The 132,942-nt window shown below is 43.6% G+C and overlaps 4 protein-coding genes and 1 pseudogene across 13 annotated transcripts; 2 read left to right on the top strand and 3 right to left on the bottom strand.

The window, feature by feature from the left end:
• Positions 1-16,002: 16,002 nt before the first annotated feature.
• FAM114A1 (family with sequence similarity 114 member A1) lies at positions 16,003-60,725 on the bottom strand. 5 transcript variants are annotated; one of them, XM_077301690.1, is made up of 14 exons: positions 60,584-60,725; positions 57,538-57,871; positions 53,487-53,573; positions 49,374-49,485; positions 48,865-48,977; positions 45,479-45,613; positions 43,202-43,354; positions 41,117-41,240; positions 40,291-40,379; positions 39,264-39,434; positions 38,222-38,361; positions 36,668-36,740; positions 25,830-25,883; positions 16,003-20,962 (listed from the first exon to the last, which is right to left on the bottom strand). In XM_077301690.1, exons 2-14 carry the CDS (start codon positions 57,859-57,861, stop codon positions 20,861-20,863), a joined length of 1,677 nt encoding a protein of 558 aa, XP_077157805.1. In that variant the 5' UTR covers positions 57,862-57,871; positions 60,584-60,725; the 3' UTR covers positions 16,003-20,860. The 5 variants fall into 5 exon arrangements, with proteins under 5 accessions (XP_077157805.1, XP_077157806.1, XP_077157807.1 ...); XM_077301691.1 differs by having other exon boundaries at positions 40,291-40,376; XM_077301692.1 differs by having other exon boundaries at positions 57,562-57,871.
• On the bottom strand, positions 25,068-25,140 carry LOC143820078 (U2 spliceosomal RNA; annotated as a pseudogene).
• On the top strand, positions 60,680-77,561 carry LOC143819753 (toll-like receptor 1). Of its 3 annotated transcripts, XM_077301688.1 has the most exons (3): positions 60,680-60,795; positions 66,108-68,284; positions 77,387-77,561. In XM_077301688.1, exons 2-3 carry the CDS (start codon positions 66,133-66,135, stop codon positions 77,428-77,430), a joined length of 2,196 nt encoding a protein of 731 aa, XP_077157803.1. In that variant the 5' UTR covers positions 60,680-60,795; positions 66,108-66,132; the 3' UTR covers positions 77,431-77,561. The 3 variants fall into 3 exon arrangements, with proteins under 3 accessions (XP_077157803.1, XP_077157801.1, XP_077157802.1); XM_077301686.1 differs by lacking the exon at positions 77,387-77,561 and having other exon boundaries at positions 66,108-70,348; XM_077301687.1 differs by lacking the exons at positions 60,680-60,795; positions 77,387-77,561 and adding an exon at positions 60,838-60,996 and having other exon boundaries at positions 66,108-70,348.
• Positions 77,445-80,034, top strand: LOC143819754 (toll-like receptor 6). Its single transcript, XM_077301689.1, has one exon. The coding sequence runs from the start codon at positions 77,445-77,447 to the stop codon at positions 79,827-79,829; it is 2,385 nt and encodes a 794-aa protein (XP_077157804.1). The 3' UTR covers positions 79,830-80,034.
• Positions 80,035-95,738: 15,704 nt separating this feature from the next.
• Positions 95,739-126,040, bottom strand: KLF3 (KLF transcription factor 3). Of its 4 annotated transcripts, none has more exons than XM_077301683.1 (7): positions 125,180-126,040; positions 119,122-119,171; positions 108,740-108,837; positions 101,662-102,148; positions 100,101-100,251; positions 98,254-98,414; positions 95,739-97,100 (listed from the first exon to the last, which is right to left on the bottom strand). In XM_077301683.1, exons 2-7 carry the CDS (start codon positions 119,123-119,125, stop codon positions 96,919-96,921), a joined length of 1,083 nt encoding a protein of 360 aa, XP_077157798.1. In that variant the 5' UTR covers positions 119,126-119,171; positions 125,180-126,040; the 3' UTR covers positions 95,739-96,918. The 4 variants fall into 4 exon arrangements, with proteins under 4 accessions (XP_077157798.1, XP_077157799.1, XP_077157800.1 ...); XM_077301684.1 differs by lacking the exon at positions 125,180-126,040 and adding an exon at positions 124,458-124,661; XM_077301685.1 differs by lacking the exon at positions 119,122-119,171 and having other exon boundaries at positions 125,180-126,037.
• Between the last annotated feature and the right edge of the window lie 6,902 nt (positions 126,041-132,942).

Below are 132,942 nucleotides of genomic sequence, written 5' to 3'. Positions count from 1 at the left end.
ATATTATTGGTCGTCCAAGAGTCATCCCCAAGTCTTCACTAGTCCTCTCCTCCACCACATAAAATCAAGGAAGCTCAAGGAAGTTTCATAAACAGTGTGATATGGAATGGGAGTTACCTTTTCAAGGGAAAAACACACACTGTGCAATTCCATTGGGCTAGTGCAAGCCTCTGGCCTCATTATAAATTGTTCCTTCAACCCTAGCTGCAATTTCTCAGTCTGTTATTTACACAGAGGAAAGTCCATGTCACACACAAAGACCCAAACACTGCAGTTCTCTTCAGGATTCATGACCTGATTTTTGCAAAAATTAGATTTCCTGCTGTTTGAGTGGATGAATGGAAGTCTAAGTAGTAAATCATTTCCTTACTTGCCAAAGGAAGATAAGGTTGTCATTAATGCTTCCTATCCACTCTTAGTTCTAAAGGTTTATTAGAACAGAGACAGGGCTTTATTTTATCCCATAAACATTTCAATATCCCTGCATCAAAATGAAGAGAATAAGGGAGTATAGGGGGAAAGTACGCAGTGGAAATCCACACTGGAAATTCTGCAGCCAGCATAGAGAACTTAGCAGAAGAAAATACGAACCGCAGGTTTATGGCAGTCATGATTGAAGACCGAAATAACCGTATCAGTATTCCACAGCAGCTAGAGTCTCATGCTGCAAGCAAGTTATGAAAGGGAAAATCAGATGGGAAATCAAACTTGGAAATAACACAAAACTTGCACTAAGGAATTTGCTGCCTTAAGCAACCATTTCAAAGTATTCCCTGAGGAGCTGGTAAAATTTCAGTCAAGTTGCAAAGAAATACTGCCGCTGCCAGGCAATTGATTCTTGCTGGTTCCTCAGATAATCAGTTAAAGACAGCTTCTGTGTGTGTTTTGTAGAGGCGAATGAAAATAAGAGGGGAAAGAGAAGGGCTGCCAAGTATAGTCTGTTCATTTTCGTGGGCTGCATCTAATGGATAGTTTCTAGCGTCCGGTTCAGGTTCAGTGATTCACTCTCTTCTTTTTCATTTGGTTGGTGCTATTTCCTTTTATTTTTTTGGCCCATGGGCAAGGAAATGCTTTTTACTGGATTTCAGCAGGCTTCAGAGAACTATTTCCGTGCCGAGTTGACAGCTGAAAAATAGCTACCTTTGCCCACCTGGGCCCGTTCTGCACACATAGGATAATGCACTTTCAGTGTGCTTTGGCAGCTGCATTTTGCCTTGCAGAACAGGAAAATCTACTTCTAAAGTGCATTGAAAGTGCATTATCGATTGTGTGCAGAATAGGCCCCAGCCACCCCTTCCAGTTTTACCTGGTTGATACAAATCTCTTCCTTTGTATGCAAAGGGACCACCAGGACAAAGGGACTGGCTTCAGTTCTGGGTTTTATTTCTAACAGTCAACTTCTCAGTGCTATGCAAGGAAAAACAATATTTCTGTTAAAAACGTATCTGCTTTGAAAGGGCTTCCTTAGTATTTCAGGAAGGGGCAGAGGGGTAGATGTCTATAAGCAGGAACGGGTTTCCTTCATAAGCCCTGCTTAAGAGAATAATTTCCCAGTCTTTGAATAGCACTTAGAATGCATCAAGCAGCTTTAGCTGGGAGCTGCAGATAACCACACAAGTGTTGCTCTGTCATCTTTGCTGCTAAACCAGCGCTGTTTATTATGCGGCGTGCTCAGATCACAATGAAGTTCAATTGCCAGCAGGCTTTGCTTCCCCCCTGAAAGGGTGAGCTTGGGGTGGGGGTGGGAGTGGAGAGGAATAGCAGCCCAATGTCCTGGCCTTTTGAAGACTTGATCTTATCTGTAAGGCATTCAGATATCAAAGGCAACATGAGTGGCATTGTCAGACAGGTGGATACGACTGGGAAATTCATTTCCTGCTTTGTCACATCTGCATTATATGTTAAAAATATAATCCGTGGTTTGTATTAAAGAACTGTGTGACTTCTTTTTTGTATGTGTGTGAGACCTAAAAGAAAGGACTGTTCCCTACAAAGTATTCTGTGATATTTTTTAAAAACCCACTTTTGTAGGTAGTGTAACAATTTGAAATAGATTTGAAAACAGATGTGTTTGCTGATAGGAGAGCTTTAAATTCAGCTGTTTGGGTTGGATCCTACCAGCCTCATTACTCCATCGCAACCAGTTCCCCTCCTGATTCCAGTCCTTGCCCCACAAGGCTCTTAGAATCATAGAATCATAATGTTGGAGGGGACCTCATGGGTCATCTAGTCCAACCCCCTGCACTATGCAGGACACTCACAACTTTATCCATTGTAACCTTATCCATTGTAACCTGCCGCCCCCTTGAACCTTCACAGAATCAGCCTCTCCGTCAGATGGCTCTCCAGCCTCTGTTTAAAAATTGTCCATGCAAATCCCACAAGATCTATCATAGCCTTTTTTTTGGTGGTCAAAGCCTTGTTCCCTTTTTCACTAGTGAAAAGGTTGGTGGGATCCAGCCCCTTGCTTGAAATCTGTGGGACCTTAAGGAATTTAGCTTTCATTGGGTCATGCCTGTTACACTTTATTGATAGGAATCAGAGAATAATTTGAACTGGGGGCCAGTAATTAAATAAATTTAATTTATATTATTTCTTAGTATGCAGAACTGAGAGGGTGGAAGGACTATTCATCAAGTTTGCAGACGACACCAAATTGGGAGGACTGGCAAATACTCCAGAAGATAGAGACAGAGTTCAACAAGATCTGAACACAGTAGAAAAACGGGCAAATGAGAACAAGATGCAATTTAATAAAGATAAGTGTAAAGTTCTGCATCTGGGTCAGAAAAATGAAAAGCATGCCTACTGGATGGGGGATACGCTTCTAGGTAACACGGTATGTGAACGAGACCTTGGGGTACTTGTGGATTGTAAGCTAAACATGAGCAGGCAGTGTGATGCAGCGGTAAAAAAGGCAAATGCTATTTTGGGCTGTATCAACAGGGGCATCACATCAAAATCACAAGATGTCATAGTCCCATTGTATACGGCACTGGTCAGACCACACCTGGAGTACTGTGTGCAGTTCTGGAGGCCTCAGTTCAAGAAGGATGTAGATAAAATTGAAAGGGTACAGAGGAGAGCGACGAGGATGATCTGGGGCCAAGGGACCAAGCCCTATGAAGATAGGTTGAGGGACTTGGGAATGTTAAGCCTGGAGAAAAGGAGGTTGAGAGAGGACACGATAGCCCTCTTTAAGTATTTGAAAGGTTGTCACTTGGAGGAGGGTAGGATGCTGTTCCCATTGGCTGCAGATGATTCTATGATTCTATGATTTTAAATTTAAGATTTTAATTTAATAATTGGCTTCACTTATGCCCTACCTCTGTCTAGGGTTGCCAGTCCCTAGTTGGGGCCTCAGGACCCTCCAGATTGGCACCTTTAACTCTGCTTATGGGGGGTTAAGAAACAGAGGGAAATCTCCCCCCCCCCCCAAAAAAAAGAAAAGAACCAGGTATAATCCAGAAGTGACATAGGGACATTGGTGATCACAGAATCACAGAATCATAGAGTTGGAAAGGGCCATACAGGCCATCTCAACGCAGGATCAGCCCAAAGCATCCTAAAGCATCCAAGAAAATTGTGTATCCAACCTTTGCTTGAAGACTGCCAGTAAGGGGGAGCTCACCACCTCTTTAGGCAGCCTATTCCACTGCTGAACTACTCTGTGAAATTTTTTTTCCTGATATCTAGCCTATATCGTTGTACTTGTAGTTTAAACCCATTACTGTGCGTCCTTTCCTCTGCAGCCAAAGGAAATAGCATCCTGCCCTCCTCCAAATGACAACCCTTCAAATGCTTAAAGAGGGCTATCAAGTCCCCTCTCAACCTCCTTTTCTTCATGCTGAACATTCCCAAGTCCCTCAACCTATCTTCATAGGGCTTGGTCCCTTGGCCCCAAATCATCCTCGTCGCTCTCCTCTGTACCCTTTCAATTTTATCTACGTCCTTCTTGAAGTGAGGCCTCCAAAACTGCACACAGTACTCCAGGTGTGGCCTGACCAGTGCCGTATACAATGGGACTATGACATCTTGTGATTTTGATGTGTTGATACAGCCCAAAATGTCATTCGCCTTTTTTACCGCTGCATCACACTGCCTGCTCATGTTTAGCTTACAATCCACAAGTACCCCAAGGTCTCATTCACACACAGTGTAACCTAGAAGCGTATCCCCCATCCAGTAGGCATGCTTTTCATTTTTCTGACCCAGATGCAGAACTTTACACTTATCTTTAATATATTGCACCTTGTTCTTATTTGCCCATTTTTCCATTGTGTTCAAATCTCGTTGAACTCTATCTTCTGGAGTATTTGCCAGTCCTCCCAATTTGGAGTCATCTGCAAACTTGATGAGTAGTCCCTCCACCCCCTCATCTAGATCATTAATAAATATGTTAAAAAGTACCGGACTTTTTAAAATGTACCCTGATCCCTGAGGTACCCCGCTACTCACCTCCCTCCAGTCTGATAAAACACCAGACCAAGGAGACTCAAGCCCTCATTTGCAGGGTGGTTTAAATTAGCACCAATTAGCACCAAATTGTCTGCATGGGTAACATCAGCATTCGTATGTTGATTGGTTCCTGTGTAATGTTGGTTGATTATGCTGATTGATTCCTAGGACATGTGGAATGTTGGGAACAGCTAACCAGCACTGTTGTGGAGAGGGTGAGATACGGTCTGCTGGGTTTCCCAGCAGCCAACACTATCCCGGACTCCCCAAGTACAATGTTCCTGGGCTTTTTCTTGTGACTATACTTGGTGGGGGAGTTCAATCCCAGCAGCCGGCTCAAGGTTGACTCAGCCTTCCATCCTTCCGAGGTCGGTAATTTGAGTACCCAGCTTGCTGGGGGGTAAACGGTGATGACTGGGGAAGGCACTGGCAAACCACCCCGTATTGAGTCTGCCATGAAAACGCTAGAGGGCGTCACCCCAAGGGTCAGACATGACTCGGTGCTTGCACAGGGGATACCTTTACCTTTATACTTGGTGGGACTGAATACCACCATGTTTTCTCAGGGGTTTGCAAGTTCTGAGGGGGAAATTGGTAGAAATCGGCACCACCTTATATATGAGTATAAGGTGGCACTTAAACCAGAAAAAGCACTGCAAAGTTCTATGAGCTTTTAAGGGCTCCAGCCTTTTTGAATTTCATAAGGATCCTTGGGATGATGTTTGTAAACTACATTTTGGTGGAACCAGGACTTAATCACAGAGCATGTTGAAACTCCCAGCTTCAAACCCTGGCATCTCTAGTCTAAAAGAATCAAGGAGTAGGTGATATGAAAGGCCTCTGGCTGTGACGCCGAGGAGCTGGCGGCAATCTCACTAAATAATACTGGCTGCGATAGGACAACAATTTGACTCTGTATAAGGCAACTTCATGGGTGTGTCCACAAATCCCAACAAAATGAAGCCTGGTTTAGACAACCAGTCTCATCGTTTTGCATATGCTTAACACTCTTCTGTTGACAATGACAAGGATTGTTTCAACAAAATATACTTGTCCTCGGAGTCATTCATGGCTCCCCAAAGATCATGGGAGAGATTCAACCACTCCCTTGGGGAGTCAGGAAACTTACCATTCACAAAATGGACTTGCACAGAGAACAGTTATCAGGAGGATCAAGGATACCATGAACCATAGTTTCCAATGTACTGGCTACATCTTGGCTTCTGCAGTGAACCATAAGGGCACTGGCCTTAGATTAGCAAGGTTTAGAGCAGGGGTAGTCAAACTGTGGCCCTCCAGATGTCCATGGACATATGGAGGGCCGCAGTTTGACTACCCCTGGTTTAGAGTGCTGGCTAGCATCAGAGATGTATTTATGTGATCATCATCTTAATCCCCAAGGAAGTAATCTATCTCTCCACCCTTTAGTTGCCCCAGCTAATAATGTCACTGTTTTACTGCTGAGCTCATAATAGCATTGGTTATTATCATGTGTGAAAAGACTCCTCTGATGTTAAGAGGTTTATAAGAATCGCTGCGAGGCCACCAGGAAAAAAGAAAAAGAAATGGCTACTCGGTCCATTATACATTTATGGGACTCCCACACTAGTTTATCATTTGACTAAGAAGTTTCTTATTTTCCAAAGTTCCTAAACTGCTCATTTGGACAGTAGGGTAGTCGATCCATGCCTGACAAATACCATGTGACCCTAGACTCCATCTAATGAAATCCTATACACCCCCCACCTTTTGTACTGTGGTCTGCAAACTGCTTGATGATCATATTTTTGCAGTCCCAAGTAGGCGACAAATTAAGGAGACACAGAGAATCAATATGGCCATTACACATGACTGGCAGGCTTGTTGCAGCTTGGAGGCCACATTATATATTGTCTCATGAAGTGCCCATCAGTTCTGCATCTCATCTAAGGAAGTTCCATTGTAGTGAAATAAAATAAATTGTTTAAGTGATGGGATCAAGACATGACCTCCCCAAGCACCCCATTAGTGTTAACCTTTCTTGTGAGCTCAACTCACTGCACTGTCAAAACAAGACCATTTTCAAAGAGAATCAATGCCTTTTGGGCACTGAGTAGAAAATGTGCTTCCTTATCTCCCTGAGCCGAATTTATATCACTGCAAGAGGCAAACCGTTTAATAAATTCTATGTAATGAAGAAGAGTTGGTTTTTGTATCCTGATTTTCACCACCCAAAGGAGTCTCAAAGCAGTTTGCAATCCCCTTCCCTTCCTCTCCCCTCAACAAACACACTGTGAGGCAGGTGAGGCTAAGAGAGCTCCGCGAGAACCGTGACTGGCCCAAGGTCACTCAGTTGGCTGCATGTGGAGGAGTGGGGAATCAAACCCGGCTCTCCAGATTAGAGGTCACCATTCTTAACCACCACACCCAAATGCCTTCAGAGGTTTCACTGAAGAATCCTTGCCTATGTTTATAGAGCTTGAGGGCCTGAGCAACAGCTTGCAATGAAACCAACCCAAACCCAATTACAAAGTCAGCAAACAGGAAAGTCGTTTTTCACTGCCCAGGCTTGGCCAGCTCACCAATTGCCTTGTCGAGCCGATTTCTTTGGGAGCTGCAAGCTTCCCAATAATTCCTCTCTACAACCCAGTAACTTGTGTCATTTCAATCTTCGCTGGGAAAGGAGTCAATAGCTCCCTGTCTGGCTGAGCACTCCCGGGAAACACAATTTATGCTAGCAAGTTTTAGAGTGCTGGCTAACATCGGGAGATGGTATTTATGAGGTCATTACCTTCATCCTGGAGGAAGGGATCGGCCTCTCCTCACAATCCTTTGTCTTTATCTGCCCCGGCTAATAATGCTGGTGCTTTATCACTGGGCTCATAAGCTGCTATTGGCTGTTGAAAGTCTCCTTTGATGCTGCAGATTTATGAAAATCACAGTGATGCACCCGAAAGAAGAGAGGGGGGAAATGGCTACGCTGTTCATTATACATTTATGGGCCTACCACTTTATTAATTCAACTAAGCAGCTCCTTATTTATCAAAATGGCTAGTTTGGACAATATGGGCATGTTTAGCTTCACCATCATGAGGCTATTGATTTTAGCAGAGCTATTTCTGTTTAATCGGAGAATATATGAAGGTAGGACTGAGCAGGCAGAGAATGAAAATCTGTTGGGTAACGCCTCCCTTTTCGGTTTGTTCATCATCCTGATCCACCTCGCATAAAACTAAGCTTCCATTCTGCATGCTGAGGCAGATGTTTCTTCCTAGGGGATATTGGAAGCACCTTCTTCCATATTTGAATTGAATGCGTGAGAAGAAAAAATGAACTCTCAAATTTCAGGCCTGCCCTCTGTGGAGCTTGACTTGCTTTGGAGTGCCAGTATGTCAGTCTAGTGCAGGGTTGTCAAACATGAGCCCATGAGCCAGAACAGGGGTAGTCAAACTGTGGCCCTCCAGATGTCCATGGACTACAATTCCCATGAGCCCTTGCCAGCGAATGCCAGAATCTGCCTATCCAGGGCTCTTATGCGGCTCATGAACTACTGGTTGTTACCTTTATTGCCAGATAACAGAGCCTGTCAAGTGAGTAGCCGTGTTGGTCTGAAGTAGCACAACCAAATTTGAGTCTAATGGCACCTTTAAGACCAACAAAGATTTATTCAAGGTGTGAACTTTCGTGTGCATGCTTGGGCGGAGATAGATGGGACTAGCAAGAAGCCTCTTTTAACTACTTCTTTTCACAACAGGGAAAGTGTCTGCCATTAATCACGAATCTTAACATTTTTATTCCCCCTGTGTTTTTGTGAATGATAATTGAACCCAAAGGACTGCTTTTCTTTTCTAGCCAGGAATTATCACACCATGTTTTGGATGTTGTTATGCTGTTTACTAATTTGCCAGTAATGTACTTTCTCCTTATATCTGTACTCTTATATCTGTACTCCATTATATGAGGAAGTGTGCATGCACACGAAAGCTCATGCCTTGGATAAATCTTTGTTGGTCTTAAGGTACCATTGGATTCATTATGTACACGGTACACTGACCCCATGCTAATGAGTAATGGGTGGTGGAAGTGAGAGGGTGGGCATCAGTGTGATCCTTTAAAGAATCACTGTAAGGGTGTTAAAGTTTTAAGTGTGTTTGCATTTTGAGTAAAAAATAATTTTGGGTGAATTGGGTTTGCCTGTGTCCTTGATGAAGTTTATATCTCCCGTACCTGGTGTTACATTTTACGACACACCTGGCCCGGCTCAACAAAGTGTCATTTATGGCACATTGAGCTCTCATTACAAACACATTCAACACCTCTGGTTTAGTATATTGTACCCCAGTCTTCCATCAGTGAGGAGATCCCATGCAGTTCTCCCTTCATCATTTTATCCCCACAACAACTCTGGGGGAGAAATCAGGCTGAGACAGACCGCCAGATCCAAGGTCACTTAGGAAGCTTCCATGGCTGCTTGGAGATCTGAAGCAGGTCTCCTGGATCCTTGTCTAGCTCTCTCACCACTCCATCACACGGGCTCTCAGTCTCTGTTCTGAAGTAGTACTTTTGCAAAGGGCCAATGTAGGGAAGAAGGGATAAGCCTGCTATAAAACCTTTTTGTGGGCTAGGACCATCCAAGGACTGATTTGTAAACCTTTCCACAGAGGTCCTCTGTAACAAACCTTTGGCAGGTCTGCTTTGGAACTCCATCAAATGGCATTGAATTCTGGGGTGTCTCCTAGGGCAGGGGTAGTCAACCTGTGGTCCTCCAGATGTTCATGGGCTACAATTCCCATGAGCCCCTGCCAGTGTTTGCTGTCCCTGTCCTAGGGCACATTTGGTTCATGCCAAGCGTTTGCTAGCCTGATGGAATAAAGCTGCCCCAGACTGTCATACAATTGGTCTACCAAGTTCACTATTGTGCAGACATGTGGTTGCCTGGGGTTTCAGGCAGAGAAAGGTCACAACTGAGATTCTTTTCACTGGAGCTATTAGGAACTGAAGCTGGGATTTTCTGCATAGACTAATGCAGTCTGACACTATGACATACACTCCTCCTTAGGCTGGGTTTATGTTGGACTTTTGCTACTAAAAATGCCTCTCGGTAGGTTTCAAAAACCAAAAGCCCTTGCAAAATTCCTGGTCCAACACCATTCTTACAAGACTGCTCTCAGCATGCTGTACTAAAGGAGTAGCTACTCACAGAGACTTCCTGTCCATCCAAGGAATGCTAGTTCTCGTCTCAACTGCTTCCCCCCATAAAACATGAATTTTGGGTTCTTACTCATGGAGCACAGAGCATGACCCACTCTGTTGCACAGGTCAGAAGAGAAGTCAGTGATGAATTGTCTTTGGGAAAGCTGATCTTCCACTCCTAATTCTCAAATCAAGATCTGGAGCTTCTGAGACACTGGTACAGAGAGTGAAGGTCTCTGACTTGGATACCATCAGAAGAACAGAGGCACTCAAAAGGCGTCTTCTCTACAAAAGTCTGGGAGAAAAAATTGATTGATTCTAAACAGTCATTCAGGGAAGCATTCAATGGGGCCTCATATCTCTGAAATGAAGTGCAGAGGTTCATTTGAGATAGGATAAGAAAATGGAACTGTCTCCTACTTTCGGGTACAATTTATAACACATATGCTCCTGGACTGGTACTGTACATAAAAATAAAGGAGGTACGTGATTTAGTATGTCTTTAAAGCTATAAATGTCTGATCTTATTTTCATCTGAACTGGTAAATCACTGTGCTAAAATTCTCTGGTGTGTGCATTTGGCTACATTTTTTTAAATACTCTATTTCTCTTATCTAGTGGAGCAGTTGCAGAATAAAAATGTGAAGAAGCATGTTTAAAAGGGCAAGGAATCATACGATGGCATCTGGGCGAGGAAAGCCATGTGCAGGCTCTCCAATGAAGATGGGTGTTTGTGCATGAAAGGAAGATCATGAGAGACTGATTGGCCTAAAGATGTTCATAGAGGAATAGGAACTGGGATCTCTAAATTCACATCCAATGTATCATCCATTGACTCTAAATTGCAAGTTTTGAAGGAGTGGCCATTCAGTGCTAAAAACACCATTCCTTGTATAAACTGGAAAATTACCCTGATAAAACTCTCCGGTGTATGCATTTGGCTACATTAAAAAAAACAAAAACAAAACCCTTTCTCTAATCTGGTGGAGCAGCCCTAGGCGGGGGGATGGGGGACGGGACATGATTTGCTATCAGTTAATGGCTTGACCTCACTTCCAGAGAAAAGCAGGAAGTGAAGTTATTCTGCTCTAGGAATCGCTAGAAACTTCATGATTCCTAGAATAGAATGATGTCACTTCTGGTTTTCTCCTGGAAGTGATGTCATGTCATACTGACAGTGATTTTTAAAAAATTTCTCCCTCTGGCCGCAGGAGTGGTGAAGGTATTGAGAGCTGGGATCAGGAGATCTTTGGCCCCCAGTGGCTATCTAGCACCCCTCCTCTGAGCTTTCTGATGGAAAGGGGGAATGCAAGTATATGATAGATGAAATAAACACCTCTTTGTGTGATTGCCTGGCCTGAGAAAAATCTGGGAATTCAGCCCTGTTTTAAATTGTGTGCTACTCAAACAATTTGCTTCTATTAAATAGAGTGACTTTTTCTTTAAGGATTAAAATAAGTATTTAAAGTATTTTAAAACCGAGGCACCCCAACATCAGAACTGCCAAGAGCCACCATAAATGCAAAGATTTTGTCAGCCCCTCCGACTCCAGAACGCATATGAAAAGAAATCACGACATAATTTGACTCACCCCCCCCCCCCGCTCCAATATCCCCATGGGTCTTCTGGGCCTTCTCCTTAACCTCTCCCCATTTTTCAGACCAGTAACAGAGGCACTTTCCCCACTGGTAGCCTTTCCACTGTAATGAATAATCTCAAACAGATCAAATGAAACTTTAGCCTGGACAATGACATTGTTTCGATCATTTATCATTGAAATGGATGGCTTAAGCCTGGGCATTGTGTATCCAAAGCATATAGCATCTGCCTTCCGGCCAGGGTAGTGGGGGTAATTAACTTGAAAATATGTCTCAGGAGCAGTTAAATGGGAAGAAAATACAATCAATATTGTTCCAGGGCAGTGAGACTGATCAATAAACTCATCTTTGAGTCTGTTAAACCTTCTCTGCCCCTGAAACACTTGAGCACCAATCCTGGCTCCTTTCTTCCCCTCCTGGAATACCACATACGGACCTGCATGTCGGTGATCTTGCTGACAGCTATTTTTTGACAGCAGCTGAACTCCCAGGGGGAAAGAATGGGTCGGATTGGCTAATGAGCCCACTAATGAGACTTGTTTTGAAATGCAAATGAATTGTTGATGGAATGTACTCAGGAAGGAAATTGGGCAGGTATTGTTTGCAGGGCACTGGTGGGCCTGTTGAATGAATGACACAAATAGAAATACCTCTATTAGTGGGGCTAATAGAATTCCAGAGGTGAACATGGTTCAAGGAGATGGGCAGCAGGCAGAAGGCCTTGCAGTGCCCGGCTGTGAAAAAGGAACTGAGTCATATTACCTATCAGGCTGGAGGAAAAGCAAAATTCTGTCCCCTTAACACAGACTGAATGGTTACAAATGTGCAATTGAACCTTTTCATGACAAGAAAGTAAATAACATCCCATTCAGCCTCTATTACAGGGACAGGGGATTTTTCTCCGGTCAGTTGGCAACCCTATGAGCTAGAGATCCTGTGAAGAAACAAAATCAGTATGTACTTTTAGTGTCACTGAAAAGGTCTGCCACAAGGATGGGGTTGTGAGGCTCCAGGTGATGGCTGAAGATCTCCCGGAATTACAACTGGCCTTACGGAGATCAGTTTCCCTGGAGAAAAATGGCTACTTTGGAAGGTGGAATCTCTGGCTTTATAACCTACTGAGGTCCCTCCCATCCCCAAACCCCACCCTCTCCAGACTCTGCCCCCCCAATCTATGGGTATTTCCCAACTGAGATGCTAAGAAGAGCCAAACTTATATAGAAAGTGAAGCTCTTGTTGACTTCCTAAGGTAAGAGTTGGCCTGTGTATGCTTAAAGCTACAATCTGAGTCTACTTAAGTTCTATAGCGAATTTAAGGTATGGTGACCGGAACTCATACTTAATGGGGGTACACTGGGCCCTATCAAGCTCCTATGGGTGGTGGGAGCCATGTGTCCAAACTGACCTGCACCCAGTGATGCTTGCCCTAGCAGGCAGAGGACAGTTTGGTAGTGTCCATGCTGGCTGTGAGTAGCCTGGCCCCCAGGTACTGTGGACCCAAGGCTGGGCATGGCAAATGCTCGTGTTGGACTGTACAGGGTCCGTTGGCTGCCTGGCACAAATCCCTACAGCCTTCCCTCGGTATGGGTGTCAGTATGGGCCTCCTCTGATGACCACAAGTCCCCCATCCCCTCCCCTTTGATACAGCAGGGACAAGCTGAGGGACCCATGGCCTGGGGTGATTGGCTGCTCTGCCACCATCCTCAGTGGCAGTGTTGGGATGTCGGACACAGGGGAGGAAGTTGTTTTCAAGTGGGCATTTCTCAGTGAAGGCTCCACCCCTGGCCTGCGCATCACCAAGCTCCACCCACTCACTTGCCCCAGGCACAAAATAGAGTTGGTACACTACTGCTTAAGTTAGTGTCCTGTCCTGAACTGACAGTATGCAGGCAGCTGACATGACATGAGACTCAAACTGATAAACATACAAAATACAAAAAGGATGACCACAAAACATTTTTACAGCAATGCAAAGATCTATTTTGATCCCAGGGACAATCGACACATTACAAAGTCATTGTTTTTTTACAGCTCTGGAATGGTTTCCTGAATGAGTGGGAGTGAATAAATTTTTAAATATATTTTAAAAAAATTGTTAAACATTTGCCAGATGATATGACCATGTATATAAGAGCCTCTTGTGGCGCAGAGTGGTAAGGCAGCAGACATGCAGTCTGAAAGCTCTGCCCATGAGGCTGGGAGTTAAATCCCAGCAGCCGGCTCAAGGTTGACTCAGCCTTCCATCCTTCCGAGGTCGGTAAAATGAGTACCCAGCTTGCTGGGGGGTAAACGGTAATGACTGGGGAAGGCACTGGCAAACCACCCCGTATTGAGTCTGCCATGAAAACGCTAGAGGGCATCACCACAAGAGTGAGACATGACTCGGTGCTTGCACAGGAGATACCTTTACCGTTACCTTTACCTTATGATGGTCATGTCGACCCTCCTTCCCTCCAAAAATTGCCAATGAGGGGCCTGAAGGGGGTGGGAAGGGGAAGGGCCCTGGATGGGCATCTACATAGGTATGCTTTCCAGCTATATTCTGCATGATCGCACCACTTCTGGGGGTTCTTGAAGCCTGAAGAATATTTCAGGGGTTTCTCAACGGTAAAAAAGCTGAGAACGGCTGTCATAAGCCATTGCAAGGCTCCTAAGGGAAGATGTAGATGTCAATGTTTTAAAAGAACCATAGACACAAAGGGCTAAGGTAGTCCTTGTTCTTTCAAATTGTTTGGAAAGAACCCTACGGCCAACCAATAATGAATACTGCCTTCTCTGGGAAAATAATGTTAACATTCATACCTAGCTAAAGGTCAAAAAAATGATGGGGAACTATCATGGGATAACTGAGGTGGATTCATGAGATAGCAAGCAACTAACTCACCATGCCAAACTCACTTGGTATATGGATTATAGTGATGGCCTATAAAACTGTATAATATTAGAAAAGAAGGTGTTCTCACCATAACTGAAATTTGGTGGCCATTGTAAATGTAGAGTATCTCCATGTACATAGACTTCTGCGCTATGGAAAGTAACCATTACTTTGTGTGTTCTAATAATCTGGTCTAATAATCTGAGACCATACATGGTCAGGACCTACAGTTTGTCGCATCATCTCTGGATTGGACTCAAGGAGAGAAAAGTTCCATCTCATCTGGAAAGGGGCTGTAGCTTCTGAGAAGAGCTCACACAGAAGGTCTCAGATTCAGTTCCTGGAATCTTCAATTATAGGATCTCTGTTAGGAATGACTATTCTCACTGGAAGTGGCCGTCTCACCAGTCAGTGGATAATATTGTCCTAGATAGACCAGTGGTCCAGCGCAGTTTGTACTGCTTTGTACCATTGTTCAGATAGTTTTTGCATGCAATTCTTAGAATATTAGGGTGAAATGCAGCACTACACCAACTTGGCTGTAAAACGACGAAATCATTAAAAAAAAAAAAAGAAAGCTCCTCAGAGACACCAAATGGATTTGGTAATGCCTGATAAATTGCAATCCTATTTTTACACTCTTCAAAGCCATTAGTATTCAAACTCATTATCTCAACGGCAACTTTCCCTTGCTTTCGATTCATTACTGCTCCCGAGTACATAATGGAGCTGTTTGGGCAGAGCTGGGTCCCAAATTCATTCTGTACCAAGACATTATTTGTGGATACATTTCCACCATAAATTTCCAGCAGCAGACAGAAATTGCCGAGCCAGGGTTTCAGACTCCCCTGTGTTAAATCCATCAGGATGAACAGATTGTAAACTGCCCATTGCAAATTTGATATGTAGCAATTTAGCATCCTATTAATACTTCATAACATCAGTCCCTTCCATTTATATGGCTTTTCCTTCCAGTGTTGGAAATTGCTTCTCTCATTCCTGTATATCCCATCTCCATCCATTTAAAATTTCATAAGGAACATGATGCACGTTCTGTTTTTTAAAAATGTTTTAATATATTCATTAAACAAATCTAGGGCAAAGTTTAAATGGCTGTTTCTGCATTTTCATTTTCTTATGAAAACAGTGGGAAAGCCTTTGGATGTCATTCATAGGTGCCTGTAAAAGCTTATACCCAGAATAAAACTTTGTTGGGCCTTAAAGGTACCAGTGGACTCAAACTTTAATTGTATGTTTTGTTATTGGCCACAGTTGAGAGCTGTTTTTTTTTGTACACTGCTTTTTACTAACCATAGGTGCCTCAAAGCTGCTTACAATCGCCTTTCCTTCCTCTCCTCACAACAGATATCCTGTGAGATAGGTGGGTAGGTGGGGGTGAGAGGGCTCTAACAGGACTGCAACTGGCCCAAGCTGGCTGCATGTGAAGTGGGGAATTCAAACCTGGTTTTCCAGATTAGAGGCCACCTATCTTAACCTCTCAAGCTAGCTCTCAGTATTAGGTATTGGTAAGACCTTCTATGCGCATCTTGGGGGTTGGATCCAGCCAGCTTTAGTCCAAATTTGGACAAATTCCCTTTGTCCCCTGAACACCCCACAATCCTTGGCAGGGCTTTTTGGTGGGAAAGCAACTCCCTTCCCTTTCCATTTTCTACCATAAAAAAGGTTGGGTGGAGCTCATCCCTGAGCTTTAAGTGCAATCCTAAATTTACTTTATTGGGAGTATGCCCCATTGAACAGACCAGAGGGATCCTGAGCAGACCTCATGAATCACAGCTTAGCAGGTATGTTTTAAAATTTGCTCCAAACCCTGATGGTATTAAAAATGGTGCTGACGTTCACTTTAAAAACAGCATTAATTTAAAAATAAATCACAGACAGTAACGCTTCCAATTATTTATTACATGTAGAAAAAGAAACGTTTGGTTGTACAATTTAGTAAAAATGGCTTCCCCATTTGGGAAGTTGATCTAAGCAATGCAAATTTCCTTTTATAAAATTCTTATAAATTATCCATACTGTATTGTAATGGGTGTTAAGGCACAAAGGAGAACTTCTATATATGAATAAGGTACATCAGTGGTCCCCAACCCCCGGTCCAGAGACCGGTACCGGTCCGTCAATCAGTTGGTACCGGTCTGCGGCTCCCCCTCATCCTCCTCCCCAGCTGCTGCCTCGGGGGCTGCCCTGCCACTCTGCCGCTGGCTCACCTTTGGTGCTCTCCAGCGGCCACCATGGCTGGGGCTCCCCCTCGGTGTGGCACTGTGTAGCGCCCCCCAGTGGGTGGTGGGAATTCAGTGGCGTCAGCGGGAAAGCAAGTGGAGCAGGGGCTCAGGTGGCGGCGTCCCTCGGCAAAAGACTACCCCCCCCAGGCCTCAGTAAAATTGTCAAGCATTGACCGGTCCCCAGTGATAAAAAGGTTGGGGACCACTGAGGTACATAATAAAAGCAAATAAGTTAAATCCTCTTTACAAAATGAGTGATACGCATATAACTTATCCTAATGACTTTCTGCAATGGATGGGGTTACTTAGCAGCAGGAATTCAGAGTCCCCAGGCTAGGTATTACAGATCCTGTCTTCCTCCACTCCCAGGTTATTTCAACACTGGGAGACACAGTTGAAAACAGCATTTAAAAAATTACAAACAGCACAGCTTCCAGAACACAATTTGAGTCCAAGGGCATGTTGAAGACCAACCAAGTTTTATTCAAGGTGTAAGCTTTGTGTGCCTACACACTTCCTCAGACATAATGAAATGGGAATTACCAGTCCATACATATAGGAAGAGTAAGTTAACAAACAGTGTGATGAAAATATTCAACAGATTCAGCATAAATGTCTATTAAATATCTTCAATATGCTGTTTACTAATTTATTGCTATTTGACCCTGTACATATTAATACTTCCCATTTCATTGTCTGAGGAAGTGCGCATGCACATGAAAGCTTACACCTTGAATAAGACTATGCTGGTCTTCAAGGTGCCACCGGATGCCAACTTTGTTCTGCTACTTCAGATCGACGTGGCTATTCACTTGAATCTAGCAGTGTGGCTTCCAACAATTCCTTGGACCCAACGGCTGAAAAATCGTATTGTATAGTTTCACCCTTATTCTTACCCATCTGGAATTGTTACATTTGGAGGAGATTCCTTCCATTTCCTCCACCTGCTCCATGGCTCTCCCTGCAACAATTAAAAGTAAGCCTGGTTCCAAATGGGTTTCTCTTGATCAGTCTATATCTAATGCATGGTCCAGGGACATCCTGTGATCTTTGACAGCTACCTCTACAATTGATCATGCCTAATTCCCTCCACCCTACCCGATCACACTCTCAATCCTTTCCACAACCCTTTATTTCCAAAAGGCAGAAGTTTTGGCAGTCCTTTCCACTTACGACAGCAATAAAAACTTCTCTGGAGAGTATTTGGGTCTCCTGAATAATGCCTTCATTTCCCACCTTTGGCCTTAGACAACATAAGGGGACGTTTTATAGCACTCATCCAGCACCAGCACCTATTGTATACAAGGTGCAGAAGGAAGGCCTGCAGTCCACCACACTTTGGAATTGTCCTCACTGGCCAAATTATTTCCTCCACTCATCAAGGAATCTCTCAAACATTTCTTCATTGTAACACACATTCTGCAAGCTTCACAACTCTTCCTGTTTGGCACTCTGTCTTTCGCCTGCAACTGATTCACCAGCTGCCTTCCAGTTTCTTTGGCTTGAAGTCCTGTTGGACACAGGTACCCTCACCTGCTAGCCCCAGAGACATACAGGTGTGCTCTCCTCTGGCATTCCCTAAATGTCCTACTTCAGGCAGACAGGCAGCATTCTTTAGCATTGAGGCCATCCCCAGGGATCCCTGTACATTTGAAAGTATCCGTTAACATTTCTTCTTTTTGTGGAGAGCAAGCCAATTAACATTTTAAAAGAGCAAAACAAACCAAGGCCAGAAGCAACTGGAACTCTCTTCCGCAGAATCTCTATGGAAGTGAAAAGGAGACGCATAAGGATAGTTTTGGACGTTGTAAACAAAAAAAGATCCCAAACAAAATATTAGTTAATAAGCGAAAAAGTTGTGAGACTAGCATTGTCATGTAAGATCTATGTGAAAATATCAAACATTAAAACTTCATAGTTTTTGAATTTCTAATTTTTAAAAAAATTCAATTTTTTAATGTCAAATCATTCTTATGTCAAAATGATTATTTCTGTAATGGATTTCTGTTGCATAAGATTTTCTTTATGGCTGCTGCATAATATGTTTTCACATTAAAAAAAAACTGGTTTTCCCATAAAACAAGTTCAGGATTGCTTTTATAAAGCAAGATCTTCAAATGAAAAAGTCGGGGCAAAATCTGCAAATGAACTGAAAATTAGCAGAGATTGTCTTCCAATGTGACTTTAGAAGACCACTATTCAAGGAATAAACACTGAAGAAAGGCTAAAATCAAAATTTGAGAGAAAAAAGCAGAAGTATTCTTCCCCCAATCCACACAAATGGGAATTTTGCTAGTTACTTTAAAGTTGTATGCATCACGCCTATCAACCCAATGATGACTTTCACCCAGTGCAGCCATAAGATAAACAAGGGTTCAGGGATTGGTCATGGCTTGGTGCTCCTTCTCCAAATACAGTTTCAAGCGATTTGTCAAATCAATGCTGCATCCACATATCATTGGACATTGTGCTTCCATTACACATTATTTGTGCAATAGTCCAGTTGTAAATGGCCACTACAATGCAGCGAAAGCACTGTGATCCAATGCTGAGTGGTTGATTTGAATAATATTCATCCTAGACTGTGTAGTTCGCAGAGTAACTGAAATTTAGGTATCAAGTGGTGAGAGAATTTGCTTTGTCTTTTGTTCAGAGTAGCAGCTAAGTTACTTGTTTCCCTAAAGGACAAAGCAGTAGCCTTCTACATGCATAATTTAAGTCATTTGGGCAAAATCTGTAGAAAGGACTGTGTCAAGTAAGCAACCCACTGTTTTAAACAATTATCTTACCATCTCTTTAACATATCCCCCAAGGCTTACAAACGTATTCCTGCAAAAACCTTTAGTTTAAAGATCATCCCTATTAAGGCAATCCATTTTCTTTGCTCCTTCTGCATTAACTCTGTATGTTCTGTGCTGAAGGAGCTCATTAGACCAGGGGGGATTATTTACCAGCATATGGAATCTATGATTAATTTTGTAGCAAAAGCCTACTTGTGAGACCTTCATGCACAACAGTTCTATTTTCTATTTCAACAAAATGAGAGTTCTTCTTGTTAAATGGAATTAATGGAAGGCTCAACATTATATGATGCCTTGCAAACCATTTTCTTTTCTTGACAATCTCTTCTTGAAACTACAGCTACAACTGGGAGCCATTTTGGCATAGCGGTTAAGAGTGGTGGCCTCTAATCTGGAGAACCATGTTTGATTCTCTACTACTTTATAAGAAGCCAGCTGGGTGACTTTGGGCCAGTCACAGTACTCTCAGAGCCCACTTAGCTTCACCACCTAACAGGATGACTGTTGTTGGGAGAGGAAGGGAAGGCAACTGTAAGCTGCTTTGAGATTCCTTTGGGTAGTAAAACAAAGAGTATCCAAAAAACCATTCTTCTCTATCCAAAAAACCATTCTTCTCTATTATAAATAAATGGTCTGGCAAAATACTAGTCTTAAAAGGTTTGTGAAAGCAGCATCACACTATAGACATGCACATACTATTGCTGTGTCTACACCAGTGTTTCCCACCTCAAAACTTTGAAGGGGAGAACAACGATGGAAGTATGCACAGGATGAGTAGAAAGTGTCATGCGATAGCCACTTACATATTGGCGATTGCCATTAAGTGGTGATATTGGAAGTTTGAACCAAACCAGGAAGTGCAGATGTTCCTGTGTTGACCTTGCAATACCCCCCAGAGATCAGTCAGGGGCCTGACCCAATGACATCATTGATTTATGCTAGTCTCTGGGCAATATAAATAAGTTATGGCTTTCCCTTGTAGACTATCATCTACAAAAGAAACTCTGCAAGGACTCATGGTATTGTGACATAAAGAAATGGCTTGATTATATCTGTGTTCATGTTTTGTGTAGGGGGCCATAACTTAGGCATGACAGAGCATCCGTTTGCATGCAGAAGCTCCCAGGTATGATCCCTGGCAACTTCAGCAAGAAGGATCAGGTAGTGGGTGATGGGAAAGGCAACACTGCCATATTTTTCCTTTCTTTACTTGCATGCATATATTTTTTGGCATGCAGAAGATAGGTAAAATTGCCTCATCTGGATTTTTAACAAGTGGTCTTACTCTACAATCTCATCAATTCTCAGATTCTGCCAGCAGGAAGCAAATACCTCAAGTTAACAGTACTCAACTATGGATAGTACTCAACTCTGGGATACTAATTCTGCAGCAAGAGATACTTCTCTGGTGTTGGCAGGCACACAGGCTGGTGCAAATTTTCAAATTAGAATGTAAGTTACTTACTTTAGCAACGTTTAAAGTAAATACACAACTGAACTAAACATGATTTTACCTTAAATTAATACTAGAACTGGGGGAAAAAAGGAGTAATAAAGTATTTAAACAGTTCTAGCTAAATACAAAAGTGTTATCTGACGTGCAAAATTGCATTTTGTGTTCCTAAACGGCTCCTTCGTATGCTATCAGCTTTACTTTGGGGTTACAAACACCACCAGGAGATTAGACTGATGGTCCTTCGTAGTAGGAGATGGTCACTGTTGTAATTTCAAACAGTTGCTTTGGATATGGGACATCTGGAGAACTGGAAGCAATAACTGGAAAGCATCCTGTATGTAAGTGGTGCTGTTGCAGCCCTAAAGAGAAAAGAAAATACCTGTCAGCAACATATTGTTTTTATTGTAGTAATAATAAATTCATCTTGTCTTAGATTCAAATGGGTAGCCATGTTGGTCTGAAGTAGCACAACAGAATCAGAATCCAGTAGCACCTTTAAGAACAACAAAGATTTAGAATAATAGAATAATAGAGTTGGAAGGGACCTCATGGGTCATCTAGTCCACCTTATTCAAGGTGTGAGCTTTTGAGTGCAAGCACTCTTCCTCAGTGTTTGCACTCGAAAGCTCACACCTTGAATAAATCTTTGTTGGTCTTAAAGGTGCTACTGGACTCTGATTTTGTTGATCTAGTCTTAGACCAGCAAAGTAAAAAAAAGTACAATAACAAATGCATACATGGATAATCAGCAGTTATAAAAGTAGTATGTTATAAATTAAAACAGCAAAAATTATTAAAACAAAATATTATTGCCATTCTCATCTTATTAATGGTCTAACGTTGCTCAGCTTGAAATAAGTGGAAGCTGCTTTCAAATTAGGGCAGCGCCACCACTGGCGATCACTGAGAGAAACACAACAAACACAAATCTCATTTCATGTTTGTCTGATGACCCTTGTTAGGACAGTTTCTGCACACATAGACAGTTTACGCAATGGGAACTTCACTGCCCCAGCTCCTGTGCAAGAGCACAAATCAGGGGCGGATGAGCACACTGGTACAAATGCTCCCCCATGTGGGTGCAAGAAGAAATGGGGCAACCTACCACGACTAAAACTCCAGCCTGCAGCTCGGCATGAAACCTCCAGTGCATAAACGGTCATACACATGTAACTAAGTGGCCATGTATGTGTGAGTTCCCATAAATATAGATTTATATGCTACTGGTCTTTCCTGCAACTATCATCATGGATACATTTAAGAAAAAGGGTACACCTCTCCTGCTACGTCCCCCAAAGGACACTAAGATCTAATGACCAGAATCTGCTGAGGATCCCCAGCTCTAAAGAAATGACATTGGCGTCAACCAAGACCAGGGCTTTTTCTGTCCCATCTGGTGGGACGCTCTTCCTGGTAACATCAGGACCCTGCGGGACCTCGGAGAGTTCCGCAGTGCTTACAAGATAGCTGTTCTGCCAGGCCTAGGGCTGCGGCAATAAAAATTTACATCTAAAATCCCGCTGACCTCCTCACCTAACTGCCTAAGTACCAAACTACATCCAATCAAAAGCTTTTGGTACCCATATCTGGGACCCCTTCTCCCCTCTAAGCAGGAGGTGGTCAGGCAGATTAGTTCAAGCTATAAGTTCTGGATTTTAAATTAATAATGTTTTAAATTGTTCTTCCTTTTATATTTATACTATTGTATGTTTTAATTATACGGAATCTGCCCTGAGACCCCTGGGGAAGGGCAGAATACAAATGCAATAAATCAATGGTCCCCAACCTTTTTATCACCAGGGACTGGTTAACGCTTGACAATTTTACTGAGGCCTGGGGGGGGGGGTGGCTTTTGCCGAGGGACGTCACCGCCTAAGCCCCTGCTCTGCTTGCTTTCCCACTGGCACCCCTGACTTCCCGCCGCCCACTGGGGGGCGCTGCCAGCAGCTTGGGGCAGCTCTCTCTTTGTGAGCCAGTGGCAGAGTGGCATTGCAGCAGTTGGGGAGGAGAATGAGCCGCGGCCCTGTACCGACTGATCTATGGACCGGTACCGGTCTCCAGACCGGGGGTTGAGGACCACTGCAATAAATAATAATATTAAATTTGAGATATAAATCCGATATTGTGATATCATCTAAATGCCATCATATAAGAATATGTATTGACAAAAGATCCAAAATATATAGTAAAATACTGCTGTAATTGACGGTGTAACTAGTGACCTTTCTCAACCAGAGTTGTGTGAAATCCTGGGGTTTCTTGATGACCCTTGAAGGTTTACTCGAATGGGTGGGAGTTAATTTGTGTATCGTTTTGTTAAACATTTAGTGCATGATATGGTCATGCTGACCCCCCCCCCCCATAGCCAATAACGGGCCTGGAGTGAGTGGGAAGGGAAGGGGCCCCAAGTGGGTGTGTCCATAGCTCTACTTCCCAACCATATTCTGCATGATTGTTGTATCTGGTTGTGACACAGATGTAACAGAACTGATTTTTGCTATATATTCCCTGTCATGAAAGAAGATCATAGTCTGACGAAGGGTGCTTGCACTCGAAAGCTCACGCCTTGAATAAATCTTTGTTGGTCTTAAAGGTGCTACCGGACTCTGATTTTATTGTGTTACTTCAGATCAACACAGCTACTCATTTGAATCTATCTGCATGATTGTGTCACTTCTGGGGTTTCTCAAAGCCTGAAGAATGTTTCAGGGGTTTCTCAATGGTACAAAAAGTTGAAAAAGGCTGGACTAGAGACAGGAAGATGACTGATATATACATTTATACTGTATACATTTATACTGATATATATATATTTATCTGACAACTCAGGTTACAGCTTCATGCCAATGGGGGTCACAAAAGATTATGTCCTGATACATTTGTTAATATTTAAGGTGCTGCAAGACCCAATAGAAGGCAAAATCTCTGCCAGACATCTTTCCATCCTAACCATGAATTGACCTTGAAGAGCCAAGTAAAGAATATTCATGCAAAAACTTATTTTGTAGTTGCATGCAAATCCTTTGAGGGAATTATCGGGGATTAAATCTGGAATTATCTGTTGGTGTTTTAAGATTGTGCTGAAATAACACTAATCCATTTGGGTCTTGCAGCATAAATTCTTCTGCTAAGTCAGAATGAGATGCAGGTACCCAAAATGCAGAAAACAGTGACTGAGTTGCATAGGCATTTAGCCAGGATTTCCCCCCCACTTCTTAGGCTGTCTATGTTTGCTGCTTTCCTTCTAAGGACACGGAGCACACAGGGTGTTAAAAGAAATTAAAGCAAGATGAAAATCAGCACTCCCATTAGAGCAGTACAAAAGCAATCAGCCTTAAAAATGGGGAAATAAACCTGGAACAACCCAACCGAGTGTTCAAAATATTGCTGAGTCAAGAAGGGTGGAAAGACTTTATGGTTTGATATCAGGGGTTTCAAGGGAAACTTTCAGAAATGCATTATGCAACATGGATGCTTCCATTGGATACAGGACACATTTAAAAAAAAATTATTGTTAAGAATTGAATTGAATTGCACTGCACTGCATTGCATTATATTATAACTGCCCCTCGCAGGCTTTCCCAGCTTTCCTGGAAACTTTAAATAGTGGTTGATGGCTCAGAAAATGCCACTTCCAAGGCATGCAAGAAACAGCTTCACTTGGACCCTGTCCCAATGGGTGTGCTAATTCACGTGTTGTCTGAATCCTGTACACTGAAGTGAAGAACTACAGGTTTCGAGGTGAAAAATGGAGAGGAAGGGTGTGGGAAGAAGATAACTTAGGGCCAGCTTCTACACCACCGGCATAATTTCCTGTGCAATCACCAAATAAATTTGTGCATTATAGATGTACTAGCAAAAAAAGCCTGTGGTATTGAAAAATACAACAAGCTCTATACAGGAGTGGAAAGGCCAGGGAGGTGGCGGGGCTGTTTGGGCTGGGGGGCCTTTCCTAATCCCCTCCCCCCCTGATTTGGGCTGCTGTTGCTGAGGCCTGGCCTCCCTGGGGCTGGCTGGCCTGCAGCTCAACCACTTGAGGTTGGCTGGCTCACCTGACTGCCGGCTCTTCCTGAGCGTGGTATGACGAGGTAAAGGCGGTTGGTCGTAGGGCGTCCCCTATCTGCTTGATCCTCAGGGGGGCAAGTGACATCCCTGAGGGCCAATCAGATAGCGAGTGCATCGTGAACATGGGTACCAGGAATTATGATGTGGAATGACTTCTGGTTTTAAATTGGTTTTAGGATAGCAGTGTAATGTTCTTAGTTTAATTCAGCCTTTCTCCAATTTTTGTACCATTGAGAAACCCATTAAACATTAATCACAATTTGAGAAACCCCAGAAATGGTGCAATTGTGCTGTATATGGTTGGGAAGCTGTTTACATGCCCACCTGGGGTCCCTTTCCTGCCCTCCTCCTCTAGACCTACCATTGGCCACTGGGAAGGGGGCGGGTCAGCATGATCATGTATGGTCATATTGTGTGCTAAATATTTAACAAATTACTACACTTGATCTTAGCCAAAAGGCCGAGAAGCGATATTTAACAAATTAAAAAACAAAAACAAATTAATTCATTCCCATCCATTCAGGAAACCCCAGAGTTTCACAAAACCCTGGTTGAGAAAGCTTGTTAGTTTAACAGCTAGTTACCTTGTTGACCCTGATTGGGCAGAAAGGTGGAATATAAATTCTGTAAATAAATTACTATATAATAAATAAGATCAGGGAACTTCCAGGAGAGCTCATAAGAATATTTTAACTCAGAAATAACAGAAAGGACAGTTAGCTTTTTGAAGGAAGGGCCGGCTGGAAGTTGCAGTTTAGAGAAAAGATCTGATTCTTTATGAAGAGGAAAACATCATTTAATGCCAGCACTAATGCAATGTATTTTTTGAACAAGGAAGCAAAGCAAACTTGCTGAGTTTAATGTAAATTGTTAATCTGCCCCACTCTTTTTCAAACATTATAAAACAGCTGGGAAGATGCATTTCACCTCTGTTTTAGAAACGTTCCTAAAAGGCCTCAGGAAATGGAACAAGAGCACCATTACTAAACTTTTGCAGATGGCTGACAGACGTGTGAAGCAAGGCTGTTTATGAAATAGCACAGAATTACACTGATATAACCATTCGGTTTTATGGCACTTTGTAGGCACATAAATGCATGCGTAGTCTCGTTTGAAAATGACCGCAAAGTGATTTCTCGTATAAAGTAGCAATCGGCTTACCTCTAATAGTACACTATTGACCATTGGGTTAAGGACCTCAGCTTTTTTGTCACTCTGTTTAAAACGAAAACATGGACAAGGTTTAATCCTACAACGATGCTAAGAAATCAATAACGTGCCAGCTGAGACCCCTGATGTTCTGAAGGCACTGTGGCAATAAATGGACATACATTCAAGATGAAACATAAAATACAATTATTATAAGTACTGGAAAAAGTACAAATAAAGTTGACAGACCCTTGCGGAAAGGATCATTGTCAAAGAAAAGGGGGCGGTTGAGGAGTCAAAGATGTCTTCTAAGAAGAGTTGGTTTTTACATCCTGCTTTTTACTACCCAAAGGAGCCTCAAAGCAGCTTCCAATCACCTGCCCTTCCTCTCCCCACAACAGACGCCCTGTGAGGTAGGCGAGGCTGAGAGAGCTCTGAGATCTGTGACTAGCCCAGGGTCATCCAGATGACTCCATGTGGCGGAGTGGGAAATCAAATCCAGTTCTCCAGATTTGAAGCTGCCCCTCTTAACCACTACAAGATGCTGGCTAAGCCACTGGACCCAGTCCAGAGTCAAAATGAAGGGGACAATTTACCTGCGAACAAACTTCAGTGTTTTCAACAGAATACAATACCTTTCAATAAACCAACAACCTTCCCTTACTTTGGGGCCCTACTCAGCATACCTGGTCATTGGAAGGCAATATAACACTTGTAATTGTGTATAAATATGATCTCCTTGAATGCAATGTTTCTCTCTCTTCATCTTAACCTGGGAGCTTAACCTGTATTCTTTGTTCTTCCCCATTCTCTGCATGGTGTCGCACCTCTCTACAGGTTTCTCCTGTAGAAACAACAGCTTCAGACTCCCATACTTTTGATGCCAGATTAGCTGGCCTCCTGAGTTGGGGAAAAATATTCTTTGGTCTAGTCTTCTATCTCTCCTTTCCACTGCCACCTGAATGTGAACTGAATCTAACTGAATAAATGCAAGTTTTACTTTCAGCAATATCCCTCTTGGGAGATGTATTTAGTGCACTCAATATCACGCTTCTATGACTGGGCAAACTCTGCTGAATTAACCAAATATCCCAACAGTTCCTTGTGACTGAACGGAAACACATTCTTCCTCTGTTTATGCTTCAATCCTCCCTCCTTCCATTCTAGTGTTGCTTCTCCTATGTCAGGTTTTTATGACTGTAAGTTTCTCAGGGCAGGAACTTGCCTTCTACAGATGCCAGTCTCCAGATGGGACCTGGGGATCCCCTGAAATTACAGGTAATCTCCAGACTACAAAGATCAGTTCCCCTGGAGAAAATGGCTGCTCCGAGGGGTGAACTCCACGGCATTACAACATACTGAGGTCCCTCCCCACTCCAAATCCCGCCCACTTCCAGCTCCACCCCTTAAGTCTCCAAGTATTCCCCAATTCAGAGCTGGCAACTCCACTGCCTTGTGTTGTTATTCATTAAAGAACCGTGCACCCTGAAGACACTATGCATCTCATAAATAAATAAATGACAACCTTGATTAACCCAGCCCTGATGCTGAAAGACTGCAAAACAGATATGAAAGTGAGGATGAAAAAGAAAAAAAAGTCAGTATCAGTCATAATTAATTAAATGTAGTAGATGCCCTTCTTTTTGTGCTGGTATATACATCACCAAAACAAAACAAACAAACAAAAAGATTGTCTATTAAACAATATTGACTGCTGGAATCAATGCTTAGTGCACATGGTGTGAAGGAAATCTATAGCCATAAAAGACAAGAGACACTTACCGTCCCTGAATAACTGCTGACTTGTCATGGCAAGGCCAGAGTTACAAGGTAGTTATTGAATATCTGAACTGTGTAGCACTTCTGTAGCGATGCTATTAATCTGAGGAACCTCATCTACTCTAAATCTTCCAATTTATATGGTCCTCTTACTTCTATTTTTTGGCCTTGTTATAAGTCTTAAAATAAATTAATTGCATACCTGGAAAAAATTATTCCATATAAGAAGAGTTGGTTTTTATACCCCACTTTTCAGTGCCTGAAGGAGTCTTAAAGTGACTTACAATCACCTTCCCTTCCTCTCCCTGCAACAGACACCCTATGAGGTAGGTGGGGCTGAGAGAGTATTGACATAACTGTTATTTCAGAACAGCACTTTCAGGGCTATGACTAGCCCACGGTCACCCAGCTGGCTGCATGTGGAGGAGTGGGGAATCAAACCCAGTTAGAAGCCACTAATCTTAACCACTATACCACATAAGATTGTGGCAAGAACATGATTGACTTCAACAGGACTGAGGGATTATCCTCATTTTATATTTTATATTCAGGTACAAATAAAGGTAAAGGTAAAGGTATCCCCTGTGCAAGCACCGAGTCATGTCTGACCCTTGGGGTGACGCCCTCTAGTGTTTTCATGGCAGACTCAATACAAGGTGGTTTGCCAGTGCCTTCCCCAGTCATTACCGTTTACCCCCCAGCAGCAAGCTGGGTACTCATTTTACCGACCTCGGAAGGATGGAAGGCTGAGTCAACCTTGAGCCGGCTGCTGGGATCGAACTCCCAGCCTCATGGGCAGAGCTTTCAGACTGCATGACTGCTGCCTTCCCACTCTGCGCCACAAGAGGCTCTATATTCAGGTACAAATACACAACTTCAAAAAACAGGAATATCTGTTACATATGTATTATTAGAAGTTTTTGATGTGGAACACATCTTCTGGCATGTCTTGTCAAACAGAAATGAATACGGACGTGACATCCATAGTTCCTTCAACAGGGAATACAGAATTCATCAGGTTAACTCAACCCAAGGGACTTCATAATGGGTGATGTACCACTGGATAATGTACTTTTCTTGGGGCTGCTTTTTCAGTGCTTATAAGAGTTGGAATTGAAGACTTGGTTAAGTCTGCATTGAGGTTTCTCTTACCAGAGTCACAGAGTTGGCCTTGGTTTTGGTGCAGTATTGGAAGTGGAGTGAAGATTCTGTAAAGTGTTTTTTAAGTTGTCCAAAGAGGAGGTGATGTTCACATGAAATAGTCTCTCTTAAGAGGTTAGAGTTGCAAAGGAGTGCATGGTGGCTTTGTTATTTACACTGCAGAAGCAGCTGACTCAAGGTCAGTGGACTCGGATACTGTGGTTACGTTCTTTGCCGGAAGTGGGTGGACCATCTCAACTGTGAAAGCTCTACGGGCAGGAATTTCAAAAGAGGAGAGGAATCTCTGCATGTTTAGTAGCATGAGAGGAATCATTGAGAGGCCAAAGGCTAAAAGTAAACTCACTGAGGTTGTTCGGGAGTCTCTCCATTTTTATGAGGTCGATAAGCTGTTTTCTGTACATAGAAGCTGGCTCAGGGAGTGAAGGATGAATCTTTTGTTTGCCCGGTGAACTCGATTTAAAGGGTTAGAGATGTACAATGCCATTTGGTTTATTTGAAGGCATAGTGCCCGCTTCCCCCCCCCTCCCGATTATGGCTTTCCCCTGGGAAAATACTTGGGGTTGCCAGCTTCTTTGAATGTAAACTGGAGGTCTGGGGGCTTATCTTGGAAATACTTGGAACCTCGCTCCCTTGTGAGAGATTACATATTTTCTCATTAAGAGCACTGAACGCATTGTTAAGTGTGGCAAGCTTGTCAGAAATATGGCTGAGCTTTTGAAAGATAGCTATTACTGTTTTGCCTGTTAACAGACAGTGATCACCTATAATTGTATGTTTCAAGTTTGGACTGAATGACTGTAAATAAAACTGGATCGGATTACCCATAAACCTCAACAGGAAGTCTTTTTGAAGCTGCAGGCCTGGCTCCTCACCCTCAGATGGAGTTTCTTCACAATGAGGGGGTGCTGTATGACTGGCTGTCATCCCCAATGTATTAGGGGATATATCTCCATTAGATGGATGGTGATCTTGTGATAGAGGCATTAACAGCTCCTCCTCTATATTCAGTGTGTTAAACTTATTTGTAGAGGAATAAAAAGAATTGTCATGGTAAAATGAGTACCCAGCTTGCTGGGGGGTAAAACAGTAATGACTGGGGAAGGGAATGGCAAACTACCCTGTATTGAGTCTGCCATGAAAACACTAGAGGGCGTCACCCCAAGGGTCAGACATGATTCGGTGCTTGCACAGGGGAAGCCTTTACCTTTAAGGCCCCCAAAGGCCCTTTACAGCCCTGGCCCGGCCTGGTGAAACCATCTCCTTGACAGGATCAAGGCACTGTGGGACCTTGGACAGTTCCACAGGGCCTGTAAGACAGAGCTGTTCTGCCAGGCCTACTCTAAAAAGAGTGCTGAATTCCTGGCCTTCCTGTACAAAACACCAGCCAAATTATACCTGAGCCTGAATATTTGATCTATATCAACCCTCCTACTACCGGAACAGAAGTGGCTAGAATTATTTCAAGGAATCCATGATGTTATTAATGTAATGGATTATGAAACTGTTCTATTGTTTTAAAAAATGTTGCTACCCACCCTGAGCCATCGTGAAGGATCAAATCCAATTAGACCAAATGGAGCGAGATACCTTAAACTGATAAAAGGGTGTTAAAAAGTGCAACTAAAACTGCATGTGCGGCATGATTGAAGGATGTTGTCAGTCTGCAATCATCTTGCTCCAAATCTGCACTGTGGCATGTTAAATAAGGCATAAGAACATGGTCTAGTGCAGGAGTGCCCAAGACTGGCTTTCCAAATGACCATGGACTACAATTCCCATGAGCCACCCTTGTGTTTAATAATTTTATTACCACTATTAATTGTATATTTTTGTGCTGATTATCTTTTTTAAGCATTCAATGTGTGCCTTGTATTGTCAATATTCCTGATTGCTGATGCTGAATTTGGATTATAATAATAATAAACTAAACTAAAACAAAATATGATCATCTCAATCAAACCTGATGAATCATAGAATCATGGAAGGGGCCGTGCAGGCCATCTAGTCCAACCTCCTGTTCAACCCCTTGAAATCCAACCCCTGAAATCCAGAAGCACCAAGGTCAAAACTAACATTTGCGTCAGTTTTGAAGTGGAATCAAATATTTCAGGGTGAAATTTTAGGTTTGCCATAAATATTTATCAAGACTGCCTCAGAGAAATATGATAACACATGCTAAGGAAATGCAGAAACAGACGAATCCCTGTAACTTCCTGCCGTCATAAATTATTTAAAATGACAACAGTATGATTATACTTCTGGAAATAACTCTGCAAAGATGCCGAGTGATGCAGGGGAGATAAGAAAGCCCGCTGGCACCATGTTTAAAATTCCATAATCGGAAAGGAAGCCAGCTGAAATTTCACGGTGGAAATATGCTTTCTGGTAATTTTCACTGCTCCACCTGGTGTGTTTCTTCAAGACAGCCTATTTGTGATGCAAAGACAATACATGGGCGTTCAGTTGCACAGCCCAGCAACCAATGGAGAAAGTAAAACACTACACCAGGAGACAGTTCTGTTCAACAATCCAGGACCAACATTCACTGGGCATGTCCATCATGGAGTAACACAGCATTCTAAGGCCATCCTGCAGCAGTGTTTGGACTGGAGGCAGGAAAACAAGCCCAGAGCACTCATGATCACTGGATGCACACTGCCTAACCAGCAGGATTGCAGCTCCATTTTGATGAAGGGAGTCTTCTAAAGATTGCCATAAAGATCTTGACTGAACAAGGGACAAAGAAGTGCTGTACCATTCTGCTCAGACACTTTTCTAATCCAGTCCCTTGTTCTTAGGGGATCTAACAGAAGCTTATGCATTCACTGCACCGCAGCTACATTTCCCCATATCCCAGTGGTTCAAAGTCAGACCCATTTGAAAAGTAACTCCGCACTACTTTCCCCCTCCCTGAATTATGTGAATCTCAGATCAGTTAACACTGAACTATTTTCATGGGCATTTTGCCAAATGTGCAACTCATCTCTCCAAAGTCGTCTCTCTCAGCAAACCCTTGTTCCTCCTCCCTCCTGGGACTCATGAAGGGCTGTGGCTGTTTGGTGGAGCATCTGGTTCGCATTCAGAAAGTCCCTGGTTCAATCCTCAGCACCTCCAGTAGCTGGCAACGAAACATCTTGACCCGAGACACCAAAGAGCCACTGCCAAATTACTAACGCTAACTATTCTTCTCAGAGCATTGACTTTGCCTGTGGATAGTCCCAACTCTAATCCCTAGTATCTCCAGTTACAAGGAATAGGTAGCAAACTATGCAAAAGACCTCAACCAGGGACTGTGCTGCTGGTCAGAACGGACACTACTGACCTTGGTAGACCAGCTGTCTGACTCAGTATAAAATTGCCCTGCGTCACTCCTCTGAAGAGAGTCATGGCCGAAATGGGTTCCAATCCACAGCTCGAGAACACTCGCCGTAAAACACAGGGATCCTTGTCAATTTTCCAAAAGCGAGGCAGAAGATTTTTTGCTAAAGTCAAGTTAGTACTTATTTGATTCCCAGCAAGCTAGCTCAGAGCGGTGCGCAACATTAAATTATAACAATGCTATAGGTTAAAATAATGTTTTAAAACCATTTAAAAACTGCATCTGTAACTAGAAGCAGCATCAGTAAATTATTATTTCTAGCGCAATCCCATTCAAGGGCCTATTTCCAGATTAGGATGTTTTTGTGGGGGGGGCGCTTCTTTTAAGGGGGTGCTATTTGATGTTGCTACAAAATGAAGCAGGGCACAGGCTGGTAGAATTTTGTCAAGAGAATACAATGGTCATAGCAAACACTCTTTTCCAGCAACCCAAGAGACGACTCTACACATGGACATCACCAGACGGTCAACACAGAAATCAGATTGACTATGTGCTCTGCAGCCAAAGATGGAAAAGTTCTATCCAGTCAATAAAAACAAGACCAGGAGCTGATTGTGGTTCAGATCATGAGCTTCTTGTTGCAAAATTTAGGCTTAAATTGAAGAAAGTAGGGAAAAGCACTAGACCACTCAGGTATGAACTAAATCATATCCCCGACGAATACACAGTGGAGGTGACAAATAGATTTAAGGAATTAGATCTGATAGACAGAGTGCCTGAAGAACTATGGATGGAGGTTCGCAACATTGTACAAGAGGTAGCAACTAAAACCATCCCAAAGAAAAAGAAATGCAAGAAATCAAAATGGCTGTCTGAGGAAGCTTTACAAATAGCTAAGGAGAGAAGGGAAGTGAAAGGCAAGGGAGAAAGAGAAAGATACACCCAACTGAATGCAGAATTCCAGAGAAAAGCTAGAAGAGATAAGAATGCCTTCTTAAATGAACAGTGCAAACAAATAGAAGAAAACAATAGAATCGGGAGGACCAGAGATCTTTTCAAGAAAATTGGAGATATGAAGAGAACGTTTCATGCAAAGATGGGTATGATAAGGGACCAAAATGGTAGGGACCTCACAGAAGCAGAAGAGATTAAACAAAGGTGGCAAAATTATACAGAAGAACTATACAAGAGCGAGCTTAACATCCCTGATGACCACAATGGGGTAGTTACTGACCTGGAGCCAGACATCCTGGAATGTGAAGTCAAATGGGCCTTAGGAAGTCTGAGTAACAATAAAGCTAGTGGTGGTGACAGCATTCCAGTTGAACTATTCAAAATCTTAAAGGACGATGCAGTAAAAGTGCTACACTCAATATGCCAGCAAATTTGGAAAACTCAACAATGGCCACAGGATTGGAAAAGGTCAGTTTACATTCCAATTCCAAAGAAGGGCAATGCCAAAGAATGTTCAAACTACCGCACCATTGCACTAATTTCTCATGCTAGCAAAGTTATGCTCAAAATCCTACAAGCTAGGCTCCAGCAATATGTGGACCGAGAACTTCCAGAAGTACAGGCAGGATTTCGAAGAGGCAGAGGAACTAGAGATCAAATTGCCAACATACGCTGGATCATGGAGAAAGCTAGGGAGTACCAGAAGAACGTCTACTTCTGCTTCATTGACTATGCTAAAGCCTTTGATTGTGTGGAACACAACAAATTGTGGCAAGTTCTTAAAGAGATGGGAATACCAGAGCATCTTATTTGTCTCTTGAGAAATTTATATGCAGGTCAAGAAGCAACAGTGAGAACTGAACATGGAATCACTGACTGGTTCAAAATTGAGAAAGGAGTTCGGCAAGGCTGTATACTGTCGCCTTGCCTATTTAACTTGTATGCAGAGCACATCATGAGAAATGCGGGATTAGAGGAGTCACAAATTGGGATCAAGATTGCAGGGAGAAATATCAACAACCTGAGATATGCAGATGATACCACTCTAATGGCAGAAAGTGAAGAGGAACTAAAGAGCCTGTTGATGCGGGTGAAGGAGGAGAGTGCAAAAGTTGGCTTGAAACTCAACATCAAGAAAACAAAGATCATGGCATCCGGCCCTCTCAATTCCTGGCAAATAGATGGGGAAGAAATGGAGATAGTGACAGATTTTATTTTCCTGGGCTCCAAGATCACTGCAGATGGGGACTGCAGCAAAGAAATTAAAAGACGCTTGCTCCTGGGGAGGAAAGCTATGGCGAATCTAGATAGCATCCTAAAAAGCAGAGACATCACCCTGCCAACAAAAGTGCGTTTAGTCAAGGCTATGGTCTTCCCAGTTGCAATGTATGGCTGCGAAAGTTGGACCATAAGGAAGGCCGAGCGTCAAAGAATTGAGGCTTTTGAACTCTGGTGCTGGAGAAGACTCTTGCGAGTCCCTTGGACTGCAAGGCGAACAAACCGGTCAGTCCTAGAGGAGATCAGCCCTGACTGCTCTTTAGAAGGCCAGATCCTGAAGATGAAACTCAAATATTTTGGCCACCTCATGAGAAGGAAGGACTCCCTGGAGAAGAGCCTAATGCTGGGAGCGATCGAGGGCAAAAGAAGAAGGGGACGACAGAGAATGAGGTGGCTGGATGGAGTCACTGAAGCAGTAGGTGCAAACTTAAATGGACTCCAGGGAATGGTAGAGGACAGGAAGGCCTGGAGGATCATTGTCCATGGGGTCGCGGTTGGTCGGACACGACTTCGCACATAACAACAACAACAATTTGATGTTGCAAGATCACTGGCCCCAACCAAAAACGTGGCAGAAGAGCTCCATCTTGCAGTCCCTGTGGAAATGTGTCAGCTCTGTCAGGGCCCGGATCTTCTCTGGGAGCTCATTCCACCAAGTCGGGGCCAGGACTTAAAATGTCCTGGACCTGACTGAGGCCAGACATACTTCCTTGGGGCCAGGGACTACCAGCTGGTCAGTGTTTGCAGAGCAGAGCACTCCTTGGGGAACACAGACAGAGAGGCGGTCCCTCAGTTCCCTTCTCATGGCCCAAAGCAGCAGCTTTGTGAAAGCAACACAAGTATAGACTGTCTTCTCTGCTTGACCGTAGGCTGGCTGGTGTGTAGTCCTTTGCTGTGATGTGATGAATACCAACCATCATCACTACACACACTAAGATCACCTTGTGGTGCCTTTATGATGTAAAAAAAAAATTGTGAGTGCAAACAGCTTTGAAGGAGATGTCAATGGCTGTTAAGGAGTTCTTCAGGTCTGCAAAAAGTTCCACTGCAGTACAAACAAAAGTGAAAAGAGCCACCATATCCATTACTGTCTTTCCAAATGAAGGTCCTCCATAACTTCAAGGAATACAACACCCCTTGGAGCAGAATCAGGATTCCATTTTGCAAAGCTATTTCCGAGGGGAGAAAATTATGTAATACAGCAGATGTGTACTTAATAAGGTATGATCATTTAAGCTGGAGTGCATCGTGCCTGGTTCTGCTCTTTCACAGAGAACCACCACCACCACCACATTAATGACAAATTATAAGAGCAAAGCAACTGCTTCTCTGTGCCGTCCCACCAGCCCAGCTAATTTATAAGAATGAGGCATTAGTCACCTGAAATACAGTAAATGGTCGCAGGTCCTGGCTGTGCCAAGTGTGCAAAACAAAACAAAAAAGCATTTTAAGCAGGGAGGATAAACGAGAATTGTATTTATCACAATTTGATAGAGGACAGAGCTACAGAAGAAGAAGAAGAAGAAGAGTTGGTTCTTATATGCCGCTTTTCCCTGCCCGAAGGAGGCTCAAAGCGGCTTACAGTCGCCTTCCCTTTCCTCTCCCCACAACAGACACCCTGTGAGGTGGGTGAGGCTGAGAGAGCTCTGATATCACTGCCCGGTCAGAACAGTTTTATCAGTACTGTGGCGAGCCCAAGGTCACCCAGCTGGCTGCATGTGGGGGAGTGCAGAATCGAACCCGGCATGCCAGATTAGAAGTCCGCACTCCTAACCATGGAGCCAGTTTGGTGCAGAGTTTAAGAGCGGTGGCCTCTAATCTAATCTGATTCCCCATTCTTCCACAAGAAGCCAGCTGAATTACTTTGGGCCATTCAGTTCTCTCAGAGCTCCCTCAGCCTCACCTACCTCAGAAGATGCCTCTTGTGGGGAGAGGAAGGGAAAGGTGACTGCAAGCTGCTTTGAGACACACAAGGCCTGCTGGGTGACCCTTGACCGCTCACAGTTCTCTTATAGCTCTCTCAGCCCACCTACCTCACAGGGTTCTGTTGCAGGGAAAGGAAAGGTAGGCAATTGTAAGCTGCTTTGAGGTAGTGAAAAAGTAGGGTCCAAAACAACCCAGCTCTTCTTCTATGACTACTAAAAGAAATTATGGGCGATTACTATGCTTTATGGTCTGTAATGAAAGATGTTTCTCTATATTGGATCTTCAATGAAGCCAGAATCTCAACACTGCAATCCTAAATATAATTCTGAGTAGGATTTCACAGCCTGCTTGTTGAAACTTTCACTCAGCCAGGAAATGAGACTTTCGTAGTAAAGAGAAAACCTCAGATAAAAGGAATTACGCAACAACTTACCCCAGTAGCAGTCAATAAATCAGAGAATTTTGTTGATAACGATGACACTTCGGTGCACATGGCACTTGTTAAACTGTTCAAGAAAGAACGGGAACACCATTAGAATACTTATTTGCCCACCCTGGCTAGTAGACTCTGGGGCATTTTCGCTCACATGCACATTTCACTAAAACTTAGATAAATACAAATTTTCCACTGCTCTTCAATCAACACGTACCATGTGCTGCATTTTTATAGGTATCAAGCATATAACATAAGCAAGGCATTACTGCTATGGATCCTAGCGGCATAGAATCACTAAAAGGTCACCTTTGCTGCAAAAGAAATGCCACACTGGGCCAATTTAAGTGAGAAATGACATGTCACCGGAAGTGACATCACAACCAGTGTTAAAAGATAAGACCAGCGGACTCGCGCAGTGGATGCCCCCAGCTCAACAACATCAGAGCGTCTGGCCACTATGCCTGCGGGCCCGGCTCAAGATTCCACCCCTTCCCTGTTTGGGCGACGTGCACATTTTAGCCCGCCCATGGAGACTTATGGGTCCAACTAGATTCTGGAATGCTCTGCGGGACCTGATGCCCCCTGGTGACTCGTTGACGGTGCTGGTGGAGGACTGGCAGTCCCACCTTTGGGCAGCCATAGATGAGATCACCCCTAGACGTCCTCTCCGCCCTTGCCTCAAACAGGCTCCATGGTACTCCAGGGAGCTTCAGGAGAGGAAGAGGGAAGTGAGACGACTAGAGCGAGTATGGAGGAAAACATCCTATCGCACGCTTATGAGAGCGTATGAGATTGCAGTTAAAGTGGCTGAATGTGATTTCTTTGCCACAGAAATTGCGTCCGCGAGCTCTCGCTTGGCATAATTGTTTAAGGTACTTCAGTCTCTTACTGCCCTCGAGGAGGGGCGCCGAAATTTTAGTAGAATGGATCTTAGCTGTGAGGCATCAGCGAACATTTTTGCAGATAATGTCTTGTCGCTCGGTTGATACAGATAGGGAAGTGGAGGCCCGTTGGCCGCCTTTGGAGGTGACATTTGATGGCTTCAGACAACTCTCATTAACTGGACAAGCTGCATCTTCGTTGGCCCGTCCCTTCCCATTTTAAAGGCAATTTTGCAAGCTGCACACTCTCTCGTTGCTCCTCACTATCTCATGAGCAGAATCACCCATGCAGATGACCAGGAGTGGCCATCACAACCCCTGCCTCTTTCCTTCTCCATGCTGCCAACCAGTCAGGCAGTCCCAAGAGGTCTGCTCCCATGCCGATGATCAGCTGGGTAAGTTCTAAAAAGCTCCAATTTTCACCAGCCAACCACTGGTGCTTCCCTCACCCCAGGAAAGAGCCCCACACACAGACACGTCATTCTAAAAATGCTTAAGATGGAATAAGAAGCAAGGCAATGCCATAGCAATGCAAGCAGGTACCATGACAGCGTAGATGTTCAAGAGAAAGTCTCAGATCCTCAAGCAGCATCTGCAACTGACCTCCCCAAGGGAGGGGTTTACTCAACCACTTACTCAAGGATGGAAAGGAGAACAGAATTATACACACTTGGTTAGAACTTTTGCCTGATCCAGCGCAGGCTTTTCCTCTTCTTGGCCATGAAGAATTAATTCCGCTAGCTTGTGGAGCTGCTCAATGCAACGGGCTGTCACCTCTGCGAGGCTCTCGATCGACAGCGTGTATATTTCCTGGAGCAAAGAGCATTTCAGATTACTTGTCAGAAGTATAAGTTGCATTGCACTGTCCACATACACGAACTGGCTATTTGCTCTTTAGTTGATATTTCTGAATCTGTAAGGGACATACTATTTTCACTACAGAAAAACTAAGGTATTATGTGGAGATATGATTCAAGGAGAGGGGCTGTGGTTCAGTGGCTGAGCATCTTCTTGGCATGCCACCCGTTGGCATGCAAACCTCTAGTCTGAAGAAAGAGGTAGTAGGTTACATCAGTGGTCCCTAACCTTTTTATCACCAGGGATTGGTCAACGCTTGACAATTTTACTGAGGCCCGGGGAGGGGGGGTAGTCTTTTGCTTAGAGACGTCGCTGCCTGAGCCCCTGCTCCACTTGCTTTCCCGCCAGTGCCCCTGACTTCCCACTGCCTGCTGGGGGGTGCTGCCAGCAGCAGCTGCGCAGTGCCACACCAAGGGGGAGAACCCAGCTATGGTGGCCACTGCAGAGCACCAAAGGTGAGCCGGCGGCAGAGTGGCAGGGCAGCCCCCAGGGCAGCAGCCGGGGAGGAGGATGAGGAGGAGCCGCGGCCCAGTACTGACTGATCCACGGACTGGGAGCGGTCCCCCGACTGGGGGTTGGGGACCACTGGGTTGCATGAAAGTCCTCTACCAGAGACTCTGCCAGCCTGAGCAGACAATTCTGACCCTGATGGGCTGATTGACTTTAAGCTAGCCTTAGGTAGGAAACCTGAACTATTGTGCCATGTAGGCAAGGGACAGTCATCACTTTCAAATAACCAAACGCTTTGCCAACATGCATAAATTTTATTTAACTAAAGTATGTAATAAATGTATATACTTGCAATAGCAACATATTATTAAGAGCCATCAAACAGAAATTCAGTCATTTCTCACCTCTATCGTTTTTGATTTTTTCCCTTCTCTGTTTTCAGATTCTTGTGTTTGAGGCTTTTCTTCCCTTTCTTTCTCTCCTTCCCCTTGAGTTTTCTCTTCTGGACGCTCTTGAATTCCTATGGAGGTGGTGAGGCTGGCTTCTTCTAAGCAACTATAAGCTTTCTTTCTAGCCTGCCAGACAACCATAAGGAATGGCACAAAGAATTACATGCTCCTTTCAGATCCACTAGATTAGAAATGTGTACCTAGACCAGCCTTTCTCAACTTGCTTACCATTGAGAAACCCCTGAAACAATTTTCAGGCTTCAAGAAACCGAAAAAGTGGCACAACTGTGCAAAGGAAGGTTGGGAAGCATAGCTGTGTACACATCCACCCAGGGACCCTCCCCTTCCCACCCCCTTCAGGCCAGTCATTGGCTAATCTGGGAGGAGGAAGTGGGTCAACATGACCATAGATGGTCATATCATTCATATTGCTGTGCTGTTTTATGAAATTTGTGCAACGTTATAGATTGTCATAAAGTTCTATGTAATTTTGGGCAACGTTCCATGTAAACCACCCAGAGCTGTAGGGAAGGGCGGTATAAAAATCCAAATAAACAAAGAATTAAGTTTTAATATATTTTTTTAACTCCCACCCAGGGAAAGCCTGAGTCCCCCCCCACCAAGACCTTCACTGCATTTTGCCATGTTCTGGATTGTCAACTGGATCAAAAAGTATGTTTCTGTATACAAGACCATTTTTACATTTTGTGCTAGTGGGTAGTATGGAAAATATGAAACTAAATCCAAAGCTCAAAGGTGACTCTAGTAGTACCTTACTAGAGAATGAACAGAATTTATTCTAGCATAAGCTTTCATGAGACAAAGCTCATTTCAACGAATGCTTCTGTATTTTAATTTAATTTATTTTTACATTCATACCCCGCTCTTCCGCAGTATTAAGTCTCGGAATTTTGCTATTCCAGCTCTTCTTTATCACTACACTCACAGCCTTTACACTGAGCTACAAAACAAAGTCACCCACCTTGTTTAACTTGTCAGGAGTGGCTGCAATATGTAGCTCAAACAGCAGCTCGGTAAGTTTAGTTACAAACTCATCTCCCATGTCTGCTGCTGCAAATAAATATATACACATAAATAAGAAATCCGTAACAATATCAGTAGCACAACTGATCATAGTACTCCAGAGACCATCCCATCCTATCCTTTGAATAAATACAATGCAGTCCCATTTTAACATTTTATTATCACCGTTATGTTGGTATGCAGCCTTCTGGGGTGGCATTACCCTCTGGGACAGGTGTTTCCTAGGTAAAAAGGGCTACCACACAATTCTAAATTAAGATGGGGAGGAACAGACAGGACCAGACATAACCAAGGAATATCAGATATGGTATCTGTGCCAACCTTGGGCCATCTAAGACTAGAATCAATATTATTCTACTTGACTCAATAACATTGTGGCTTCTAAACCTGCTTTCTTACTGAACCTCTTGGTTTCAGTTTATTCTGTTTAAATACCAGTATGCACATGTAAACCCCTTTACTATCAGGGCTCTCTCAGCCTCACCTACCTTACACGGTCCCTGTTGTGGGGAGAGAAAGGATAGGCGATTGTAAGCCGCTTTGAGACTCCTTCGGGTAGTAAAAAGTGGGGTACAAGAAAACAGCTCTCTTCTCTCTGTTTGATACTAAGACGCCAAGTGATTCATACTACAAACCTATGCAGAAATGAAACCAATGGGCTTTCACTAGACTATCTCTGCATAGGACCACATTGCTAGTTATCTTGAATTAAACATGTAAATCTCTTTATGCTGTACAAATGACTTACTGATAACTCAAAATACCTGTTTTTGCTTTGTCATCTTCATTATTTGATTCTTCTGGAAGGAAAATGGCCTTAATAGCAATCAAAGCATTTTTGGCAGTTTCCAACTCTTCTCCTTCAAGTGATGCTAAATATGACTGTACCTGAAATAAGAATGACTCATCTTACTAAACCAAAATGTGGGTGGCAGTGGCAGAACATACCAAGAGAACTACGGGGGTATCATTTCTGAGAAGAATTAGGCAGGTCTCCCACCGCTTTAATCTAGAGCTGAATGCAGCCCAGTTCTAAGACATTATTATCATGCTATTAATTGTGATGTATTTCTGTCAATGTACATATTACTTTCCTCAAAAAAAAAACTCAGAATGGCATACCTGTGATTCCCAAGAAGGTTTCCTTACCTTCGTCAGCAGATAACACTGTATTTATTAATTCTTTGATTTATATACCGCCGCTCTCAAAGACTCGCAGTAGTTTACAATAAAATAGTAAAAACACAGAACCCTTAAAATCCCCAACACATTAAAACACGTTAAAAGATGGCTATTTGTTGGAGTTAAGTCCCCATCTCCTCCCCCTCCCTGTCCAGCTAGCAGTCCGGAGCTCTTTCCTTAGGAGCGAGGGTCCTGAACTCACCAGCTCTTGGGGACCCCCTGATGGTAATTCCGGGACCTCAGCCCGGCCTCAACCATAAGCCTGGCGGAAGAGCTCTGTCTTACAGGCCCTGCGGAAAGCTGATAACTTCAGCAGGACCCTTAGCTCTTCCGGGAGCTCATTCCACCAGGCTGGAATAGCCCAGGATACAGCCTGATCTGGATATCTCAGGACGCCTGAACTTGGACGCTAAGCAAGGCTGACCCTGGCTAGTATTTGGATGGGAGACCCCCAAGGATTTGGATGGCAGTTCCTACAAGGAACCCTAAGGGTCACGATAATACTTCAGAGGCAGGAAATGATAAACCACCTCCAAATGCCCCTTGCCTGGCTGCCAGACAATCCTCGGATCTCCTGGCTGCATGACACCTGCTATAGGATAAATAAATATACTCTGGAACTGATCTGTATGTGGAAGCTAAGCAGGGTCGGCCCTGGTTTGGACTTGGATGGGAGATCACCAAGGAAGTCCAGGGTTGCTATGCAGTGGCAGGCAGTGGCAACACCACCTCTGAATGTCTCTTGCCTTGAAACCCCTACAGCAGGGGTAGTCAACCTGTGGTCCTCCAGATGTCCATGGACTACAATTCCCATGAGAATTCCCATGGGAATTGTAGTCCATGGACATCTGGAGGACCACAGGTTGACTACCCCTGCCCTACAGGGCTGTCATAAGTTGACTGCAACTTGAAGGCACGTCCAACCACCACAGTCTGTGGATCTGAACTGGCTGAAAAGCCTTCTTTGATGGTGAAGAGGTCAACTGTTCTTCCTTGTCATCAGCACATCTCTGTCCAGTTCTGTGCTAAGGAACGGTGTTATGATCTACGTAAGACCATTAACTGCTTAACACATCACATTTAACACTTATGCTTTGTTCGCATTTCTGCAGTTTCAGTCCTATTATGTTGCTTATCAGATGTTTCATCCCGCTGATTGCATTGAGCTGCACCACGGTTTCCCAACCATGGTACTATGGAATTGCATGGAATATCGACAGCCCCTCAATGGAACTGCAGTGTAGGGATTTTCAACTGGTAGACGGGGAGAGCCCTCCCGCCCTGTGCCTGCTGTTTCTGGCTCCAAGCAAAGAGGAAAGGAAATCTTTGTCCCCCTCTGTGACATAAAGGAGCTTCCCAGAGGCAGGATTTCTACCTTATAGGGAGCAATTCAAATGGGTAGCCATGTTGGTCTGAAGCAGCACAATAAAATCAGAGTCCAGGAGCACCTTTAAGACCAATAAAGATTTATTCAAGGCGTGAGCTTTCGAGTGCAAGCACTCTTAGTCTGACAAAGAGTGCTTGCACTCAAAAACTCGTGGCTTGAATAAATATTTGTTGGTCTTAAAGGTGCTACTGGACTCTGAGTTTATAGGGAGCAGTTCTTGAAAAAATACGTTCCAGTAATCATTCTTGTTGCATTGATTTATGCAGTCTATACACAGTACCTTGGCTTCGCTTTCATTAGACAGAATTTCCAGCGCTTCCAGATGAGACAGACCTTGAAACTCATCAAAAAGCAGCCCATAGCGCGCCGTCCGTTCAAATGTGACTTGCTGGGCCAGTCTCTGCTTCTCTTTCTCTTTCGCTTCCCGCAACAGCTGCAGAAACATAGATCATGGTTGCCAGGTTATTGGCTGCCGAGCAGATTTTATAACCATCAGATTCAGCTCCTCCAGGCAATGATCGTAAAACTGGGGAGGGTAGCTCATATCAACAGAGGTATAAGATGTCTAATCGTTTTTGCTAAAACTTTTCCAGTAACACATTTGAAGCTGGGTTTCTGTGTATGGTTTTCCGCCATAGCGGTGACTATATATAAGCAGGCACATTTGTGAAGCTGCTTGCACCATCAAATGTAACCTCAAGAACAGATCACAGATTTAAACTCCTATTTGCAAGGAGAGGAAATCGAAATAAAAGCATCGCATGCATAATAATTGCATGCACTTTCCCTTTGCCCTATTAATTTCAACAAAGTTCTGGGAGGAGACCTTGGAAGTCTGTCCTCCTTTAGAATATGGATTGGGAACCCCAGTTTTTACTATGGGCACAACATCATACGATGGCCTCCATATTGGTTGTGATGGTGAATTCCCCCCCTCCATTATAGAGCCTTTTCTACCCTCTCTTCATGCTGGTCCCTGGTCCCCCATTATCCTGGGGCAGGGGCATTTGGGCTGTAGTGGGTGGTGGCAGCAAAAGGGATGCTTCTCTTCACTATTAGAAATACTTCTGTCGGGGAAGAACGTTCGGTGAGATCCAACCCAACACTCCTGTCCCTGCTTGCTCACTCTTGAATTTGGAGCAAAGTATAGCTGAAGCACAGCTAATGGAGAATCAGATCATTTCATGTATTTCTGCTTTTTGCTGTAAAACTGCACGTTATTCCAGTTCCTCCGTGGAGATTTGCTTTGCTCCTTTTTGAAAGGCCAACCTTCAAAAGATTCATTCTGGAGAGCGGTAGCTCTACTCTTACCTCAGCTACATGTTTGCTACAGTCTCCTTCCCGATGGCCCATTCTCAGAATACTATCAAAAAAGGGTCTCATGGTGGTGGGGGCGGGGGCGGGGAAGCCTTCAATGAACATGAAGCTGCCTTATACTGAATCAGAGGACAGTATTGTCTTCTCAGGCTAACAGTGACTCTCCAGGGTCTCAGGCAGAGGGCTTCCCCATCACCTCCTGCCTGGTCCATTCAAGTGGAGATTGAACCTGGGACCTTCTGCATGCAAAGCAGAGGTGCTTCCCCTGAGCCACATCTTCCTCTTCTTGAATCGTGCTTTGTGATATTGTTCGAACAGAGCTGTAGGTGCTGCTTTCCTGATTAAAGACTTACTTGCTTGTTCAGCAGTTACTGATTTTTGTCCTGTTGCAAAAGTCTATTCAACCTAAATTCAAACCATTGTACATTATATTTTTGGGTAAGAAAAATGAGCTCAGTATTTCTGCATTTTGGGTTGCCCAGTAAGAATTACATGACTGTGTTTTATTGAATGTACTCTTACTCGGTGTAAACCCAGAGCCCTTGGGAAGGTGGTATATAATAAATCAAATCCCCTCAGAGATGGAAATCGAATCGGGCCAATGTATAATAAAAGATGTAGAATTGTTCTGACTACTTTAATTAATATGTGCTTTTATGAATGTATTTTAATTTCTCATGCTACCCGCCCCGTGCCTCATAGTAAGGGCGGGTAAAAAAAAAGATTGCTATTATTAATCCTGTACCCATCTGTGCTAATGCTGAATCACAACAAACATAACTGACAAGATAAATAGTCATGGGGCACGTCAGAACAGCTGAACTCCCCACAAAACTCTCATCACAACCAATAACAAATTTCTGACTGTATTTGCTTAAAAGACCTTCTTTTCCCAAACATCCTTAAGCCGTGACTGCAACCTTCTGACTGCCACCTTCCAGTTGTTCCCCTGCTGAAGGCGGCTTGCTCAGCATTTACTGGAATTCATTCTTTTTCAACAGTAACTCCCACCTTTTGAAACAGGGTCCTGGGAAAGAGGCGGCATCTTTAGAAGATTTTAGGAGGTACTGTAAGTCCATTACACTTGCAGGAGCTTTTAAACAGTGGGGGTGTTAATGGGCTTTTGTTGTATTTTGCATGTTTTTAAAACTTGGAGTCATAAGCTGCCTTGAGCCTCAAGGATGAGGCTGGGCCTATGCATTTTAATAAATAACGCCACTGTCTATTCCTGCACAATCACCTGAGATAAGGAAACAGTTCTTTCCATCAGTATTTTCGTCTTCTTAAATCCAGGATCGCTTTCTGCCAGGACGTTCATAGTTTTCTTGCCAATGAATTCCAAAGCACCAAGTCCGCCAGTTAAGACACTCTTACCCTGCTCCAAATGAGAACAATATTCTTAGTAACTGGCATCGCAACCTCAAACATGTTGACATGAAAATACGTAAATCCCATTTGTTTCTGTCTCCACTGATGCATGCATTGTAATAGAGCAGCCTTTTTCAACCTTTTGACCATGGAGGAACCCCTGAAATAATTTTTCAGGCTATGAGGACTCCTGGAAGTGATGTCAGCTGGCCGCGCCTCCCTGCCATGCTCCCTGGAAGTGACATGTCACCGGAAGTGACATCGCCACCCATGTTAATGGGCAGGCTCAAGGAGACCTGAGGAAGGGAGAGACAGGAGGCGGTTTAAGCCAGGAGTAAGTGTCCCAGGTGCAGAAACCATGAGAAAACTCATACACAACCACTTACTCGATAGGGGGAGCAATGGAAGGGGCCAGTTCCCTGGCTTGGGGCTGAGTCTATTAAGCCAGGAGGGGAAAGGCCATGGATACCCTCCAGAGTTCCCACAGAGCCCCCAGTGGTCCATGGACACCTGGTTCGGAATCCCTAATATAATGTTGTCAGGAGAAATTTATTTTTAAAAAACCCACACTGAGGACTTCTTCCATTAAGAACAGCAGGGTTTTTTTTTAATACTCTGCTTTTCTCTTCCTTAAGGAGACCCAAAGCAACTTACAACTGCATTCCCTTCCTCTCCCCACAACAGGCACATTTTGAGGTAGGTGAGGCTGAGACAGATCTGAGGGAACTGGGGCTGGCTCAAGTTAACTAGCAAGCTGCATGTGGAGGAGGAGGAATCAGATCTGGTACCCCAGAACAGGATCCACTGCTCTTGACCACTATCCCATGCTGGCTCTCAATTAGGGATGGGTGCTTGGCCGTCTGAAGCAGCCAGCACCATGGCACGAGGGGGGGGAAGTGCGCCAGTGCCGCCCCTCCTCCCTGCCCCACAGTGCTGGCTGCTTTGGGCACGAACAGCCACTTGGGCAGCCGAAGCGCCCAACCCTCCTCTCAATACCCGCAGAGTTTAAGAGAGCGGGAGACACAATGCCACCCTTGAACCTGGCTCACTGGCACATGTTCTGATCATAAACAATCAAAGCTGGTGGGCAAGCAGCCGCTCTGCACAATAAATTGCTTGCATTGCCCTTAGGTTGGCAAAGATGGTTACTCAACCGCCTTGCAAGCACGTAATGTCAGAAGGTGCTTATACAGGCGTCTGAATTACTCTCAGACCTGACAGTTTTCTATTGCTGCTCGCAAGCTTCGGGAGTTCCTGAGTCTTTGGGTGAGCCTGCAGCATTCATAACACCTCATCAATCACCACAGAGCCCCAGCAGCTGTTGCTTGGCATAGGACAGCCAGAGCAGCCTGGATGCAAATGCACTCCGAAGATGACCACAAGGTAGGTCTGAGTTGATATAAAAAGGATTGTTTTAGCAGGAGGTGCATTTTTGTTCCAAAGCTGCAAATTAAGTTGTCACTGCCTAACCGTAAAAACTCATGTTGTCATAATAAGAATTCGCTTCTACAAATACCGATTCTCGCTGCTGGGCACAGCACCCTTCCTTTATTTCCTCGCTTATTTCTGAAGTGTTGAAGGTTTTCACAGCTGGAATAAACTGACTGTTGTGGGTTTTCTGGGCTGTGTGGCTGTGGTCTCGTAGGTTTAGTCCCTGGCGTTCTGCCAGTAACTATAGCTAGCACTTCCAGAGGTAGGACTGGCACACTCTCCGTGCCAGTGTGGAGAATATATCAGGGACTAAAACTACAAGACCCCACCCAATCAGTTACCTATTTATATCTCACTATTCTTCTCAGTAGGGACATAAAGTAGCTTATCACATTTTTCTCCATTTTGTCCTGTAAGATAGATTAGGCAAAATGTGAGTGATTGGCCCAAGGTCATTCAGCAAACATAAATGTCAGAATGGGGTTTGAACCTGGGTGTCCTGTCTTCGCATTGGATATTCTAGCCCAGCCTTTTTCAACCTTCTGACCATGGAGGAACCCCTGAAATCATTTCAGGTTTCAAGGCACGCCAGAAGTGATGTCAGCTGGCCACGCCTCCCTGTCATGTCCCCTGGAAGTGACATGTTACTGGAAGTGACATCATTACCTGTATTAATAGGCAGGCTCAAGGAGGGCTAGAGGGGGGGGAGAGGGAAAGGAGGAAGTTTAAGGTGGGATTAGGCATGCAGGCTCTGCCTCTCCCAGGCACAGAAATGGCAAGAGAACTCATGCTCGGAGTGGGGGTGGGGGGACAATGGAACCGGCCAGTTCCCTAGCTTGTGGCCAAGTCCATTAAGACAAGAGGGGGAAATGCTGTGGACCCCCCCTGGTGGGGTATCCCTGCAATCTAGCCACTACTTCACGCTGGTTCTCAATCTCATCTGCAGATATGGTGCTGTCTACCCCAGGCTTTCAAAATATGAGGAAATCCTTGGATCCTCGTTACCCTTAAGTATTCAACCAAATAAAGGCCACAGTTTAATACTTACAGATTCTGAAGTGATACCCCCCCTGAAGAAGCTTGACGCAAAACACACTGGGGCTTCACAAATATTAAAGATTCTTTCCCTACAAGCACCAATTGTTTTTTTTCCTATTGCCTTCATTGGACTTGGTGGAGCCCTTTTCTTCTTTCATATTACAGCAGTTCTTCATTCGATATTACAACAGCAAATGCTGCTACAAATGGTCCCGTGGCCATCAAGAATCCATTTCCAGGGAATATAACAGGGGAAGGGGGCACTGGAACAGCCCTTGCGGACATGTAAGAGGAAGCCCAACAATTTCCTTTTTTTTTTTCTTCAAAAGCTAAATCAGAGTGCAGTAACATTATTATGAAACATATTTTCTTTATATGTCCTTTGGACACAGAAGGGTTTTTTAGTAGGACCTCTGGAGGTTATACTTTTAGATTGTATTTTTAAACGATTGCTGGAATATGTTTACTGGAAGACATATCACATAGCCATACCTGTATATCTCCATGGTTCTTGTCTTATATGCTGTAGATGAGTTACTATTTTTGAGTCCCCTCCTCCATTCTTTTTAGGCTATCAAACTTTGGAACAGTTCCAATACAGGTTTTATTTGTGACTCCATCTATTTCCCCCTCTCTCCATAAACCAGCTGGGGCCTGATTAGACAGCCAGGGGAGACTCTCATAGAATCTCTGCCTATTGTGTTCAAGCTCAAGCTGTCTGATTAAAACTCAGATCTCCTTGGCATTTGCCTGGGTATAAGCCCCCTTCCTTTAATCAGAGTTACTCACAGTATTCTGCACTGCACTAGAGAGGGTAGAAAACACTCCACGTGAGCCTGAAGGAGATGAAGACAAGGGTGTGCTGTTGTCTAAGGAGGTTTCCTGTATAATCTCCTCGGAATCTTAAAGGAAAAAACAAACAACAACAAAGTCAAATGCAAATATAAATTAAGAAGAAAAGCTTTTTAAAAATCCTGCTTTCACTACTGAAAAGAGTCCCAAAGTGGATTACAAACACCTTTTCCTTCCGCTCCCCCGTGAGGTAGGGGGGCTTGAGAGAGCTTTAACAGAACTGCTCTACAAGAACAGCTCTAAGAGAACTGTAACTACCTCAAGGTCATCCAGCTGGCTGCATGTGGATGAGGGAGGAATCAAACCCAGCTCTGCAGATGAGAAGCCACTGCTCTTAACCACTACACCAAGCTGGCTCTCAAGTTCATATACTGGAACAACAAATTAAGTTCATAAACTGGAACAACAGAACAAGCCTCACGCCAGCAGTGGTGACTGTGGAGTACCTGTGATGGAGCTTTCATCTGTGTCAAGAGGGGGATCCTCTGAGGTGTCGGAAGAAGGGCCATGAAGTCCAAGGGTGGCTGCTTTTTCCTTAACAGCTGTAAATCCTTGCCCTGCAGTAGAATTAAGACAGCCAATATTTCCACATGCATTTCTTAAGAGAAAAACATGTGAGACAAACAAAACAGGTAATGTGGGATCTGTTATATTGGAGACACAGTTCCTTATTTTGGCTGTTATTTTACTATCTTGGATTTGAACTGCTTTTGTATTGTGCTGATTCTTTGTTACACGCTGTTTGTAATCTGCTTTAAAGCCCTGTTTGATGGTGGGATGGGTATTAATATTAAAGTGATGTCAGCAGCAACAAGAAACATTTGTTTAAAACGGCACCTTGTACCCCCCCCCCCCCACTCCTGCTTCCCTGGTTCTACCAGTCTTCTTTAGATGTCAGCTGAAAACATTTATTTTTACCCAGGGTAAAACGGAGGGGTAAAGGTAAAAGTAAAGGTATTCCCTGTGCAAGCACCGGGTCATGTCTGACCCTTGGGGTGACGCCCTCCAGCGTTTTCATGGCAGACTCAATACGGGGTGGTTTGCCAGTGCCTTCCCCAGTCATTACCGTTTACCCCCCAGCAAGCTGGGTACTCATTTTACTGACCTCGGAAGGATGGAAGGCTGAGTCAACCTTGAGCCGGCTGCTGGGATTGAACTCCCAGCCTCATGGGCAAAGCTTTCAGGCGGCTGCCTTACCACTCTGCGCCACAAGAGGCTCTTCCTGTTTTTCTGGTCTGTTTCTAACTTGGGGACCAATTTAGGAACATCCCTTTAACCCGTTGAACGTTTCTTAATGCTGTTTTTATGCCTCTGTCTTTTTTTTTTTTTAAATGCTGGATTGTTGAATGGTTTTCCACATTGCATAGCACCTTCAACAACTGGGGATACCAACTGTTGTACAGACACCAAACTTATAATTGCTACTTATCCCACTATACTTTATTCTGCAATGTTAGACATTTTAATCTTCACAGAAACCTTTACAAAGCACTTTGCAAATGCTTTTCTTGACTGGTCGCTACTTAGCATTATTTGCCAATGAGTCCCACTGTCAGGGGTGAAGCCGCTAATGGGACATTATCAATACCAAACTTACAAATTGCTCATATATTCCATGTCGTACATCTTTTTCTCTCAATAAGAGAGAGTTAAGTTTGATTTTGACTAGATCACACTTTTTACTGCTATCAGAAAGGCGTGGTTAATTGAGTGAAGCTTATAAACCAAAATATAAATATTTTATAAATTACTGCTGCTGTGGTAAAATAGATTGTTATTACCTGGAACAAACTATTTATATTTTTATCCTTCAGAGATATCAACTTAGAGAAAGAGGCAAACAAAGAACTACGAATGAGAAGGAAGTTTCCATTTCAAGGTTCCGTGATCAGTAGCTAAAGCACTCAGAAGATACTTTGAATTCAATAATAACAATTTGCCAGGCACCATAAAGCTACATAAGATATCCCAGTAGTGTGAAACAGCACCATTGAGAAATTACACGGAAGAACAGAAACGTATCTCAGTGAAAAACAGAAAGCAGTCGAGTTGAGAAGTCTCCAGCGAGGCAGACTGATAAAACTGCGCAAAATTTGAAAGGAATGTGGTGCTATATTGACAGTACAACCCTATCCCTGGACTCTTGACCACTGTGAATTGACAGAATTGCTACTAAATTAAATTGCAAGCAAAGCTAAACTGGAGGAGCATATTTATGCCAGCGCTATGCTACAACTGCAACTGGAAGCACATAGCTGGCATAGCCCCAGTACTTGTGAAGACAAAGTCACCATGAGGGAAAAACAGGGCTTTTAGTTATGGGGTGTGTCTCAGGGAGAGAAAAGTCTTCCCCAGCCCTGATATTTAAGGTTTTTATTGAATGCTAGACCTTTTGAATGCAAAGTCTGTGATCCCCCATTGGAATATGCCTCTTCCCCAAAGGTTATTTATTACCTGCTCTCTTGTCCCATGAAACTCTTTTGGATTCCACCGGAAACTGTCTACCACTTATAAATATCATAAAAAGCTTTCTATCTCCTATGAAAGATGCTGCTTCCGTTCTTCCAGATCTTTGGGGCAGCCTGCTGGAGATTTAATTGCTTCTAATTAACCCTGGCAAATTCATAATCCTTTTATTGCTTGCACTGACCTTCTTTGTGGGTCTTAATTTAGCTAACAGATAGTTCTCGGCTTGTAATTTCACATCCGTTGATTACATTCTGCATTTCTGAATATGATTCGAAAAGATGGTTTAATACACGGGGGGGGAGGGGGGGGACGGATGACCATGGCTCTCCAGCATGCTGGCAACTGTAGACCATGGACTTCTGGAGAGCTACAGTTTGGCCACCCTTGATCTAATACCAATTTCAATTACTTGTTCTCACTGGGCCGTACCCTTCGTTAATTTTTTTGGGGGATTGTGACAATGTATTACAGTCAAATCAATATGTAATTAGAAAAATCACAAATCCTTAATTAATCATAGGATTCTCTCTCTCTCTCTCTCTCTCTCTCTCTCTCTCTCTTTCTTCTGCTGATACAACTTTGGGTTTCTTATGCAATAAACTCCTAGCTGCCAACATGGTGTAGTCTCCATGACAAAAACAAAATCCATCCAAAATGCTGTAAGAGGGAGTTCTTTTATTTATTTTATTTATAATTTATATTTATATATTGCCATTTTCAGAAATTATTCAGAATTTCTTTCAATAATTTTTTTTCTCCAGCCGCCCCCCTTTTATTATCTGTCTTAACAGGTTAAAACATTTTTTCTAACTTCCCAGGCCTGCTTTTATTTTCAGGGAAATATGCATGTGTATGTATATTTGCTAGTAAGTCCATTATCAACACATATGTTGCTGATGCATTATGTCCCAGTAATTCAATTTTCTGGCCTGTCAGCAATTTTAAAAACAGTTATCTAGATCTGTAAGACTATATTGTGGAAGAAACTCTCCATCTCTCTACTGAGAAAGAATAACATGAAAATGTTTAAGAAGAGAAAGATATCTAGAAGAGTACAAATTACTTGGGACAGATCTCATTGGGATGCCAGATGGATTTCTGTCAGCAGAATAAAGTTGACTTGCTTCCCAACCTGCAAGCTGCAGCTGGAGTAGCTAGTCCCCCTTGGCCTCTAGCAGGGGATGGGGATGGTAAGGGTTATCAGACCTAGATTGGGAAATTCTTGGAGATTTGATGGCAGAACTTGAGGACAGGGACCCCAGCGGGGCACAATGTCATAATATCCACCCTCCAAAGTAGCGATCCCCAACCTGTGGGCTGTGGACCACATGTGGTCCTTTGACTAATTGGAGGTGGGCCCCGAAGGACGCCTTCTCCCCCCCCCCCCGGCCCTTTACTTCATCCCCCCCAGCCCTTTACAACACCCTTCATTGTTGTGGCATGTCTGTATCTTATTTTGAAGGGATGTTTAAATATTACCATAGCGATCAGAGAGCGCTAGGGCAGTGGTTGAGAGTAGAGGAGTAAACTACCCCCCACCGGGCCTCAGTAAAAGGCGTTGAGTGGTCCCCAGTGAGAAAAAGGTTGGGGACCACTGCTCCAAAGCATCCATTTCCTCCAGGGGACCTGATCTCTGGAGTCTGGAAATGAGCTATAATTCCAGCAGATCTTCAGGCACCACCTGGAGGCTGGCATCCCTAGTAACTAGGCCTATCTTGCTATACTTCTCCCAGGATTTGAAATGTCTTTCCAAGGGTGCAGCTGACTCATGGGAAAATGTTTTTGGGCTTCCCAAGCCCATATATTCTCCCAGGTATAGAATAATAGGGTTAAACGCTCTCTCCTTCCATCTCCAAATCAGCCAACATGGGACAGCAAATTAACCATTTACTGCCTCCCATACATGCACATTTCACGCAATAAGTGTACTTTGGCCATTAGCTTGCCAGTTGAAGAATGGCAACCGTGCACAGCACCATGTGCTTGGATCAAGATCCTCTGCACCGAGGGTTTGCTCATGCCATGCAGAAGTCAAAGCAATTACTTTCAAATATTTTTATATAACAGCATTACTGGTCCAGATACTTAACAACTGTGGCAGACGCTGTTGAAAGCAGGGACTTGCCCCATGATCCCCAGGTTGTCCATCTACTCCCTTTAGGCGATAAATCCACATCCTAACAAAAAAAAACAAAAACAAGAGATTGATTCAGGGCACTGTCAGTCTGTCACATAATTCAGACAACTGCTACTGACATCTGGAGAAACATATTCATTTAAAATCAGTGTAGAAATGAAGCAGGCAGCAATGCCATAGAAACCAATCCATTTTGTATGGCTTAAGGCAGGGATTCCCAGTCAGGGGCTCCAGACGGGATCCACAGTCTTTCCTCTCCTGCCACTACATTGGGCTAAAAAACCCTATTGCCTTGCCCACCTTCATTTGCGCTATGATCTTAGTTATACAGAGTATTGGATGGTTTGTCCTGAAAAGAAGTCACGCTATTAGACAAAAATTAATTATTGATATGTACAATTCTCTTCATCTCCTGTCAGAGGGACAGAATAAATCATTTTCTCTTCCAGTTATTGTCCTAGATCTCCTTTGTCCAAAATCCATTATGCATCCTTTCAGCCTACATTCCGACATGAAGAATTAACTGATCGCAGTATTATTGAACATTTATTTCATTTTGCTGACTGGGAGGGGGGGGGGGAAAGCAGCAACCGCTGGTATGGTCTTATTATTTATTATAAGCACAAGCAATAATGATACTATCAGTTATATGCTTTCACCTGGGGCCAAATTCAACGTCTCATGGAACTTTTAACACAAAGGCCAATTTAATCATCTACGAAAAAGCCCAGTTTTACCTTTCACCTTTGGGTTGCTCTTGGTTTAAATTGTAGCCCACACACCTGCTCTGGGGGGGGGGATATATTTACATACAAAGCATAAGCACCATCAGTTAAGAGTGGCTGAAGTAGTACAGTTTTGTGCACAGAGCACAACGAAATGCATAGTTCTAACAAAAGTAACAACGAGCTTCCATATCCTTTCATACCTGCCTTGCCTCTTCAGATCACAGCAACAAGCTGAGAGACACAAGGTAAGTGATAGGCTTCAGCAATCACTCACAACTCAATTGATGCCAATTGAGTTGCAAATGACTGTGGAAGTGCAACAACAGGACAGTTGCAGATGAGGATGCTTGCTGGGCTTCTCCCTCCCCGCCCCTAGAAGCAAACAGTCATAGAAGAATGTGCGAAATCATGAGTGAAAAGAAAAGTGACTTTTTCCTGTTGGTGCAGCTCAATCTTGAACATGGATCCATCCAATGAGGAAGGACAGTCCAGATAGCTCTTTGTTCGGAGCATGGGTCCCCAATCTCATTAAGTCTGTGGGTGCTTTTGGGATTTTGAGAGTACGGAGTGGATGCCACCACAACATGGCTCTATAGGAGGCAATAACAGGATGGCTGCCATGGTATACCGGGGCCAACCACAACATTTTAGGAAGATGCATTCCCAGCAACCGATAACGGAGGCAGCTGTTTCTAAATGGGTGCTCGTTACAGATACAAAGGATTATGGGTCCTTCTGAAGTACCTCCTGATACAAGGAAGTAGGGGAAACCCATTTGCTTTGGGGAGCAAGCAAATTTGTGTCAAGGAAACCATTGGCGGTCACTATGCCCACAGGTAACACATTATGGCTCATTAATTCAGAGCCTGCTCAGTTGCCTTACTTCCATTCTCATACTTGCCAATCCACTTTGTGATTTTAGTATTATTAACACTGATGATGATACGTTTAGAAACTGATTTGATTTCCCTGGAGGTTACGAATTCTAAAATGATTAACAGCGTACCCTTAAGCAGAGTGACACCCTTCTAAATCGATCAAGAGAGATCAATCAAAATAAGCGTGCCATTTTGTTTGGTCTTGGTTTTTGCTTCAGGCCAATCTGTCTTCCTGCAGCTCAAATAATAACATCATGTTACAGCGTATGATAGATTACCCCTTGTTTTTTGGGAATGCATTCCTGGGTGTAAACTGCACGGAGCTTTTATTCCAGCCCCAGATCAATTCAGTCCCTGCCCTCTACACAGAATGCGATTTCTGTTTGGATTTGGGGCGATTTTAATTTTCCTTCTGCAGCAAGAAGGATTGATCTGGAGTGATCCTACCTTTATTGTGCAATATCTTGGAGTGCTGAAAATCCTGAATAAAGAAAGTTCCGTGGTAGAGAACCTCTGATAGGCCACACCTGGTCATGTGACACGCTTGCCTTAAAGGAGAAGCCCCTAATTTCTCTCAACTTCTGTCGGTCCTGGATTTTTTCTCCCTTCTCTGCCTTTTTTGATCCTCTCCCCCACCCCTCCAAGAAAAGAAAGAGGCTTCCTGCTTGGCTTCTCCCCCCCCCTTCAAGAAAAGAAAGAGGCTTCAAGAAAAGAAAGAGCCCCCCCCACCTTCTGAACCTCCCTAACCACGTGCAGAACACTATCCTGTTTCAATGGGGAGGGGGGGGAGAGGAAGACCCGAGTTCAAAGCGATCTGAATTCAACAGGATTGACAATGGAATAAAGAAAGTAAGTGCAGACTCTGCCATGGGCAGCTCCCTAAGGTTTCTGGAATTCTGGATTCTCGTGATAAGGAATGAGAGAGAGAGAGAGAGAGAGAGAGAGAGAGAGAGAGAGAGAGATATTTTCCCTACATCCTTAACAAAGCAATATTTGAATGCTGACAAGCAGCAGTAACAGCAATTACATATTCACAAACATTTGTTTCTACCCAGAAACTAAAAGCATACAATACCCCACACTTGGAAGAATGCAATGTTATATGAACAAACTAGAAGAACAAAAGCATAGTTTGTTGTTTTCATTTGAACCACTTTGAAAAAGCCTCACTAAATGATGGCCTTGCACATTCCTCTCACATGCTCTATAGTGCTGTTCCTTTCTCTGCCCAAAGATGTGGGCGTGCAGGCCATCAAAAAAATGGTCAGGGGGAGGGGGCTGATGAATCACATTACTAAACAGTACTGTAACATATTCCAGATGGGCAGCCATGTTAAATCTGCTACAACAAAATCAAAGTAAAATCAGAGTCCAGTAGCACCTTTAAAACCAACAAAGATTTATTATGGGCTTTTGTCATCAGACAAAGAGTGCTTGCCCTCGAAAGCTCACACCCTGGATAAATCTTTGTTGGTCTTAAAGGTGCTACTGGACTCTGATTTTATTGTGCTACTTCAGACCAACACGGCTACCCATTGGAATCTAACAAAATCAAAGGTGTCTCTGGCACCATATAGAAGCATGGATTTATTGTGACATAAGGCCAGAGTCCCCTTCATTAGAAGCACTTGTAATAATGCTTTGCACCCTTTGCATAGTTCTGCGCATACCCTTTGCATCCTGCAAGCCTCAAAAGAAGAATGGAGACAGGCAGTGATACATTATAAGAATGGAATTAAGGCTACCACACTTGATTTTAGCCAAAAGGCCGAAAAACTAAGGGTGAAGTTGGAGCAGGAATACTGAAAAATTATGCCAAATTCACTTCCTCTATAAAGTATATGAATGAGTAAAAAACTCAGCCCTAAGGCAGCTTTTTTTCAACCCTTTGTCAATGGAGGAGCCTCTCAAATAATTTTTCAAGCTTTGAGGAGCCCTGGAAGTCATGTCAGCTAGCCACGCCTCCCTGCCACACACCCCGGAAGTGAGATGTCATCAGAAGTGACATCACTTCCTGCGTTAACAGGCAGGCTCGAGGAGGACTGAAGCGGGAGAGGCAGAAGGGAGTTTAAGATGGGAGTAGGTGTGCATTCTCTAACCCCTCCCAGGCGCAGAACTATGAGAAAACACATTCATGCTCGGTGTGTGTGTGTGTGTAAATGGAAGTGGCAAGTTCTCTAGCTTGTGACTGAGTCCATTAAGGCAGGAGGGGAAAGGCTGTGGACCCCCCTCTAGAGCTCCCGTGGACTCCTCGGTGTCCAGGGACCCTTTATTGGGAATCTCTGCTCTAAGGAACCCACAAACACATATATATTTACAATACTCTTTCGACTTCATTGTAGAACAGATATATTAAGAGGGGAAATGTTTTTGGAAGAAAGTGAGGAGTGTTTCTTACTGGGCTACCCTGCTCATTCATTACTTCTGACTCAGCTTCCAGTTGGAGGCTCACGGTCTCGCTGCATTCCCCAGGATCAATTTCAGCTGTGTCTCCGCTAGAGCATTCTTCATTCAAAGGATGTCCTGATGTGGCCAGATCCCCTCCCTGTCTGGTGCCTGAGCATTCAGAAACTTGCTTCTCGTGTTGCGATGGTACAAATCCCACTGTTTCATTGTGTATCTCTCTCTGCATCTCTGTGACAGAGACGGAAACGTTACTCCTCGGCTGTAATATTTCTCTGTTTTCCTCTTGAACGGTTGCTTCATGAGTGCCACCAGACATTTTTATAATTCTGCATACAAACAAAAAAGAAAGTAATATACAATGGTAAACATATGAAAATGCATTTCCCCTTCTTGTAATTGAAGAGTATTAGAACCTCTTATGTATTTTACTACCTCAGGCTAAATGAGAACCTTTCAAAAACATCCAAGCCCTTTTCACCGGTTACCGTTTTGTCATTCCTGCCTCGCTTACCAAGACTACATGTAATCCTCTCAAAATGCTCATTGACCATTTAATGTGAACAGAGGCAACCTGGGTATTCTCCAGCTTTGGAATGAATCAACATCCCCCTTATATGGGAGATATTCCAACTTGCCTTATTCACATAGCTCATCAACCTTTTTTATACCACATTGGCAAATGCTATTGAAACACCCTCGCTAGAACTTTTACCTCAACTTATGGATTGCCCCCATTTTAACTAAATTACCTTTGACTGCAATAAAAGATTAATATAGTCCCCGATTTGTTGGTGGATTACACTGGGAGGTGCAAAATATATCTCTGCCATATTTTCCTTAAAGAAATAAAAGTTCTTTACTGCTCAAGATCAAAAAGAACTTGAAGGAAAGGAAGGAAACATATATATCAATAAACTGGGCTTCTGACTGCATGTGCTGAAGTGGGAATATATGCGCATTGCCCTATTCACACAAAACGGCAAATATGTTTCATCAACAGGATCACACTCCTACTGCACCAGCTTGGTACGCAAGGTAGGAGTGCCAAAAATTGTAACATCTACATGCACTGAGACTCCTTAATCTGACAGTTGAGTAGAGAGGCCATGGCTCATCTTGCCAACATCCAGGTCGTGCTGTAGATCAGTGGTCCCCAACCTTTTTATCACCGGGGACCAGTCTACGCTTGACAATTTTACTGAGGCCTGGGGGGGGGTAGTCTTTTGCCGAGGGACGTTGCCGCCTGAGCCCCTGCTCCACTTGCTTTCCTGCCAGCGCCCCTGAATTCCCGCCACCCACTGGGGGGGCACTGCCAGCAGCAGCTGTGCAGTGCCACGCCGAGGGGGAGCCCCAGCCATGGCGATCACTGGAGAGCACCAAAGGTGAGCCGGCGGCAGAGTGGCAGGGCAGCCTCCGAGGCAGCAGCCAGGGAGGAGGACGAGGAGGAGCCGCAGCCCGGTACCGATTGATCCATGGACCAGTACCGGTCCCCAGCCTGGAGGTTGGGGACCACTGCTGTAGATCTCCTGGGAATGCCCTGGATAAATTGGGAGCTTTGGAAGGTGGGCTCTGTAGCTTTATAACATGCTGAAGCCTTCCAGACTCCACCTCAAAAACCTTCAGGAATTTCCAAACCCAGAGCTGGCAACATTATGGTTACAGTCGTAGACATTTGACCCATATTCATTAATGAGATACGTCCATACAACTTGCTGTTATAATTCAGGAGGAGTTAAAGGTTAGATTAGATATCAAAACCATCATTGCTTAGAATGTTCAACAGCAGACAAACAAAACAGCAAACCCTTGGAAGATATGAACACAAGTGCTGGAAATAGATTCCTCACCATGAATCTATCCAGTATAGTCTGACTCTGCTACTATTATAATATTAGCAATTGTTTGGACAGAAAGGTTAAAAAACAGCAATCCAAAATGCTGGACGTTTCAAAACAGAAATCTTTACGATTGGTGACATACCCTGAAGTTATATTTTTATTTATGTTTATCATTTATCATCCTGACTCAATTCACACACATAAAAAACATCATCATGATAAATTACATAGGCTATTGCGTTCTTATTCACCAGCAAGAAAAGTTAAATAAGCCCAAACGTTTTTACAGACCTTGCCTTGGGGCATATACTTTTTTGCAGAAAAGTAAATCGGCAACCCCAACTCCTTGAATTACAGTGACATCTGCTGACATAGGTAGGACTTAAAATAAATTTGTTCCAAAGTTTATCTATTCCTCAACAGCAATCCCCAATAAATACACATTAAAGAAAATGTTTTGATTCTTTAAAATGCATACACGTGGCAGGAATCCCAGACAAAACAGATCTTCCAAATAATCTTCTTGGCTTTCCTCTCAAATTAGAATTTTAAGTCCTCAGGAGGCAAAAATCATCCAGGACAACCTTTCTTATTAAATCGGTTTGCAAATGATTCTTCTGCACTGGGTTTCACCGAGTTTAGACCGGAGGGATTTGTCCAGCACCCGTCCCCTACAGGGACTCTCGTTGCACTTCAGAAGATATCCCTATTCTGCACAGGAAAATCCAGCTGCACACTACAAGCGTGATTCAAGCGGGGAGCCCTGTTGGCCTGAAGCAGCAGAACAAAAGTTTGAGCCCAGTAGCTCCTTTAAGACCAGCCAAGTCTGAGCCAAGGTTTGAGTGCGTGCACACGAAAGCTCATACCTTGGCTCAAACTTGGTTGGTCTTAAAGGAGCTACTGGGCTCAAAACTGGCTCCCCCGCAAGTGCATTATCCCTTGTGTGCTGGAACGGGCCGGCCAAGGAACCACTTTGTGCGAGGCAGAAACAACAGCTAGGACTCCTCTTCTTTGGGGGGCGGGGAAGGCTGGAGAAAGCGAGCGAGCAAGCAATACTAGCATCATTGTGACTTGCACCCAAGCGCCCGAAAGGAGAGAGGGGAGCCCCTGGCTTGGCTTTTAAGAAGCGGGGAAGCAAAGCGAAGGCAGCCGAAGCGCTCTCGAAAGGGGAAGGGGAAGCAGGAGAAGAAGCCACATTACCGCAGAGCAGCTGAGCCCGTTCCCTGGCTCCGGCGCGGCCCCTGCCCTTTCCGCTCCCCGCCCGGCCACGTCGGCACAGGCCGGGGAGGGACGAGGCGGAGGCGGCAGGCGGGGCGCTCGAGGCCCGGCCCTGCCTTGCCTTGCCCTCCCGTCAGCGCTTGAGCCGGTTCCCGCCCGGAGCCTCGAGCTGGCCTGGCTGCCTTCGCCGCCCCGTAAGTGTTTGTGGCGGTCTTGGGGGAGAAAAAACCCTTGGGGCTGGCTCTTCTCTCCCCCAGGCGGGGAGGAGCGGGCAAGAGGGACGGCCAACCTCCAGGGGACTCTAAATTTGCTTACCTGGAGATTGGCTGTAATCCCAGGAGACCTCCAGCCACCACCTGGAGGTTGGCAATCAGTCCTGCACTTCTTAACTTTAGGTAAGCCGGCTCGTTATATCCTTTCCCCCACTAACACCCACCAGGTATCTCTTAAGGGACATTTAGACTGGTGGGGCCGAACCTACAGGTGAGATGCTGCACTTCCCAGTTTTGGCAGATATGAGCATCAGGTTGTCTAAGGATGGGAGATACATGGAGATTTTGTGGGAGGATCCTGAGGGTGTTGAGTTTGGAGAGGGAAGAGACAGTCCACTTTTCAAAGCAGCCCTTTTCTCTGGGCAAACCGATCTGTCGCCTGGCAATCAGCTGTAATCCCAGGAGATCTCCAGAAACCGCCAGGAGGCTGGCTAGCCTAGACTGTCTTCTGAACCTTCCCGAGACCAGATACTAAACAAAATTGCTTTACAAGTTTGTGGTGGAATGAAAAGCAGCTTGTCGGAAGGAGCCCCCAAAGTGAAAGCAAAACAGAACTTCATGTATTTGAAAACCTAGACACGTTTCAATGGCTGGTGGACAGCCATGTCCCTGCTAGAACTAGTTCACAGATAATACATCGAATACCATCTGGCTGTCCTTACCCTGTGAGGTGAAGCGAAGCATGTGTTCGGTCATGCATGGCATGGCAAAGGATGCACCCAGCCTCACATGGGGAAGGATGCACCCAGCTGTGCCCCTTTCCATGTCGTCATAAATGCTGCCCTCACACTAGGCAGCAGTGTAGGCTGAGTCTTGCAGGGCTGGTCCCTTCTTTTATGTGTGTAAGCTTTACTTCTCCATGGTCAGTGCCAGAAAAGCCATTTAGCAAAAGTGAGAAAGGGAAATGGCTGGGACTTCCTCTGCTCTGGTGTTTTGTAGAGCTAGCCACACACACACAAGTGCAAGTGAGAAGAGGAATATATATATATATATAACTACACAGCCACTCAGATCTCAAATAGGTAAGCAAAAGCTTTTCTGGTCCAAGCCCCTCCCCCCAATAAACACTTAGAGGGCATCATGGCCCCCACAGACACCATGTGGAGGACCCATACCTTAATCTTACATGTATGTATGTGTGCATCTGGATATGCAAGTGGGTGACCTGCAAGACTTGTGGGAGGAGAATCCCATCTCCCCCAATCCCGAATCATGATTCTAGAACTCACCACCCACATTAAACTCAGCAGTGACGGACCAGAACCAATGGGATGAAATTAATGCAAAAGAAATGTCTAAACATTAGGAAGATGTTCCTGACAGAGTGGTTCCTCAGTGGAACAGGCTTCCTTGGGAGGTGGTGGGTTCTCCGTTTTTGGAGATTTTTAAACAGAGGCTGGATAGCCATCTGATGGAGAGTCTGATTCTGTGAAGGCTCAAGGGGGTGGCAGGTTACAGTGGATGAGCGATTGGGATGTGAGTGTCCTGCATAGTGCACGGGGTTGGACTAGATGACCCAAGAGGTCCCTTCCAACTCTATGATTCTATGATTGTGCCTGGGAGCTACTCTGAGCCCAGAGCCTCTCCTGGAACCCTTTGCCACTGTAGCTGGGCCTGGAGTCTCTGCCAAAGTCATCCACTGCCATGGCTTGGCCCAAAGTCCGTAATTCCTGGAGTGCTTCACTGGAGCAGCCAGACCTGGAGGCAGACTTAATTTCTTAATTGTTTCTCTTTTAGTGTAAGGTCTGACCGATCTAGTAATTATCTTGTTACAGATGATTTTGGGGGCAGGGTGCAATTTTACCGATGGACACTAGAAAATAACAGAGCAAGCCCAACGCCACACACTGACTGTTTTGCACAGAACCCTTGTAGCACAGCGAGGAAAGGAAGCTGATGGGGACTGGATGAACATTCCAATCCAGCCGAGGGTGAAGTTGCTCAGCCGTTCTGGGCTCCCACAGGACAGGGAGAGCCAAAACACAGTCACACGGAGACTGAGATAGGTATAAAAGAGGTTTTCATACAAACTAATTTAGGCCACGTTCCAGAACATAGGGTGGCAGTGACCCAAAGTAAAACAACAGCAGAACTCTGACTAGAATGAGCCTGCCCTAAGGCTGCCAGGCTCACAAGCTCTCTAACTTGTTTAGGAGTCTCACCCCTCTGCGTCTTTCAGAGTTTCAATGGATATGATGACCCCACCCCCAATCTCAGAGGTCTCCGAGAGCAGAGTCCTGGGGGAGTTCTAGTCTGACCACCCTTTGATGGAGCCACAAGGGCAGGTAAAACCACCAAATGCCCATGATGAAGCCCTTCTGAACCAATAACGCAGCTGTGAAAAACTTGAGCTTTCTGCTGAAGCTCAGGAAGTTATTTACAGCAGGCTTTTCTCTTAAAGATGCATAACAGAGAGAGCTCCATTGTTCTAATGATCTTCACAGGGCCGTTTTAGATTACACAAATGCTCCCTGACCTCACAACCTTCTTGGGGATCCATTGACTCAATGGATCCATTGACGCCCTTTATATTTTTTCTAAATGGCATCTTTGAAAAGCCGCTTTGATAATCTGTTGAATAAAATCCCTTCAGAAACAGCGGAAGAAAGCAGAATGCACACTTAGCCAGACTTTCCCTCCTCCCCTTTGTTTTTAAATGTCATTTTCACTCCTCCTGGAGGAGGGCAGATGAGCTGGGAAATCCCTTTCACATGTTGGAATTTTCACAATGTGGAAAGAGGGGGAGAAAAAAAGACAATATTTCCAGGGTCGTTGCCATTCTTGGCTGTTTCCTTTTGAAATCACGGGAAATCTGCAGCCTACAATCCAACTCCTTTAGTAGTTTTGGTCATGATCAAGGACCTCCATTTCAAACATTTTAAAGACTCTGCTTCAGAAAGCCAAAAACCCTTTATTTACTTGACACCCTTTCAAGCAGCAAGTCTTCTTTCAATATTATTGAGCTGATTAAAATCTAAAGCCAAGCCGTGATGTAAAAGAGTATAGGAATCACATTCTCCTCATGTACTGAGGTCTGAGGCAGGATGGTAGCTTGCAGTGTAATTGACCAATGTGCGGCTAGATCCCATCTGCTAGATCCAGTCAATTTAAACTGAAACTGACCAATAGTGCACACTGGCAGGAAGATCCATTGTTTGCTACTGTATATAAATTGGGGTTTTCTTGGGGGAGGGAGCGGGTTGGTTCAGTATTTGGCTCAGTCTAGTACTGCCGAGCGTCAAAGAATTGAGGCTTTTGAACTCTGGTGCTGGAGAAGACTCTTGCGATTCCCTTGGACTGCAAGGCGAGAAAACCAGTCAGTCCTAGAGGAGATCAGCCCGGGCTGCTCCTTAGAAGGCCAGATCCTGAAGGTGAAACTCAAATACTTTGGCCACCTCATGAGAAGGAAGGACTCCCTGGAGAAGAGCCTAATGCTGGGAGCGATCGAGGGCAAAAGAAGAAGGGGATGACAGAGAATGAGGTGGCTGGATGGAGTCACTGAAGCAGTCTGTGCAAACTTAAATGGACTCCGGGGAATGGTAGAGGACAGGAAGGCCTGGAGAATCATTGTCCATGGGGTCGCGATGGGTTGGACACGACTTCACACCTAACAACAACAAGTACTGCTTGTACTATGCTGGGGTCCTGATAAAGAGCTCGAATCACTTCCAGCGTCCGTGTCCACCTCAGAATCCACAGATTTAACATTGCAGATATCTGTGCATCCTCTGACTATTTTGGGCTGCTCAAGGTATATAGGTGAAATCTCTACTCCACCACATGTAATGGCTCTGCTCCATGGATAGTTCTACACATTATTGTTATTATATTGGATGTGTTCCCCGCCAGTCTTGGCATGCCGGCTTGTGGCGGGTTACAGAATAAAACCTCGTAATACAATGAAACTCCCATTAAAACCCATTAAAATGAACTTTAACAAATATATGTGCCCATGGTGATAAAACAAACCCTCCCCCACAGCGGGAAAATGCTAGATTGGGAGGGGAACATCTGGTGACCACCACTGATGGGACATGGACTGGCACCTCCGTGTTGCTGGTGCCTCCATCTCTGTCTTCTACCAATTTCAGCTCTTACATGGTAAGACAGATTCAAATGGGTCGCCGTGTTGGTCTGAAGTAGCACAATAAAATGGCTGCTTGCTTCCTGAAAGAACAGGAATCCCCTACGTACATTAGTGGCACCAAACAAATGTAATCATTCCTTCAGACTTTTTTGGTAGCTGTAAACTGAAATAGAAAATAAAACTTTTTGGCATTTAGAGATAGTAGGCGCTGATTCTTCTTAAACCTTGAATGTGCTTAGACACCCCCCAAAGAACATTACACTCTGCTAATTCCAACCAGTTGGTGGTTCCTGGCCCCAAAGAGGTATATCTGGCCTCAACCAGTACATCTGGGCCCTGACAGAGCTGTCTCAGTTCCACAGGGCCTATAAGACAGAACACTTCTACTAGGCTTCTGGTTGGGGACGATGAAAGTGAACATCTAGCTTCTATCAGGCCTCACCCAGCTCACTTGTTGCTACCTACTGACATGGGACGTCTAGACCTGTCGGTCTGATTGTGGCATGATAGAGACACTAGAATAATAAAATCATAGAATCATAGAGTTGGAAGGGACCTCATGGCTCAACTAGTCCAACCCCCTGCACTATGCAAGACACTCACATCCCAATTGCTCATCCACTGTAACCTGCCACCCCCTTAAGCTTTCACAGAATCAGCCTCTCCGTCAGATGGCTATCCAGCTTCTGTTTAAAAAATTTCAAAGATGGAGAACCCACCACCTCCTGAGGAAGCCTGTTCCACTGAGAAACCGCTCTAACTGTCAGGAACTTCTTCCAGATGTTTAGATAGAATTTCTTTTTATTAATTTCATCCCATTGTTTCTGGTCCGTCCCACTGGGGCAAGAGAGAACAACTCTGCTCTATCCTCAATATGGCAGCCTTTTAAAGACTTGAAGATGGTTATCAAATCCCATCTCAGTGTTCTTAGATTTGCCAATGCGAGGCATTTAATCTAAAGTTGCCGTCTGTATTAAATTCTGAATTTTAAATTATATTGTTTTAAATTGTGTTTTAAACTGCTTTAATTGAATTTTCCAAATTACGTATTGGTATACAAGTTGTACACCGCTCAGAGCTGGGTTACCAGGATGGGCAGTTTAGAAACAAACAAACCAATATCTCCTAATGCATATTCTGTTTACAGGATGGTGGCCGATGTGGAAGGGTGAATGTCACCACTAAGCTTATTTAAAGAAAGCTCGGGCATTATGGCTAATGCAAGAAGCCCAATTACCAGGATCTCCTGTGCTGTTTTCTTTTTTATTACAGCCTTCTGGAATAATACTCAGCCATCAGAGGCAACTGGATCCTTTGTCATCTATTCAAACAGTCTTCTTAATAAAGTTCCTAAGAACCTTCCAGCAGAGACAACAATGCTGGATTTATCACATAATAATATCTCTGAACTCCAGATGTCAGATTTCAGTTATATTTTGAGATTGCAGGTCTTAAACCTGTCTCGTAATGTCATCTGTGAGCTTGACTTCAGTGTCTTCCAATACAACGTAGACTTAAAACATCTGGATTTATCACACAACATGTTACGAACCCTTTCCTGTCATGCTGCTCTAAGTCTCCAGCATCTGGACCTCGCTTACAATAACTATACAGACATGCCCTTATGCTCTGAGATTGAAATGCCAGAACTGCAATATCTTGGCCTCAGTGCCAAAAGGATTCGGGGATCAGATTTCAGCACACTGACTAATTTACAACTGGATACTCTCTTCCTGAGTCTAGAAGACCTCTCTGAATACAAAGCTGCAGGTATTCCAGTGTTCAACATGAAGATCCTTCGGATCGTATTCCACCCCCAGATAAATTTCCATATTCTCGCAGATCTGCAACTCAATGCTACAGAAAGCTTAGAACTGTTCAATGTCCGTGATGATCAAGTCGACGAGTTGAGAATGTTCCTACTGAAACTCAGTAGAAATGGAAGGTTACTAAACCTGACTCTGAACAATATGCAGTGTTCCTGGGAACATTTCATTAGCATCCTGCAGACCGTGTGGGGAACAACTGTTGAACATTTCGTTATTTCCAATGGTGCTTGGATGGATGCAACTAATGAAAACAATTTTAAATATACTGAAACATCTCTAAAAACTCTGGCAATTAAAGAGACCGTGATCCTTACAATTCAAGCTGATCCACAATACATGTACAGGATATTTTCAGAGATGAACATCACTGCCTTGACCATTTCTGGTGCAAAGCTGATACATATGCTTTGCCCCTCTAAACCCAGTCATTTTACCTACTTATGTTTTTCTGACAATATTTTAACAGATACGGTTTTTGAAAGCTGCGATAATTTGACACTCCTTGAAACACTTGTTCTACCAGGAAATCAGTTTACAAAACTAAGGAAGATGAGTTTAATGACCCGTGACATGAAGTCTCTGAAATATTTGGACATGAGCCAGAATTTATTGCAACATGAAATCCATGGGAAGATTTGCCACTGGGGTGAAAAGCTGGTTGAACTGAATTTGTCATCCAACTTGTTGTCCGATTCGGTCTTTCACTGTTTGCCAGTCAACATCCAAAAGCTTGATCTGCAGAACAACCAAATTTCAAGTATCCCCAACACAACTGTTGAGCTTAGAGCTTTGGAAGAGCTGAATTTGGCTTCGAATAGACTAACGGATCTGCCTGGATGCGGTCAGTTCAGGAGCCTGAGGTTACTCAATACAGAAATGAATTCAATCGTCAAACCCTCTTCCCAATTCTACCATACCTGTCAGAGCATCGGCCAAGTAAAAGCAGAGCACAATCCCTTCATGTGTTCGTGTGAAATAAGAGAATTCATTGATCTTAGAAAACAAGGCTTGGTGGTGTTGGTTGGCTGGCCTGAGTCTTATCTGTGTGAATACCCAGAAAATGTACGAGGAATCCAGTTGCAGGATTTTCACGTCTCTGAACTTGTCTGCAACACAACGCTTTTGGTTGCCGTGGTCCTAGTTATTATAGGGGTTCTTGTGGCTATCATTTCCTTCCTGTGCATCTACCTGGACATCCCTTGGTATCTGAAGATGATGTGGCAGTGGACTCAAGTGAAACACAGGGTTTGGAAAAATAATCCTGAAGACATTCTTGATAATATGGAATTCCATGCCTTTATCTCGTACAGCGAGCATGATTCCGACTGGGTGAAGAATGTCTTGATTCCAAATTTGGAGAAGGAGGACGGCTCCATACGGATCTGCCAACATGAAAGGAACTTCATTGCGGGCAAGACCATTGTCGAGAATATCATAGACTGCATCGAGAAAAGTTACAGATCCATCTTTGTGTTGTCTCCCAATTTCGTGCAGAGTGAGTGGTGTCATTATGAGCTCTACTTTGCCCATCACAAACTATTCCAAGAAAAAAACAACAGTTTAATCCTCCTCTTGCTAGAACCAATCCCACCCTACATCATTCCTGCAAAGTATTACAAACTGAAAGCTCTCATGGCCAAGAGAACCTATTTGGAATGGCCTAATGAGAAGAGCAAGCAGGGACTCTTCTGGGCAAATCTTAGGGCAGCTATTCATGTTAGGCTTCCAGAGAAATGAATACATTTCATATGAAAGTTCTTTTCTTGTTTCTATGTAATGAAATACAGATTAAATTAAGAGAGTGTCCTGTATGCACTTAGTAGTTTGGGAAACCAACCTCAAGCATGCTAAGATGTCTCAGGTAGTACCTGTGGGCAGGATATCTGTCAATGTCATGGAGCTCAAATGAAGCTGTATGATAAATATAAGTCAGTTCTCTGCCTTGGAGCCATATAGGTCCTTAGTTCTGGTCCACGTTGGTGACATATTCAACTTCTCATTTCATGTTGTGTCATACATACAGCCATTCATACAGCTTTGAAACTCTTAACAATTTCTGTTTTATTTTTGAAATGACATACTTAGACCATCTTCTAGTAATAAGTTTGCAGTCTGATGTGGGTTTTCCTGGACCCTCCTTTCAGGTGTGGGCCCAGCTTGCCCCATGCATCTGCTTGATAATGTCTAGGGGAAAAAATTTGATAGCAGCATTGTGTACAGTGTTCTCCTGCCCGTTGCATTTCATTGGTTGCCAGATGCAAAGGGAAATGACGGATAAGACTATGTCACATCAAATATTGCTTTTTTCTGTATGTTATTGGGGATGCATTGGGGAAGAGAAGGTGCACGGCAGCAGCAGGATTTCAGCCCTTCACTGATTGCCTAGCGATGCTCTATTTTTCTTGAGCATCAGGAAAGATCAGACAACATTTCTCACAGTTCTGTCTGTGCTGTTCATGAAACTGACCACTCTAGTCCACCTAGGCTGGTGGTGTTTCATGGTTGGTGTGTGTCAAATTGTGATCAGAGTAAACACTCCCCATTTCCTTCCATCTATTCTTTTCCCAGAGCCTCTTGTGGCGCAGAGTGGTAAGGCAGCCGCCTGAAAGCTTTGCTCATGAGGTTGGGAGTTCGATCCCAGCAGCCGGCTCAAGGTTGACTCAGCCTTCCATCCTTCCGAGGTCGGTAAAATGAGTACCCAGCTTGCTGGGGGGTAAACGGTCATGACTGGGGAAGGCACTGGCAAACCACCCCGTATTGAGTCTGCCATGAAAACGCTAGAGGGCGTCACCCCAAGGGTCAGACATGACTCGGTGCTTGCACAGGGGATACCTTTACCTTTTTTTATTCTTTTCCCATCACAAGGAGGGCCTGACCACTATCTCTTGCAATGATAAAATAGTACAGATACATTCGAAGTTTGATTCCTTATAGGTGAGAAGTCCTGTGTATTATCTAGCACTTTCCCACACAATGTGACCATTGTATGGGTTTTCTCAGGTAGACCCTTAGTAATATATATATATTTTAATGTCGAGTAAAGCGGCATGTAATACAGTAGACCAGTTGGTCATTTGGTGACCACTGAGAGTTGCCGGGTAGAAAATAACAAGAGTTGCCACTGTGAAACAATTATGTTGTTGTTTTTTTCTCATGTTGCAAACGTCACACCACATTAAAGTGGAAAACGGCAATTTTATTACTTTGTAGTGATGGATGCTAGGCTCTTACCGCAGGTCCAATGCTCAGATTCCCCTCTTGAATGACATTCTCCCCTTTCGTTAACAGCAAAGCGGTGACCATCAAAGAGATTTTTTTGAAATGTTTGCATTTTACAGATACAACAATAAAAAGATCGTGCAAGCACTATATTATGAAGGGTGACAGAAAAGTGTGGGTTATTGGTGTCTAATATTTGTACTGTGATACGGGTGCCAAAGGAATGCAAGCCATTGTTCAAGAAAAAGAATCCCCAGACATTCTATGTACCTTGTTCTACCCACAACTGGAATCTTGTATTGATGCATGCTACAGATACTTCTGGCATTATCCTCTAATGCAGGGGTAGTCAAACTGCGGCCCTCCAGATGTCCATGGACTACAATTCGCAGGAGCCCCTGCCAGCATTCGCTGGCAGGGGCTCCTGGGAATTGTAGTCCATGGACATCTGGAGGGCCGCAGTTTAACTACCCCTGCTCTAATGCTACCATTTAGCAATCGCAATCTCTTGAGGACTCCTAGCCCTAAAGAGATAAAATTGACCTCAACCAGGGTCAGGGCCTTTTTGGCCTTGCCCCCGGCCTGATAGAATGCTCTGCCTAATGAAATCAGAGCCCTGGGGGACCTTAAAGTGTTCCTCAGACAGGTTCTATCCAGTTCATTTTGTGGGCATTATGTTCTATCTAAGAGTCTTTAGCAGGGGTGGTCAAACTGCGGCCCTCCAGCGTTTGCTAGCAGGAGCTCATGGGAATTGTAGTCCATGAACATCTGGAGGGCCACAGTTTGACTACCCCTGGTCTTTCAGATAGCCAGCTTTAGCTAAATCCTGTGCTATCACCTACGTACGTGGATTACACGGCCAAATAGGAATCCCCAAGGATGCTTTGCTTTGAGACAGGTGTATTACCCCCCCTGGGTATTTCTTGTTCCTTTTGTTCCCTAGCTGTGCTCCTTAAACAAAACCGCATGAGGTGTCCCCTTGAGCAGCAATACAAAAAAATGTGCTGTGAGAGTAAGGATGACCGGGCAGGAAAAAAAAATAGAGAAACCTTGAATGTTATTACAATCCAGCTTTGCACTGCCAGGCCTAGTATTATGAAGACAAAGAAACAGAAACTGGGTTTTTTTTTTTTTTTAAGCCAGTGAAACAACTTCCTCTTACTGCAAGCCAAAATAGCAGCCCAAGTCAGCATCGCATTCTTTGGAATGGACAGAAGGAGGGCAGACTGAGGAAGTGCCGTTTCTGTCTGCACCCTCCAGTCCACTCCAAGGCAGCTGCGATCAGCTCCTTATTCCTGTCAAGAACAACTGAGCGGCCACCGATTGGCCTGCAGGCCTGTCCTTTTTCTGTCCTGGGTGTTTCATCCAGCCTGCGGTTAGAGAGGCAGGAGCCCTTTCCCTCCCCAGTGAAGCAGGTAAAATGACGAGTCAGCTTCTTCTTTAGCGCTGCTTTCCCCTTCAGAGCTCTTTTCTTCCTTTTTCACCTTCCTCACAATGTTTTCCTTCTTTCTCCCCCATGTCTCCTAGTAAACAATTGTATAACTTGCTGCACTGCTTGGCAACTAGAGGGTTTGCAAAAGGTACATTCTCTGTTGCCTTCGTGAGTGTTTTCTCAAGAATTATAGCCTGTTACATAAATCACCTTCCTTCACAAAGAACAGTCTTTTTATTAATGATGCCTGCCCTATTGAAATCTGCCTATTGTATGGCTCTGAAGTTTTACTGCATGTAGATGTGTTGATGGCTCTTCTTAGATGTCAGACTTGGCTGAGCTTTGATTTTAGCAAATAAAGAAAACTCGTTTTGTGTTCTCTTCACCCATGTTTGTAGTTACACAGTGTGGTTTCTCCGTCATTTGCTGCTGCATGACAAATTATCTCGCAAATCAAAATTACTTGCATGTCTATCTAGTTACGTTTGGGGTTTTGCTGTTTCTGTTCAGAATGTCCTGAAAATTCTCCGGCTTGTTTCTGGAGAGCTGAGGGTGCCACCCTAGGGCAGATGCAGAGGTGGATGGGATCCTGTTGCTTTGAACCGTCATGGTGAACTGAGAAAAATTACATCTAATGCAGGGGCAGGTGGACTGTTTAACTTACTGGGGAAGTTCCAATACTTTGGAAGGCACTAAAAGCCAGGTAGCCCCATAATGACCCATTTGTGAGGGAAATCCTCCATTTGTGAGGGGATCCTCCATTTACTCAAGGAGCCAAGGGCCATTGGCTATTATAAGTTGAGAGAGAAACTTCTTGGAAAAGATTTTGATTACATGACTGTAGACAAGCCACTGAGGAAGGATTGTGGACTTGAAAGTGGGATATTAAAATCTGGAACCTATTTTGGCTTGGCCTCGTAAATAAGAGCCAGTTTGGTGTAGTGGTTAGGAGTGCGGACTTCTAATCTGGCATGCCGGGTTCGATTCTGTGCTCCCCCACATGCAACCAGCTGGGTGACCTTGGGCTCGCCATGGCACTGATAAAGCTGTTCTGACCAGGCAGTGATATCAGGGCTCTCTCAGCCTCACCCACCGCACAGGGTGTCCGTTGTGGGGAGAGGAAAGGGAAGGCGACTCTAAGACGCTTTGAGACTCCTTTGGGTAGAGAAAAGTGGCATATAAGAACCAACTCTTCTTCTAAGACGCTGAAAAAAATACTCTTCATTAAATATTATTTTATTACTAGAAGCCTGTTGTATGCTAAATACAACGGGCCTAGCGACCCTCCCCAGCAGCAGTAGCAGCTTACCGGAGGAGCGGTGGTGGGCTGTCGGTGGATCCCTGGCCAAACTGGAAGATGATTGTTGTTGTTGTTGTTGTTGTTGTTGTTGTTGTTGTTGTTGTTGTTGTTATATACCGCCCTCCCCGGAGGCTCGGGGCAGTTTACATAGAACGTATGAACAATACATGAAACAATCCATAACATATGAATAACCATAACAATAATACTAATAGCTGATAGTGGTAACAATGTAAACAATGCAACAGTGCAAACAGGTCTAGAGCACTCTGGTGGAGTTCTGCGAGGGAGGGGGCCAGGGGCCCTTCAGTCTCTGTTGGTTATGTTGGTTATTCTTTCCTGACCCCAAGGTAGCAACTGGCATTACCTTGGTTATCAGTTTGAGCCAGTTGAGAGCCAGTTTGGTGTAGTGGTTAGGAGTGCGGACTTCTAATCTGGCGAGCCGGGTTCGATTCTGCGCTCCCCCACATGCATCCAGCTGGGTGACCTTGGGCTCACCACGGCACTGATAAAATTGTTCTGATCGAGCAGTGATATCAGGGCTCTCTCAGCCTCACCCACCCCACAGGGTGTCTGTTGTGGGGAGAGGAATGAGAAGGCGACTGTAAGCCGCTTTGAGCCTCCTTCGGGTAGGGAAAAGCGGCATATAAGAACCAACTCTTCTTCTTCTTCTACCCTAAAAAGGGCCACAAGAGGTGAATCCTGGCTCAGCCCTTTCATGTTTTAGAATCCATAATTGCTCAGGGTAGAAAAAAAAATTAAAGGTAGTAAACTCTTCCATAGAGTCAAAGTAGGTGAGACTATCAGCATGTTAGAATATTAAGCTATACTATTATTGAACACTTTAATAATGTATTAACCTTACACACAGTATTGCCTTGTAATCATTGCAAGACTCATTTACATTTCAAACAAAAGTTCTTTAAAATGTTGTCCATATCTGCAGTATAGGAGTTTGTTCCTCCTCAGCAAAAAATAAATAAATAAATAATTCTCCAATTTTTCCACTGGAAAAACTGAGAAAGCCCTCAGACCTTCTTGAGTTGCACATTTGGAATGAGTGAAACGCTTTGTAAGACATGGTTTTTCTGAAAATAGCTCATAGGAATTTCCCCCATTGGAAAAAAAACAACCTTTTTCTCATTCTGAAAGGGAAAATTAGCACAGAGGAGAAAAGAGCAGACAGGTGGTGGCAACTGCATTCAGAGTACATCAGACTTTCTCAACCAGTGTTTTGTGAAACCCTGGGGTTTCTTGATGGGCCTGGAAGTGTTTTCTGAATGAGTGGGAGTTAATTTTTAATATATTTTTAACTTTAAATGTTTATTTATTGGGTGACATAACCATAGATGTTCATGTTGACCTGTCCCCACCCCCAAAATGGCCAGTGAAGGGAAGGGGCCACAGGTGGGCATGCACACAGCAATGCTTCCCAACCATATTCTGCATGATCACACCACTTCTGGGGTTTCCTGGAGCCTGCAGAACATTTCAGGGGGTTCGCAAGGGTAAAAAAGTTGAGAAAGGCTCAGGTAGAGGCTGGAATCTAGAAGGAGCTCTGATGAAGAAAAAGCCAGGAGAGGACGGCTGTCTGAGTGATTGGAGACATCCTGGGAATTTTTTGTGGGGAGAGGTGGAACCTGTGGAGGGCAGGGTTTGGGGAGGGGAGGGTTCTCAATGGGGTACAATTCCACAGAGTCCACCCTCCAAAGCAGCAATTTTCTCTAGGAGAATGAATGTATTGGCTAGAAATAAGTTGTCATTCTCCTGGCAACACTACACACAAGCCAATGGATGGATGGATGGATGGATGGATGGATGGATGGATGGATGGATAAGATGGACTGATAAGATGAATTGATGGATGGATGGATAGAGGGATGGATGGATGGATACTGTGGCTCTCTGGTCCAGCCGGATATGTTTCTAAAAACATTTTGAAGAAATGACAGACACAGTCTCACTAGGCGAGGTTAGAGCACATAGGAAGTCTGTTACTTGTTAATTTTTTTTTTAAAAAATCAGTGAAATGTAAGTAGGAAGAAATAATTTGTTATACCAGTGAACATGGTTCCATGCATTTTTGTGCAGCCTTGGGACTCATTTAGTCAGTTTAAGTTGTTGCTCTGTTTTATGCTCATTTTTGTATTTTAATGCTGGGTTTTTCATGACTTCATGACTTTTATGGTGCTTATGCTCTTATGCTTTACTTTGTAAGCCTCGTTGAACAGGCCCTATAGAAAGACAGCACAGAAATCACCTGAATAAATCATTTCCCTCCCAAAACATTCAGGATGCTTCGGACAGTACAGCACACCCCTCACTAGTATAGTACTCAGGAGAACCAAAGTCTAAGAAAACGTTAAATGAGATTCTCAAAAGCAACTCAAGCAGATTCTTTTCATTCATGTTTCTGACCAAGAGGGCAGGATCACAACTGTAAGGAGTGTGCTGGTTGCACTAGCAACTCATATGAAAAGCTCATCTTTTTTGCAGGAAAAAGCATCCTGTTTCCTTCCTACTCCCACCCCTGCCCCATTTTCTGCTGTTTTTGAATGTGTTTAATGTGCTTAAATTCAGATATATTACTTACAGTATTTTGGAGAAGATAACTACTGCAATCAAGTTTTGTAGCAACAGATTTTTTTAAATCTAAGGACTAAGTATTTGCCACTGGTTTCCTGTAAAACTAGCTCCGTTAAATTAGTTCTGCTTTTGTGTTTTGGTTTCCTGAAGACGGAATCTTGTAATCTCCCCCAATACTTCCCTTGCTTCTTTAATCTTTGCGTGCTGCCTCTTCCAATCTACATTTGGCTGGAAAGAAAACTAGATTCAACTGCTGGGGTAAACCCTACCTTCACTTTTGATATAGCAGCATCCTTCTTCATGTAGTTGTTAAGAAAATCATTTTCCTTAACAACAAAACTGCTGTTTTGGGAGGCATAAGGTAGGTGCTAAGATATGCCTTTAGCTATACGGGGGAGGGATCCTAGGCTGAAATGTTTGTAAAATAGAGTTGCATCTTTTACCAAGACTACATTTATGGTGCACTTCCTTTATAGTGAAAACAAAGGCTGTTGTTGATTGCGAAAACATTGCAGATACTTGTCCATCTTTTATGGCAGCACTCAATATCAAAGTCAGAGACACAGATTTGGGAAACTTCTTGCTAAATAGCTGTCACCTGGCAGAGGGAGGGTGAGAGCTACTGTGGAGTGGCTTGACTAGCAATGCCCCTGCCCTGGACCTCAATTTTGTTATAGCTTGTTCCCTATTTTGTACACATGTACACCTGGGTGTGGGCCTAGAATTGATGGAAAGCATTGTTGAGTATGCAGCTTCCCAGAGGACCAGAGGTTGAGATCCGAGTTGGGATTGTAAAGCACCCAATCAAGAGCTTGAGATCCCACCTGGGGACTGTAAAAACAGCCAATGGGGAACAAGGTTTACCACTGTCCTGCAACCAATGAAATGCCAGCGTTAGCAGCCAAGTAGAGGTCTCCGCTTAGGACCAATGATGACGGACAGATCCTTTTGTTCTGTATGGTATATAAGTTGGAGCTGTTGATGGGTTTTTCTCAGTTTGGTTTTGCCTGTTGCAGCAGCATGTTGAGGTCACAATAAAGAGCTGATTGAGCTCCCAGTGGTCCTGGCTTCCTTGAATCCCTGGAGTTAACAGGCACCTGAATTAAAACGATATCAAAGGAAAGTAAGTCCCACCAAGGAGGAAAGGAATGCAGAAAAGCTCCTCTATCATGTGAAAACCCCTCAGAGGAGGGATTTGATCAAGGGCCATTTCCCCAAGGGCCTCAGAATCTCCCCCCAGATAATTTGATCCAAACTAGCAACCTGGATTTCCAAAACAATAAGTCGTGGGCAATTCCAGCATTTTACTCAATATCTGAAGTCCTAGATGGGAATGTTCCAGCCCTTTCTCAATCCTGCCTTGTATCTGGCCATAGATCTAACTTCCCAGTCTCCCCAAGAGAATATTTTTGATACTTTCCAAGCTACAAAGGAAAATTTCCCTCTGCTCCATAGGATATCCTTAAAAGATTGCATGCTTTATTGCCCCTATATTCCAATGACAACACCCCTTCCCCTCTGCATTGCAGGCCAAACAAGGTCAAGAAGTTACACTTTAGCCACTGATTTTTATAGCTAGTTTTGAACTTATCTGTTACCCCATCCTTAGGGTTGGCCCCTCATCTCCCTGATCTCAAGTCTTGACTCTGTGGACTTACTGCTCTGTTTCCCTTCTAGGATTGCCAGCTCTGGGCTGGGAATTACCTAGAGACTTTGGGGTTGGAGTCAGGAATGGGCAGGATTTGGGGCAGGGAGGGACCTCAGTGGAGTATAATGCTAGGCCGAATGCAGGAAAGATCTGCAACCATCATTGTCTTCCTCTAATGGATCAGAGGATCCAAGACAAGGCTGTCAGTGTCTTAAACTCCACGGCCTATATGTGCAACGTACAATTTCTTTTCCAGTATATGCCTAATAGATACTCAAAGTTCTTTTCCTAAACAGTTGAACTGTCTTTCTCTCTAATTCAAATGTCATTCAAATAAAAGAATAAAGGGCATTTTGTATAGGTACTATTCCAGTTACTGCGCTTAACATTTAGATGTGCATTTGTTTTATAGGACAGAGTGTAAAGACAACCAAGAACACCAATAAACACTTTTAAAGACTTATTACCCTATGGCTAAACCAAGAAGCTTGGGAATCAAGAATTTCTTCTGTGTTTGTATCTTCACAATTACCATCTACCATGCAGTGCTTCCTTCCACAGAAAACACGTATACAACAGACTATTCAAAGCGGTTGCTTGACTCAGTTCCTAAAATTCTCCCAGCAGAAACAGTGGTGTTGGATTTGTCACAAAACCGTATCTCTGAACTTTGGACTTCTGACTTTAATTACCTTTCTGAATTACATAAACTAAAGCTGGCTCATAATTTTATCAGGTACCTCAATTTCAGTATTTTCCAGCACAACAAGAATTTAGAATATCTAGATTTATCCCATAACAAACTGTGGACCATTTCTTGCCATCCCCTGACACGCCTCCATCACTTAAATCTCTCTTACAATAGCAATCTATCCATGTCCATGCTGTCTGAATTTGGCAAAATGTTGAAACTGGACTATCTCGCCCTTAGTCTTAGAAGAATTCAGAAGTCAGATTTCAGTGTTCTTGCTCACTTACAACTGGATACTCTATTCTTGGATTTGGAAGACCTCTCTGAATATCATGCTGAAAATCAACTGGTGTTCAACACAACAAACCTTCAGATTGCGCTCCCCTCAAATAAAGATTTCCATATTGTCTCGAATCTAGATCCCAGTGCAATCGTTGGTTTAGAACTCTCAAATATGCACGATAATGATGTCAATGATTTGAAGGCCCTTTTGGGTAAATTCAACAAAAATGTGATGCTGAGAAATTTAACACTGAGTCATATGAAAACAACCTTGGCGAATGTCGTTTATCTTTTTCAGAACATTCGGAAAACTAGCACGGAGCATTTCAGTATATATTACCTCAGCATTTCACAATTACATCAGGATTTCACATTTCCTAATTATGCTGAAACTTCACTAAGATCTCTGACAATTGAACATTTAAAGATCATGGAAACGGCATTTGATCAACAGAAAATGTACAGACTGTTTTCAGAGCTGAATATTCCAGCCGTGACTCTTTCCCATGCAAATGCAATACACATGCTGTGCCCTTTGGAGCCCAGTCATTTTATCTATTTAAATTTGGCTTATAATGCTATAACGGACAGGCTTTTTAGAGTGTGCGAAAACCTGAATCGTCTTGAAACACTTGTTCTACAGCGTAATCAATTTAAAACACTTATGAAAGTGGGTTTAATGACCCATCACATGAGGTCTCTGAAATATTTGGACATGAGCCAGAATTTGTTGCAACACGGAATCCATGAGAAGGATTGCCACTGGGGTGAAAAGCTGGTTGAACTGAATTTGTCATCCAACTTGTTGTCCGATTCGGTCTTTCACTGTTTGCCAGTCAACATCCAAAAGCTTGATCTACAGAACAACCAAATTTCAAGTATCCCCAACACAACTGTTGAGCTTAGAGCTTTGGAAGAGCTGAATTTGGCTTCGAATAGGCTTACGGATCTGCCTGGATGCGGTCAGTTCAGGAGCCTGAGGTTACTGAATACAGAAATGAATTCAATCGTCAAACCCTCTTCCCAATTCTACCATACCTGTCAGAGCATCGGCCAAGTAAAAGCAGAGCACAATCCCTTCATGTGTTCGTGTGAAATAAGAGAATTCATTGATCTTAGAAAACAAGGCTTGGTGGTGTTGGTTGGCTGGCCTGAGTCTTATCTGTGTGAATACCCAGAAGATGTACGAGGAATCGAGTTGCAGGATTTTCACGTCTCTGAACTTGTCTGCAACACAACGCTTTTGGTTGCCATAGTCCTAGTTATTATAGGGGTTCTCGTGGCCATCATTTCCTTCCTGTGCATCTACCTGGACATCTCTTGGTATCTGAAGATGATGTGGCAGTGGACTCAAGTGAAACACAGGGTTTGGAAAAATAATCCTGAAGACATTCTTGATAATATGGAATTCCATGCCTTTATCTCGTACAGCGAGCATGATTCCGACTGGGTGAAGAATGTCTTGATTCCAAATTTGGAGAAGGAGGACGGCTCCATACGGATCTGCCAACATGAAAGGAACTTCATTGCGGGCAAGACCATTGTCGAGAATATCATAGACTGCATTGAGAAAAGTTACAGATCCATCTTTGTGTTGTCTCCCAATTTCGTGCAGAGTGAGTGGTGTCATTATGAGCTCTACTTTGCCCATCACAAACTATTCCAAGAAAAAAACAACAGTTTAATCCTCCTCTTGCTAGAACCAATCCCAACTCACATAATTCCTGCCAGGTACCACAAACTGAAAGCTCTCATGGCCAAGAGAACCTATTTGGAATGGCCTGACGAGAAGAGCAAGCAGGGACTCTTCTGGGCAAATCTTAGGGCAGCTGTTCATGTTAAACTTTTATGTAGTGAGGAAATAGCTGAACTGCAGATATAAAATCTAATTTCAACTGAAAAATTCCATTAAGTAACATGAGAAGGATTTTTTAAGAAAAAAGATCCCAAAAGAATATAATTATTTAAGTAGCATGGAATATCGGAATATTCATTGCAAACATTTTTTCTGTACATGCTGAACACAATGCTCAGATCAATTAGGGATATTCACAGAAGTATGATGTCAAATTAAAGAGTAAGACCCATGTCTGTAGGACATTTGCCTGTTTTCATGTTTCTTGCTTTCTTTTTCTTTAAATTTTAACTATCCTGAATGCGATGGACCAAGGGTCAGATTTTCTCTAAACTTTGGGGTTCCTAGTCAGATTGGATGACTTCAAGGTGCACTGTAACATTTTAAAGATGCAAGGCATAGCAATCAAAATGATCTCTTCAACACATATTCACACATCACAGAGCTTTTAACCCCCTTGTCATTTATATTCTTGGAGTTTGCCTCCAGATCATCCTTCAAGAAACAACAATGATTTCACGTACAATCCTGGGCATTTCTTTTGGAACTCACGGTTGTGATACATCTTAAGTAAGGTGACCAGATTTCAACATTGGTAAAGCGGGACACCATTGACTGGGGGAGGGGGGGTCTTGATTAAAAATCTGGTCTATAAGCAACAAAAAGTTTCATAGAACGCAAAAATAGTGTTGTAATATATATTTTTTAAATTTCAACATAAGTACAATTTGCCAGGTGCCCCCACATGTCCCTCCAAAAGTGGGACAATTTGGTCACCTTAATCTTAAATGTAATCTCAGATTTCCCTCAAATGAACACTTTTGCATTAATAAACTCGTAGACAAGGGCTCATTGAAGCCTAGGGCATTTTTTCTCTTAATGGGCTGTATTTACCAAACTACATCCCCTTGTATCCAACCCTTGTAACTCCAATGCATGCTCATATCTTTAAACAGCCCCGTGGCGCGGAGCGCCACGGACTGAATAAAGCAGTAAGGGCACTGTGGGAGGAGTTAGGGCGGGCCCTGTCTGGGATAAAAACTCGGAGGGGCCAATCAGGAGCCGCGAAGCGGCTCCTGATTGGCCCCTCCAAATGTCCATCCCGACCGAAGCAGGCAATGGGGAGCCGCGCAAAGTGCGGCTCCCCATTGCCTGCTTCACCCGCACAGCCACAGGTGAGCAGTCGGCTGCGCCGCCTTCTCCCGGCCGCTGGAGTGGCCTTGCGGCGTCTACGACGCCGCGAGGCCGCTCCGCCGGCCGAGAGAAGGCTTGGGAGAGCCTCGGGGGGCGGGTGGGCCTGGCCGCCTTCTCTCGGCCGGCGGAGCGGCTTTGCGGCGTCATAGACGCCGCGAGGCCGCTCCGCAGGCCGAGAGAAGGCTTGGAAGAGCCAGGGGCTCCCTTGCCTAGGGCCCGCTGTATACAGAACACAGCGGGCTTGAATACTAGTTAATAATATAATTTTTAAAAATACATGCTGAGGTTGAACCAAATAGCTATAGTATTTTCAGAAGGAAAACAGCCACGCTTTTCTGTCGTTTTGGAGCAATTTTGGAGCCAGTTTGGTGTAGTGGTTTGGAGTGTGGACTTCTAATCTGGCATGCCAGGTTCGATTCTGTGCTCCCCCACATGCAACCAGCTGGGTGACCTTGGGCTTGCCACGGCACTGATAAAACTGTTCTGACCGAGCACTAATATCAGGGCTCTCTCAGCCTCACCCACAGGGAAAGGGAAGTGTGGGGAGAGGAAAGGGAAGGCAACTGTAAGCCGCTTTGAGCTTCCTTCGGGTAGGGAAAAGCAGCATATAAGAACCAACTCTTCTTCAATCTGAGATCTTTCTGCATCAAGAACCAGAAAACCTCGTTGTCTAACACTTCCCCCAGTTTTTATTCATCTGAGGTCTTTGCCATAAAAACATAAAAAGAGCCCAAAGAGGAAAAAGGGTTTTTTTAATACCTCTTTTTTCACTGCCTGAAGGAGTTTCAAAGCAGCTTATATTCGCCTTCCCTTTCCCTCCCCTCAACAGACACCCTGTGAGGTAGGTGAGGCTGAGAGAGCCCTGACATTACCACTCTGTTAGAACAGCTCTGTCAGGATTGTGACTAGCCCAAGGTCATCCAGCTGGTTGCATGTGGAGGAGCTGTGAATCAAACCCAGATTAGAAACCGTAACTGTTAGCCACTGCAACATGTTTTTTGGTCAAGGGGAAAGTTGTAAGTAAAGTTGGTGGATTTTTATGCACCGGTTTTAATGTTTACAGTTGGATTAAAGATTTTGCTTTGACTTAATATAATCGGGGGGGGGGGGGTTGGAGTTGATCTTGATATTTATACAAGCGTTTTCTTTTTTGAACCTTGTTGGTTACTTGGTGTGTGCGAGGGCCTGTGCCTATGTACCTATGTGCCACATGGGATCTTTTAATAGAAATCTGGTGCCATCTGGTGGTGAGCACTAGGCCATGACCTACTTCTCTGGTAACTTGGAAGCTGGATTCGTTGCTCAGAAAGTATAAGGGGAAAAATGAACACTGCAGAAGTTTAATATGAACCATGAATATACATTTACTATGAATAGCTGTTTATGCAGAATTACCTCTGGTGCAGAAACAGGAAACATGCCTGGGAAAGAAGAAGAGCTGTTTTTTTTTGTCCTGTACCCTGCTTTTAAGAGCCTCTTGTGGCGCAGAGTGGTAAGGCAGCGATATGCTGTCTGAATCTGTCTGCCCATGAGGTTGGGAGTTCAATCCCAGCAGCCGGCTTGAGGTTGACTCAGCCTTCCATCCTTCCGAGGTCGGTAAAATGAGTACCCAGCTTGCTGGGGGGTAAATGGTCATGACTGGGGAAGGCACTGGCAAACCACCCCATATTGAGTCTGCCAAGAAAACGCTAGAGGGCGTCACCCCAAGGGTCAGACATGACTCGGTGCTTGCACAGGGGATACCTTTACCTTTACCTTACCCTGCTTTTGACTATCCAAAGGAGACTCAAAGCAGCTTAGAATCTCCTTCTTTCCCCTTCCCTACTACAGTCACCTTGTGAGGTAGATGGGGTTGAGAGTTCTGTGAGAACTGTGACTGGCTCAAGGTCACCCAGCAGGCCTCATGTGTCTCAATGCGGCTTACAGTTCCTCTCCCCACAATGGTCATCTTATGAGGTAGGCGGGGCTGAGAGAGAACTGTGACTGGCCCAAGGGCACCCAACTGGTTGCAGCTGGAAGAGGAGTGGGGAATCAAACCCAGTTCTCCAGATTAGAGGTCATTACTCTTAACCACTACACCAAACTGACTTCCCAAGGCCAGGTCCACTGACGACTCAGCACCACAGCCTCCTTCTTCAGTTTTCCAGCGTAAGCCCGGATGGTGTAAAAGCTTGGTGTCCTGACCTGGGTAGCCTTCCTCATCAGATCTTGGAAGCTAAGCAGGGTCAGAGACCTCCAAGGACTACCAGGGTTGTGACTTGGAAGCAGACAATGGCAAACCAGCTCTGAATCCCTCTTCCCTTGAAAACCTTGCGGGGTCCTAATCAGTCAGCTGTGACTTGGTGGCACTTTTCACCACCACCAGATCAGCTTGTAGCTATAGCCAGGAAGGAAAGTAAATTAAATGTCTTACTGGTAGTGACTCCCTGGGAAAGGGGGCTCAAAGATCGGATGACCCACTTCAATAGAGATGCCAACCTGCAGATGGCACTGAGATCCTTGGCTATTCTAGTTAATCTCCAGACTACAGTTCCCCTGGAGAAAATGGCTGCTTTGGCAGAGGGGACATTATGGCATGGGTGGCCAAGCAGTGGCTCTGCAGATGTCCATGAAATATAATTCCCATAAGCCCCTGCAAGCAGGCAGAGGTTCATGGGAATTATAGTCCATGGACATCTAGGGAGCCACAGTTTGGCCGCCCCTGCACTATGGCATCATACCTTTGTTAAAGTCCCTTCCCTCTCCAACCCCTGCTCTATCTTGGCTCCACCTCCCAAATCTCCAACCCAGAATAGGCAATCATCATACAGGTAGACAGTTACAACTATAGATCCCTTAGTTTTCACTGTCTTACTATATAATACATTACCGTGCAACGAAAACATGTTTTCCCTCACAGTTTTCACAACCCATAACCACATAGGGGAAAATGCATTTTTACATGTACATCTTAAAAGAGCCCTATTTCCACTCTAAAGGCTGCATGACTAACTCCTGATCTTCTTTAACTCCTGTACTCTGCTCTGGTTCGGCCTCACTTGGAGTACTGTGTTCAGTTTTGGGCACCGCAATTGAAGAGGGATGTAGACAAACTGGAGCATGTCCAGAGGAGGGGAACAAAGATGGTGAGGAGTTTGGAGACCAAGACATTTGAGGAAAGGTTGGGGGAGCTTGGTCTCTTTAGCCTAGAGAGGAGACGACTGAGAGGGGATCTGATAACCATCTTCAAGTATTTAAAAGGGTGCCATACAAAGGATGGAGCAGAGTTGTTCTCTCTTGCCCCGGAGGGACGGACTGGAACCAATGGGATGAAATTAATTCAAAAGAAATTCCGTCTCAACATCCGGAAGAAGTTCCTGACAGTTAGAGCGGTTTCTCAGTGGAACAGGCTTCCTTGGGAGGTGGTGGGTTCTCCATCTTTGGAAAATTTTAAACAGAGGCTGGATAGCCATCTGACAGAGAGGCTGATTCTGTGAAGGCTCAAGGGGGTGGCAGGTTACAGTGGATGAACGATAGGGTTGTGAGTGTCCTGCATAGTGCAGGGGTTGAACTAGATGGTTCATGAGGTCCCTTCCAACTCTATGATTTTATGATTCTTCCCTGCTGTGAGCTCTCCCTTTTATAATGTAAAAATGTTCCCTGTTCACTCAAAAGTCCAGCAGGTTCTTCTCTACTCTCCGTGTTTCTCTTTTAAAGGAAGAAAAATCCAACTTTTGTAATGTGACATCAGGGCTGTTTACTAGGCAGCAGGTTCCATTTTATCTACTGCATTATTTATTTGTTACACTGGAAACTGTTATTATAGAGTGGACTCAATGGCTGACATTCCAAGAACATTTTCCTGGGAGTACAACAGGACTTACTTCTGAGTAGACCTGCTAAGGCTTGTTCCCAAACTGCCAGATCTTAGTAAGTTCATTTCTCTCTTCCTGTCTTTTCTGGATTCTACAATGCAGGAAGTATCAAAATTCTTCATTTCCACACTGGTGCCATGTCACAAACTCCATACTTGGCCCCAAAATGTACAATTAAGCAAACACACTGAAGCTATCCAATACCTTTCTGCCCAGAACCTAGAACAAGAGCCGCACCCAAGACTTCTTGCACTTAGTATTTCAGAAAAGTAGTCGATCTCTCTTGCAGCCTTATATAACCCTGCTGTGTATGCAGTACAATGGCATCCTTCAGTGCCAGCATTAAGGAGATTTTAAGGGAACAGCACCAATAATAGTTGATTACTGGGGTGAAGTTGCATAACATTTTTCAACACTCTTTAATTATACCGCTAAGAAAACAGGCGGTAAATCTCCAGCAAACACTGCCTGCTGTTGATTAGGCCACAAGTCATTCCACAGAGATTCGGAGTACTTATGAGTGGTTACAGGGGTTGACTTCTCTGCTTTAATCAGAAAGTGGGGGAAAGGTCTCTAAAACCTGTGAATTCAGTTTAGGCACCAACAGGGCCATCTAAGCAGGGAACCCTTGCTGTTATCGGCTTAAACAAGGAAGCTGGCTAATTATTCGTGCTGTAATAAACTACTGAACTGGAGAAAAAAACGGGAATTTAGATTACCAAGTCTTGGATTTCCGTAGGTTTCATTTTAAGGTATATCCTTTGTGGTCCTGGGGAGGCAGAATTCTCAATTGGCAGAACGCGGCCAGACTCTTATTGCTTCTAAATAAATAAATAGAACCTACACCATGGTGGTTTGCTGTTTCACTATTGAAAACCTTAATAGTGTACATTTTTTACAGTGCAGTAATAAACGCTGTTACATCTTTCTAATCCATGGACTCTCATGGCATCAGAAGGTAGCTCTAGTATCATGCACAATAAAATTATTTAATTTTGCTATTTCAGACCAACATGGCTACTCATTTGAATCTATCCTAGTATTGTGCAGTTACTGTTCCAACATTTGAAAATGTGCTTGATGCTTAGCCTGGCCAGAAAGGAAGAGGAATTGGTGGTGTTAATAAGATTTATTTAAAATTCTTATTATACCTCTAAGGAAAAATGTAAAAGTTGGATCTACACTGATCCTCATTTTTTTTACATAGAATTTTCTTACCATCACCAGATTCACCACCAAAACACAGAACAACCCATGGTCATAGACTGTATACTAATAAACAGGAATCTAATGCTCCACAAACACATTGATGCAGAACACGGATCTTTCTGATTTTTTACAAGTTATCCTTCAGAATGCACCATTAACACATCCATGTCAACAGAGCATACTTCAAAAAACACAGCTATAAGCTGACGGTGGTTTTCTTTGTGAGGTTCAGTGTAAAAATGATATGAATTCACAACGAGTGATCCAACAAACCTTTCCACTGTTGAAAAGGAAGGAATAGGCCCCTTTGACCTTCAAAAAGGCCATGCTGGGGATCATGGGAACTCCATGGACAAAAGCCACATAGGATGAGACAGTGGTAAGGGGACTAAGCAAGATTGAGTGAAAAACCTGCCTGGGTCCAACCCAAAATAATCTATATCCAACCCAGTTCTATATATACCCAGTTCCTATAATTAATATGTTGGAGATGCCTGGGTTTGTTACAAAAGTCCAGAAATTAAGGAAACAATTTGAGGAGATGGGTGTTAATTGCCACACGGAAGATCACTGTTAGATTGTTTTATGTTCCATTCAGAGTTATGTTTTAATGTCTAATGCCTTGTTAATACAATCAGTTAAAACTTTGATTGACTAATAAACCTATAAAGTCAAATAATGGTAAAGTAAGTATGTGTTGGTACTAGTCGCCAAGTGAAAGAACAAATACTTGGGCTTAACAATATTATTTCGAGAGAGTGGAGCATGCAAATCTACAAGGATGACATGTTCAGTAATTCATTTTTATCTCTCTGTGAACACCAGTTCACACATGACACCCTTTCCTTCCATATCGAAAGGGTGGTATTAATCATCATGCAAATTTATGCACGTTAGAATTAATAACTAACGTTACTGCCATCAATTTACTACAAGGGTAAGTAAAACAGTGTTGCTACTGGGGTAACAGCTCATACACGGATGGGTTTATTCCAAACAAAACTATTTTCTCAAAGGACACAGGACCATCACGAGGCTTGTTATGAAGAAGATTTAAAAAACAGAAAACTGCATTAGTGAGAAAAAAGCCAGGAAAGTTGCACCAAGAAATTTTTTGCATCATGACCATGCACCTGCTCATTCTTTGAGGGCAGCAATGAGGATTTTGTTACCCCATTTACCCTACGGCCCTAGTCTTGCTCCTTCAGACTTCTTTTTGGTCTCCAGAATGAAAGAACATTTAAAAGGAACAGAAATGGAGTCCCTCGAGGATGTCAAAATAGCTGTTGTGTGACGTGGTGTAAATTGAAGAGTGCAGAATTCTCTCAGGAAGTATTCGAGAGATGGGGACACTGCCTTCAGAAGTGCATGTAGTCCTAGAGGAATAGCGTCACATTTTGACATATTTTTTATCTCTGAGGTTTAGAGAAAAATCTGCCTATCTGGGGGACTGATTGTTTGCTTACCCCCCCCCCCCGCCTCCCCAGGGCACTTTGCTCTGCAGGTGCTAACCTCCTGGAAGTCCCTGGCCCTAGGGAAGTTTGCCTGGTCTCAAGCCAGGCCAGGGCCTTTCAGGCCTGGCCCCGTCCTGGTGAAATGAGCTTCTGGGAGAATTGAGGGCCCTGATGGAGCTATCACAGTTCTGCTCTTTCGCCAGGTATTTGGTTGAGGCCAGGAATAAGGTCTATGAGGTCCCTCATCAGGCTAAGCATATTACAGCAAGCAAACCCTGAGGTGGATGGCTGCTGGGTGGGGAGGGAGCTGTGGGGTTATGTTGCCATCTGGGTTATGTTTTATGGAGAGGTTTTATGGGGTATGGGTTTTAAGGGGTTTATATGACTTGTAACCTTTGAGTCCAGAGAGTGGTGGGCTAAAAATATATAATAAATAATTTAAAAACTTGGGGGGGGGTTAAATCCCTCCCCCCACTAAAAGGGCATTTGTGCAGGTCTGGCAGCAACATAGGCCAGGAACTGTGCTAGGCCTGGTGAGAAAGTGTGTGTTTGTGTGGTGGGACAACAGGGGATTCCCTCTCCTGTGCGTCTCGCCCCACCCTGAACTGGAAAGGAAGGAATCAAGTGGTGAGGGGCAAAGGAATCCTCACCACTCCTTGCCAAACCAGCCAGCAAGCCTGCCCTCCTCCTGTGCGGAGTATTAGGGGTGAGTAAAGTACCAAGGGGAGTTAGGTAGGGACAGCAGTAAGGGTGGAGGTTGGTGGGTAGAACAGTGAGGATGGTGGGTGGGGAGAGAAGCAAGGGTAGGAGATTAGTAGAGTGCCCAGGCAAGTAACATAGGGAGAGGGGGGTATGTGTGAGTGAAGTGCCAAAGGTTGGGGAGTAAGTGGGGAGAGAAAGGGTGGGGTAGACTGATGGAGAAAAGGTGGGTGGTGGAGAAGAGATGGGCACAGGCTTACCGAAAGGGAGAGGAGAAAGCGGGGAAACATAAGGACATAAGCCAATGGCCCATCCAATCCAGCACTGTATCAAACAGTGGCCAAAACCCATGTGCCATCAAGAGGTCCACCAGCAGGGGATTTAGGGGTAGGTTGACAAAGAAGTGAGGGTAAAAGGTAGGGAGGGGTAGTTTGACATGTAAGGGGAACGGAGAAAGGGGAGAAATAGTGGTAGGTTGACAGAGAAGTAGTGGCAGAACAAAAGAGATGGGAGTAGACTGACAGAAAAGGCGGGGAGGAGAGAGGGAAGATCATCAGTGAAAAGAAAACAGAAAGGAAGCCAAAGGGAGTGAAAGGAAGCTACCTCTCCACAAGTTTCTTGCAGGTACCCACTTGTATATTCTATTAGCAATCTGAGGATACTTCAATCTGGAGATTGGACCCATGAGCAGACCTTTTTACGAATCTGAACAGTGCCCCTCATTTGCCTAAACCTAAAATCTTAAAAAAGAACAAATAAAAATGGGTGAGTATACATAAATAATAAATACGGCTGAAGATAGGGAGCAGATAAAAGGTCAGAGGGTAAGTGGGAAGGAGAACAGAGAAGGTTGAGGATGCGGAGGGAAAGAGGAAGTAGCGTGGGGAAGCTGAGACAGGGGAGAACAAGTGCCCAAGACCTTGCTGGCTTCCACGGTGCATCTGGGCTCCCCCTGGCAACTAGCACCATGCAGTAGATCAGTTTTTCATGGTAGAGAGTTTCTGAAAAGCAGAAAGAAAAATAAAGGTAGGGTGGAAAGGAGCAGAAGACCACGGGCACTTTCAAGGAAGGGGAAAGAGAAACTAGCAGGGGAAAGGAAAAATCACCCCCACAAAGTCCGTGTGGGTTCCTCTTAGTATACAGTTGAGGAACTAGTTCAGTAATGGAAAAACATTGCAAGTAGATTTCAGGGCTAAAATTTATGTTGAGAATAAATGCATGGCACTGTTCTCCTGGATCTTTAGAAAACCCCTGCTGGATCGGACCTATTGTCCATCTAGTTTACAGAATTATTTTGCTCAGTGGCCAACCGGTTTCTTTGGAGGACAAGCATACAGGGCACAAAAGCCAGTGCTTCCTAGCGCTGGTATTCAGAGATTCACAGGTTCACACCACGGATGTTCCTCATAGTCACCATGTCCAATAAGCCACTGATGGGCCACGAATCTGTTTTAAAGCCGTTCCTACTCATTGCCCTCCTGGGACTGTGCCATTTCAGAACTCAAGTAGAGGATTGCAAATCTGTTACTGTCCTACTAGAAACTCCTTGCCCATGATAAATTAGGAGAGGAGAAAGGTTCAAACCTTCTGCTGCTAAATCTCTGGAGACAAAAAGAAGAAAACACACTGGACTGTTTTTTGAAACATACCCCAAAAGTTTTGACTCTCGCTTCGCATTCTTATAGGGGGCAGTGCTACCAATGATGTTGAATTTAGTCGGCAATGCTAATGCTTCGCTTCAGCTATGTATGAGTGCCAGGTGTTCTTCAATCATCCAGCGGGCTCGAGACTAAACGGCTTTTGGGAACGTTTGTGGTGTAGTGGTTCAGCGTGCTCGGATTTGTATCTGGGACAGCTGGGTTGGTTGTGAGGAGAAAATGGGAAAGAGGAATGATGCAAGCTGCCATGGATCCCCATTGTGGAGGCAGCAGACAAATGCAGTTTCAATTCCTTCCTCTGTCACAATTAAACGTCCTCCTTGAAACTCTTTTGGGGGATGCAAAGACTAGTACTGCAAAGCAATGGGAACCTGACCGTTCATTTTGAAAAGAGACAGAAAAATCGACGGATTGTTACAAAGAGACATGCTTGTTGTTGCATCCGGTAGAAATTAATGTTAGTGTACTGCATTAATGTTTGTTTAGAAACATATTGTTAATAATTAAATAATGACAAGCACTCTGATCCATTTTGAGCCAATAGGGAACGAATCTTCACATAACCAAGTGTGCATGTGCATTTAAAGGCTTTGCTAAATATGAACCCCAATATGAGTTACCAAGTCAATGAGTATCATTTGGATCTGATTGTGCAGTGGATTGTTGCATGGTTTCTGACCCAGCAAATGACATACTTGCAGAAGCCAGCTCGGGTCTCGTTGGTCAGACTAGATGCCGCCAGGTTACCCCTTGCCAAAAACGGGTGGTAAAAACTATAATCAAGTTGCAGCTCATTTATGGTGGCCCCCTAGGATTTTCAACGCAAGAGATGGACATGGTTTCCATTTCTTGTCTCTGCATAGCAACCCAGGACTCCCTTGGGGGGGCTCCCATCTGAACATTAACCTTGCTCAGCTTCCAAGATTTTATAAGATAGGGGAGAGCTAATGGCGGCCAGGACTGCCAGAGACTTTAGCATGTCAATTGCAGGCAGCAGAGCTTCTGTCCTGTCCCTTATTTCCCTCTTTAAAACTATCAGATCTAACTCAAGATCAACTGATTATTTTCAGTTTTTTAATTTACTTTTAAAGAAAAGGTCTTTGGGTAAGATTTGATAGATAATCTTAACTAGATGTTGATATTGCTATGTGTCTTGTTTTATTAACAAGTATAATACATATAGTATATATATGACATGAGAACTGTACAGTACAAATTTGTGTTCACAGTTTGACATGACAAAATGTCATTACTGAATTCCCATTGGACTACCAAAAGTAGAAACAGTGAAGGTACATTAAACATTCACATCTTTAGTGAGAAAGATTACCAAAACGCTTCAGAATTTGCAAATGATAGGAATGCATGCTAGAAACCTTTAATTACCCCCATCATTATTAGCTTATAAAATATATTACACTTTATTTTTTTTTAAGTCTGCATAGTTTTATACAAGTATTAAGGTAAATGCAACGCCCCTGCTACATTTGCAGGTAAACTTTAAAAAAATACACTAAGCAGGAAGATTATTTTGACCCTCTAACATTTAAGGTACATAAATAGCAAGAAAGTGCCAATACCTGTAAAACATAATGGAAATTATTGTAGCCCTTTTCAGATAATATGTAAAATACTTTCTTTTTTGCAAGTCTGTTCAAAAGCAAAGGATGTGCATTCATCTACAGTTCGCTACGCCTGACAAAAAGACAAACCAAACAGGCCAAGATTCTGGTCTCAGTTTGGGCTTTCTGTTGGTTTACAAAATCACAATGCACAATTAAAACCACATTCTGGAAACATCAGCTTAAATTTAAATGTGCTCTCCTGGAAAGGAGCAATCCCCATCCTAATCCTAGTTAACAGAGCATTTTCAGCAAAGTGATTCTAGAGGCTGCATCCTGTCAAGTGCAATATTACTTAGTGCCCCAGGTTTGTGAGACAAAACCCCATCACGAATCCTCCTTTATAAAAACTTTGGACCTTAACCTAATTCAAGTAAATCATTTTTGCTTGTTGCTAATTGAAAAAACCAAAAACATTTGAACAAAGCCCCTTTAAACAATGGCCTTCTGGCTGTCCTTGGCGCTGCCATTAGCTAGGACAGGTAGTGGCAGAAACATCACTTCCTCTAGAACAAACACAGTTTTCACTGGTTAGGGTGGAAGGTTGACCCTCTGATAATTGTTGTACATGGGACTGCTTTTCGAGTTATTCAAGAGGCATGCTAATTATCTGGGCCGAGAGGCATCCGTAAAGAGCTGAACACTGTGCTATAACGAACTCCGTACCATTCCTTAAAAGCTGTCTGTTTTCTATCTTTCAGAGCCACAGTATTAAAGTGATAGTAAAGGCACTCTCAATTGCTAGGAGCTGCTATCTATAGGAAGCAGCACAATTCCAGAACAACCCTGTATTAAGTCTGTGAAACCCAGTGGTGAAACTGTGCCCTGCAGGTCCAAGAGACCCAACTCTTTTCTACATTTCCTTCGGCTGCTGTTCGGTTTTAACACTGTGATTATGTGCTGAATTTGAAGTAAATATGTGTACAGGATCTAAGGCAGGGGTAGTCAAACTGCGGCCCTCCAGATGTCCATGGACTACAATTCCCAGGAGCCCCCTGCCAGCAAATGCTGGCAGGGGGCTCCTGGGAATTGTAGTCCATGGACATCTGGAGGGCCGCAGTTTGACTACCCCTGATCTAAGGAATGACCCAACTAATTCCACATACCTGAATTGGCTCTGGGCATGTGTTTCTTGAACACCTGCCCATTTTTTTTGAAGCTATGGGGAGTTATATCACATTCAGGCAGCAGTAATTTAATGAAACAATAGTCCAAACCGGGGGTGCTGGTGGAGGGAATCACGAGTCTCACGGCACAAGCGCTATTGGTTGGTCATACTGAAACCGCTCTTTAGGCTCAGAGCTGTTCAAAATGGGCTTGTGTGCTTCAGCACAGTTTAGCAGCCATTCAAGCCCGAGGCGGGCAGCGCTGTGGCGTGGGGGGGAGGAGGCCCCTATGCTGCGGTGCTGGCCACCTTGGACTTGAATGGCCACTGAAGCGGCTGAAGCGCACAAGCCTAATTCTAAATATTCAGGAAGAAATACCCCACTTATATTGATTCACAACTGTTTTTCTGCTAAAAAGTGCCACTATGTGCATGAATATACATGAGACTGTGTACACATACATATAATTTTATTTTTATAGCCCGCCCTTCCCAGTTGGCTCAAGGTGGTTATTGTGGAATCCTGTAACATGATTTGCTTATAATTAAATAGCCATACATTTTCAAGAGCCACCCAATAAGCCATCAAAAAAGGGGCATTTCAAGTTGCGCTGCATTTCCGTTTTATACTCTTTTGTCTTTCACTTTTTGGAAATTTTTAAACAGAAACGGATGGATATATCCAATGGAGCACAACCAGCCACTCAGAATTTCAGGACCAATTTGTCTCTGAGTCTAAACTGAAAATCCTTGCATAATCAATAAAAAAAAAGATTTTAACATCCCACGTTATTTCTGGAGGGAAAAAAATTAAAATGCATCAAAAATATTTGTTAAGTATAGCAGCACATGAAATTAAGGTAAAGGCGCTTTTACCCGTGCTAAATAAATGCAGCTTCAATCCTCTCCAGCTACCTTTGGCAAGTGGATTTTGCCGTTTCCCACCGCAAAATCCAGGGGCAAAGTACATTGAAAATGTGTGATTTCATGTGCGTCAAAACATCTGGAGGACAAATTTCATACTAGATTATAGCAAAGAATAAAGGTTTCTGTTATCTATTTGTTCTTTTGCAAAAGCATCTTTTGCTTTTGTTCAGGAAATTGTTCATTCACATACGATTAATCCAGGGGTGCCCCAACTGTGGAATGTGCTGGCAGGGGCTCATGGGAATTGTAGTCCATGGGCATCAGGAGAGCCACAGTCCGGCCACCGCTGGATTATATATCTTTTCACTGTGAGGCTGGAAAGGCGGTGACTCAGTGTGTGGAACTCCAATCCAAGGAAACGCTCAGAAACACTGGGATGGATCAAGCCAGCTTTTTCACACCATCTTGTTCAATTCATTTTCTTAATCCACCCCCAGCCAGGTTGGTCCGTGCAGGCCCGTGACCCCCCAGCATGACCTCTCTGACAAGTCAAAGAAATACCATTCTCTCCCTTTCATGGGTGGAAAAGCTAGTTCAATCCAACTGGTTGAGTTGAATTACTCCTAGATTTGTGGTTCAAAGGGGACAGCTCTCACCAAACCTACCCTCTCACAGTTACTCAAAATGCCCTCCAAAATGCTGTAAGGAAGCTCACAGCAGTAGCCTGAGGGGAGGGGTGACTGGTGGTCTCCTGTGGGAGGAGATTATTTAAAAAATCACAAACTGCCTTGTCACCACAGAAATCTAGGCACAAACCAAGTCATTGGAATGTCATGGAGAGTTCTGCCATAAACAGTCAATACTTAGGATTTGTAAATGTCATTCGGGAGGACTTCAACAGATCCCTATCACTCACTATATGCTGGAAACTTGCATTTCAATCACTGTTTCAATGGTGACTTAGAGACACTTTCATATTTTAGAGAAATTCAAAAGGATTCAGTTTGGAACGTGGTGTGATTTCCCCCTGTGCAACCAACTTCTCCTACTCCCATGCCATAGAAGAATTCAAATCTCCCCATTGTGTTTTCCCCATGTTAGCATCAGAGAAATTTAAGTATACCAACACAACATTCCCCAAAGTTATCTGGCAATAATACAGTAAGTGAAACAGGACATTGCGTTATTAAATTGTTATGGAATTGGTTTCCATCAAGGACTAGCTTTCTGTAAAGTTATTCTGGGATTGTTTTAACTGGTATTGGAAACAACAATTAGGCCCTGCCATTGAAGTGCTTGCTCTTGGAACTTCCAAGTGCTTTGTTAAAAAATTCTTAATTCTCTAAGATTTAACTGAAACATGTGTGCCCAAAGGTGCTCTGCTGAGGAAAAGCAAGTCCAGCCAGTGGATAACAGAACCAGAAAATAGCTCCTTTTCTCTACCCAGTTCCAGAGCAGAGAGCACGGATAGATCAAAAGCACATTTGTCTCTAACAGGTAAAGTTTCCAATTTGTCTTAAGCTCTAGGATCTGGAACTTTCTCAGGAATTCCCGCCCCCCTCTAAATGCTACAAGGAAGATGAACTGGCATCCATTCTTCTCCCTAAAAAGCAGCATTAGGGTTCTCATGGCCATGTGCTACAACAAATATTTATGAACCCCATGCTCTACAGTGCCTCAAGTTCCTGCCAATTTGGTAGATGGGCTGCCACAATCTTCTGCAAATATTTTCCCTCCAAGATTCAGACAACTTTGTTGAAGAAACGCAAGCCAGTTCAAAATCATCCTTGATTTTTGTATGGTAACTGCCATTTTAGAAGTTTCAGACTGGTGTTTTTGGCACACACACACAATCCAGCTAAAGCTAAATCCATTTTATCTGCACTAATTTCAATTGGCATACCAGGGTTATAAAATTGACATTGTAAATTGATTTTAAGGTATGGAGAGGATGTGATCTTGGAAAATGCTAGGGTGCAGATTATTTCCCAACCTAGAGTTTCAAAAAGTGTTACGTAATAACCTGGATAATCTGAATTTCCCTGCAGAATAGCTGGTTATTTGAGTTGCATTTGATTCCAATAAATGCTTTCCCAACACGTTCTGAGGTCTTCTTATCTTTCGTTTGTTTCCCATATTGGTGCTGGCCTCAATTTACCCGCTTTTAAAAATAATATAAAAACTGGAAGGATTCTAGAAGGAGCTCAGATGACAATGGAGAGTCATGGCGAACTAAGCAAGTTTTTTTTCTTATCAAAAAAGCTCATGGAAATCTTTCCTTGGATAGGACAGAGAACATCTTTATTATAAACCCTTCCGGATGTCTAGTGTATCTTTAACAAGGTATATTGGAAACTTAAAAGACTTTCCATTACAAAATGTGTACGGAGCTTTGCAAACATCTCCCTGCTGAATTTGGCAAGTCAGGCCAACACACGCATACACACACACAAAAGCAAGGGTACCTTCTCCATTTTTGACATTTGACACATTTTGAGCTGTACAGAAGTGCTTCAGTTAACATTTTGTCCCACCCTCCACTTGCAAATATGGTAGTGTCTCAAGAAGGAATTAATTTCTGACAATGATCTGGCTTGTTTTGTTTTGCTGAAATGACTGCTTAACTACTGTCAAGTGAAAGACGGAAGGAAACGCAGAGGAGTGATGAGAGAAGAATATACCTACCACACCTCCTCAGTGAGGTAGATTATTGCATGTATTACTGAATGCCACATCACAGAAGTACCATGTATGTTCCATTCATCCAGCGGCACACAAAACACACACACACGTGTCTGCTTAATGAATCTATGGAGGCACTATATCCAGACAAACGACACAACACCACAAAACAGAAGAGAGGCAATCTTGGTCGGGATGTACAACGTTATGCACGGACAAAATGTCTGCTGATTAACAACCATTCATCAGTCAAGAACTTTTCGTTCACTTTCAGACTTGAGGATTTCGGTTTTTTTTTTCCCAACATCCAAAAAAGTGTCTTGTCAAACATGCTTCTGTAACCAATCAAGTTGGAAAGGGTCCATTCATTGCATTGCTGAGCATAAAAAGGAGACACGCATCCCCTACAGGGACACAGAGTCTCTGGCAAGGACTAGCAGGCTGGAATTCCAATAACAGTGACTATTTGATCAATAGATGCTGGCTGATTAAATGGCACAGCCAACCAGCTTGATTACAAGATCCCTTAGTCTTCCAGAAATTTAATCTACTGGCTGGCAGGCAGGGGTTGCTTAATATCCCTCAGGGGGCAAGTGTTCACATTCTTTAGGTCTGAGCCATGGCAAGGGCGAACGATTAAGCAAATGTTGCTTACTGACCATAAGGAAGGTTTTGGTGCTATAAATCCAGAGATTCAGGCCCGCTGAATCTAAATTAAAACGCACAGGTTTAAAATAAAAAGTATGAAGGCAGCTGAAGAAGGACGAGAGATTCAGACTAGCATGTGGCGTTTCCTATGAAGGGCAAGATGGTCAGAGCGAGAGAAGCTACGGTCACAGTCCGGACACTGGAACGGTTTGATGCCGGTATGTTTCCGGAAGTGCCGCGTTAGTTCGTCAGAGCGAGCAAACTTCCATGTGCAACCTTCCCAAGTGCATTTGTAAGGCTTTTCACCTGAGAATGAAAAAAAGAAGAGTGGTGTTAACAAACGGACAAATCGTTCCACACGTTACCAGTACAAGAAGCTGTGTGATAAAGGCAGAGCGGGGTTCTGGGCAGCAATGAGAGTGCACAGTTAATGAGCAGACTGGCCCATCTTTAGGTTGCTTTAGGCTTTCTTTAGAGCAGTGGTTCTCACCCTGGGGATCGGGACCCCTTTGGGGGTCAAACGACCCTTTCACAGGGGTCACGGCAGGGCAAGCGGCTTGGCCAGAGGTGGGGGGGGGGTACCATCCACACAACAGCCTTGTGTGGTAGATGTTCGTCTGTCTGGAGCAGTGGAAAAGAGTGAGATCGGCATGGTGGGACAAGAAGGAGAACTGAACTGAGAAACCCCGGGGAAAATGCCAATTTATATACAATCGTGAACAATGGATCTTCACACCATTGGTCAGTTTTGGTTTAATTTCTGTGAAAGGACCTTTGCATAATTTTATGGTTGGGGGTCACCACAACACGAGGAACTATACTGAAAGGTCGCAGCATTAGGAAGGTCAACAATCATTGCTTTAGAGCTTCGGTACTTCAATAATTGCATATCGTTCCCAAAACAACACCTTGCAATTCCACAGAGCAATTTCCACGATGGCAGCAAATCAGGAGGGCTTCAGCCGCCCATTACCCGGAATTGCCTTAACCTTCCATTCACAATTAGGAATGATCCACATGTATCTGTGATGGCCAAATACAGAAAAAAGCCCCACACAGTGCTGCTGCATCAAACAGTTCTACCCATAAAGTGTTGACACAGCAGCAGTACAGAGCAGGCACTGGCCCCGGCACTTGGGCACGGCTTGGTTCTGGCCCAATATGATCCTGGGGAGAACTGCCAGATCAATGCCTGGTCTCCACAATATGAAGTACATGCAAGGAATGTTGGAATACTGCAACCAATTGTATATATTATGTAGAGTACAGCAAGGGTAATCAACCTGTGGTCCTCCAGATGTCCATGGACTGTAGTTTACAGCATTTGCTGGCAGGGGCTCATGGGAATTGTAGTCCATGAACACCTGGAGGACCACAGGTTGACTACCCCTGACCTAAAGAAACCCAATGGAACAACAGAAGGATTGTGAGAGAAGAGTCTTGAGAACTTACTGCATACCTGTATGTGTTCTTCTGTGAGCTTTGAGATGGGAACTTTTAGTGTAAACTTTGTTGCAGCCTTCATAATCGCATCTGTGTATTCTACGCTTTCTTTGTGTGTCTGGGGACTCCACAGGTAAAGGTCTCTTTCCATGTTGGACTATTACAGAAGGGTGATTCCTGCAAGAAGTTACAGTTCAGAAATAAATATATTTTTAGCTAACTCTTTAGCTAACTCTTCCTTCATGGTGCACTGCAGAGTTATTTTATTCAATACCCTTCTGTCTTTTGGCAGCACGAACAACATTACATGCATGTGGAAAAATTCAGGCAAGCTTAGCAAATTTTATGGACTTTAGTGGTAATATTTTGGCTTCCTTCCCTGCTGGGGGTTTTATTCATTCAGTGGAATGAACAAAACCAAAAGACATTTTTGCACAGTATGCTAGGGTTTTTCATGTTTTTAAGATCAGGGTCTTGTTTCCCAGACAACAATGTTTAGTTTTCCCAAATTCTCAGTGCTTCCAGCGAACTTTCACCATTTTCATTTACGTATTTATCAGCTGCTCAAAAGAATACAATTTAAAACGAAGCAACTAAAGACACTGGTAAATCCATCACTTATTTTGCCATGAAAAGCTGAACTCAAGAAGCCTCATAGTTCATCCATTCCCTTGGAGACCAATTAAGAATTTCCTGTCTGGGACTGGCACAAGGGTGCGGCCTCCTTTCACCACTGATGTCAATGCCTAAAACGAATGTTTAGACTGCATGCGAATGTGTCACACCCACAGGATGTCTGAAATTGGCTCTTTGGCTTTCATGAATAAAATTTCCTTGCCTGTGCCCTGAAAGGTACTATGCAGGTGAGGTGTGCAGTGTAATAAGTGGAAGATCACATAGACTAGTCTTAAACACAAATTCAACGGAAACTGATAGCTCTTAAGAGACTGTTTTAAGACTGGATAATATTACTAAAATTGATTTTTTAAAAATCTGCCTTCCATGCCAAAGCTATTACAAGCTCATGGAATAAAAATGTAAACATACATTAAAAGCCAATCAATAATATTACAAAAACCAAGGGGTAAAAAACCTTCACTCAGTACTGAAAGCTTAAACTCAGTACCAGAAGAAAAAGTATTCCATAAATGAGGTGCAGCTGAAATATGCAGTTACTGAAGCTGGCGTGGGAGGAAGGAAGCCACAGGAGTGAAGCCAATCACATGGACCTTCACTTCCACATTACTACTGTAAGATGTAACCTTAACAACAAAAAGTAGTTTCTTGGTAAATGCCACAGTGCAGAAATAATGGAGAAACATGGCCCATACATTTTAAAAATACAGGGGAGTATCTCACTCTCAAAAAAATTTGAAGGAGGCTTCAAAGCTCACCAACCCAGAACCTCTCTCCTTCAGAAGAAGAAGAGTTGGTTCTTGTATGCCACTTTTCTCTACCTGAAGGAGTCTCAATGTGGCTTACAATCTCCTTCCTTTCCCTCTCCCCACAACAGACACCCTGTGAGGTGGGTGTGGCTGAGAGAGCCCTGATATTACTGCTTGGTCAGAGCAGTTTTCTCAGTGCTGTGCTGAGCCCAAGGTCTCCCAGCTGGCTGCATGTGGGAGAGTGCAGATTCAAACCCAACTCGCCAGATTAGAAGCCCGCACTCCTAACCACTACACCAAGCTGGCTCATATTAAAACATATATGTGGACTCAACACCTTTTGCTATTCTTAACTAGGATATATCCCTTCCATCAGATCCTCAATGGGTAGCCCTCCTGTTTTGGGTACAGTTTGCAATAAGGAAACACATTTCATTATTTCATCCAAGACAAGTATTTTAGGACTCCCGTTACTTACTCCTGAAGCATTGCCTGAGGGGGGGACAATGAAGTCATCAATGGAGGGGACAGTTGTTCAGGATAATAGTCATTCCTGGGAGATTCCATGCCCGGTTCTACTTTTATTAATTTCTTTAACGCTGGCTTCTCATAAGACTCAATAACAGGCACTATGGGGAGGGGGGAGGGAATCAATCAATAAAAAGCAAACAGTTTTTATGTCTACAAAATTGCAAAAGTGATATCAGAATGTATTTTTCCTGCCTATTACTATGTTGGCACTCCAGACAAGTTTGTACAATAACCAGTGGCTTTGGTCACCTGAAGCAACAGAAAAGAAGAAGAGCTGGGTTTTTACATCCTCCTTTTCACTTCCCGAAGGAGTCCCAAAGCGGCTTTAAAACACCTTTCCTTTCCTCTACCCACAACAAACACCCTCCAAGGTAGGTGAGGCTAGGAGAGCACAGACAGTTCTGTTCTCCAGATTAGAGTGTGCTGCTCTTTAACCACTCCAGCACACTGGCTCCCATGGGAGGAATCTCTGTCACATGTTTTAGCCTGAAATGTGGGAGGGGGGGGGGAAATATTCTTCCAGATTATAAAACTGAAAGAGAGGATATTCTCCCTCATCCCTACCCTTCAGACTAACAGTGTGACAGAGGCATTAGTGGTAAGGTAAACTACTGATTATTTTTATGGACTACTAATTTCTGTGGATTTGTTTTTTGTTGTTATATTTTTGTCTCACTCTTCTTTCCAAGGAGCTGGATGCAACATACACAACCCCAGCCAATATTATCTTCATAGCTCCATCATATAGGTTAGACAGAGATAAGTGTCTTCACTCAGAAGTGACACAGTAAGCTTCATGGCAGAGCAAAGATTTGAACCAGAGCTGTTCCAGTTCAAGTGCAATACTCCAGAGTAGGGGTAGTCAAACTGTGGCCCTCCAGATGTCCATGGACTACAATTGCTGGCAGGGGCTCCTGGGAATTGTAGTCCACGGACATCTGGAGGGCCGCAGTTTGACTACCCCTGCTCCAGAGATACCCCAGGGGCTTAGACTAGTTGCTCTGCAAAGAATTTCAACTGTACATCCACTAAAATAGCGGTCCCCAACCTTCTTCTGGTCAGGGACCGCCTCCGGGGGTGGGGGAGAGCCAGCAGCCCGGCTGCCGCAGTTGCTCATAAACGCGCATGCCCAATTGCTGCGCATGCACGTTTTGGCCACCAGGTGGCGCTAACACACATGCGCAGAGTTGCCGCGCATGCGCGCCGGCCTCTTTCCCCCCCTCTCGTTGCAGGGGGGGGAGGCAGGCGTGGCCGCTGGCGGCCCGGTATGATGGCCTTTGCGGCCCGGTACCGGGCCGCAGACTGGGGGTTGGGGACCCCTGCACTTAAAGAAACAACATAAAGCATTTGCCTCAATAAGTGTAAGATAATTTTAACTTAAACACTTCATTGCATTGGTTTTTATTAGTCTACTTGATCTGAAGAAATACCTCAATCTATAGGGATCTGTCAAGAGTTGCAAACATAAATAATAAGAAACGGGAAAATTCACAAAAGTATGTACTTACCTGGCACACTACTTGGATTTTCCAGCTCATCTGAAAAAACCGTGGATACCATAATAGACTGTTGGAGCTGAGAGGGATACATGAAAGGCTGGAGTACAGGCTGCACTACAACCGGCTGTATAACTGGAAGTATCGAGCGCTGAAGTCCGTGCCGTGAAAGAGCTGCCATTACTGGAGGGATGGTTAGTGGTACACTGAAAGGCTGTATTCCGGGAGGGGTCAATTTTTTCATAGGTGGGCTGGGTGGAGGCAAATTCAATCCAGGTGAGGCTCTCCTATGTACAGGCTGGTATTTCAGAGGGGAAGGAGAACTTCCAGTCGAAGATGGAGAGCTCCGCTTGTTCACTGTGAGATCAACAGGTTCTACCTGGACTCCATTACACAGTCCATCCGGAATCGGGTAGAATTTATTGGGCATCATATTTGGTGTGGAATAGATGACGCCATATTTGTTGGACTTCATGTGGTCCCAAGCATTGTTGAATGACTGAGCGGAAGAGGAGAGGGGGAAAGGGAAGAAAGGACAATGAAATGAAAACGTATATCCTGAACAGGGCACAAATTTACACACTGAATGCAGCAACATTTGTTTATATACAGATCCTGGTAGGGTCACCTCTATGAAGCTTTTACAGACTGATGCAAAGACTCGTTTAAACGAAGCACAGGTTACATCTAAGGAATTTTGGATATGTGGCATTCTGTTGCCACATAATGGCAAGTAGATGACCTACAGGTTTCTCTTGCATGGTCAGCCCCAGTCCCTTGTGTTTACTACTTATGCCAGATTTCAAGATTTGATCTTACTGTGGGGTAGAGCGTTTTGTTACAAAAGGCAGACATTATGGGGACCATTGCTAACATCCCGTCTAATGCTACTGAAAAGTAGTTGATTCTGAAAGACAAGGCAGGATGCTCTAGTATACTTTGTCCTCTAAGAAAATTCCCAGCCTTTCCCTGATGTTGCTGGCTTATCGGCAAACTGCAAGGAAACAGCCTGAAGATGCACTGGCCTGGTAAGACCCTGGATGGCAAAATAGCTTCAATCACATAATACATCAGTGCTACTGCTTAACTTTTACTAATGACGAACCCATGAATCTGCCTTGTACAGAATCAGACCGCTGGTACATCAAGGTCAGTATTGTCTACTTCAGGGGTAGTCAACCTGTAGTCCTCCAGATGTCCATGGACTACAATTCCCATGAGCCCCTGCCAGCGTTTGCTGGCAGGGGCTCATGGGAATTGTAGTCCATGGACATCACAGGTTGACTACCCCTGGTCTACTTAAATTGGTAGCGTTTCTTCAAGATCTCATGCAGAGGACTTGCACATACCTACTGCCTGGTCCTTTTAACTAGAGATGCCAGGCATTGAACCTGGGACCTTCCTGATGCCAAAGAGAGACTACCACTGAGCCACAGTCCTTCCTCTTTAATGTAATAGTTATCTATTACTTTAAACTACATATGTGTAAGTGATACCTAAATGAACTTTATTTAAGTAAACACTACCAAATGTTTGTTCAAGAAGTTCAAAGAAGTTAACGCTTCAGTGCTTCCCCCCGCCCTTTTATAACATATGCCATTTGTAATCTTGTTCCTGTCAAAGCCCAAAGAGTTATGAGGTAAGGAAATGATAATCATTGCAGTTCTGAACGATCAAGGCTACTGCATATGAAGAAAGGTTAATCATTGACAGCAGAAAAGTATCTATCAGCTCTCAAGGTTGGCACAAGTCACTCCATAAGATGCAGCCTACTGTCCTCTGTGACTCCACAAGGGACACATCTCTTGGATTGTATTCTGATTGTAGGGTTGTGCAAATTGTTCACCAAAGCAGCCGTTCGTGCCCGGTGCAGCCAGCACCCGCGCCACGGGGGGGGGGGGGCTCGGGTGCTGGCACACCAGGTGATGCACAAACGTGGGTGCAGCCCACCGGTGTGCCAATGCCTGCCCCCCCCCCCCGCAGTGTGGCGCTGGCTGCGCTGGGCACGAATGGCTGCTTCGGCAGCTGAATCGCACGACCCTATTATCCACTGCCCTAAGTAGCTGCATGCGCAGTCAAATTCAGCCTTGGTAAATACGGCATGGATGTACATCCCATACATTACATTGCAGCAGTGAAAAATGAATGGTATTTTGTCTTGGTACCTATGCCATGATCTGGGTGGCCCAGGCTACCCTAATTTTGTCCCATCTCAGAAGCTAAGCAAAGTTGGTCCTGGTTATTACTTTGATGGAAGACTGTCAAGACATCTGGGCTTGCTAGAGAGGGGTAGGCAATGATAAACTATCCCTCTTTCTCTCTTGCTCTGAATACTTTAGGGCAGTGGTCCCCAACCCCCAGACCGGGGACCAGTACCGGCCCGTGGATCAGTCGGTACCGGGCTGCGGCTCCTCCTTGTCCTCCTCCCCGGCTGCTGCCTCGGGGGCTGCCCTGCCACTCTGCCGCCGGCTCACCTTTCGTGCTCTCTAGCGGCCGCCATGGCTGGAGCTCCCCCTCGGCGTGGCACTGTGCAGCTGCTGCTGGCAGTGCCCCCAGTGGGTGGCGGGAAGTCAAGGACACCAGCAGGAAAGCAAGTAAAGCAGGGGCTCAGGTGGCGGCGATGGCCACGTCCCTCGGCAAAAGACTACCCCCCACCCCGGGCCTTAGTAAAATTGTCAAGCCTTGACCGGTCCCTGGTGATAAAAAGGTTGGGGACCACTGCCTTAGAGGATCATCATAACTTGCCTGTGACTTGAAACCATCTTCCAACCACAACTATTGGCCCTTTACAGTACAAACTCATCTTGGCTTTACATTTCTGTTGTATTAAACATTCATAATGAAGCACCCAAACTGTGATAAGTCTGTTATGCAACATTTTTTTAGCTGTGGCAGTGGAAAACAGCAAGAGTCCAGTAAAACTGTAAAGACGCACAAAACTTGTGGCAGGCTATGAGCTTTCATGAGTCACTGCTAATTTCTGCTACCCATTCTGGTCTATTTTAAGTGATATTTTTAAAGTCTGAAAGTTAAGAAGCTAGTTTTCCACAGTTGCTACAGCTATGGAATATTTACAATGTCTTTAGTCTTAAACAGAGGTTTGGGGCAGGGGAATCACAAGACTCTGGGAAACAGTGTACAAAAGTCAATCAGAACAACGTTGGAGTCCAGAGGCACCTGTAAGACCGACAAAAATTATACACGTGTTGTGAATTAGTCTCTGTACATTTACGGACTAATGAAAGGCATACTAACTTGAAAGAAAGTTCCATGCCTGTCAGACACGGTATGCTCTCCCCACAACAACCAAGTAAGTTGTGTTTAATAGCAGATAATCAAGGAAAGCAATTTATCAAGGTGATGGAATGAATCTCTAAAAAGTAGCAGCATGGAGGGCCTTCTGCCAAAGTCTTCCATAATCTTTTAATCCCTGCTGAAAATCTGCAAGGAAGTTCTTACTAGGGCTTCAAATGTGATAAAATGCACTAGTCACAGGCAATGAAATCTTTCATTGTTTTAAAGTGGTACATAATACAGACAGCACACACTGATGCTCATGTCCCTCAAAGTGCCTCTCAGAGCATCTTCACTTTTAGGAGACAATTCCTGCCATGCTCAGAGTTGCAGCACTGTGAAAATTACGACCCTTCCTGTAACAATTCCAGAGAAAAAAGACAGCTTTTCCTTTTAGCTGAGGTTTGATGTGTAGAAATGGGCAGCTGAAGCTTTCTCATGGCATGGAGGGAAATAACACCCCCATTAAACCTGTTAACGGGAGAGGGCATTTCCCCTCCTAGCTATTGGCAAATCTAAGCACAGTGTTTTTCAAATGCCCAGTTCTAGTTCCCTCACATGACTAGTTGAGTTTTCTCTGCTTTATTATTTCTAAAGAAGAAGAAGAAGGAGGCTATTTTTGTTCCACCAGATATTTGGGGATCAAGGGAGAAAGCAGTGATTACAGCATATTTTTTAAAGGGATTTGTTTTTTTACAACTATATTTTGCAATATTTATCTCTGTGTTTTTAAAGTTTTTATACATTGTTAAGCCTTCTGCAGCTGAGATGTAGGTTAAACTGAAGTAAACATAGGCGAAACTGAAGGTTAAACCAATGGACAATCCTACGCAAACTTACTCATTCACATGAATATTCTTACAAACACACACGCTGGCCAAGACCCTCGCAAATATTTCCCCTATCCTGTCTTGTTTGAAGCCTCACTCACAAAGACACCACACTCCCTTCTCTGCTCCCTTCCTCTCTTTCAAAATACAGACATACACACAAGTTGGCTACGCTGCCAGTAGTTTAGCAGCCAAAGATTTACTGGTCACCATTAGTTTGGGTAAAAACAAATTAATATATTCCAAATGCTTCTCCAATAAAGTGTTGTTTTTTAAAGTGTCTACTGTTTTCTGAAGACCTTCTAACAAATGTTTTGAGAATAATATCCGTGACAACTTTCAAGGCCTTTGAAAGCAATCCTTACATGCTTTGCAACCACAGATGGTAAGAGAATTAACAGCTCAAACACAGTGATGATCTAATTTTATAACCTTCTCGTTACCAACAGGCCTTTGAATACAGTCCACTGTCTAATTGCCCCCCCCTACAGAACTATTTTCCAACTACACGGAGGCAAACAAAGCAGGTTTACAATGCCAGACTTATCCAAGACCTTCCCAGAGCAAGCTTGTTTCCAGAATAGTGCAAAGATACTTCTTCCTTCCTGTAACCTGCATGTAGCTCTGGTGTGAGTTCTCAAAAACTGACATGACAAAAACTGACGTGACAAAAACATGGGCCAGCAGAGATGAGGCAAACAGTATCAAACACAGAAAAAGTTTTATAATTTACAGGCTTAGAAGGTATAGTGCTAGGTCAATTGTTTTATCCGTGAAGACACTGTGTCTTTAACAGTTGCACAGCTTTCTCTATCATGGCATTTGCGTACTGGGAAATTTGTTGTTGTTCGATGCGAAGTCGTGTCCGACCCATCGCGACCCCATGGACAATGATCCTCCAGGCCTTCCTGTCCTCTACCATTCCCCGGAGTCCATTTAAGTTTGCACCGACTGCTTCAGTGACTCCAGCCAGCCACCTCATTCTCTGTCGTCCCCTTCTTCATTCACTCCCAGCATTAAGCTCTTCTCCAGGGAGTCCTTCCTTCTCATGAGGTGGCCAAAGTATTTGAGTTTAAATTAGGGTCCTTTTAAACTGGGAAATTAGGGTACTTTTAAACTCCTGTCTGTAAAAGTAGTTAAAGACACAGCCTTGGTCAGGCCAAATAGGTCACTATGCTAATTGCCTGTCTAATGATTCTGGGTATGAAGAGAAATAATTGCTTTTCAAGGTGTAATTCTGTTCTTGCTCCTTATGAAAATCAGAGAACTGCATCCTTAGGGATTATTGTCTACTAGTGATATGGGGGGGGGGGGGGGATGAACTAAGAAAAAAAACAGGAAAAAAATGAACTAGAATAATTTCTGAAGCCCTAAATTCAACAAGATGTTATTTGGACTTGTATTCAGTGATAGCTAAAAAGTACCTCATGTTAATTTGTGGGCCAATAGCAATAAATACTAAGAATTATTAGGTAAAAATAATCAAGTGTGGTTTAAGTGTCATACTCAAATTAATTCAAATTGTAGCATGGACATTATTTTTGCCGACATAATACTAGTAAAAATTACAAACTGAATATGGTATGTACTCCCCTTCTTTTTTGCTGTCAAGTCACAGATGACCTGTGGTGACCCCATTAGGTTATTTAAGGTTAGAGATGTTCAAGGGTAGTTTGCCATTGCCTGCCTCTATGCTACAATCCAAGACCTTTTGCTAGTCTCCCATCCAAGCAGTAACCAGGGCTGACCCTGCTTAGCTTTCAAGATGGGAGGAGATTGGTCTAACCCAGGGGTAGTCAAACTGCAGCCCTCCAGATGTCCATGGACTACAATTCCCAGGAGCCCCTGCCAGCGAATGCTTCCATCAAACTGGAGGGCCGCAGTTTGACTACCCCTGGTCTAACCTGAACTATCCAGATCCAGTCTTGTACAACCGTTACATGATATAAATTCAAGAAAAACACCAATGGCACAGGAAATTGCTGACACTAATTTTATCATGCGCCAAAGAAATGTGCATGATATGCCATGAATGTAATTGTCTGCTCATCTCTTTCAACAGAATTTAACTCTCTTCCTTGGAGAGCTCTGGGGTACCTCTTTGGGGGGACCACACTCTCTGTGGTATCACTTGCTTTACATAGTAGTCCCATATCAGATTGAAAAAATAATATTCTTTGTACTGGGTGGGAGGAGAGACAACATTTGGACCGTAGGATGCAATTGTGGTTTTATCTCTCTTCTATTTACAAATAACATGTACATACTCTCACAAAATTCCCAGAAATTTTTCAGTTGCCAAGCCTACCTCATCTCATGTTCTCAATGGCATCCATTCACTGTTATTATTTTTATGATGCAGCATCAATGTTTCAAAATGGAAGATTTTAGAAAAATAAAGCATTGAAAATTTTTCTCTGTCTCATTGTCTCATCAGATTGTGTACCTGAGAGACTGTCTTTCTGCCTACATCCCCAAAAGAGCACTATGCTCTGCCACTACCAATCGACTGGTGATCTCTGGCTCCAAAGAAGCACATTGGTCCTCAACAAGGGCCAGAGCTTTTTCTGTTCTGGCTCCCACGTGATGGAATGAGGTCCCTGAAGAAATCAGGGCCCTGCTGAACTCCCACAATTCTGCAGGGCCTGCAAAAGGGAGCTCCTCCACCAGGCATTTGCTTGAGTCTGACCGGCCCAACAACATCCACTGGTCCCCCCCCCCCAGACACCCCCTCCATGACCTGAAGCAGCCTGACCTCCCTGGGGGCTATGTCTAAGTTATTGTTCTATTTGAAGCCACTGTATTGTTGACATGTTATTTAGGACTGTGTTCTATGTTTACACTGTTCTATGTTTTATGTGAACTGCTCTGAGCTGTATGGAAGGGCTGCATAAAAATCTAATAAATAAATAAATAAATAAAAATAATCCACATCAACAGAAATTTGAACTTTTACAGAGACTGACCACTGGAACTGGGTCCATGGCTTCTTGCTTGATTGGGATGGGGTCAAACATTAACATCTTCTTAATCAACTCTACTTGTACAGGTGTTGTCCAGGACTCTAAAAGTAAGGGGGGAAAAAGAGAGAATTTTTAAAGTTCATTAAAAAGCAGTAACAAGAGCACTTTACACTAACATAGCACACCTTATCTTTTACAAATATGCTAATAATTAGAACATGCTCTGTCAGTATTATCTTTATGTAATGGGCCTGAGGGCAGACAGTCCACAGGCTGAAATAATACTGGTATACTGACGGTATTAGAGTTTGTGAAATTTCAACCAGGAATCTCCTGGCTTACAACTCAAACCAGTCTACGCTTGTTTCCATCACACTGCACTCATCTGAGGGCTGCAAGTTTAAATATAATGCTCATTCTCTGTTCTCAAACACTCTTGCATAAATGCCTCTGTGAATTGTGGTATCACAGAGTTTCAGGAAAGATGTAGTTAACACAACAACAAACAAAAATTTGTGACCAGCTTTACAAGAGAAAATCTTCTACAAAAACATAAAACTCTTTAAAACTTATTTATCTAAGACTCCCCAACCAATATGTTAAACCACTCTAATTTTTTATGATGACTCTTCAGATGTTACCAATCAGCATTTAAAGGCACATGCTAAAAATATTTGCCTCTCTTCTCTGCAAAACATAACTGTGTAGATGTCACATAATGCCAGTGTGCAGAAGTGAAGTCTTTGAGGAATGCATCCTGGATATGGATAATGTTCTGTGTCAGTAATTAATTACTATCAAGAAAGCCTCTGCATTCGCTTATTCATGTCTGTCAAGCTTTGCAGACAGAACACAATACAAGAGGCATATAAAATGTTCTGTGCAATAGAAGTTGAATGGAAAGTCTGTATGGTAGGATATGCTTAAGCAATGAACTCACTTGGAGAACTCTGGGACTCAATTCCAAAATAAATAAATAAATAAAATGAGCATGCACCCAGGCATGATCAAATTATCACAATGCATTTTTGGACACAAATATAGAGATTGCTCAAAGGAATTACAACTGCTAAATTGTCTGTCATGAAATACACTGGACATTTGTTTCATTAATAAATAAATTCTGATGTGCTGATTGAATCATATCCTTGATAGTTTAACCTGACTCCCTTGGCACAACCTCATTACTTTGTGGGCTCTTTTTAACATCCAAAACCTCTGGGAGTTATTTTTTTAAGTATCCTTTTGAGCCTGACTCTTACGAAGACACAACAGCAATAAATGCTAAAGGCTTAGAAACAATTTAAAAGAAGCCAAAAATCTAATCTCTAAGCCGATTTCCTGAATTATAAAAGCAAACCCAAGGCTTTTCAAACTAAAAATGAGCTCTTCCAGAACGAATATATCTACTAGTTCATAAACACTGCATTCAAGTTAAGTTCCAAGAAATGCAATTCGATAAGAAAATCTGATGCAGCGTTCTGGTTCATGATATATTTTTGCTGAAGGGTATATGTCCATGCCTGTATTTAACTGATCCTGTCGTAAACAATGTTAACAACTAAAACTGACACATTCGATTTCCATCCATAGGTGGCGCCAATAATATACCTCAAAAAATATTGTATGGGTTTTGAGAGTAGATTTCACTATGAACAAGTGACAAATTCAACAGTAACATTGCTTTTAGATTTTTTAAAGTTCTATGTAAGTTCCATGCATAACACTGAGACATGCTACATTACGAGACACTGGTAAAGCAGGAGGATGCACGAGTGGGTTTGCAAGGTGGAAATTATAATGGGAAAGCATTTCAAGGTTTTAAAACAACATAAAATTTAAATTCTGGTGGCAATAATGTTGCCCAGATTCTTCTTCAGAAGGACCTTATAGTGTTATCTGGTATAAGCAGAGCCGCAGTAAAACTACTTTATGTACATCAAGCGAGATTTACTATCAAAAATCTATTGCCTTCAATTCTCATTAAAACACGAAAAAGAACCCTTGTATCACAAGAGATCTGTGGTATCTAAGTCACATCACAGCGCATGAAGTCAGACGTTTCATTATCAATTTATGCTTTGTCTGATCTTTTCAGCTCAGCAGCCACTAAGCGTGCAAAGCCTCACGTGAACCAGGCCTCAGCTGTCCATCATGCACAGCAATGAGTACTCTGACTGACACTAGCATGCAAGGGTATTTTTTTCCTTTCTAATTCTGGTTCCTGAAGTCCAATAGCAAGAGATGGGAACTTAGGCATGCTTTGCATATATAAAAACTCCCATCTCCTGTTAAAGGACAAATCTTTGTGATCTGTGCAAGAAATAACCTCATGAGCAAAGCAGCCAAAAGCAGCCAAAAGCAGATTGTACATGTGAGCGAGGGATACAGCAAAAGGAAGCACTTGAACAAACTTTCAATTCATTGGGACTCATCCTACCATGTTAAAACTTTTCAAGATTTCCAGCACTGATCAAAACTCTAACATGGCTATGGGTGATGTTTTACCCTGGAACAGCTAGTTTTATAATGAATAGCCAGCCATACAAATGAACAGCCACATTTCATTGCCTAAGAGAATTCTGAACTTTTGCACTTCTGCATTTAGAGTTTTGACCACCTGAGCTGGGTAAATCTTGCAATTCAGTTTCAGTTTTCTGTTTTAGTAATTCGGCACATTCTCCTGGCTCTGGGCTGGTTCCCACAAGCAAAAGGCTAAAAGGTGATCCCACCCTACTTTACTTGTGTTCCCCTGGAGAAAATGGACTCGAAGGTATTATATCCCACTGAGGTCTGTGCCTTCCCTAGATCCTGCCCTCCTCAGGCTCCACCCCCAAAATTTCTAGGTATTTCCCAAACTGGAATGGGCAACCCAATTGTGAGGCATTGTATGAAGACTATTATTCAAAAGGGGGGGGGGATTCTTATATGGAATGCACTCTGGCCTGAATAGATTCCCTAATGAGTACTAAAGTATCTATTGAGCAGATTAAGTTTTTGTTCTTAATTCTTGGATCTGAAGTGTATCAAGAACTCCAACCATACCGCTAAGACCTCTTAACCATTATGGCTGTCATGTGACTTGAAGCCGATGACCAATGCTAGCCTGAACAGATGCTCAACTCCGTAGATCTGCTTCCTTTCCAACACCATGTAAAACTGAGACCTGAGGTTTAGAATTTGTTGTCTCCTAAGTGAATCTTTAGACGAAACAGTTCATAAAAGTAAACAAAAAAGATAAGTATAGTGGATATGTGACATCGCTTTGGTAAATTCTGGCTCTTACCTTAGCACCTCCTCTCATTCTTAGAATGAGAACAATGTAATTCAACAAGAGGAAGATGAAATTAATGTGACCACATTTTTAAACTATAAAATACTGTCAATTGTTGGGAAACAAATATATTATTTCAGGTAGGTGGGTTACTAAATTAAAAGGCGATTCAGTCTTTCAGATAAATTATTTTGCATCAAATGTTTTTATATAGGTAAAAGTATTTAGGCTGTATGTAATCTGAAGCTAAATAATTACCCATGATCCAGTAAGCAAACATTCCACCCTCTCTCTGCATTAACAAGCCTCAAGGTTTTACTTTTCTGTCTCCTCCCAACTACTCCACCCTGTGGATTTTTGCCAAGGCAAGGCAACTTGTCCAAACAGGACACAGCTTTTGATAAGGTTGTGCTCACACCCTGTACTTTGACAAGGCAAGTGAAGCAATTGATTTTCTTGTATGCAAATAAGGACAGGTGCAAAGGTAAAGTCCAAGCAAAGTTCCAAGGCACTGCTCCAACTGTAATCTGGTAGAGAAGAAATGGGGGATGGGGAGAAGCTGGGGGATAAAAATGAAAGGAAAATATATTTACTGCCTTTTGATTTCTTCAAGTGTCAGAAGATGATCCACCCAATGCTCAGGAGCAGACTGGGAGGCCAAAATGGCCCTGCCTTCAAAACAGGGAGAGAAGAAGACAGACTCACTGTGGCTTTCCTGCCACCTGTCGGTGGCTCTTGGCCACCATATGCAAGAAGGGGCTGATAGCCTGAGGTTGCAACCCACTCCCACCTCACAGATAGCAGGAGGGCATCATCTTGTGGCAGCAAAAGCTCCTACCTGCCTACCTCATGGGGTCCACCCTGAGACTAGTGTGGTAGCTCTTTCCCAGGTCATCAGCCCACCACAACTTTTTCTGGTGCATTTAATGATCAATCTGCCCTTGCCATTTAGCAGCCATTAAAAATTTACAAGAGTTAGGGACAGATTAAACTGACAAAGCTCTTTTAAATCCAAATGATTTCAACATGAGAGCTAATGTTGCTGGATACACTTTGGTTTGATGGTAACCCTAAAGTCTACATTTATATATTGCATTATTAATTAAATAGAAGGTAGCTTACTAATACTATAAAAATAATATTCTCAAGGCAGCTTACAATACTAAAATCCACACACAACATTAAAAATAGCCATTACAAACTTAGAGGCATTAGGGACAGATTTAACTGACCGAGTGCTTGTGGATTAGACAAGCTCCAAACTACAGGGCCAGTTATTAACACCACCACCATATTGGTTTCTACTGCAATTTCTCAGCCTGCGATCCCATATTAAGGCTTCCTCAGCTGACCTCAGGGTGAGCCATTATGCATGGATGATGGAGGTCTACCAGATACTGTGAATTCAAGCCATTTAAGGCTTTAAAAGCAGCAGTTTGCATTGGTCTTGGAAGTAGACTGGTAGCCAATGGAATTGACACAAGATGGAAGGAAATAATGTACTCAGTTCAGCCAGTCCTTGTAAACACCCTGGGCACTCCTTACTGTGCTGGCTGAATCTTTGGAATGATCTTGAAAGGCATCTCCTTATACAGTGCATTACAGTAATTCAGCCAGGGTGTGACCAAGACATTTGACTACGGCTAAAATGGCCATTTGTTTGAAAAGAAGCCATAGCAGGCTAACCGACCAAAGCTGGAAAAAGTGCATAGCTGACTACTTTTGTCACCTGGGCATCCAACAGCATGCCCAAAATGTGAGCTTGCCTTTTCTAAGGGAGTACAACTTCATACAATGCAAGCTGAACATCTCTTCTCAGATCAGCTCCTACTCCCTACCCACAGCTTTTCTAGGTCTCATTTGAATTTGTTAGCCCTCTTGCACACTTATTGAACATTCACAGCTTCCCTGGATTTTGAAGGAAAGGAAGGTAAGAGAGAGTTGGTATCAAGTGTCATCTGCATGCTGTTGACAAGCCAAATCACTGGATGAACTCTCCCAGTTGTTTCGTGTAGCTGTTGAAAAGCACAGGAAACAAGATGGAACTTGAAGGCCAATGGGAGTCATTCCCAGCACTACCTTCAGAAACCTACTTTCCTAAAAGAACCTAAACAAGTCTAGCACAGTCATGTCCATCTCTGCCACGCAGTTTGAAAATATACCTGATAATGCCCTATAGTCAGGTGGATCTAGAGTTGATTTCCCCCCAATAAAAACCTAACAATTGTCACTTCAAAGATGGAGTTGTCCCTTCCACCGAGAATGCACTGATCATCTCTTTCACTTCCTAAGGACAGATTTCCTCTTGCAGAATTAACCACGAGAGACGGGTATTAAAAAAACATCTGGTATACTTTAATGTCCCGAGTATTCCATCCATATCCTTGGGTTGTACAAACTGAAAAATTCCATAGAAACTTGGCCAACAAGAAACCTCAAGAATATCCAAAACATCTCAAGATAACGTGTCATCCAAATAAGATCAGACAAATTTGATATGCTTTTGTTCACAAAGTATTTAGAAACTGATCACAACGAGTATCCAAAGCATTTGCTCTCTGGGGAACTAGATACAGCATATCTCTTAAAATTCAGAACACTATTGCTGGTCAACAGGAGCCTTTGTAACATCCTGAAGGCTATATAAAATAACAGACAACAAAAAAGTAAACAAAAACAATGCCAAAAGCTACTCTTCATTCTTAGGTAGCTGCTTTTCCCACTCTAGAAACAACATGTCCTAAAAAATAAGGATGCCCTTAATTCTTGGTCCCAACGTTTTAATTTTTCATTGGCACTGATGATCAACTAAAGCTGTAGCTGATTAAATATTACAGTTGTAGAAGAAACCAATGAAAACTGACAGAACACAGGAAGCATTTTAGTATGTATGAATGAAGAGATCTTAAAATAATTACTCAAATTTGTTAGGATGCAGCTAGGAAACAGGAAATGTTTGATACAGTAATCGCAAGTCAGCAGTTTTGTTTGATGAACAGCAACTTACAACCTGAACTAGTATAGCAACCTTATGAATGCAATGCACCTGCCCAGATATTTGGGGGTAGGCAGGATCAAATATTCCCAGGCAGGAAATAAATTTAATAAATTTTCTCATCATTAGGTATTCCCACCACAGATCAGAAATAATCTGATCTATGAAGTTTTTACCATGAAAACTTTTGTGCCCACATCATCCTGTACCCACAGACGCCTCCGTGAAACAATGTGCACCCTTATCAGAGCAGAATGTTATCTGGCTTCCTGTCTTGAGCTACCACTTCCAAAGAGAAACAGACATGTAGCCAGGCAAGAAGAAAAAGCAGACTTGGTATGCAGAATGGCATCACAATCCTTCCTTTCCAAATAGGAGGGGAAGTTTTATTTTAAAAAAAACTTTCAAAAAGCACTTTAAAGACCAAAAACGTAGACCCATGCATAATCTAGCCAGCATCACATCACACTGACTTTAATGAAAAAAAATTTAGGTATACACCTGATTCTCCCAATGAAGTCAATAGGAATTTTAAAGAAACAACTCAATTTGGGCAGAGCTGTCCTTACTCTAGGTCAGGGCTAGTCAAACTGCGGCCCTCCAGATGTCCATGGACCACAATTCCCAGAAGCCCCTGCCAGCTGGCAGGGGCTTCTGGGAATTGTGGTCCATGGACATCTGGAGGGCCGCAGTTTGACTACCCCTGCTCTAGGTTATGAATACCTTGCAGACCAGGGGTAGTCAAACTGCGGCCCTCCAGATGTCCATGGACTACAATTTCCAGGAGCCCTTGCCAGCATTCACTGGCGAATGCTGGCAAGGGCTCCTGGGAATTGTAGTCCATGGACATCTGGAGGGCCGCAGTTTGACTACCCCTGTTGCAGACCAAACTTCAGCAGGCTAGTTTTGAACACAGGACCAAAAGGGAGAAATGGAATAGAGTTAATATGGCTCGTTACAGGTATCTATGTTGTTTATCTGAGCAGAGGGCATCTTGAGGACAAAAGTCTGAGCAGCCCTACCCCATAATACTCCGCTTAGGACTGCAGTCTTTTGCTGCTTTTGGTTCAAGAAAAGTCCTGGGAATGATGTCTGTCACAAAGCATTAAGTGCAGTATCAGTCTCATGGTTCAATTATCAAAGCCTGGAGAGGACAAGGCTTAACACTTCAGTAACTTCCTTAACTCCATTGTTGCATGCATACTTTTTGGATCACTGTAGACCTACAATCCTTGGTTAAGAGTGAGCCACAACATTACAGGCTTCCACCCTCTCCTTTAGCGGTACTATGCATTAATTATGGTTAACCAGGATTTCCATTCAACAAGGATTTGAAACCAAGGTTTAAAGTTAATTTTAAATCTTGTTCAAACAAGAACACCAATTTATCTTTAGCACCGACCCTGATGTAACACTTAACCAGGGTTAAGGAAAGAGAAGGAAAATCTGCTGGAAAATATCCCTGTATCACCAACAACAAAAGGGTGGGGGAAGAAAGTGTGAATTGAAGATACAAGCGGATATGGATTATGAAATTAAGTCAGAAATAAACACACTACAGGAGCCTGTATGAATTTGCTACCTGTATGACTCTGGTATAACCTAACCAGGGAGGAAGAGTGAAAAAAATTAAAAGGAAGGGAAAAACGATTAAACAAATCTGGGAGCAAAATCCCTGATGAACCAAGCTTTTCAAACTTTGCATTGACTGCATGTACCCAGTAGACACATACCATTTCCCCCACCAATAAATATATATAGATAGATATATTGGTAATATATAAAATCTGTAGCCATTTGAGCTTTCTATTTTGCTCACATAACTGTTATGCTAGTTTGCCTTGGAGAACATCAACAATGGTTACTAAAAACCCTATAAGGAAGTGTTGGCATTAGACAAAACCTTAGTATACGAAAGAGTTAAATTTGTTCCAGCCCTGCCAGATATCAAATAATAGACTGCTAGCCACCAGCCTTGGAATGGAAACACAAACCGTCAATGCAGGTCATACAGAAGAGTTACTTTAAGGGGGGAAAGCATCATCTCCTGCTGGCCACTGCCTCAGCACATATATATTACAAAATTAAGTCTCAGAAATTATACTCCTTTTACATATACAGAATTCTGAATAAAATGTAATTGAGTTTACATACACTGGCTTCAAATGCTATCATCTTACTGTTAAGTCACAAGTAAAGATACAAAATTAAACTTTTTGTTTTTTTAAAAAAGGAATTACAATACAGGTCTAGAAGCATATGCCATTGTTAAAGCAATCAATTTGTTGACATAGATACTTCAGGAATTATTCTACCCAACTACCTAAGAAATGCACCATTTTATACTGCATAGTCTAGATCTAAGAAAGACTCTAATCCAGGCGTCCTCAACCAGGATTTCAGGAAACTCTGGAATTTCTTGAGGGCCCTGGAAGGGCTTCCCGAATGGGTGGCAGTTAGTTTTTTATACATTTTTAAAACTTGTTAAACATTTATCGGTTGATATGACCATATATGGACATGTCGACACACCCCCATTTCCAAAATGGCCAATGATGGGCCTGGAGGGGAGGGCCGTCAGGTGGGCCATGCAGCCATGCTTCCCAACCATATTCTGCATGATCACACCACTTTTTTCTCAAAGCCTGAAGAATAATTCAGGTGTTTCTCAATGGTAAAAAGGGTAAGAAAGGCTGCTCTAATCAAATAATGAACTAAGTCACACAGTCTTCAATCTTCTTCCTCCAGTCTTGTCTATGACTTTTTAATTAGTGGCATGGAAAGTATGGACAAATTATAGAAAGGACACCGAGCAAGACTACATATTTATAAAAGTGCATGTTTTAGTCACCTTAGATAAAGGTCAGATGAAGGTGAGGATCCCATGTTTCCGAGTCCCCTCACATCGAGAACTTTCATTATGTGGAAAGCTAGAACATGAGGAAGTGATTCCTACTCAACCTACTCCCTAGTGTGCTAGGGTTTATTTGCTTTTTTAAAACATCGAGGCATTTAAATATGCAACCCCACCTTCATTCTGAATAGGTACGGTCATAGGAGAACTATACCACATGCTTTCTCTGACTGCGTACATTGGATCACAGTGCTCAGACAAGACAGCTTACAATCCAACATTCCAGTTCTAAACACATAGGAATTGTAATGGGAGCAATCCAAAGGATGCCAAGGTCATCCATTTCCTGTAGCCAGCTCTGGGAAATGACACACAGTTCTTGTAATTCAAGCAGCACCCTCAGCTTAGAGCTACACATGGCCTCTGATTCATACATGTTCGTATTCATTCCTTATTTATTTCAACGAGAGAGGGCATCCCTGAATGAACATCTGCTTTTTGTATGGGAATTCCCATTTTACTAAGCCTGTGTTCACATGGAAGTTATTCCCTGTATACTGCTATAGTATGACACAATAACAATACATGTGTGACCCACCTGGGGGGGGGGAAGAGACAGTAAGCATAAGGGGATAGGGAAAGCAAATGGTACACTATTATTATTATATTAAATTTATTGCCCATCACTCCCAGACTAGATGGTTCATGGCAGTTTACAGAAAACCCACAATATAACATATTAAATCCATCCCTTATAATCCCCTGGCAGCAAAAGTATACTCTAATTCCCTACCTCTCCCCTTCCCTCTGCTCATCAAGCTGTCCAACCTGTCCTCGGGGGGGGGGGGGTGTAATGGGGAGTTAGCCAGATGTTCTAGCTATTCTAAGGAGGGGCCCACTGAGGACCAGGTTCAGAAATCTGCACTTTCCCATCAACATTCTATATCTAAAGGACTAGGAACTGGTCTAGCCACCATAGACTAAACTCAGATACATTTTTGGCAACAAATTCATTCATGATTCATCAAATTTACTTCAAAATAAATGTGATAAGACTTGGTATACCAGTAAAAGCATTAACAAAAATAGTATGACAGCCCACAATTCTAAACTAGATGCTACCACTATGCTGAAATCAAGGACATTCTAAATATGTAAGGTATTTTGGCCCATGCCTGTATATGTTGCATAGTTTGGGTATTTTTAAAAGGGTGCACCCAACACAATAAAAAAAAATTATATGCTTTGCAAATGAAACTCACCCATAGTTTATTCTCTTTTATACCCCAATATTTTCTTGAAAGCTGTATTTCTGAGATAAAAAGAACACATACAAAAATGTCATCAGTAAATCTATATGTGTAATGGGCACAGCCAAAGTCAACAGTTTTTAAGCCCTGCAGATTTCTATGGCAGAGGGATAAACAACTGCTTGAAATCAACAGGACCAGATTTCCCCCTGTATGTACACACTCCTTACCAGGTATTTGGTTGAGGCTGACTAACCCAATAACATCCATTGATCGCCTCCCCCAGACACTCCCCTCCATAACCTAAACCAAACTGAGCTAAGAGTTCTTTTTAAAGTTATTGTCCAATCGAATCTATTGTTATACTCTATTCAGGGGTAGCCAACCTGTGGTCCTCCAGATGTTCATGGACTACAATTCCATTGCTGGCAGGGGCTCATGAACATCTGGAGGATCACAGGTTGACTACCCCTGCTCTATTAATTTTGGAACCACTGCTGGAATTGTTGTGATTATGATGTATGCCCACGAAGTTTCATGTAAACCACCCTAAGCAGTATGGGAGGTCAGCATAGAAATCTAAGAAAATAAATAAATAAATAACTGCATATAGTTATGCACAACTAGTTGCATCAGAACGTGACTTAAGACAGTCACCCTATTGTGTAGGAAACGGAATGGACAGCAATGATGAGATCTGCATCTAGACACACAGCTGACTGAAAAGCATGGTTCCTGTTGAAGCAGGTGTCAAGTATTTGGAAGTTTGCTTCCATGCATAGATCTCTTTATCTGGATGAGGACAGTGGCTTACAGCAAGTTTCAACCTACTCAAAGTCAGTTACAGGAATATTACTGTTATGTTTATCTGAAATCTTTTCTGCAAAACACAGTAGGATGTGAACAATTTACAGTACACTGAAACAAACACCAGAAGAACAAAAGCTGTAAACTTCCTCTAAACCATGAGAAAAAACCCAAAACCCAAGCATTTGTAAAGGACAGAGGATATTTGTTCCATTTCCTTGAGACTAATTTTAAAAACTCCAAGCATTAAAATTAATACCAGTTTTTTAATTGACCTCAGTACACTTTGGCTCAAATGCTTAAAGTTGGCCTTAATCACTCTTAATACTAAAGTGGTTGGCACCTATTGTGACCACAAAAGCAGGCCACACTGAGACATTCTGGATTTCTACTTCCCAGGTATACACACAAACATGACTCTCTTCATTTACAAAAATACCACCCCCTCACAAGAACTGCCTAATGAGGATTGAGGATGCTTCAGAAATTTAGGAATGTTGAATACTAGTTAAAAGCAAAAAAGAGATAGGAAAATTCTGAGGGGTGGGATGGAAGATGGCACTTCTAAATGCTTCCTGTCTCCCATAATTTCTCAGGAGCTCTGCAAATAGTCACATTTGACTTTAATCTTTGAACCATATTAATACATCATGTTAAACCAGCATTAAGCAGACATTAGTGTACACAAGTCCTGTTTGCTGGTTCCTTCACACACCTTGTGGCAAGCCTTCTCTAACATTCTTTATTCTCTTTCTTGCAAAGCATGAGAAAGGAATTTTGATTTTAAAACCAATTCTGGTGCCTTGCAACATATTAAGGAAGGTTAACTGCAGTTTTTCTATCAAAAGCTGTGATTCTAAATAACAACTTAACACAAGGTCAGAATTGCAGTTTGTGGCGGGAAAGATTCATAGTGATTAATCTAGGCATCTGCATTCAGAAGTGGGTGCATGCATCAGATTTCTGCATGCTGTCTTTTTCTTCACTCTTAACCAGCAAAAACAATAACAATGCTTCAGATGTTCAGAATTTTCTGCCAGAACTTGCTCTTGAGTGCTCTCTGCCCATCTATCTTTAATTGTGAATGAATCTTTCCAAATAAGATACCCTTTTTTATTTCAACAACAGGCTTAATTTCTCCGACAGCATAGAGGAACTACAGTAATCTACTCCAAATTATGATTAAAAACTCTTCTACAGTGAGTACCCTGGCATCTCATTTAAAGTATTGAAGAAAGACAAACATTTCCCAAGGATGCTTTAGAAATGTAGCATATTGCATGGTGGTAGAATTCAGGGAACAGGGAGTAAGTTCCTACTACAAACTATTAATTCCCTGTACCACCACCATCATGTGGAAATATGGAGCATCAGCATCACTACCAAAAGTGATGCAGATAATGGACATATTTCTAGGTAAATAGATGCAAGCAGCCCGTCTCATTCTTAGACCTGAATACACTTTGTTGGAATGGCATCCAGTTTACAACACTGCAGATCTTTAGAACAACTGCAACCCCCCCAAAAAATCCAGGAAGAATTAAACCTGTTATCTTATTTCTAAAACTCAAATTAATCCTTAAGGATTCACAGGCATTCCACTCAGATTATAATGGAGCACACCATGTGGGTTTATTAAAAGGTTAACTTAGACTTCTTCTGCTGACATAACATGCACAGTTTAGGCAATCATGAGTGTGTAGAGACATGATAATTCACTGGGTGGGGACTGGGAGTTGTAGGGCAGTGACAAGGGGCCTGGTCTGGGCTACTGATCTACCAGAAAACAGCCTGAAACAGGAAAGAGCACACATATGCTACTTGGAATGTATGACGCAAACCACAGCCTTGAAACAAAGAACAGGAAACAGCTCAGTTGGCTGGGCTGGAGAGAAAGCAGAGAGAAACATTTAAGTGGCCCTCCCTGACCCCTGTATTCATGAGCAGCTGAAGTTTTAAAAACCCAACACCACCAGTGGGTGTAGGTGTTTGGACTCTGGGTGTGAATAAAAACAACTGTCTCAATACAGGAGACCTGCCCTATTGACAAACACTAAGGAAGTAGCCACACTAGACAACTGCAACATGTGTGCGTGTGTGTTTTTCTCAGGTCATAACAACTAACTTTGGCCTCCCCAGTATCTTTTGAAAATAAATTCTAATAATTTAGGAACACATACAATATTATCAAGAAACTGACCAGATTCTGTTCCAATTGTGTCCATCTATGTATGCCTAGCTATATTTTAAATTAATATCAGGTGGTTGTTTTGTTGGTTAAATAAAATTAGAACCTCAAGCTTCCCTCTTCCATGTCTATAAGATCCCTTTAGTATGTTGTACTGAGCCATCAATGGTATCTCTGAGACTGAAATGTTGGTTTCAGAAAGTTTATGGAAAGTAAAAGCCTCCGCATCATTGAGACATACTTTAAGAAGAAAACGGCATATAAACCACAACATCTTCCTCAAAGACACCACAGAAGTCCATTCTGTATCTGACCTCATATCTATGCATTGAACCATTTTTATGGTATTAAAATGTTCAGCTACAGCATAATCAAGAACTAAATGTACAGCATGGATATCACATCTGCCCTGCTATACCCAGACATCAGGATGTGTTACATCAATGAGCTGCACAGCATCCTATTCTGATTAACAGTTAGGAACTTTCTAGATTAAGAACCAAATGAATCTTTGGGCCAGCTACTTCAACTTTCTACTAATCCCACATGAGGTGTTTCTGTATTACTAGGTCCATGTTGGTAACTGATATGTATCTTATTTTCTTCATGATTCTGAGACATTCAGAATGACATTCAGGTTTCTATTAGTTCCACCTGCCAATTGAATCTGTTTAGCACTGTTCACTACTTTAGTTATCAGAATAATACAACTTTGGTACCGGCAATTTAAAGCACTGAGACTGCTTAAAGTGCTGAAACCTCTGACAAGGTTTCATTATTACTGGATGATTTTAAGATTATCTTATTTTTGGTCTTCTTTTTCTTCACTTTGTTTACCAATGTATATAATAGAGTCAAAGTAAAACTTGGATAGCTGCTTAGAGAAAAAAAACTACTATTCCTTTGCTGGGGTGGAAATTCAATATGAAAGCATTAGTGTCACAAAATATTTTACAGCTCAGGAAACAAGCATAGTTTGATATAGCTCAGTACTGGGCAGGGTTTTAAAAAAAATCTGGCCAGGATTTCAGTATTTCCATGTAAGAAACTTACCAGGTCACAAGAATAAGGCTAATTCTTACAACTAGTCTACAGAGAAGTACAACTTTTTGCTGCAGATAATATACTTTTACAGACTTAAGGGCCTCAGCATCCACTGAAGGTTTAGATTTTCCCAACACTTTGGCAATCAGTATGGTGGCACTTCCTGCCTTTATAAAAGGTCATATACAACCACGTAAAAGGTACTGTTCAACTGACAGTCCAGCTGGAATAATTCAGCATTGAAAGGAGAGAAAACACCAAATTTACTGCAAGCCCTACGGAAGTTACTCAAAATTAAGTTCAACCAATTCCCTTAAAATTGCAGTCTTAATCTAGGAAACTCCACATTAAGCAGAAAGCTATATGGAAATACAAAATCTTTTATTTTGTTATTTTAGCACATCTTCTTCCAGCAATAATTGCTCTAATTATATTCTATAATTATGGCATTTAAGCATGAAACTTGTATCTGACAAAATTACAAGATAAACAGTACTGGAAGGGGTTTAAGCACAGGGGAACAATGTTCAGAAAGCAAGCAGCTCATTTTTTCCAGTTCTTTGCCTTTCATGTCCTGTATGACAATTTTTTTTACCATTTTTCCCTAACAAAATTTAACTTTCTAATTCCATATCACTGCTGTGTACGTCCTTCAAAACATTCTGAGCTGTACACTGAGTTTGACTGAAACTTTTCTTTAGGGAAAGAAACACAAGGCAAATCACCGGTGTTATCATCATTCTCACCATAATTTGTTCCAAGACCTATCATTTCCCGGTTAAGAAAAACCTTTGCATGCCAAAAGAAGCAAAAAGACCTAAAGCGCATTTTCCTCTTCCATGAGCAAATAAATCAGCGGATAAGAGATGGAATTGCATCTAAAAAAAAAAACCCAACAACCCACGAACCAAAAGTACTTCAGACAGGACTGCCCACACAAGATGGTAATTCGAAGAGAACCTCTTACAGCAGGGGTAGTCAACCTGTGGTCCTCCAGATGTCCATGGAGTATAATTCCCATGAGCCCCTGCCAACATTGGGGCTCATGGGAATTGTAGTCCATGGACATCTGGAGGACTGCAGGTTGACTACCCCTGTCTTATAGGTCAAGTGACTCCACTAGAGATAATCAAGGTATCAATCTGCCAGGTCACACAAATGGGTAGTCTTCTCCAAAAAGACCCCTCCCCCCCAAGTTGAAGGGGGGGGGGCGCTACGCTTGCTGATGCATTCCTTGCATCTCCTCTGCAATGACAGCAAAAGTTGCTCTCCCTCCCCAGCCTATTACAAAAAAGCCCTGCTGACACACTTCGGATTTCAAGGCGACTTTTCCGAGGCTTCTGGCGATGGCAGGCTTTGCTGGGAGTCAAAAGTGTCCCGTGCACCGGAATCCTATCATTTTCCCACCGGGAGAGAGGAAAAGCATCCCAGGAACGACCAGCAAAGTCAATCGCATCCATCAAACTCGCGCTTCCGTCGGTTGTTTTGTTTCAAGTCTGTCCGGAAAGCGGTGGCAAATCCAGGCTTTTGTCAGACGCCTCTCGCTCCACGGCTCCATTGAAAAGGGATGAATGGCTCTCGTTTCAGAAGTTGTGGGGGGGGGGGGGGAGAAAAAGCAGTGGGGAGAGTCGGTGGCAAAAGACCCCCCCAAAAAAAAGAAACACACCCCCTCCCAGCTTGCTTGCAATTCACGTCCAGTAAAAAAACAAACAAACCAAAAAAACCTCAAAAAAAAAAAAAACCCGAGCCAAGAGCGGCAGCGTCCCTTCCAAGCCACGATCTTGCCATGGGGTAATCCAAGCGGCGAGGTCTTCTCTTCTTCCACCTCGGGGTGGGCGTGGGGCCAGAGACCCCCCCCCCCATCCCTTGCCACCCACCCACCCACCTCGGCCACTTGGCGCAGCTCCACAAACCCTTCGCCCCTTTGGCAGACCCGGCGCGTGCGTCTCTCCCAGGCAGGAAAAATCGAGGACCCCCCCCCCCACCCCTTTTCTCCAACAGCCCCCCTCGCCCCGGTTCCCTCCGACTTACTTTCCCAAGTCGCGAGGGCAGGCGCAGCGCTGGCTCCGGGCGGAAGGCAGGGGAAGGCAGGCAGGCAGGCAAGCGGCGGTCCGGCTCTTTCTCCCCCCGCGGTCCCAACTGGGCTCCTGGCTCGCCGCTGCCTCCTGCTGCTGCTGCTGCTGCTGCCGCCGCTTCCCACCCCCCAGCACAGTCCGGCGAGGGCTGCTGGCACTCGGCAGCGCTGTCACATGACGCCGGCGCCGCTCGCTCCGCCAGGCTGCCTTGGCCGGCGGGGTAACCAAGAGGGCGGGAAGGGAGGGGCGGGAAGGGCCGGGTCGCGAAGGGGCGCGGGCAACAGGGAGAGGGAGGCTCGCTCAGCCAGCCAGGCGGGCAGGCAGGCAGGCGAGGGCTGGGCGGCTCCCCTCAGCTGCCGCCGCCGCCGCTTGGGCGGAGGCCTCTCTCTCTCTCTCCCTCCTCACCCAAGCCAGGGGTCGGGGCGAGGCGAGTCACTCCCTCCTTCCCTCGCGCGCAAACAAGTCCGTCAGGCACGCACTGGCGCTTCCCGTCCCTTCCCTTCCCTTCCCCCGGGCAGGCAGACAGGCGCAGGGCGGCCTCCTCCCGAGACGGCGAGCGCGGGCTCCTCCTGACACGGACGCTGAGGCCGCGCAATTAGCCCGCCTCGCGGTGGAGCCGCCCGGCTGACAAAACTGGCCCTTCCAGCTGCTTCACACGCCCTCCCGGTTCTCGCTTGTCAGGCAGAAAGGAGCGGGCTGGAGGGGCGAGGGGGAGGAGGAGGGCGTGTGCACCTGGCAACCCAGCCTGGGCATGGCGCGCGGGGAGGGAAGGAGGGAGGGAGACGGGCCCACGCCCTGCCTGGAAGCGAACTTGCAGAGGCGAAAACAACAGCAAGCAGCAGCAAAAAAAACCCCTCCCCACCCGCACCCCACCCCAAAAGAAGTCCGAGGGACAGGAAGGGAGGTGCCGCGGAAGGAGGCGGTGGCTGCTCAATTAGCTTGGTCACCACAAAGGCACAGAAAACATGAGGACACAGGCTAGGCCTCCAGTGGCCAGGGAAGGAGGCCAAAGGGGGGACTGCAGGAGGACCAGCTCTGGGGTGGGGAATACCTGGGGACTTTGGGATGTGGAGCCGGAACTGGGTGGGATTTGGGGCGGGGAGGAGCCTCAGTGGAGTAGAATGCTCTGCAGCCCACCCTTTTTAGCCTGGAGAGGAGCTACAATTTCTGGGGATCTCCTGGTCCCACCTGGGGACTGGCATCCAAGAGTTACATTCAAGTCCATTATTACCTTGAAGCAGGGGTGGCCAAACTGTGTCTCTCCAGATATCCATGGATTACAATTACCAGGAGCCCCTTCCCAGCATGGCCAATTAGAAAAAATCTTGCTGGTCTTCAAGGCAGCCCTGGCCAAACTGTGGCTCTCTGGATTACCCATGGATTACAATTACCATGAGCCCCTGTCAGCATGGCCAGTTGCCAAGGGCTGATGGTAATTGTAGTCCATGGGAATGTGTAGAACCACAGTTCAGCCACACCTGCCTTGAACAACACCAGCAAGATTTTTTTTGGATGCTGGGAGGGTAGTGTAAACTTGTCAGAATCAAAGCACAAAGTGTTTGAGGGGTTCAGGCTGGCAGGGGTATGGTTAGAGCAGGGCTGTCTTTAGCATGGGCACGCTGGGCAGTTTGTTGGGGGGTCCATGAGCTAATGGTTGCCACATGCTAATCTGTGTATTGATTCAAAAGGGCAGCCGTGTTGGTCTGAAGTAGCACAATAAAATCAGAGTCCAGTAGCACCTTTAAGACCAACAAAGATTTATTCAGGACGTGAGCTTTCGAGTGCAAGCACTCTTCCTCAGACTTGTGCTATGTGTGTATTGATCGTCTGTAATATACTTGTGTTAAACATTTGATTAATAATAAATAACTCATAGTAATGTCAACTGTGCCATCTCCATCTGTATGATTTACCAATTGAATACCATTTATAGGTTGCAATTTTTGTATTTCAAATTCAAGGCTCATGTTCTCTTGTCCAAATGTTTATTGATTAATCTTTGCTGTACAGCATGTTTTTAAACGTTTAAACACTGCTTTTGCTGGCAGTACCGGTAAATATAACCTGGGTTAGGGTATATAACTAGGAGCTGGGAGAGCCTATCGTGAACTTCCATGACACCCCCTCCTCCAAGGACACTCGTTTAAAACACTTCACTGGGTGGATAAAATGGAGGCAGGGGAAACAATATTGTAAGCTCTTTTGGGTCCCTGTTGAGGAAGAAAGCAGTAGATAAATATACAAGTGGAACTAGACAGGGCTCAGCTGGGTCTGTTCCAGGTCTTTGGAAAGCAGTGGCGAAAACTCCTGGTGGCACATCATTAATGTAATAAATACCTGTATATACTTGGGCATAAGCTGACCTGAATTGTAGCTGAGGCACCTAATTTTAACCACAATATCAATAACAGGTAAGTGATTGTGCAGAACATGGTTGGGAAGCAGAACTGTGTACTACCACTTTGGGTCTCTCCCCTTCCCACCCCCTCCAGGGCCATTTTGGGATGGGTGGGCTAGTCGGCATGACCATATATGGTCATATTGCCTGATAAATGTTTAACAAAATTAAAAATGACATTAAAATTAATTAACTTCCATCCATTTGGGAAACCCACCCAGGGCTGTCAGGAAACTCCAGGGTTTCATGAAACCCTGGTTGAGAAAGTCTGGGCAGATCAGATAATTAAAAACGAATGAAAAAAAGATGGAATTCTTCAGTTAACATTCAGTAGCCTAAAATGATAAGGCTAGAACCTGATCATTAAACAACTTTTATAAAGATTAAATGAATCCTTCAGTCAACAATGTATAAAACAGTTGTCCTTGGGACAGAAGTAGCCTGGAAGAAAGCTATAAAGAAAGATGGAACCTTGCACTTAACTTATGTGCTTCGAGGGAAATTTCATGAAAGTTCCACATTTTAGGGGCATTCCCTGATCTGCCTGATTGTGAAACTGCTGTGGCTACTCTCATTTGGGGTACACAGAAACCCTCTCATGACCTTTGTAACTTGCAGAGAGGTTGTTGTGTGGCAATGGGACAAACATGTAGCTTGAATGTGAACTGGATATTGCCCCACTCAGAGGGTTGGATGAAGAGCCTTTCAAAATTGCTACTTCAGAGCAAACAGTTCTTTGAAAGTTAACACAGCAAGGACTCTGGGGCCTTCTATTGAAGGTGGACTATCGCAATAGAAAAGATTGTAAAGAGTGGTAAGGCTTTGGAAACACTGAAATTTGAAGCGTTGGTGACCAAGAGATGTGTCCAAATGGCTTCACCACATGTTGAATTACATCTTGCTGCCCAGCAAAACTTTTCACTTACATTTATCATGTAGGACACAAATGGGTGAGACACAGATAGAACCTACCTTTTTCCCTCTGGGGTTCAATAGCAGCTTCCAGAGGGGAATTTAGAACAGGAAAATGATGAAAGGGGAAGGTTAATTGCCTCTTCCCTCAGTACTGCTGTTCTCAAGTATGTAGCTCTCCAGCTGCTATTTTTAAGATAAAAATGTCAAAGAGATGCCATCATTGGTCTTGACTTTAGACAGCTTGGATAATATAAGGACTCCAGCAAAATGTACAACCCGTTTTCATTGTTGGTGGATAAAAGAGAAATCATTGGAAGTGTGTCCCCTTACAAGAGGAATTTTCCACGTGGGTATGATCCTGTTTGTCCCTTTATTTATGAAAGTCAAGCTTACAAATGCCAGTTAAGATTTAGATCTTGGGTTTTCCACCTGGTCTTCATATATTGGCATGTATCCAACCAGTTACAAAAACATTGCTGCCCTTGAGGGGCAGCAATATGATATCTGACCATTTCTTCCACCTGCTGCCAACCACTGAGCCATGGAAATATTGTCAATGGGAGTCAGCAGATCCCCCCTAGGAATAACATAGTGGTGGGCTACAATGGAAGTGGGGAACTGATAGAAATTACTGCACCCTAAACCAGGGGTAGTCAAACTGTGGCTGCCCAAATGTCCATGGAATACAATTCCCATGAGCCCCTGCCAGCGAATGCTGGCAGGGGCTCTTGGGAAGTGTATTCCATGGACATCTGGAGGACCGCAGTTTGGCTACCCCTGCAAAGGGGCCTTAAACTTTCTGAATATGGTTGGGTACAGGCCATTATCTATAGTCCTTGCAATTTCTTCATTTTAAGCCATAGGTACAATTTATCTTAAATCATAGGGTCTAGTTATTCAACTTTTACATCGTAGTTGATATTTTGCATTTATGGTATGGATGACCACATGCTTCCTGATTATGTGCATGTTTCAGCTTGTGACCTCTACTCAGTTTGATTCTGGGGGTTGGTTCAAGAGTTCAATTCAAATAAACAAAGCTATCGAAATGTCTACTTTTTGTTACTTCGAATGTATAATACAATATGATAAAGATTATTGTCTTGCGGCCAAAGGCAGTTATAATCTGACACACATCTGTTCCACTATATATTTCTGGTAAGGTCTTGGAGGAGGATTGTGGTCTCATGGCTTAAGTGCCACTCAGTGGTTCACACCTACTCAAGGCGGCTGTCCCGCCCCTGAGTGCCTCCTCCTCCAACCGGCTTGCCTGTCCAGTGGGCAGCCAATCACCTTCCATCCCCCACCCATGACCACTCCTTCCACTTCCCTCCGAGGCTCGGAGATCCCTGCTTTCATTCCAAAACAATAGAAACTGTCTGAACCATTAAAACAATCTAACCAGAAAGTAGTAATCAAATAAAAGCATTACCCTCTTTAGATTCAACTCCAGCCTATATTTTCTTGGCTGCTAAAGCAAAGAGTGACACTGTATAGCAAGGGTCCCCGACCTTTTCGCACACGGGGGCCGCATTAGCATGCCCAGTGCCTAAAGAGGGCCACATCTTGAACCAAAATGTTACAAAATTATTAACCTAATTATTTAGTTCAAAAGTAAACATTCAAAGGTAAATGAAGAAATGTGAACTTTAATGCAATCCATTTTGGAACAATATTGTACTGTGGAATCCTTTTATTTAGCCACACATGCCTACCTAGTCAGTTTGAGCTTTGTGGCTGTTTTCTGTTAGCCAAGACATTGATGTCCAAGTCAAGGTTTGTGACAGACACTCTTAAAACGTCATGTAAATGTTAATTTGTAAGCCTTGACCTACACTTCGATTTCACTATTTTTATCTTGGAAAAGGTTTGTTCACGGATGTATGTGGTGCCACAGATGATGAACATGCCTGCAGCAAATTTCGTTAGGTTGCTATTGTCTTTTTTGCAAGAAAGGGGCAGGATGAACAGCAGTAGATGGTGCCTCTTGAGGCAGGAAGAACAGGATGGGTCTGAGGGAAAATGCCCTGAGGGTGACAGCAGCAGACAAGCAGGTTGGAGGGCCCCACAGAAAGGGGTTGGGGGCTGCATGGCTCACGGGCCTCAGGTTGGGCACCCCTGCTCTATAGGAGACTAATGGATCTGCATCTGAGAGTGGAAAGAACAGCTTCTCAGACTCTGAGGAAGAATTTAAGCCCATTAAAAGCGCTGTGAGAAATTTTGTTCTCGGTTCTGCAGAGAAAGAGAGGACGAGATAAACTATAATGTGATGGGCCATCTGGAGCTAAAGCTCTGCAGATTTGAAGCCAGTGGTATTTGGGAGTAACGCCCAGCTAGCAAAGCTGTTGGTAACCGAACTGAAGTAAAAGCTATTCTGAAATAATGAGATATTAACCAGGTAGGAAGCTCTAACGTGGTCCCTTTAAATCAGTTTGAACCATGGGAAGAATTTGAACTAACTGCTTGTCTGTTGCAATATCAGGCTTAAACACCCAGTTGGGAATATTGAAACCAGCTATGGAGACACCCTGGGTGTCATCCAACATGGAGCAGCAATAGAGGATGTTGTTATAGTAAGCTATCTGAGTAGCATCATTTTACAACATCACATAGTGTTGCTTGCAAAGTGATTTGCTTTCTTCAAAATCTTATCTAAATGAGGGCAATCCAAGTTCTGCTCACATCAAAGCTGCAAGGGTATCTCTAGGTAGAGCTAGAGGTTTCCTTTAAAAATTATTTTTAAAAGTTGGAATCTATCAAAAAATGATTAATTAAATTAATTAGCTCTCACCCATTCAGGAAACCCTTCCAAGGCCATCAAGAGAACCCTAGGGTTTCATGAACCCTTGGCTGAGAAAGCCTGGTCTAAATTAATGTATTTGTTTTAAGCACCTTTTTTTTTAAAGAAAGGAACACAAATGCAAATAAATATTTCATAAGATTATAAGAGAAGCCATGCTGGATCAGGCCAATGGCCTGACCAGTCCAACACTGAGTCTCACAGTGGTCAAAACCCAGGTGCCATCAGGATGTGGTTGGGTAGAGTCTGCTTTTCAAGTTATGCATTTGAATCCCATACCTTCAATCAGTAGAAGCATCTCTTTGTTTGTTGTGGAGGGGTTCTGTCTTGTGGAGTGTTCATCTTGTACTAGGGCCCAAGCTCTTCAAGGCTACTTGGTCATGACAACAGAAGTGCCTAGCATTAAAAGAAACATGTTAGGGAGTGAAGGATGGCTTCTGCAGCTCAAGAAAAGTGCATAAGGAAGAAAGATATAGGATCTAAGCCTTGGTCTACAGCAGGGGTAGTCAACCTGTGGTCCTCCAGATGTCCATGGACTACAATTCCCATGAGCCCCTGTCAACATTTGCTGGCAGGGGCTCATGGGAATTGTAGTCTATGGACATCTGGAAGACCACAGGTTGACTACCCCTGCCCTACAGGGTTGCCTTTCCCAGGATAGCTTCAGAGCAAAAGTCCAATTAAAGGTTTTGGTAACCTGACACCTTGTTAAATATGTGGTGAGGCTTTTTCACATTACACTTTTACATGTTACATTGTGAGGGTATTCTCAGGCCCCGAGGCTTGCTGGCTGGGCACAGCTCTTTTAAGTACTAATTAGCGATATGTGATGGCTGCATCAGTGCATCTGTTGAAGTGCCATACACACAGTGCCCGAGTCTGTGAAATGAGGACTGTTCCAAGAAGAGTGAGGCTCTTGGAATTTCTGGGCTAAGTCATGTGGCATATTTTTGTGTGGCAGTCAGACGAGCTTTTGCAATTGCTTGCGTCCATGTGATGCTTGCTATTATATGGTTCAAGAGGTGTGGCGCACAGTCATATAATCCAGCTGCACCGCACATGACAAGTCAAACACATGAACGTGAATATGTCACCGGTATCTTTATGGCTTGGATCCAGCAGAAGTTTTCGCGGATGGAAGTGGGTGGAGTGATTTTCTACCAGTACTCCACCCCCATCCCACAGTGGACCTCCAGCTTCTCCCACATACTGTGATTCCCAGGGGACTGTGATTCCCTAGGAGCGGCATTTCCGCTGCGGGAGGCACAGAAGTCTTGCTCTGAAATCCTTTCCATCAATGGTGATTTTGTACAGGGTCCAATCCATTGGCCTGCTCCTTTGAATGCCTGGATATAGAGAGAGCTTTTATATTCCTCATTGATTTCGAAATGGGAATGAAATGGCCAAAGGTCACAGCTAGTGTTTTGAGAAAGAAATTTGCTTCAATAAGCCAGTAGAGTTGGATTAAGAACCGGCAACTCCAGTTTCAAATCCCCACTCAACCATTAAGTTCATCAGGTGGCCTTGGTCCAGTGCCTTTCCCAACTGAATTTACTTTACAGGGTTATTGTGAGGAGAAAATGGGGAAGAACCATGGCTGTTACCC

The sequence above is a fragment of the Paroedura picta genome, chromosome 10 (assembly GCF_049243985.1).
Source record: "Paroedura picta isolate Pp20150507F chromosome 10, Ppicta_v3.0, whole genome shotgun sequence".
NCBI classification, from domain to species: Eukaryota; Metazoa; Chordata; class Lepidosauria; order Squamata; family Gekkonidae; genus Paroedura; species Paroedura picta.
This window is presented reverse-complemented; position numbering and strand designations above follow the sequence as displayed.

Excerpts from the sequence above, each read along its gene's own strand:
- FAM114A1 (XM_077301690.1), bottom strand. The coding sequence starts at position 57,861 with ATGTCTGGTGGCACTCATGAAGCAACCGTTCAAGAGGAAAACAGAGAA. Across the intron at positions 53,574-57,537 it reads TGAATGAGCAGGGTAGCCCA|GATGTGGATTTATCGCCTAA; the intron begins GTAAGAAACACT and ends TTTTTTTGTTAG. Across the intron at positions 40,380-41,116 it reads AGATGACAAAGCAAAAACAG|CAGCAGACATGGGAGATGAG; the intron begins GTATTTTGAGTT and ends ATTTATTTGCAG.
- LOC143819753 (XM_077301686.1), top strand. The coding sequence starts at position 66,133 with ATGTCACCACTAAGCTTATTTAAAGAAAGCTCGGGCATTATGGCTAAT.
- LOC143819754 (XM_077301689.1), top strand. The coding sequence starts at position 77,445 with ATGGCTAAACCAAGAAGCTTGGGAATCAAGAATTTCTTCTGTGTTTGT.
- KLF3 (XM_077301682.1), bottom strand. The coding sequence starts at position 124,608 with ATGGATGCGATTGACTTTGCTGGTCGTTCCTGGGATGCTTTTCCTCTC. Across the intron at positions 108,838-124,457 it reads AAGTCGCCTTGAAATCCGAA|AGTCCTGGACAACACCTGTA; the intron begins GTGTGTCAGCAG and ends CCTTACTTTTAG. Across the intron at positions 100,252-101,661 it reads AAATCCAAGTAGTGTGCCAG|TGCCTGTTATTGAGTCTTAT; the intron begins GTAAGTACATAC and ends CCCTCCCCATAG.